Source organism: Poecilia mexicana, unplaced genomic scaffold (assembly GCF_051168715.1).
Source record: "Poecilia mexicana isolate PSO_F unplaced genomic scaffold, ASM5116871v1 scaffold_4, whole genome shotgun sequence".
NCBI lineage: Eukaryota > Metazoa > Chordata > Actinopteri > Cyprinodontiformes > Poeciliidae > Poecilia > Poecilia mexicana.
In genome coordinates this window covers 27,820,195-27,939,517 of record NW_028263373.1, presented here as the reverse complement: position 1 = coordinate 27,939,517, position 119,323 = coordinate 27,820,195, and the positions used below count along the sequence as shown (strand labels likewise).

Genomic DNA, 119,323 nt, shown 5'->3' with positions numbered 1-119,323 from the left:
TTTCCCTCTTTGGGATTTCCTCATTTTTTGCGCATTTGTCCTACTTCTGAGTTCGGCACATCGAACCAATTTAAATATTAGTGAAAGACAACACATGTAAACAAAAAGTGTAGTTTCTAAATGAAGGTGCTTGTTATTAAGGGAGAAAATCCAGCAAAGAACAATGAAAAGTGATGAGCTTAAACCGTGAGGCAGCGGTGGAAAACGACTGAACAACAGATGGGCTGATCAGAGGAGATGTGGAACAGCTGTGACCGGGAGAAAACTAATTAACACAAAGGAAACTGAAGAGCTACAAACCTAAAAGGAAGAGGCCTGGCAAAAATATAAGAAAAACGAAATGTATAAGAAACAGAAAAGACTAAAATGTCTAACGATAAGGAAAAGAAGCTGTGCTTCCATTGTAAATGTTCTCAAAAGTTTGTCAAAAAAGTGTTGAAATTGTGTCCAAAAAACACAATTTTGCAGCTTCAATTCAATAAGAAGTGAAATAAAAATCACACATGAATAACTTCACACAATAAATTATAAAAAAAAATGTGCCATTGTCCACTTCCTGTTGTCTTCATCTTTTTCGGCGGTGGTGACATTTGGTTTTTGATCACGACTTGTGTGATACACAAAGTGTTTTGCAAAATAAAAACATTGGATATGGCCAAAAAAAAAAAAAAAAATCATTCTAGCACCAAAACATTTAATCAGAAAAAACAAGATTATTTTTATGTTTTGAAATTGCCATGTTTCTAAATTCATATTTGATATATCAAATTGTGCAATTATACAGTCAATGGAAGCTCAGCTACAGAAAAATGAGCAGAATGTGGTAAAATTTGTAAAACAAAATTAACAAGGCTATGATGAAAACACAAACAGAATTTTTTCATTAGCCTGGAAATTCAAAATGCCAGTTTTATCTTTCTAAACTCCAAAGCTTAAAAAGTTAACTAAAGTGCTTATTCCTCTTTACATGAAATACGTCGCATAATGAAGTCCTCTGGTAATCGGAAAGTTGTGAGTTTGATACCAGCTTCCTTTCGGTGCATGTCGTTTGTGGATGCCACAGGTTAAACGTAGCTCCAGCGTTCGGTGCCGAGGAACCAGAAAAACTGTGTAAATTCAGTCCATTTACCATTTATGATGTTTGGTTTAATGGCTCATTTCACGGAGGCACACTGTGATAAATACCCATTTACTTTCACTCTGCAGTTCGTTCAAAATGGAGGCATCCTGTTGTCAGGAAAAGTGAAGCACTGTGAATGATCAGCTTGAGGTGATGGCGGTTTTCATCCGTGGCTTCACACATCTTGAAACACTCTGTCTCCACCTGAGCCGGGTTCGGCCTCGGAAGAAGGCTTTACGTCTTTATTTCTGACATGTAAGTGTAATTCGGAAAAATCGACCTTTAGATGCAATAAACGGTTGTGTTAAGTCCTGGATGTTTTGTGTGGCTGCAAAACACAAAGCTGGGACTCGTGTTTTGACCTGCGGGAAAACAGTAAGAAAAAAACAATTTGTTGATTTATTTATAGGTGTTTTCCCAGGGACAGCCAATCATGTCACTGCTCTGTACTTCTGGATTGAAAAGCCTTATTGGATTTCAGACACGGGGAATTAAATTTAAAGGCAGACGTGGCGACACTTTGTTTCAATTTAAGACAAAAAACCCCCAACAACCTTTAATAAATGTTTTTCTTTCACTGTTATGATTGTTTTTGCTGAGAAGCAGCGATAGAAGATGACAGTCACTGCATTATTTTCTGACACATGTTGCAAATACTGAGTCACGAAGGGGATAGTTAACTTTTAAATCTGTTTTATGAATTGATTGTCAGCGCAAAGGGAAAGAAATTCTCAGAAAAGTGGAAGGCAGATGGCCAACAGCAGCCTCCTGTTTTGGCTTAGCTGAGCAAGTAAATGAGAAAAAGTCCTGAGATAAAGAAGCCAACGTCTCCTCTTCATCTCAGGTTTTCAGGAAACTAAGTAAATGCTGCAAATTTGCTTTGAATAATTGCTTTAATTGTAAACAAAAATTGATTACACTCCTTTATGTTTCTAAAAAAAACTTTTAATTCATTTTTTTAATCATTATCGCACATTCCAGATATAAAAAGTGACAGTAGTATGGGGGGGAAAAAGCAGGAACATTGGGAATGAATCATAAAAGCTTAAGCCAAAAGAACGACATGTAAAAAAAGCACACACACTCACAGGACACTCTTACACTTGTACTCCACCGTACCACTGGATATGACACATCTACTGTACTGCATGTTACACTGATGTCACAGGTCTGAGCGGATTGAAGCAGATTTAGCGAAGTAACAGCTGTATAAGAAGAGAAAACGTGTAGACAAAAGAAATACAGAAGTTGAAAACCTTTCAGAAGTCTAAGAGTACTTTAGCACAAAGATTGTTCATCGATACACAAATGGCTAGGGTTAGGGCTAACCCTAACACCTTCAGAGTATCAGACATTGATATTTGTTACGCTGTAAGTTTGGCAGCTAAAGTACGACATACAGAAGACAAGGTTCCGGTATGGCATAGTAAACTGAACAGAAGAGTCTTTGGCTTATTTATTCCGACAATACTCACCGAAAGCGGAGCAGTGTTTGCACTTAGTTTATTGAACGTCAGTCAACAACAAAAAAAACCCAAAACAAAAAATGCTCTAATATGCCGAATATTGTGTCTGCTTAAGGGCCAAAACACGGCGAATCACGAAACACGCAATGTTAGTTTTAGAGATGTTGACACGGAACATCGGCGACAGAGGGATGAGTTTACCGCCTCATCGCCAGCTCGGTGTCATGGACGCCCCGGATCTGCATAAGTCGTGGTTATCCTCGGCGCAGATGACGCGGCGCCCTGGGCCGGTATTCTGACTATCTGTTTCCAGGCTCAGCCTTGGAGCGACAAACATGAGCTGGGACCTGATCCCAGTCTGAATCCCCCTCTTTGCTTCCCCAATGTTTGGGGGAATAATACTGCATTATGTGCTGTCTGGTTGAGGGACACGATGGGAAAATGATCAAGAAAAACAATCAGAAAACAAATGCTGGTCATGGAGAAGCGGCGACTGCCAGAGGAAAATTATTTTTGCCAGTTTGACCAACACAGCTTTGTCAAAAATGTCACATTTCACATTAAAAGGTAATGGAGTTTACTTGCAAAATACATAGACTACAAAAGAATCAGTGTTTTAGCATTCTGCGCTTTTTGGTGCAAGTACAGGTCTGCTGGAGAGACTTTGAGAACAAGAGATTTAATCTGTCTCACACTGCAAAAACACTAAATCTTAAGTATTATTGATCTAGATTTTAATGCAAACATTCTAATAAGCTTGAAAGAAGTCAAAACTAACTTACAAGAAACTTTTCACTCCATAGAAATAGGAGTTTGATCCTTAATGTTGATTCAAAAGTACTAGAACCAGTGGCAGATTTTTTTCTCTAATAAAACATCTGTTCCTCATTATAAGTGAAATAATCGGACAATTGAGATGGTACTTTGCATCAATATTAAATGATTAACTGAAAACGAACTATCTTGTTGATATGTTGCTTCTCAGGCAGTTTTGTCTTATTTCAGGTGTACAAACATGGTCTCACTGGAAACAAGATAAAAATCTCAGTAAGGTTCTGTGTTTTTGCAGTCATATATCTTATAATAGAATCATGTTACAGGAGCCAATATGTCTGACTTCATTGCAAGGCCCCCCATCTCAAGTAGCTGCCAGCATCTTCTTTATTTCATACTTAATCAGTATATGTGAAAAAAAGAAACAGGAAAATAAATTTCTTTTTTCTTTTCTCTGCCTCTGATTCATCCATTGAAAATGCCTCAATAGTCTCTGAATCACCAAACTGTATTCCTCCTGACAGAGGGCATCTACTCTCACGTCTCCAAGTACCTTCTGAAGTAAACCACAGTGCCTCAGCACAGAACACATTTATAGAGAAAACTAGGCTGATGCCTGTAGGAATTTTCTGACATGATAGTTCTTAGGGTTAATAATCAATTGGGAAGCATTATTCATGATAATAAAGCGTCTTTCCAGCATGGTCCTCTCCTGTTGTGTTTACTGATGCATCTAAATTGTGTGGTAAATGTTTCTAAATGTGAAGTAATTGAATTGCGGTCCTGTTTTGTATAGTGCATATAGACTGGGAGGAAAGGTGTTGGACTTACTTTAACTGCGTCTAAACAGATTATCGGGTTTTTTTATGTCCATATTTGGTGATCAACTGACCTTCAGGGACTTAAAGTGTAACGCTAAATGAGTAGCTTTACGTTGAAAAATGTTTGTAGGTTGTATGTATCAGAAAGTTACTTGGGCTACTGGTAAACGAAGCCACTCAAGTGCATCTTTGTCGGCGCAGACAAAACACGTGCATAGATTAAGTAACTGATGGGTTATTGCGCCGACATTTGAGCAGAACAATGGTGAACGTGTGTAGAATCAGAGTTGGTAAATCTTTTGAATTGACCAGAATTCAAAAAATTCTGGTAAATCTTTTGAAATGTCCAAGTTTATTCTCTATAAAAGGGGTTTAAACTCATTTTCGTTTTGGGCCAAATCAAGATCGCGAACACTCTTAAAGGGCCGGATGTGCCAGAATGTATCGATAAAACCTGTTCACAAACTGTTAAAATATCAACAACTTCTTAAAATTAAATATTATTGAACATCTTTTCAGTCCTTCTAGGATTTTGTGATTTTTTTTGCAATAAAAATCAATAATAAATTCGGATTTTTTTTTAGCAAAGTCTGCAATAAATGCCTAAGTGTTCACACTAAAAAGTGTGGGGATTTGTTGATTTTATGTGAATTTCCATGATAATTCTCCAAAAACTGAAGATTTGTCTGTCTGATTGATATAATTTGGTAGTAAACAGATAAAAGAACCTGCATTAAATTGACTGATAACATAATATTTGAGTCTATAATCTAGAGGGCCACATCAAAAGCTATGGTGGACCGAATTTGGCCCACAGGCCTCGAGTTTTACACACGTGAACAAGATGCACTGGAGGTGGATGCTGGAACATCATTGCCTTAAGTTGGATTGAAACAAGATTTTTTGAGTAAAATATGTTGAGAAGTGTAGATTCTCAGTACAGAATGTGTTGAGAGACGTGTCTAACACAAAGCGTTCTTTATTAAGACGAGGGATTAGGCCTTTGGCTTCTTCAAGATACTCAAAAGTCTTTTTCACAAAACACTGAGGCAGGATGAAGAGGCCTTCTGCTGCCCCTGTGCTGTTGCCAGGTGATAGAAGAGACTTAGCCAGGCTGTGTAAGGGTGAGCCGGTGTTGCAGATCAAGTGTGTGCCTCGGCGACCACCGAACTCTTCGGTACGTCGTTTCCTGCCGTTCAGGCAGTGGAGTCTGCAGAGACAGAGCAGATCGCTGCTCTTCAGTCTGGTGTGTTTCAGTTTTGGTGGAAGTGAATGCATTTCAGAAACAGATTTCCAACACACACCGCTGAGGTCCACTTGCCGCCGCCATTCGTTTCATGACGCAGGCTTAATCTTTGAAAGCTCAAGCGTTTGCGACCAGTGGCGCCCCCCAGAGACGGGGCTCGTACTGCAGCCTGTGTTTTGTGAACAAGGCAGCAGAAACTACAGGTAACTCACAGATGAACCGACAGAAACATTTAACTTCTTTTGGAATATTACAGGGAAATAAAAGCAGAAACGGTCTCTGTCGTGTTGCATTAAGTTTCACAGCTTTCTATGCTGCCAGACGCAATTTACACTTGTGAGAGTGGAGAATCATCAGTGGCATCAGCAGTGACTGCTGTGGAGGAAATCCTCCAGCCAGAGAGGCTCAGCCTGTTAAAGATGTTTCACACCATCCCGGTGTTAAACTGCCAGCGCTGCGAACTTTTTGGCTCCTGTGTTAATCGAAAATATACATGAGGTCAATTAAAAACCCAAAAATGATTTAACTCTTTGGTGGGAACCTGCAGACACAAAGATCTTGTAGCTTTGCACTAAAACGTTTTAGGAACATCAATTTCAAATCTGCGTGAAGGAAGTTTCATATGCTTTAAGAACAACAACTCAGTTCATCATTTGGTTATTCTAGTTTGATTAAGAATCCTAATCCTAATCTAGATGAGCTCCAACCTAACCGAGCACCAGAACCCAAATTACGAGATTTGATGCATATGAGCATTTATGATTATCTTTATAACTTGTAATAATTTACTGCAAAGGAAAATGTATTGATATGTGCTGCAAAAAAAAAAGAAAAAAAAAAGAAGCCCAAAACAAAATCTTACCAAATATTATTGGTGTGGTTTCTAGTGCAAATATCTTAATAAACTTGAAATAAGATAAAACTAACAAGTAACTTTTCAGCACAATATAGAAACTTGTTTTAAGTCAATAATTGCTTAATATTGAAGGAAAAGGTTTTTTTCCCCATTGGTACATTTATTGTTATAAGTGAATCAATGAGTCAACGGACTGTACTTTTTCATCAAGTATAGAAATCTAAACCAATAATACTTGGTAAGATTTTGTGTTTTTGCAGTGTGGAAGGTCTTTAGGTGATGAAAAAGTTTAATTACAGTTATGAAATCAAAATAGGAAGAGACCATTTACAGGTACAGAGCTGAAGAAATTAAAAGGACTACAATTGTACTTACAATATTGACATATGGACAATGTATCTGATGTGTATGTCACCCCAAACCTCCATTTCCTCTGTGAATAATCATCGGCTGCTGTGTAAATGATCTACCAATTTAAATGTTAACAAAGTAGTGTTAGCATAAATTATCAATGTGTTTTTTTAAAGACTGGAGTTGTTTTCAGTGGTAGGAGTCTGCTGTGGTTTCAGCCATAATCAGACGAGCCGTTAGCAACGACCTCTGGGTCCATTTAATCATGATTTATATTCTGTAGAATGAAGATAAGATACTGCCGACACCTTTTACCCTCATTTCACAGTTTCTTTTTGAACCATCTCTCTAACGACAAGCGTAGCATCTCGAAGGACGCCTTATTGGACAAATCTTCATCCTACAAACAGTTTGAAGACTAAACATCTGTACAGCTGTTAAAGACAGAGTCTGACTAACAAAGCAAAACGCATTAAAAGCACAGTGTTGCATTCAAATAACAGCCGTATAAATGCCTAATGTGACGGGTTATGCAATCTATTAATCACCCTGAATGCCAAACAAAGGAACAAAACAGAAGTGCTGCTGTCAGGCTGAATGAGCAATCACACTTTCATTACACTTTTCAGCATCTTGTTGATCAGCAGCCACTCTGCCCTCCTCTGTCGGTGCGGCGATTTCCTCCAGTCACGTAACAGTGACCACTCAGTTTCACATCGACTGCATAATGCTACAGTTTGATTAGTTAATCAGTCTCCATGCAGTGATGCTACCTCTAGGAGTAAAAAGAGAGGCAGGGAGTCGTTAGCTTTAAATCTGCCACGGTAACCAGCCGCTGCGCACATCCTGTACTGTGTGCAGTACAGGATGTGCTGTACTGCCAGGTTCTGTTGGAGTTCAGAACCTGGTAGACGTCGGGGTTTTAAGATTTTCCTCTACCAGCAAAGAAACGACGTGGCACTTGTGTGAAACAACTGACAGGAAAACAAAGACAGTCTGAAACAAAGTTCAAAAAACATGAAATCCTACAAAATATTGTTGATCTAGTTTCTAGTGCAAACATGTTAGAACATTAAAACAAGACAAAACTAACTTAAAGTACATTTTCAGCAAGATATAGGAGCTTGTTTTAGGTCAATATTTCCTTACTATTTATCTATAATAAAGTATTAGTTCCACTGGCAGATTATTTCACTTATAACATGGGAAAAATGTCTTATTAGTAAAATAATCTGCCAGTGAAACTAGTACTTTGTCATCGATATTTAAACAAGCTGAAAAGTTACTTTTAAGTTAGTTTTGTTTTATTTTAAGCGTTCTAAGATTTTTGCACTAGAACCTAGATCCAAAGTACTTAGCAAGATTGTGTGTTTTAGTGGTGTGATAAAGTTTACTGGCTGAAGCAAAAAGCACGATTTGTTAAAAAAGACCCTCGGCTCCCTACAGTTATTTTCAGAGGTAAATCAGCTGAGTGGGTTAAATGAACCCACTCAGCGTCGAGTGAGAACGTAGGAAAATTAAATTACTATATAACCAGCTTATATTAAAACAATCATTCAATCTCCAAATGTGGCAAAACCTCATCAGGATAATTGTCAGTGGTTTGCATGCAAGCAAATTAGGAGGCGACAACGATGAGGCCCAATAAACGTGATTGGGCCCACAGATAATGTATAATCCTATTAGATTTAACCTAATATGCTGAACAGATAACATAATTCCTTACTTATTTATTTCAGTGTGTGTGAGTGTCTGTGGATGTGTGTATGTTTGTGTTGCATGAGTTACAATTGGTATACAATGAAAACAGTGTGAGATTGTGAAATAGGAGGTTAAACAAGGTTTGAACTTTACAGTAAGGAGGTTTGCTTTTGTAAAAAAATAAATATTGAAGGTGGCTGTAAGTCACAAGTGTGTTTTTGTACTTCTTGGTCACATTTGATGAGAGGAACTGCATCGTATCAAACCATTTTCAGACTAAACATTTATTTAGGCAAGTTATCCTTAACCGAAACAGACTAAACTAAATAAATGATCCCTATAAGAAAACAAGCCAGAAAGAAACTGACATTACAAACCTAAATACAATGAAAACCTACATCAACACCTCACAGAATGAAATATGGAGTCGACACTAGCATGGCGTCCATCCATCTGCCTTAAATTAACACGTTTAAAACCAATATACCTTAAAAATCTTAACCTTTAACCTTTAAGAAACAAACCAACAAACAGAGCTACTAACATGGATTATAATCGAGAGTAAAAATGGCAGAAGGTGTCATTCATCGTTGTAATAATGTAAAAAATTTTTTTTTACAAAATTTAAAACTTGACATAACTGCTTGTGCGTAAATAGAAAAGCAACAATTATTTATACTTCTGCTGAAGTACTTATAATTATGAGTATAGTTTATAGAATAAACACCCAATAAATATATCAAGTCTAACAAATGAGGTGCTAAAGTTGGAACGCCGAGCGGATCATATGGTGTTGGGTGTTTTTCAAGTCCAGAAATATTTCTAAGCGGTCGAGTTTGTCTTACTTTGTGAAGGCAGAGGCAAAATGGTAGCAGCCTTCGTTCAACCAGCTGCAGTGTGCAGTAACAGGTGGGGGAGGGGACAAGCTGCATTTTTCTATGATGCACACAGTCAGAGAAAACATACATTACTCTGGAACTTTGTCTGGCATATTATTAAACCTTTAAGTCCTAAACGGAGCGCCAGTGATCCAGCCAAACCTGTAGTACCTTAACTCTGCCACACGTAGCACTATCTGACAAAATTCCAACTTTTGCTTCTGAAAGGGGAGACGTTGCGCTTTCCAGCCAATATCGGGTTACTACAGTAATTGTTTAAGTCACAGGACATTTAAAGAACTGCATAGAATTAAAATAAGTAAAAAAAAATATCCAGGTGGACATTTTAAATTTAGAAGTAAAAGGTTTTAAAAGGACTGCAAACCAAATATAACTGCAAAAATGTAAAACCTTGATACGAGTAACACCTCATAGCTAGTCCCATCAAATAGCTGAAAGTAACAGTGAAAGTATTTCAATAATAAGTGTGTTTATTGTACCACGTGGCTACTTCATAAACTTATTGATAATCAGTCAAAGCCAGGCTCTCCCGATCTACTCTATAAATGATAACTCCCTGATTATTGTTACGGATGGTATCTACCCCTCCAAAGGAAGGCACTAGGAACGGTTTGTGTGTCCTTGGATTTTCATCGGCTCGACTCGACCGACGGCTGGAGAACAGTATTCCTACAGCACAGAGACGTCTACCTGCCTGAGCAGGCTGGGGTCCCGCTGTGCGGCTCGCTGCCCGTTTGTCCTCACAGTCCTTTCTGAGTCGACACAGCACACACAGGGGAAACTCTGCTGTGCTGGATCATCACGCCTAATGTCTCCACAGAAGAAACCTCCACCTGCAGAAACAGGCTGGATGTTGCTCTCTTATCCAGGTAGCTCCTTCTGAACAGCTTATTTGCTGTCGTAGTTCCTTACATCACCACTAAAACCCATTACTTTCTGACTTTTCTGCCGAGTGTGTTGTACTAAAGGTAGAGATATCCGACCCAGTACACAATGTTGAACAGCAAGAAGGACGTGGGGAAAAACACACGCGAGTACGCGTCCAGTTCCAGTAGGTCTATGTGGACTCTTCCTCTTCGCCAGGCGCCTCCTTTACATTCTTCAAAGCAGCAAAAGAAGCTCTGGCAGTCTTTCCCGTCTAGACACTCGTAGACGCAGGCGTCCTCGAACTCCTGCCAGTACATGGCGTTGTTTAGAGCGATGACAGTGTGCGGAGGAGGTCTCACATCCAGCAAAGAGAAATTCTGAAACACAAGATGTTGTAAAATTAGATTGAATGTTTCGCAGCTAAAAAAAAATACATTGAATTTCCAGGGAAATGGACAGTTCTGTTATTCGCAGTGCCTACTCCCCTCCCCGCCCAGCTAACACTGGACCAACTCTCCATACAGTGGGTACTGAGGTTTGTTAAGTCTGTAGAGTTTCATCTTGGTCAGGACCGTCACATGGTTGTCATGGAGGTCCAGCGGACCTGGAGGTTATAGCTGATCTCAATCTTTAATTTTAGTGCAACAGAATACCAAACCAGACCAACCATGACCAATGAATGACAGACTGCTTAAAAACTGCAAGGTTTCCCCCTGAAAACTTGCCAAGCGTCGGCCAGCTGTGTTTTTGAGTTAAAAAATGTTTAAAGTTGACAGGAAACATGAAAATATCACTTGATAATTAAGCGTCCTTAAAATATTGGATGATTAATACCTGAACAAAGAGTCTTAAAAATTGCAAAAAAACAACAACAAAAAAACCCAAACTTAAATAAGCAATGCTTAGCCTGGTGGGGGCACAAGTAAAGCCTGGTGGCCCACCAGGCTTATAATACACAGAGGGAAACCCTGAGACGGGTAGAACTAAAATCGGAGAAACCATTTCTGGGAATGCACAACTGCAGAATGATGAGCAAAACAAGAATATTTACATTAAATGAACAACAAACGAAAAAATACATTATTTACAAATCAGGACAGACGGAGCATATTTTAATTTAATCCCTTTAGTTACTCAAAACGTAACAACAAAAAAGTACCCAAATTTTGAAGCACACCTGCTGTGGTGCAGTCTCACAACTAATAAAAACTGAATAGCACTGAATTCTTAGAAAAGCTTCAAGCAACCGAGACAAATTTTTTGCAATTCATTAATTTAATCTGAGATTATATTTTATGCCCACTTTACCTGTAATCTTGCTTCAGAGAGAAACATCTGTAATTTGGAGTTGCATTTTATCTTGACAGAATAATAACACAATTCTGCAGCTTCAAGAATTGACATTTGTTTACTCTTGTTGGAAAAACTCAATGCTGACTGTATGCTCCGGTCTGTAGTGAATCCCCAAAGGACGAGTCCTTACGGTCTGGACACCGACACGATGATAAATCACTACATGCACTAATGGCATGAAGCGGTACGGCGTAGACCTTGTGTCTCCTAAGTGGGCGAGGTTTCATTGTTGTAAAAGTGGGGCTGTCTGGGTGGATGACGGAGGAATTTGTGCTGTGTGATGTTATAGGTGGAAGTCTGAGGTAAAAAATAAATGTCTAAATGAAATTTACGTTCTACTGGGAATATAGATTCATGTTCCCCTTTGCTTTAGATGTTCTCATCTTTGCAGAAATATAGACTGAATGAATTGGCTCTGAATTAATTGAGCTTAATGACAGCATGACAAATGATTATTTGTTACATTAAATTATAAACCAAAGACTTGCTGCTGATCCAAAAACGAATGTTGAATGTTTCTATTTCAACTTTCAATCTTTCATTACCTAATACATCAATTTATCCAATCATTGAATATTTATTTATTCATCATATTTTTTTGTAGAAATCAATTTTCACTTTGACAGTTTTACGTCATTTCCCTTTTCCCGATGGTTTTGTCGAGTTAATCTCAATAACTCAAACGACATGAATTTGAAGGATAGAATCAAACTCAACATAAACACCAAGCATATCACGATCTCGAAAAAACAAACTTTGGTTTTTTATTATCTCGAGAAAATCGTCGGGAAATTAACTCAACAAAACCGTTGGGAAAAAGTGTGAGGAGAACATACTTTTTCAGCTTCTGTATTAAAGGGGATTTAGTTTAGTTTTTTTTGTTTTTGTTTTTGTCCTTAAAGCCAAATTTTGTTGATTGATTTTAAAAGCAATACAAAGATAGCACATCCAAGGGGGTTAGTGCTTTTTATAGACACTGTAGATCTTTGATATAATGAAATAAATTAATTTTTGTTTCAGCTCGGCGAATGGCTCCACCTAAGGAGAGGAGCCCTAACATTTGGGGCTTCAGTTATGCTGTAATTCTATTTTATATATATAAATCCCACTGTTGGGCTGTAACACCCACAACCTCTGGGGAGTCAAATTAAAGGGCGGATGCCTAAGTCACAAAGTCGTTTTAATCCTAGTTGGAAACCACAGAGTAAAAGCTTGACTGACACACATAGAGAATCTCGCTCAGGCCGAACGCACCAGCCTTTTAGGTTCCATGTAGCTCGGCCTTCGAATGCTGTATGAGTAGTAATTTAGAGTTGCGTACTCCATCAAGGCAGCAAAGACAAACAGGAAGCAAACGGTGACGAAAAGGTCCATGGCGGTGATGTAAGACACTCTGGGTAACGACGTCCTGGCCACACTACTCAGAGTGGTCATGGTGAGGACTGTGGTGATCCCTGAGAGAGCAAAAAGGAAAGAAATGCATTCAGTTGGAGCAAAATAACCTTTTTTTTTTTTTTTTAAATTGAACAAAATCACAGTCCAAAGAGCTGAGTACCTTTTAAATGTACACCTTTTCAGATCGATCTGAGTTTCCGGCTGCGGTTATGATTAAAGAGCTGAAAACTGAAAGCCTTATAAACCTCGATAAGCTCGTATCGACGTACTTAATGAGAACGATTTTTAGTTTCTTATATTCAAGTTTTTCCCTTCAAGAGTTTTAACGCCAGTCAGGATGGGAAAAAATAAAACATCTGTTACTGTTTCACTGGCGTTCCCACGGTAACCATCTGGCATCTCGTACTTTTCCGTTATCCCTGGGCTGCCGCTGTGATTGCCCTCATCCTCCTTTCTGCGGCAAACATTTCAAGGTGTTGCCATAGCAGCAGGTAAACACCTGAGGAGCGTCTATGTTGACTGATTCCTTACAGGAAATTAATCATTTTCCTCAGTAAACCTGCGGACCTTGGTCATTTTATGCATTCACTGTCTTCCTCCTGAATGAGCCATTGAAATTGATGAACATCCTTTAAAGAGATTAGGATTTCTTTCCCACCTACAATACTGTCAGAAGAGTTGTGATAAAAACTAAATACGACATCGATTTAATAGTTTAGCCAGTCAGTTAGAAGTCTGGACTTTGACTGGGTCGTGACAACGCCTCTGTTATTTTGTTTTCCAGGCACTGAGCGGACCGGAGACCGCTCCAGAAGCAGGAAGCGGACTGTAACGCAGGGCATTCTACGGAAGCGCATTGCTATCATGCAGTAAAAAAAAATTTTCGATCGCTATCTCGTTATAACGAGTTACGTATCTCGTTTTAACGAGTTACGTATCTCGTTTTAACGACTTACGTATCTCGTTATAACGAGTTACGTATCTCGTTTTAACGACTTACGTATCTCGTTTTAACGAGTTACGTATCTCGTTATAACGAGTTACGTATCTCGTTTTAACGACTTACGTATCTCGTTTTAACGACTTACGTATCTCGTTTTAACGACTTACGTATCTCGTTTTAACGAGTTACGTATCTCGTTATAACGAGATACGTAACTCGTTAAAACGAGATAATTTTAGGTCCAGGAAGTGGCGGTATTATGCTAGGCTAGTACAGTGACTAACATGAATTGGTCAGGTTTCCCTTCATGTTTGGTCTACAACATGTAGAGATACGGATGCTGCTTTGCACTGTGGTTAAAACCATTAACAGCATGCCTACTCTGACAAGATCCTAAACAGAACGGGACTGCACAGAAGGAGACGTTAGTCCGGTCCTCTAGCTGTGGCGGCGTTCCTGACTGGATCGAAGCTGAAGTTGGCTTTCGATTGTAGCTTCTGATTCGGGAAATGGCTAAAGGGAGATTATAACGGAGGCTCAGATGTATTTGATGAACATTTTCTGGTCAGATTTTTTTATTAGAACAGTACACTTGCTGAACAACGGCAACGGCTGTTCGTAACCAAGCAACCGAAATCAACAGAAGGCTAGGTAGTGGCAAAAGACAAAACTAGATCCTGTTAAGCATTCTTCAAAATAAAAGACTTCCTCTCTCCAAAATAAATCATACACAAAGCTTTGAATTTAATTATTTTTCACGTCACCTTTTGGAATTGTGTACAATCAAGTTAAATTCGGTGAATAATAATTATCATGTAAATTATACTTAACATATGACTTGACATATGACTGTAAATAAGTAACTGGAAATTATATTTAACATATAAATGTTAAGAAATCATTTGTTATGCTTTAAAAATGAACATACATCGACACTTCAAATCTGGAGTAGATTATTCTAATCTACGCTAATGGCAGAATATTTCAAACCTAGTTTGTGATTTGTGAAATCTTTATCTGAATTGAAACCTCAGTAATGAGAGATTTAAAAATATTTTTGCATCTGGAGTGCATTAGAAATAAACTCCTATCACATTTACAATATTTGTTATTATTTTAACCTTCTGTTTTCTTTCACTTTTTTGTCCTAGAGCACCTGCCTTTTTGTGTGGCTTACAAGGATCCATCAGCTGGGATAATAATGCCAACAACTTTTCAGATTCCGATTTATAGTGATGCAACGTAGCATCAGAGATGAATAATCTATTCCAGGTCGGAAATGTCTAAGTATGTTAGCTTTAAAAGTTTAATAGTTAAAGATGCTACCCATCTCCTTAATTGGTCACATCAATATTATAAAAATTACAATATTGCCAAAATTCTTATATGTTTTCCAATCAGTTTCAATTTCCTCACTCCCCTTCTTTTTAAGGAGCTAAATATAACTTTTTCCAACTTCACTTAAATGGTAAACGCCCAATAATGAAACTGTTTCTCTTATATCTGCCATATGACAGAGGGTGTTAACAATTATCAAACCTATTATGTTATTTCAACCCAGATCGGGGCAGCAATGTTTTACTTTACTGCCAGACAGCCCCCAGCATGGGTTACTATTGTATCCCACTTGATCTCTATTGCTATAGACTTGTACATGTACTCATCAGGCAGGAAAAGGTTAATTAAGCAAACAAAATACCCATTTCTGAAAAATACAATGATGATCTGGCTAAAAACATTTGATTATTTGGGAGAAATGCAACAACTATCCGATATAATGTTCATCCATGTAGAGCAGGATTTAAACTGCTAAGGATATAGCTAAAGTGTCTGATCTTTTTCCTGGGAAGGTATTTATGTAACTTGAAGAAATTAAAAACAAACATGATATTCCTACAAAATATTTCTATAACTATCTTCAAGTTCAGAGTTTTATTTTATCAAAGCAACACAATAATCTTTATCTACCCTCTTTGTCTTCATTAGAAGATATTATTGTAAGTCACCTATATGGTAAAGGAGAGGTGTCTCTTCTTTGCTCCTTGTTTGTCGACAAATATTAAAAATCTTTGACCAATATTTGACAAATATTATAATTTATTTATTTTATTTTATTTTTTTATTTTATCAGGTAAACCCCGTTGAGATACACATCTTATCTTATTTTCAAGAGGGACCAGGGTAGAAGTCTGCAACACACAGCAACCTGGTTACAAAATAAAATTAATGCATATGCAGAAGTGTAAAACAGTAGAAAAGAATTTAAAAACAGTGACACTGTTTAATAGAATCTCGTCTGTTTTTAAAAATCGCTCGAAATAATTCCAGTGGAACCAGTTTTGACATCTTTATTTCAGACTGGAGCTGATTCCAGGCTGTAGGAGCCATCACACTAAAGCTTGCTTCCCTTTTTCAGTTTGGAAACGTGGAACATGCAAAAGAAAAATATTGTAAAAACGTAAAGAATGGGAATTAACAGATCTATGTTAAAGAAAGTTTAAGTATGCTGGAGCCAAGCCGAGTAGAGATTTATGAATCAGGATCATTAGGTGATTGTTTCTCAAGACGCTTAAAGGAGGCCATTCAGCTTTTGCTGATTTATGATTTATTTTGGAGAGAGGAAGTCTTTTATTTTGAAGAATGCTTAACAGGATCTAGTTTTGTCTTTTGCCACTACCTAGCCTTCTGTTGATTTCGGTTGCTTGGTTACGAACAGCCGTTGCCGTTGTTCAGCAAGTGTACTGTTCTAATAAAAAATCTGACCAGAAAATGTTCATCAAATACATCTGAGCCTCCGTTATAATCTCCCTTTAGCCATTTCCCGAATCAGAAGCTACAATCGAAAGCCAACTTCAGCTTCGATCCAGTCAGGAGCGCCGCCACAGCTAGAGGACCGGACTAACGTCTCCTTCTGTGCAGTCCCGTTCTGTTTAGGATCTTGTCAGAGTAGGCATGCTGTTAATGGTTTTAACCACAGTGCAAAGCAGCATCCGTATCTCTACATGTTGTAGACCAAACATGAAGGGAAACCTGACCAATTCATGTTAGTCACTGTACTAGCCTAGCATAATACCGCCACTTCCTGGACCTAAAATTATCTCGTTTTAACGAGTTACGTATCTCGTTATAACGAGATACGTAACTCGTTAAAACGAGATACGTAAGTCGTTAAAACGAGATACGTAAGTCGTTATAACGAGATACGTAAGTCGTTAAAACGAGATACGTAACTCGTTATAACGAGATACGTAAGTCGTTAAAACGAGATACGTAACTCGTTATAACGAGATACGTAACTCGTTAAAACGAGATACGTAAGTCGTTAAAACGAGATACGTAACTCGTTATAACGAGATACGTAAGTCGTTAAAACGAGATACGTAACTCGTTATAACGAGATAGCGATCGAAAAAATTTTTTTACTGCATGATAGCAATGCGCTTCCGTAGCATTCTGGGCAAATACAACCAAAACAAACGCTAAGACTCTAGTGCTAGCGGGAAAAAAGATGAAAGAGAAATCCTTACAAACACTAAAACCTGGTTAGAATTTGTAAAGAGGGAGGTTGCGCTCATGTCTTCTTCAGAGGTTTCCGTGTCGTTACAATCAGGCATCCCTACTGCAGCGCCACCACAGGCGAGGAGGTGGAACAGGTTTCTCTATTCTTGTGGATTATTTCACACACAGTGAAACACAGTAGCTGAAAATGTAGCAACTTCGTCCCCAACTGAACTGAATTTACCAGAATATTTTATAAAACGACGTTAGAGGCAACTTCTCACACCTGAGCTGGTACGCCAAACTTGAGATTTTCTCCTGGCAACTCTTCTAAGCAAACGGTGATATTTCAGTCTTTATCTGATGTAGACGTCAGAAACTTAAACGTTTATCATGCAAACTAAGTTCTATAGCGTCAGAGATGGAGCTCCTCCAGACATACACAGTCTGATCTGCGGGGAATTTACCAAAAAGATTGCCAGCCAGCTATCTTAAATGTTTTCCACTTAAATATTTCCTCAGCGTCCAACGATAGACATCAAATAGATTGAAGAATGTCTTATAACCCTTCCAGGATTGATGGGCAGCAACAATTTCTTCTCCAAGCCGTTTTGCTAATGTTTTTCCTGCTGGCATTTTGTCAACACACACCTGTACGCTGCAGAAACTCCTGCTGGTATGGAGTCGGTCACACTTGTTGATGATTATTTAATTGAGTGCATCCAATTAGCAGCACCTGGATGCTAATTTGTCTCTTATATCCCAGGATGGCACCAAGGTTTCCCCTTCATTTTTTCCCAGTTTTCCCAGTGTAATATAATGATGGAACCACAGCATCGAGGCAAAACACAACATACAGACGCTGGTACTGGCTAATGGAGCAAACAACAGAGATCAAATTCAATTCAATACTTTAACGATCCCAAACGGAAACTAAATGTTGTTGTAGCTCATGTTAATCCAAACTCTTCAAAGCGTTATTGCAGATGGTGATGGCTGCTGGCAGGACCGAGCTCTTGTATTATGTATTATCTTGTATTATGATCGTAATAAATACGATCACACATAAACTCATCTTTTGAAAACACACTGAAAAAAGCAAAACAGACGATTCATCTTAACTATATTGTGTTAACTGGTCACGAGTAATCAAATTAAAAAGTACTTTTATTATTTCATTTAGGTTGTTATGTTAAACAAACGTAAATAAAGTAACTTTGACAAACTTACTTTGATTTGATTTTATGACAGAAATTAACTTTTTTTTTTAATTGGAGCTCCATTTCCTTTTCTCAGTGCAGTTGCAGATGAGCGTAGAAATTAATTATATGATTAATAAAGTCAATAGTGAAGAAAAGTAAAATCATTTACCTTTATAAGTGCCAGTGGTCTGCACAACAACAGAAAGAGCATGCACAGAAATAAAAACGGCACAACACGACAGAAGCAGCGCTAGAAAAAAACAAATTAATTGGAAAAAGGTAAAGTGATATGAGATGATGAGTAAAATGCTAATCAACAAAATGTAGAAATTTTGCAATTATGTTCTGAAATATAAATGACCTAGAGCTGTTCTGGCCGGAGTGGCGTCCTTTTTGATCCAGAAGGAAACCCAGGAGAGAACCACGGTGAGGATGCAGGGGATGTAGGTCTGGATGGTGAAGTAGCCCATCCTTCTGCTCAGGTCAAAGTACACCGTCATCACCACGTAGTCACCTGTGGTTACAAATATTATGGCAATTACCAAAAACGTAAAAAAAAAAGGAGCAAATTACACACGCTGAAAGTCGAGCAGTAGAGTTGAGTACTGAGTCGCATCAGGAAAACCTTCCCTGTAACAAACCAAACACAGATTTTCTTACTGTTTGTGTTAATCCAAACCATTTATATGAATCTTGTCATTTCCGTTCCACATGCTGCTGCTGCAGCTTCCAGACGTGTCGTTCTGGTTGTGCAGATTGCTTGTTTTTCCTAATGGAAAACGTGAGCAGTGTCCAGCGCTGCGTCCAGAAATGCGGCGCCCTAATAGAAAAGCATGTTGCGCCCAGTGTGTTGATCCACTGTGAACGCCAAAACACCACAGAGCAGATTAAGACACGAGGATCCTGCAGAGTCACCGGATCAGAGCTGTGTCTTGAGAAAGAAATAAGCTCAGCAACAGGAAACAAAAGGGAATTTTGATGTGTGTTACTAATTATGCGCTCCTGTTCGAAATATGAATGTTTTTTTTCAAGGATGTGTCCACTATCCACATCCTTTTCAGATTATTTTTAACTTTTTACATTTAAGCCCTCTAGTGGTCAAATAATCGTCAGGCTGGTTTAACTTGTGAACAAATTCCATAAACTACAGAGTTAAATGTAAAGAAAGGAGATGCCAGGTCGTTGTTTCCCTCCGGCATCGGGGTCTTTCTGCACAGAAACCAAAACTAAAGACTAAAAAAGTGCGACAGGTGAATGACAGTAAATGTGTGGTCAGAAGGTTTTGGATCAGGGTTTTACAGAGCCGTCATTTAAATCTTTAAACTGTTAAGAAAGGGATTCAGAGGGAAATAAAATATGCACAACACTTCAAGATTAGTGTGAAAATAAAATGAGAGGAAATTTCAGATAGTCTGAACACAGAATTATGTCTAGCAAGAGATGGCTCTATTTTAGCATGCTTAAAAAAACCTTACTGCATCTTTGCTAAAGTCTTATTTTCATATGTTACTTCTTGTCTGTTTTTCTTCTCGAGTCGTATGTACATAATTTTTCTTCTTTGTCTTTTTGTCAACAACATAAACAATACTCTACAATGGCAAAGGAGCAAATGAAAATCAAACAATAACTAAAAGCACATCATGGTTCATGTCATTCAGGGTCAGACAGAAATAAACTTGATGCAGCCACTTTCTAATTTAGTTAACTTTAAAGTATTTACACATGAATGGAAGTCTACTGAGAAACCACTGAATTATCTGCAGCGTTAGATTAAATGTGAAGCTCAAAATTTCATCACTACGTTCAAACTTGTTTTATTCTCGTCTCTTCCAAACCAAGAAGAGAAAAACAGCGGCGACATGAACATTTTATAGTCTGACCATTTTTATGCAGTTCTTTAGACACCAATAGTTTTTTGTTAAAAGGTGAATATTGTGCAAAATTTTTAAATTAAGCTCTTTTCATTTTATTTGACATACAGTTCTGAAAGTGAACCATTCATGCTAGTCTTATCTCCTTCATATATTTGGTTTACATCTACCCATATGCACACATTTCTGCTCATAAATCTTTACAACTTGAAGGAGCGTTTTGGTTTTCAGACGGAACCGTCGTCTCATGCGTGTCCACAAAACGACTCCAGGTCGTAAGCGTCGGCCTTTACCCGCCGTCGTCTTTATGACGTCCGTTGTGTTTCTGAGGCCCATGAAGTCGAACTGGTACAGACGCCAGGACTTCTGGTCGGCCGCCTCCACTGAGTTCTTCCTCCACTTGTAAATCATCTCGTCTTGCGAGTATCCGTCTGGAATTACACAGAATTGCACATCCTAATGATCGATCCCCCACAAACACACACACGCACACACGCACACACACACACAAAGACAGAACTGGGGCCACCCAGAGCTACATTTGTCTTGAGCTGGAGGCTGGCTTAATGAAAAGCCCAGCCTGGAATGAAGACAACAAGGAGAAGAAAAGTGAGTTAAATGAAAGCTTTGGCTCAGTAACGTGGCGAGTCGGTGTTGGTCTTGTTGTGGGGCTTAAACTTTGCACAACGCGAACCGAGCCTTGGGAGGGTTTTTACAATCAGTCATTGCAAGTTAATGTTGGGGTTTCTTTGCCAAACTACTACTGGAGATATTATCATCTCCAATAGAATCACTGACTGAATTATAATCCTGCTTGATAGTGATTTAACGTAATCAATTTTAAATAAACAATGTGAATTGTTGGGAAAATGGTCCTCTAATTGGTCATAATTCATCAGCTAATCCCCATTTAACGCCAGTTATTTGATTAAATCAAACACAACCTCATCGCTACACTCACTGCATGATTGGTTTGGATATTCAGCAGGTCATTTGCATAATGATCGGTTCATGAGAATACTCCTGATTTATAAGTCAAAAAAATTCAGACGACGTAATCATCAGGACCAATCGTCACGTTCACACGTCTCGTCTCGTCTGATTGTACCTCTCTGGAATCAAAGAGAGTTGACAAGACGATCACAGTCCCTTCAGAGGGCGCCTCGTTCTCCTCAAACTGGGTCAAACACAGAAAACACACTCTACTCTGCACTAGCACTCAAAGGTGAACACACACCTGTTAAAAATTACAGGCTTTTAAGATTGATGAAATGTTCACCCGCATATATTATTTCAAACCTTTTTCCTCCAGTAATGCAGATATATCTTAAAGTGAACAACAACAAAAATCTATGAGAGGGAAGAAATCTAAAAAACCCCAAAAGAGCTGCTTTGATAAAATGTGCAAAAATGAACACTTTGAAAACCCAGATTTATTCTTAATCAGTTTTAATCTGCCATCAAATTTACTGGATGCAATTCATTTGTCATAGACTTCAGTGGGATCATTGAGACCATGTCTTACTGTGCGTTCACACCAAGCGCGTTCTGAGCGTCAAGAGCGTCCAGCGGAAAACAACGGCTAAAGCTCACGCGCCCTTCACATGACCTTTGAACCTAAGCCAGACGCGCGAAACGCTCGGCGTAGAGCAAAACGTCAAGCGTCTGCATTCAAAGTGAAAAGGAATCGAACTGGAAGCGTCGGATGCGTTTGGCGTGAACGCACCATTACAGTGAGGATCAAAATCCATTACTTATTTATACTGTGGCTCAACATATAGGCAGTCATCTGTAATTGGAGAAAATATGGGACAATAGTGACATTTCAAAGAACCACTGAAATGCAGCCTGGCAGCAACAAGTAAACAAAAAGGCCTGAAATCATTCACCGATCTGAGAAACTCAAGAACAGATGAGAAACAAAGTCACTGACATCTATCAGCTTTGACAGTTAAAAAACCATCTCAAGCTCAATTCAAGAGTTTTATCCCTTTAAATATTTGTCAAAAATACACAACAGGGGCATCTGTAAACCATTTATTTTTATTAATAAAAACTTTGCTGAGATTAGGTATCAATTTAGAAAAGTAGCTTTTATAGTATCCCTACTTGGAGCAGCCTTTGCTTTAGATGTGATTTTTAAACACGTCTTCGTCTCTTTTGTCTCTCCACATTAACATGAAGTATCTGTGTGGCGTCCTGATTGTTCCAGAGCCCGACAGGTACGGCGGCTCCAAAAATAAATAAAACTTTTTCCAAACGAGAAGAGAGACATCACCATGGAAACGTGTGGACTGATCTTCGGGTAAGGAAATGCGTCTAATGGATCTCAGCGGGATGTTTCCACAGACGAGGCAGTCCAGCAAGTACGTTTTAAGCCCTAATAGGCTTCATGGGGCGCAATCACACCGAATGGCTCTCTGATGCCACAAGATGACACATTATCCACACCTCACGCCTCATTTTCAGCCCCGCGCTCCTTTCTTCAAAGCAGCGCTGAGATCGCCGTCAGATGGACGGGAGAGCCTTTAAGAAGCTGAGCAGCAAAACACAGGAAGTAAACAATCATGTCACAGAAGGCGACAGCGGTGGACGGAGAATGAGACGCAATCACAGAGCACACAGTAAGGACACTGCATCAAAGTCTGGGGTTTTATGACACATTTAAATGTGGATATTTAATTATTTCTGAGAAATTTAGGTGATATAAATAAATATTAAGAACTTAAGGGATTTTTTTAGAATTACATTTTGTATTCTTATAAAAAAGAAAAAAAGTAAATCTTCAGACAAGCGAAAGGATAAAAAAAATAAATAAATAAATTCCAAGTCTTTCTGTCCAAGCAAGTCCAGTCTGAAAGCAGAAAACAAGATGGTGAAAAATGTATCCAGAAAGCTCAAAGATTTCTTAGAGTTAGAGTTAGAAGATTCACTGCATTTTTTTGTAGCCATCAACAAGATCCAGGCATAATCCTGGCATAATCCATAAAATAATAATTTTACCGGCCTTTGTGTCCAAAATGGCTCGATTTAAATTGGTTGGTTTCCTGCCACAGATTCGGCTTTTCATCATGACCCATAAATTTTGAAAAAGGGGTTGAAAAGGCAATTCCAGAATTTTAATGTAGTCCTGCTTTATTCATTATGAACTCAGGGAAGCAACCAAATAGATGAACACTACCAATCCTGATTATATATTATGTACCGGTGTGTGTGTGTGTTTATATATATATATATATATATATATATATATATATATATATATATATATACATATATATATATATATATATATATATATATATATATATATATATATGTATATATATATATATATATATATATATTTGTGTGTGTGTATAATGGTCAAAATGATGCATACACACAATAAAATAAGATCAAATTCAATTCTGTTTTTGAAAACCATTAAAGTTGCTTGTTGTATTATTGTACTATAATATAATTCAGTGATACTGAATCTAAATCCACTTTGTGTTTAGTTAAATACATATTTCCTTTAGGGTTATAGATCAATAAATGCTATATGCTATATATGTTATCCGAGCATTCATAAAATCTCCCAGTGACGGCTTGCAGATAAAGCACCTCCTGTGCTGCTTTTGACAAATGAACAGTAGTGGCTGAGCGCAGCGTTTGGATCTCCATAGGGCTGGCAGCACAGAGATCCATCTTATTCTGCCAGGTGGGTGAAAGCATCTGTTCTCTGGAAGATTTAAAGGGGCGGTATTATGTCTTTTCCAGGCACATAGTGCTATTTTATAGAAAAATCAAGTAACAGTGGTTATAAAAAGGTTACATATTGAATATGACTTAAAAGAAATTTGACTTCCTAATTAAACACCTTGAAATCGGTGCCTTTGCTTCTTTAAAAGCTCCTTCTCTTTCTGAAACTCCGCCTTCTCCATGGCTCCTCTATTAGCCCTTTAATAACGTTTTTTTTTTTTTTTTTTACCCGTGTTGCTCTGTGAAGTAGCTCCTATAATGGACTCAGCAGATGCTCAGTTCCAGCAGGTGTTTGCTAATTGCTACTGGCTAGTCTGAAGGAGCTGAGTAAGGCCTGCTCTGTGAGGCAAAAGCTCAATAGCTGGGAAACGGTCGCTTCGAGGAGGAGTTTCGTCTTGAAAGCATCACAAGGTCCGATCAGGCGTTTTGTACAGCTGAATGGTTGCCATGGTAGATTTCTCAAACATCCATGAAATAATCAAGGCAACACTCCTGGTGTGTTTTTGATGAGGGAATGACATTATAACATGATGTAAAGCTAAAAAAAAAGTCAATTTCACAGAATACTGCTCCTTCAGAGAAGTGGGGACGATTTTTATGAAAGCCTGCTAGTTTGTATAGACACAACACATGCACACTTTCTGCTGTTTTTGTCACACAAAAAGTCATGTCAAGTATAGTGATATTTAGTTTAAAATAGTAAAATATCAAAGTTTAGAAAGAATATTGTCACCTCACTAAAATAATGGCCTTAGTCTTTTTTTTTTGCCAAAAGTTATTTTGGCAAAAAAAAAAAAAAAAAAAAGAAGTCACCAGGTCTTTCTTGTTCAAAGATGATTTAGACAACAACAACAACAAAAAAAAAACACTTTTTGCAAAAACTGATTTAAGCCATTATTATTTAAGCAATCTAGATATTGACATGCAGTCTGTATAACACACCGATGGTTTTAAAGTGTACTGAGTCCTTGCAGCTGTAAATTAAGACTTTAAAGATTTATTAAAGCGCCACCTAACGAGGTGTTACTCACAGCTGGAGAAGATGAGCGGGCACGAGTGTTCATCCATTGGAAAGTTGTGGAGCTGCAGCTGGCACTCAGCATTTATAGTTAACCTGAAAAAAAAACAACAACAGGGAAAGCAGAACCTCAGTTCATTAGAAACCTTTCTTGATAATGGCATAAAGACAAAACAAACAACAAAAATTTTGCATGAATAAACATGGGTGCCATGGTGGCCATTTAAGTCCATATTTATCCATTTTGCATTTTATACGGAAAAACTTCCAGAACATGTAAACCTTTGGTTAGAGTCATTTGTAACCCCAATCAAATAACCTTGGTTGAAAGACATTTTTTCTATCATTCATATTCCCTTAATTTTGAGTGAAACAAGGACACAAAATAAAACAATGGACAATAAAAATTATGGAAAACAATTTATAACAAAATGATAAAAACTGAGAATGCGTGGTGGCAACGAAGTGCAAACAATCATTGGCATGATTTGCTTCTAAAACAGACAGGAAGTATCAGACATCATTCTCTAAAAACACAGTTTGCGGCATAAAGTAACATAAAGCTAGCATGCTACTGACCTTCCATTACACTGGTCAGCAGCCAAAAAAATTCTCTGTCATGTTTCAGGGTCATTTTGATGTGCTGAATCCAAAAGTCACATTGGTTTTGGTCAATCAGGTTAACTTTCTGAGCTATGGAGCAACATGAGCATCAAAATGCATGACCTGTTCTCTCATCTGGATCGATTTCCTGAGGATCAATGAGTGATGAGCAGGAGGAGAGACTCCATCAGGACAGAAAGGAGACGGAGGATTTTACACAATGAAGACGTGATGTTCAGTTTACATGTACTTTCTCTTATCAGGGTTTATTGTTCCATTTACAGAAATCCAAGTTTGTAACATTTAAATACACTCTGTTAGAAAAAAAAATTTTTTCTCCTAAAACCTTTTTTTGGTTGAGAAGTATTAACAGAAATGAACTGATAATGTCACAAAAATGTAACCAATTTAGTCAGAAGATCAGATTTCTCTAAATCAGGTGAGACTGCATTTAGTCCAGATTGTCTGGACCTCCTTATGATCATGACAGCAGCCTGCCTCCTCTCACATCAAACACAACCAGAATCAGGCTGGACAACATGAAAGGAAGTAAGTAGATTCTCAAGCATGAGGCGTATTTCCCTGATGTGGCTTTCTCCACTTTGTTAGAAAGGATGCGGGATAAAAGCAGCAAATGTAAAGCCTAGGGAAGGACACATAGGAGTTGTTTAAAATAAGTTTCTTCTTCTACTTCTTTTTCTGCTTTTCCTTTCGGGGGTCGCCACAGCGAATCATCCGTCTCCATTTAGTCCCTTCCTCTGCATTCTTTACCCTCACACCATCTACCTTTATCTTCTCTTTCACTACATCTTCTTGCCTTCTCCAACCTCAGCATCCTTCTGCTGATGTAATCACAGTCTGTCCTCTGAACATGCCCAAACCATCTTACTCTGGCCTCTCTGACTTTATCTCCAAAACATTGGACATGAGCTGTCCCTCTGATGAACTCGTTCCCCAACCTTATCCGTTACATCCACGTCGCTCCCAAAGAGAACCTGAACGTCCTGAAATCTGCAGCCTCCGCTTATTTCTGCCTCTTGTCTCTGCCACCGTCTCTAAGTCAGACAACATCACTGGTCTCACGTCTGCAGTTTTATGCCAATTTAGCAACAGTAATTTGTCATTTGTCACCCGTACAACTTATCAGTGAAAACATCAGAAAAGCTTCCTGTTATGTTAGTGAAATCCTTCCTTTCAAAGAATAAATGTGTAAAATGTGTTCTCAGATCAATCAGGCTGAGGATGGATTCAGTTAGCATCAAAATACGTAAATTGCAATAAATGATCTGCTGGTGTTGTGTCAACCCTCCAGACCTCTCAGGTCTTCAGGTCTTCTGCTTCTGGTTCTGCACCCACAGAACCAGAAGCAGCATTCAGCTTCTATGCACCACAAATCTGGAACAAACTTCCAGAAAACTGGAAAACTGACCGAAAGGAGCGCCGATGACACAGCCAAATTTGCAGTACCATAATCCCACCACATGTTGAGCTATCTGAAAAATTCCAACGGTTTCTGAAAGGGGAGCCGTTGTGCTTTCCAGCTGAAATCGGGTTGCTACGGTAACTTCCCTCCCACCGCAGCAGAAGGTGAAATTAATCTGAGGGGCGACTCTTTTAAGCTATTTTCAGTAAATTATGAAAATAGCTTGGTAGATATTGAAAGTTCCAGTTGTTATGAGCAAATATATTTACTCACAGGATATTTAAAGAACAGCGTACAATTAAAATAAGCAAAAATATCCCATAATTACTTATTTCACCTTAGGGTAATGTAAATTCTTTTTTTAAGTTGTATGAACAAAATGTCTGATCTGATATTGAATTTTATTAAATAACACAATAAATTATACTCAGAAACATTTAGTGTGAACAGGACATTATCTTCAAGCATTAAAACATTAACATTTTCCCTAAAAACACAAGAGTCAGATACATGTAACGCACTTCCATCTCAAGTTACAAAAACATGCCACTAAGGACTCTGGGTAATAGTTTCCACTCCTTAAAGAGCAGACACACAGTGTAGGCAGGAAATAAACAAAGCGTATGTTTTCTTTTTTTTTTCCTGGACTGTCAGTTCAAAGCCTTCATCTCTGAGCAGAAATCTGAACTTGGTGATCATCAGCCCAGAGAAAGTCCATATAATGCTAACAAGATGGCTAACAGTTAGCTTTCTGGGGAGAAAGTCTTCCCATCTTCACACACCTGTTATTTTAAAGCTACTTTACAGAGAAAGGGCTCACATCTCACATGTCCAGATCTTACTTGTAGAGATAAGATACAATGTTGGAAAAAAACAAAACCCATGTCAACCACAAACTATCAAGCAGGTGGAAGTAAACACAAATTCATGCCTGGAGCAGAAACCACTTTCTCCCCCTCTTGACTTGTCTAGAGGTAGCCGTGCGATTCAATCTTTCAATACCAAAGTTTTCAACAGAGAAAAAAAACAACCAGGAGCAAATATTTCCTCGTTGAAGTCTTCCTCATTCTGCCAGCGGACGTTTATCTTGAGGAAAACTACGAGGTAAGCAGCCAAGTCAACAACAGAATATTTCCTTACACAGACTGTCAAATGAAATCCATTAAAGCGTCACCTGATGATATCTGAGGACGGCAGCTCAGATGCTTTCAGTCCTATCTGATGATTTGACATAAAGAACGGCTTGAGCATCAAAACAGACCGGCGTCAAGCTTTCCCCAATACGACTCAAAGCTTTACCTGCTGCCAAAGGAGCTCCAATCACTCATCAATCCGAATCTGCCCGTCCATCTCCACAAAAATTGTGATAAATTATTAAATGTTCAGAAGTGCTTTATAAGCACTAAAGTTCAGTTTCAGACTCAAGAGTTTGATTTCACCAATCATTTTCTTTCCGTATAACACAGCAATACTTTTTTTTTTTTTCCGGCCAGATTACTGTCATTACCTTAAGGTGTAAAGTATTTTCCCGTCGTTCCATATCCTGAGCAGCTGGTTTGGCATCGTGATCCAATGGGAGTCTGCGGTCTTGGAGTTTCTAAAGATGGTGTCCGGCAGCCAAATGAGTCCAACCATGTTGCTGTTCAAGGTCAGTATTTTCATTGTGCTGTTGTATCTGAGGCGGCTGTCTGTCCACGTCTGGGCGAAGATGATGTCAATTTGGTACTCCTGTCAAAAAAAGAAGCGGAAAGGAGCACATAAAACTCTTCCATTGAAAAACTTCTTAAATGCTTTGTCTTAGCAACACAGAACACAAGCTACCTTCCAATTACAGCATTGTGTGTTTGAGAAATATTTCTCTATGCGATCCATCAATCTCAGCTTTGACTAGTCAAAGTGTTTATCATTTTCCTTGTTGGTTGCTCTTTCTGTCAACTCATTCGTTTCTATGCTAAGTGCAGCCTCTCCAGGTCTAGGGATCTTTTAAGTCCCGGTTTGTTGTTTTGCTTTTGCTGACAGAAATGAAAGAAGGTTGAACAAAAGAGAAAATAAAATGTGAGAAACACGCCACAATTAATCATTCATGCTAGATTTGTCTCTTAGCCCAGGAGATTGTAAAAAGAGTGCATCAGATGACTTATGATTAATGTGACCCAGAGCCTTGCAAAGGTATTCATAACTCTTCAACTTAGTTTTTTTTTTTACAACAACAAACTTCAATGTACTTTGCTGGAATTGTAATTGACAGACCAACACAAAATAGTGGGTAAGAAAACAATAAGTAATTTGAGAAGCATGGCGTTTGTATCCAGACCTCAGAGTGAAAAGTTTCTGGAAATATGATTTCACTGTAAGGCCTTTCAGGTAAATCTTTGCTGACTTTGTTCTGCTGGAGACAGAAAATGTTGCCTGTTTTTCTTTTTTTTTTGAAAACTCAGTCAGATTGGATGGAGCAACCCAGTGAATGCTCATTTTTTTGTGCCAACATATGAATATGTTCGATTCTGAACAACTCCATTGTAGCTCTGGCTGTACGTTCTTTGTCCTGCTAGATTAATAATAATAATAATAGTAATAATAATAATAATAATAATTTCTGCCCAAGTGTTTTGCACTGTCCATCAAGTTTTCATCCAGGATAGTATTTAGATCCATCAATCTTCATATCGACTTTCACCAACTTCCCCATCCCCAAGAGGAGTGTCTGCCATCGCCATGCTTCATCTGATAAGGGTTTCTTTAAGGTAATCATTATTTTTTTCCTTAAACAAAAAACAGGGTGAAGAAGAGATTAAAAAAAAGATAGAAACAAGTTGTAAACACGGCAGGAATACCACAACTTGCTAGCTGCTAGCTAATTTGGTATGCTAATGATACCAAAATTAGCATCTTCTCTGTAGCTTTCAGCCTAAAACAAAACATTTTTTCACTCTTTTGGAGGCATTTGATCATTTAAAAAACCTAAGAAAGGATTTTTTTTGTCTTAAGAATATAATCTGTAAAAATGATGAGGAAACATGACTTTGATCATTTTACACTGAGCAGATATTCTTAGCTTGCTGTGTCGTTACATCCCTAGTAAATATACATTTGTGCATTCACCCATATTTTCATAACTTTAAACACGATTTAACTTCATTGGGATTCGAAAACATGGATGGGAATCCTGTAGGTCATGGCATTTTGCTGGGCTAAGTGGAGCTAAATGGAGCAGCTGCTAGCCGTGGCAGAAAAACACCCGACGCAGCCTTAGCAACAGTTGAGTAGCTTGGGTCATTTCTGGCAACAATTCACAGAAGGATGTACAGCATAATTAAAATAATGATGTCTTCCTCTCTCCTTCCCGCCTACGCATTTGAATTCAGCTGCCACCACCTGAAATGTTTTGACCTTATGCACAGTAGCTGGAATGGCTCACCAATTAGAATAAAGTCTACATTCACAGAGCCCGGCGTGTGGGTCATGACCTTTAATTGTTTCGCACTTAGGGTGGGAAAAAATGTAAGAATTTTATGGCTGTGAAATAAAATTGTTGCAGATAAACTCATTTAAAAATAATTTGAGGTGACTGTATCGACTGACAAGTAAATCTTATCTAAGACATTTGTTGTTGTTTTTTTGCAAAGCTGCTTAATTAATTTCACATTAGAAGGTGTTTTCATTATGAAGCATTATGATCCTTTACTGCCCTTCCTTGTGCTGATTCTAGTCTGTATAGGAGGCATTGCTGTAAATAATTTCAACTGTTCACTTTCAATTATTATGGAGAATGTTTCTGTAAAGTCTGCTGATGTGGAGGTTCTGCTAAACCGAAAGATCCTCCTGTGGAAAACAAAAGGACACATGATTTAAAGAAAACGACTGATTTATGCTAACAAACGCAACAGTAAAGAAAAAAAGGAGGGATTTGACCCAAATAATAGAGACATGGATTAAATTGGTCATTACAACAAATGTAGAGTTCTACACAATAGCCATAGATTCGTACATTTCACACATCTGAGCTACAAATAATCCGATACTGTAAATCCACAGGCATGTTATTGTTAAACTCGTTCTCAGACACACTTCAAAATGGAATACATTTAAACATCAGTCTAACCTAAATTCAAGCAAGTGTGAGGATTTGTGCAGCGTCCAGCTCGTGTTTGTCAGCTGGTCACAATGCCAAACACCAACAGTGGCTAACACAGCAAGAAAACTATATCTGTGTATTTTCAGCACTGGGACAATGTGTTAGACTTACATTATCTATGTTTTCTAAAACATTAGCAATTTTCTGGTGTTGGTTTCGTGTAGCCCAAAAGTTGGATGTCATTTGGAGCATTGGGTTGTTATTGTAACTATTTTGACTACCTTCGAAAAGCAAAGCTACTGTTAAACTTTAAACACACACACAAGGTTCACATCAAACAAATATTAATATCAGATACCCAGAGATTTTAAATGATCACTGACATTGATTGTGGGGGCAAAAGCTACTAAAACCAATTTGACCAAATATGTGAAACACCCTCTTTGATAAATTATGTAATAACTGTGATTAATCAAGGTTTGATTAAATTCCACCAGTAAAGCACCAGCCCTAATTACTTTCACACCTCTAAAGTCAGGAAATCATTTAAATAGAACCTGTGGGACAACACGAAGTAGGCTAAAATATCTCAAAATGATCAAAAGAAATTCAAGCAGTAAAGTCATTTGCATCTGCCAGTCTTAAGCAGATTACAAAACCACTTCTAAAGCTTTAGGACTCCACAGCGAGAGCCGTTATCTACAACTAGAGAAAACATGGAGCAGTGGAGAGCCTCCCATGAGTGATCTACCAAAAATACTTCTAGAGCACAGCAACGACTCAACCAGGGGGCCACAAATAAAAACATCATCTAAAGCACAGCAGGCCTCACTTAGCTCAAAGTCAGACTTCATAATTCAATAATAGGAAAGAGACAATGGGCAAAAAATGGGAGAATCACAAGGAAAAAAACCCCCCGTTAGTAATCAAACAGGACTCAAAATCTTGCCTCACATTTGCTATAAAACATCCTGATGACCCCCAAGATCACCAAGGTGTTTTATAGCAAGAGCACAACCTGGAGCTGTTTGGATAAAAACTCTCTAATGAGGCTGGAAAGAACTAATTATGCAAATAGGTGGACCATATATACCATATACCATATAAAAGATGGACTGTTATTGAAAGTGATTGATGACAGTTGCTGTTGCTAAGGGTGACAAAAGTAGTTACAGGTTTGTGGGGTCATTACATTTTAACACAGGGTTTTCTCCCCCTGAATAAATTAAATTACAATTATAAAAAAAACAGCTTTTTGATTTTACTCTATTCAATGTGAAAATTTGATTAGTGATTTGAAACATTGAAGTGATCAGTTGAAAACGACGTTACGAGCTCTATGCAGACAGCAGACATCAATCGATTGTCCTATTCCAGTTTTTTTGTCATGACATGTTACAAACAGTAAGCAGGTATAAAAAGTTGTTAAAATCTGAGTCAACTCCTGTTGCAATGAACTGGACGGTCAAAGTAATTGCTCTCAGTCTGATTTGACCTGCTGAAGATTTTTTGTTGTTCTTCCATAAGTTCTAGGTTTGAACGTCTAATCGTGCTGTATTTACATCTATTTGTCAAACAGCTGACATCAAGGGAGCTTTACCACATCGACTCCTCTCATCCAAATATGTTGGAAAATTTCTTGTAGCATGTTGTAGCAACGTTACGGTCAATCACTCACATCAAATTAAGTTAAAATGGCCACCCGCTTCGCAACATTGCTCTCTATTGACAATCACGACTTTTTAAAGAAGCCTTTATTATAATTTTTCAATCTCTTCTAAAGCTCAACAAAAACATCAAATCAGACTTTTGTATTGATAAGAAAAGTTTAGGTGTTTAATCGCATACAAAGCACCCGATAGAGACAGTACGTTAAAACCCAATCTGTTGCTTCCTCTTTCACTGCCCCAATTTTCTGTCGATTCTCTACTGATGTAGCTTATAAAAATAACATATCTAAGGTAAAGTATCTAAATCTATCATTTCCTCCTGTCAGTCTGACTGCTAAGTGGAGTCACAGTTAGAAGATTTAGGCTAATGGGGACATATATCTGCCATTACAGCTGGAATCATGTGGCCAGATGGGAGAATCAATCAGGAGAGAAAATCTGCTGCTCATAGCTTCATGTCGATGTAAGAAGAATTTTAAGAGTTTTATCCGTTGCTTAAATTGAGTAGAAGATGGATAAAAAAAAAAAAACAATGGCTGGAAGATGCAGTCAAGTTGTGGAGCAGTGTGGGGGGGAGACCGTCCAGACGGAGGACGACGCTGCTGGGGGGGCAACTGGAAAACTCAGGGTTTATGAGGCAAATGAGCAGACATGAAATCTGCTGACAGACTAGTCCACTAAAACAAGTAACTCCTTCTTAAGGACATTTCAGATTTAAAGAGAAAAAATACATCACACATCGTCTCACTATACCCTGGGTCTGACCGCGTTTCATCCGCATCGCAACCTCCCCCTTCATGACATAAATGGAGAGTATTGTGTGTTTTCCAGCCACATCATGCTATCAGGATAGTGAACAGTCAAGTAACTCTGTTACTTTCAGTTGATATAAAAATTATTATACGTCATATCTGACTTAAAAGAAATTTAACTTTCCAATTTAATGCCTTGAAATTGGGCCTCTGTCTCTTTAAGAAGCTCCGCCTTCCATTATGCTGTTTACAAACGTTCTCAGGAGCTTTGGACCGAGAAGTAGGGCGTCTGAAGAGCTCAGATGCTCAGTTCCACCAGGTGTTTGCTAATTGCTGCTGGCTAGTCTGAAGGGGTCGAGTGGGGGAGTTGCAGGAGAGGCCTGCTCTGTGACGCAGAAGTTCAGCTGGAGACTGAAGGTCCACAGAGGAGCTTTGAGTAAACCGGCGGTGCTTTGTATGAGCAGACGTTTGGCTCTCTAAAATGGTTGCCAGCAGACATGGATGAAAGAAACAAAGCAACAAACAGTCCAGGTATGTTTTAACATAACATTATAACATGATTTTTTTAAAAAAAAGGCAATTTTACATAAAACCTTCATTCATTCCTTGGCGTTCGCCACTTTTCCATGTTTTCTGTATTTGTGGATAATGTCTCTGGCTGTTGTTAGCTTGAGTAACAAACCCTTGGAATTAGTTTTTTAACCATCTAGACTGAACACAGGTTATTGACTTTATTTCTAATCTGTTCTTGAATTTCCTTTTAGATATATTTATTTTTCTTTTAACCCACCTCAACTTACCAGAAAGTGTCTATTTAATTGATTTCCTGATTTTAACTACTGGGCATTGATCAGGAGTTAGAGTGGCTTGTAAAATTGAACCAAAAACTGGTTAATCATGGTTATTTTATGATTTAACAATAGGGATTGGCAGATTTGTTCCCTGTGATAAATGATATCACCTTTCGAAAACTGTTTTTTAGACAAAGCTAGTTTTTAGCTTTGTCTATCAAAATTAACATCTTAAACATCTAAGAAAAAAACAGACACAAATGTTCACACCTGTGAAATGAATATATAGTGGAGACATTCTAGAAAATGTCAGATTACATTTTCATATAATCTCATATATTTATTATCTAAGAACTCAGACATGTTGTGCACCACAGAGAATCTTTTGTTGGTTTATTTGTAGCTTTTTCAAATTGTTTTGTAGACAATAAATAGAGAAAGTGCAATTTCACATTCTGAAAAATAGACAACAAAAATCAAGGGAATTATTTTTTTAAAATCAAATTTAATGTAAAATCTACACTATAAAATAGTTTATTTTGTTGTTTTTTGTTTCACATGGAGCTCTTTGCCCTGCACCAGGTTCTGTTCTGTAAGTGGGGCAGAGCGTACATCTCCTCTGCAGTGAGCTGCCACACTGATTATGCAGGGAGATGTGGGGACACAGTGCATACTGTATATGTGCCGTCCTTTGGGAAATCTTGTCATGCTCCTTTGCTGAATCCGAGTCTCTCCTTGAGCCCCAAAAGGTTAGAAAGTAAGAGAGGATGAGAAGAGGGATTCACATGGTGGGACCGACGGATCGGAGCACTAGAGTTCTGCAAAGGTTGGAAGTGAAGTGCTTAGAAACATGTTTTGGTTTTAAAATGATTGAAGACTGAAACTGGAAGAAAAAGGTAAAATTGTGGAGGATGAACACACAGCAGTCAAATGTTTGGTGAGACCTCATCTGTTTGTAGCCTGTTAACTGTAGCTTTGTGATACAACGATTCACATCTGAAAGGTCAGAGAAATAAAAACAGAACAAACTTCCTGTTTTAGCCGAGTTAAAACAGGAAGCAAGGCAAATTCCCACCCTGTAAGAACGCTACACCTGCTCAACTTTACTTTGTGCAGCATTCAGCTTCTATGCACAGCAAATCTGGAACAAACTTTCAGAAACCTGCAAAACTGCTGAAACCTTTGATCAATATGTTCTTAACATTGACCAACATATTTGATCTATGTTTGCTTAAAGATTTTGATGATGGCATTTGACAAAACGTTGTGTCTAATGTTTGTTTCATAATTCAGGGTTTCGCCCAGTGCATTATCAGCCTGGCGGGCCACCAGGCTTTCCTTGTTCCCCCACCATGCTTAGCATTACTTATTTAAGTTTATTTTTAAATGTTTGCATTTAAAAAAATGCAAACAGTTGGACACCAACTTAGTGAATTAATCCTTGTAAAATAATTAAGAGAAGTCAAGTTGGCAGGGAAAGATCAGAGAATCAGTCAATAGAGTGGTAAAAAGAAAGCTGTTGCTGACAGTCCAGATATTTATTTATGAAATAAAAAAAATAAAACCCTGAATCATTTTCCTTCAACTTCACAATTATACAAGACCTATTGATGGTCTGTCACATAAAATCCCTATAGAATAAATGTAAGATTGTGGCTGTGGTGTTATCTCTAAACATGGATACACCTTTATCAACCACTCATACAGGTTTTGATATGAAGATGAGCAAAAATTTGCAGACACCAACTGCAACAGCCGCCTATGTGGATGCACAGAATGTCGAGTATTTATAGAAAACTATAAGTGAGATTAAAAACCATGTTCTTGCAAAACAAAACAAGAGTCTCTCTGTGTATTTGCCCTATGCCATGAAGTTCTGGTGCTTTAATTATTGTTTACAGTTTTACAGCTAACAGTGGGGACATGACGCTTGCTTCCCTCTGACAGGCAATTTATGAGCTCCAGCTTTTGCTCTACAGAACCAGGAAACATCCTACTCAGCTACTTTACAGACAACTTGGAGAAAGTCCCACTTTGTAGAAGAGTGTTACGTTGTGTCTTAATTTTGGATATGAAGAAGTTCCAAATACAGCGAGGAGGGCAGGAAACAAGCAGCAAGCAAGAAGAGCTGAACTGAGAGAAATCTCTTAAAGGGAAAGTACCATGTGTGTCCTAGACACATGGTGCCATTTTATAGCACAATAAAGCAACTCTGCTACTGTTAGTTGCTATAAAAATGTTATATATCAAATATGACTTAAAAGAAATGTAATTGGAAGTGGAAGTTGAAATTGGGCTTCTGCCTCTTTAAGAACTCCTCCTCTTTCTGAAACTCCACTTCAGGAAGACATCACAACATGGCTCCTCTTTAACAACGTTTTCACCATTGTTGCACTGAGATGCACTGTTCTAATGTGATATTTGAGATGCTGGTGTTTGCTAATTGCTACTGGCTAGTCCAGAGGAGCTGGGAGGAATCTTAAAAACTGCAACTCTGAGGAGGAGCTGCGCCTCGAAGGAGGGGCAAGGTCCACTCAGGGTGTCTGAATGGTTGCCATTGGAGATTAAAAGTTTTCTCAAGCATGTATGAAAAATAAAATAAAAGCAAAACTCCAGGTATGCATTTGATAAGGGAATAACATTATAACATGACGTAAAGCTCAAAATGGTCAATTTGACACAATACTGCCCCTTTAAAACAAAAATAAATTCTAAAAACATACCAAAAATAAGGAATAAAGGAAGTGAGGACACAGGAAGAGCAATGACATCTGACTAGAAATCTGGGGCAAACAAGAGAGAGCCTGACACTGAGCTGAACAAACATAAGGACTGGATGGATAGATGGATGGACGGCAGTAATTTATTATGAAAAGTTGCTGCATTTGTCTCTTTAACTGTACCCCTCCAAAGCACTTCAGACAGACTAATAACATTTGCTAATAACCATTGCAATTCTCATTTCATTTGGGATTTTTCCTCATACGTGAACATAATAAGTCTCTTATTGAAAGCCCTTTGAATGTGAAAGCTATCTACTTCGACTTGTAGTGAATCTGTGCAGAAAGGAATGAATCACCATCTGTTGGCCCATGGAGTCATGACACCCTGAATTATACGGCGCATTGCAATTAAAAACAGTGCAAGAATGACAACAGAGATTACTGTAAGTGAACTCATGTGCAACAAAGGAGCTTAAAATAGGGCTCAAATTAAAAGGTTGCTCTATGTAGTACTACTAAATATGTTTTAAGTACGCAGGCTCTTTCAGTAATCTACAGGCACGTTAGTGTCGCTGCAAACACTAACTGCTTATAAACCTAATCACACCGCTCATCATAATTTGTAGATGCAAAGCAGACTAGAATATTAGAAATATAATAGGATTCATAAGGTAAATTATCTTATGAATCCATTTAGTTACACATATCACCAAAAATCAACCTCTACATTTTTTCAAAAATAATAATGACAGCTGGTGTAAAACAATATTGTAGTAGACGCACTAAGAAAAGCAGTAACAAAGAAATCCAAAACAGTTTTGAAATATGAAAAGCATGGCAAGTTTCTCAGATTTTATTTAGCAAAATAAAAGAAAATTCCTGCACAATTTGGTGTGGATCATAAAACTCATAAAAGTTTAAGACACAACAGTCAATGTCTGACTTATTCTCTCTCTCATTATCGTGGCATTTAGCAAACAGGAACAATTTTGGTTTGCTCTGATCTAACCCTGTGTGTCGATTGCTGAGTTGTATTGTATTGGGATCATAACTACGATTCAGATTTTTGTGAATCTCTCCCGGAGATTAAGATTATTTTATATTGAATGGAAAGCTTTCTTTATTTCTACATGCTGTAAAAATTTTGCTGAAATATATTTGAATAAATGACCAAATTGGCCCACAGCATCCCATTCTTCCATTAAAACCTCCAGCAAACCACAAGCTACTAGTGAAGTTGGACTTACCATGTTGATTGAAGACACCGGTCCGATGCTGTTCACAAATATATCCACATCTATGACAGTCGGTTTCACTGAAGAAGAAGAAGAAAAATAACATATATTTTACTCATCAAATTGCTCACTGTTGCTCCACCTGCTTCTATGAATTAAAGTGAAGACTAAAAAAGGTTCTGAATTAAAGACACTTTGCTGTTCAGGAGCCTCTGAAGACAGAGTGAAGAGGCCCTCAGGGCGTAATGATCACACATTAGACTTCATCGCAAACTGCTGTGATGCTGTGATGAAACACCTCCATCAGTGTTCGCTTGAAAGAGACAATTATGCATCGATTATTCCCCAGTGAGTCGAGCCCAGAGCTACACTTTTTTAGTCCTTATCCCATTAAGACCCGACTCTCATTCCAAGTGCTTTCATTTGGCCTTCTTTCTTTAGTTTCCGTCTCCGTGGCAATCAAAGCTGTGCCTTAGTTTTTTTGTTTTATTGTCTTTAAAAGGAGTATTTCAGGGGGCAAAAAACAATACACAAAGAATGGATGCTATTGAGGTGACATTTTCCTATCCTAGCTGCGGATTTCAGTTTTCTACAAGGAAAAAAAGGTAAGAGCAAAGAAAGTCAAAAGACTTTTGCACAAAGGCGAAAAGGCCCAAGGATTGTGGGACAGAGGTTATTGTGTTTCCCATAAATGTTTAGCAAAAACAACACGATGTTAAACTTGAAGCTTTTGTGATATAGACTCTGTAAAGAGAGATGCTGTGATTCCAGATGGTATTAATACACTTTGAACTTTTACGCATTTTATCTCTTTACAACTACAAAACGTCAACACGCTAACTAAAAGTATTATGTCATAATTAAGCGTAAAGCAACTAATAAATGATTTTTCACATTTTTGTTTTCAGATAAAAATCCGAGCCTCAAAAGTTTAGAGAATATCAGTGAACGAGCAGCGTCAAGAAGATCAAGAAACACATCAGATCAAGAAACATGTCAGGGTTAAAGTTGCAGCTGGAAAGAGATCCATTTTTACTTTGGAGGGACTTGGATCCAGGTCTACCACAATAAAGAAATACAGGCTCCTAATTTTCATGATTTACCTTCAAAATAAGGTAAAACTTACAGAAAATGGACAAAAACACATGGGGGACATCACTTGAACAAGGCACATATTTCAGAAAAGCAAACTCCATCTAGCAGAACACAGAGTTTAAGAAGCACAGAGACGGTAGATTCCAATGCCAAAGCTTAGGAAACCAAAGTGGCCATCAGCAGAGGTTGGGTGGAGGGCCAGGAGGCCACAGCAGTCCAGAAGGACTCTCAGGTGAGGTGCCTGGTGAGAGAAAGACTGTAACTAGATGAGACAAATGGTCCTTGAATGAATTCAAGAACAGCAGCTGAAAGAGGCCAACCTCAACCTCGTCACTAGGAAAGGATCACAACACGACAGACAAAGTTGAATGTTGAGGACAATATCGGTTGTGAACTCCACAAATCGTTTGTGGAACAGTGGCAAAGGCAAAGCCGTTGTTGAAAGAAAGTCGTAAGAAGTTCAATTTTCAGTACGCCTTAAGATATGTAGATGTGAAAGAAGGTGTTCTGGTCAGACGAGGACACACGGACACGCCAAAACGTGTTCACAAAACGTGTGGGGGTCCGACTTACTGTGATCGCACTGCACTCTTCCCCTCCTTGATCTTTCTGATTCCTGCCCATTGTGGATTGCCGGTGCCCACACCGCAAGTTTGGGGTGCTTGGAGGGAGCTCCTCCTCTTCTTCCTCCTCAATAGTGCGGTTAGATAGAGGGTTTGAGCCTCCATGACATGGGGGTTTAACAGGGTAGATCAGAACACACGCCTTTAAGCTCTAACATTAGAATCATTCTGGGATCTTTTACGATAATTCACATGTTTGTACACCATGACTGAGTGAGCTCCTGTTTCATGCTCAACAACAGACACTTCAAACAGACTCCTGGCAGGGAACTCACTGTGTGTAAGCTGTCAGGTAATAATGTCAGCTGCAGAAACAGGATGTGCTTTGCCCTGGAGAGCAGCCACCCAGACAAGCAATTAATTGGAGACAATCAACCCTGATAGCTGGTTCTCAACGCAGTGCATCTCCGATCCTCAGCCCATCCCCTCCTCTACTGACCTAAGCTTCCCTCCCAGACAGAAACCATTCAAATGCTGGTGAGACCCAGTGAATGGCTGTTGTTTTCACAGTCATGAAGAGATTTATAAAGTTTTTCATGAAGTCATCTCAACTGCTGCTGAAGCTCCACAAAATACTCTAACAGGTCCAGGCCGCCCTGCAAACCAAGTCAACATAGATATAAGTCCTAAATGACTTAATCATAGCCGACGTCTTTTGCTCTGTTGAGGATCTTTCTCATTTACTTCCAACTTTCCATTTACACAAAGTCACTCCTCAGATAAACTGGAGCCATTCTGTTGCGATCCAGCCGCTCATTTACATGTCAACCTCTCATCGGAGTCACACCAGCATTTTTTGCAACCCCAGGTGCAGAGTGAAACTTCCTTAACACCCGCAACGGAGGAAGTAGGTGAAGTACTCCACAGGTGTGAATAGTGATATATTGACAAAATTTTATACTATTTTATACTATTTCAATTCTGACACGGCATAAATTATTAGTACTGATTGTATGGTAAGTTATAATGGAGTTTGTTCCTACACCACCACTTGGCAGCAGTTCGACTGGCATCTGACAGTTAGTGGTGAGGTGCAATTAACCAGGACTTAATTACAGTACACTTACAACACCACTCTTCGGTGTGGATGTTGTTACTGAATAAAAAAGACCAATTTTGCTGTTTCCGGCATCAGAAATGCTTTTAACATGAGACCACAGGAAGCACAAAACGTGTAAGAGGTTCATTAAAAGAAAACTGTTTTCTGCTGAGATGTGTTGGTTGTTTCCAGACTTCAGGGGTGGCGACATTTTGCCCCTTTTTGAAATTTTAGTCACTTACTACCCAACCTTTACAGGTTCCCACCGGATGACAAAATTCAGATGTTGAATTGATGAAGGTGCAAACTGACCAGGAGCTGTCTTCAGCAGATAGTGAGAATGTTGTAAGTTGGAAGCCATTTTGAAATCTCAAAGTCAAGGGAAGAGTTTACATTTTTGAGAGAGTAAACATCAAGACTGCTGTCTAGCCTCATTCGTCACCCAAGTTACTAAGATAAAATGGTCAAAAAAATTTAAATAACACCATTATTGTTTTAAATTGCTAAAACCTCGTTTGACTGTGACTGCTCTCTCTCTCTTTTACAGACACACACACACAACAGGGTGTTTCCTTTGCAAAAAATAATCTTGACCACCTAAAGCTGAAAGCCTTAAAAAGAGAAATTGCAATTAGCTAAAATGGCAAATCTGAAGTTTGCATGAATCAAATCTCCTGGAAGAAGCTCAAGGCAATAAGCAGTGGGAAGCTAGCACTTGGAGAAAGCATCCAGAGGTGAGAAAAAGGAGATCCTGGAATCAAACCTTCTGTAAGATAAATGTGTCATTATGTTGGAAGCTGACAGTGACGCATTAGCTGTTCTCTCTCCAGGCTGACACCAGGAGAGTCTGGTTCTCTGACGAATGGACAGCTGTAAGCCAGGAGGAAGCAAACTGCTCTGTTTGGCACTCAGCTATTTGTGATAAACATGGTCATGTGACCACACAGCTGGATGGTTTGCTGTTTCAGGGTGAAATATAATTAGAAACACCCTTGTCAAAACGGATTACCAGGTTAGCTTTACTCGGTGAGACTGAGATGGAACAAAAAAAAAAAAAATCAATAGCTAAACTAATGAAGCTTTCGCTCCTATATCTCCCACCACTTTACGTTTTCATATTTTGCGAAGACTTAAAATATCCAATTGGACTGAAAATTTGCCAGATTTAAGGAGTTAAAGTGGTTATTTTTACCTCCATGCTGCTAAGCTATCAGGTTCAAACTCATAACCAAGGAACTGGCGCTAAGCTACCGGTTTTACTCTGAAACAGATTTGGTGGCAAAAGAAGAAGACATTTTTTGCTCTCATGTGTTTTTTCCATTATGTATTCTTCTTTAACCGCGTTTTTACTTAAATTTTAACTTTTAATAGTAGCCTAATCCCTCACACGTTATCTTGAAGATGATCTAACTGAACATTTATTTCAGATTTACCAGAACTGACTGCCTTTGAAAATTTTGCATTTACGTTTTAATATTTTGTTTGTTTTATTTTACTTTAGTCAGATATTGTGAATTTTTTAGCTCAGTTTCCCCTGAAAAAAAGTTTCATTCATCTGTATTTCTGGATAAAAATCTTGAAATACCTAATCAATTTACAAACAGAAAAAAGAGAAGACGTTTTACTACAAGACTCAATTAACAAATAAAGAAAAAAAAAAGAAATTCAGAACACTGGGATTAAACAGATTTTTTTTCCCCGATGGTCCTAATGCTACTTTTCTCTGTGGGATGACAGCGTCATTATTTTATTGGCGGTACTCTGTTATCTTTATCCACTAAAAGAATAAAGGAGTTTCTGTCATGTTTTTTTTTTGTTTTTTCCTACCTTCCTACACGGCTGCATGAATGTGTCTCTGCTGCTGCCCTTTCCAGTCCACACATTAATCACATTAGCTCACAGGAACTCCCTGTGACACGGCTTCACGACGGAGACTCGCCACCTATTCTTGGTGGCTATCGGAGCGGCGGCGCGATGACTGATGGCACCGAAACCTCAGCTTCTGCCGTCCCGGTCCGGGCTCAGCAGCAAAAGGAACGCCAAAGGGCTCTGAAATATTCAAAAAGCAGAACAAATCGCCCACCTCAGGCGGTCATCTGTTAGCCGGTAAGCAGACACCAGAGCTGCTTCAAGACGGCTCCTTAATGACCCGAATCAAATAACTGCAACAAAGCTGCAACAACGGGGACTTAACATTCAGGTGGTTGTGTGTTTATCCACTTTACGTTGCGTAGTTTGACCTTCATGAGATCAAAAGACAGATCAACTTAAAGTGAGACATATTTTCATCAACTTTTGATGCAGCCAGAATCTGAAAAATCATCAAGATAAGCTGCTGGTTTGTTTCCAACATTTCAAGAAAATTTTTATTTATTTTTTCCCTCACCCTCACGGCTCTGAGCAATTTCGCTATGTGACAGAGAAGAAAAACCAAATCAATCAGTCATTATGATTCCACTGACAGATGCTGACAGTAACTGGCTTAGTTACTAGGTAACAGTGTGAACAAAAGAGCAGCGCATTGGTTTCCACATGAGCTCTCTGTCTCTTTTATGTCATCTGATTTTGAGTGGTGTGTCATCGCTTTTAGCAGGTCAAGTCACAGCGCTGCGCTCAATGGAGACAAAGTAAAGTTGGTAAATTATAAGATGTCATTCTGATGTTCATCTCTGCACATTTCTCAGTGGAAGTCGCCACACTTACTTCCGCGTATTCACTAACTTGAATTATGATCTCGCTAAAGCTAGCAACCGACCGAGCCACATCACTTCCGATACACTGATCCCAATATCTTGTTTCTACCATCCTGCTTCACTTAAATCCTTTGTTAGCCTTCAGACTTTGTCCCAAGTAAGTTGAAAACTTTTGTTTCTTCGTTCTGACTGTAGATAAGTCAAAGCAGTTGGCTGTTTTCTTGTAGTCGTTGTCCTGATGCATGAGGGTCGACTGACGTCTGCCTCACAGGAGCGTTTAACAGCCGGAGCTTGGAAATAAATCCAGGATCTTGTTATAACGAGAGAACCTTCTCGCTATAGCAAATTGCGAAACTCGATAAAACGAGAAATGTAGGGTTATGACAGGGTGAGTTTTATATCTGGTAAAAGTGAGATAGTTTCTTGTTTTAATGATGTAAAAAAATGCCCCTCTGATGGATTGCAGCATAAAGAGGCTCTCCTCCTCATAGTGCTGCTTCTAGACAACATCTAAAACCCCAAGAGGTGTTGCTGCTTTTTCTGCTGCCACCTTTCTTATTTGAAAGGGGAAATATTTTGGATTTAATGAGAGATAAATCTCTTTTTCTTTATTTCACTGAACATTTTCTCTTTTGAATGATATACCACTCCTGAATTTATTTCCACATTCTTGCAGTTAATCATTTCAGTACTTAAATTCTCGAGTCTTTCCTATTTTGCAAAGTACAGTCTTAAAGGAAATGGAGCTGTGTGTCATGTAATGATTCTGTCCCCGGGAAACAGCAAGTCATAGATTAGCAATTATTAGTTCCTAGACCCTCTGATCAACATAAACAGAAAAACATTTAGAAAAATGACTTCAGTTACATTTATTTAATAGTAATTGTTAATACTGGCAGTGACTGTGCCACCAGTGATTTAAAAAAAAAAGATTTCTATTTCTTAATCATTATATGTTTCCTTCCATAGTAAACACAATCCAATTAAAGATTAGATTTTTTCCTATATTACCTATAAAATATAAAGTTACTGCAATGAAAGATACATGTATTCTATGTGTTTTAGAACAATTTACCAGACGACTTGCAAAAAATTTGATTTTACTTACTCTTTTTGCAACTCAAGTATTTTGCGCAAATACAAAAGCACTGCACACGTACAAGGAAGCTCGAATACAACAACAATTATTACTTCGGTGTTCTCAGTTGACCCTGAACGCGTCGTATCATCAGCGTAGAAAGCCATTCGTATTCGAGCAACGCGGTCGGAACGGCCCTTGTTGTTCAAATGCGAGCTTTAAAAGTCACATTCATTAAAGCAGAAAGGACGAGTTCAGATGACTTTAGGCCGTCTGTCATCAAAAGGCCTATGTAGCAACAAATGGCTCTCTGATTTACTTATCTGCGGCCCGTGGTCGGGGGAATTAAAAAACAAAGGCTAATTGCCCGCGCCGTGTTTCTCATTAGTTCTTTGAAGTCACCCACACAAGTTAATTTTGTCCATTTTGGCCGGGCAATCAGCAATGAATACAAATCTGCAATGCACTAGAGGCTCATAAATTGTGACTGTGTGTGTCCGCGTGTAACATAGTTGCTCCCTAAAGTAGCTCAGTGAAAAGGTCATCGTTCCTTTTTTTTAATTATAAATAGTCACTACATGACTGGACAACAACACCTGAACAGTGCTGCTTAGAGTGTGTGCGAGTGTAAATGTTCCCTGAGGCTTAAAATACTGCCACTCGTTTTCATTATCTGCTTCATCCATCCCAGGACAAGATCCCACCGATTACTGGGGACGTGTGTGTGTGTGTGTGTGTGTGTGGGGGGGGAGGTGTTTGAATACGGGTTGGTACACCCTGGAGATCCAGACCATCGCTGAATAACAAGACAAAAAAAACAAACATTTGCATCCGCACACATAATTTGGACTCGCTAATTAAACTAACATGTATTTGGACAGGAAGTTGAGTTACCCAAAGCAAATAATTGAATACATACTCCAGATGTGTAAAGAACACAGTGAATGTCTCTGACAAGAATCCAAAGCTGTGGCCTTCAGCTGTGCAGTTAAAGCTGCACTTGGTAACTTTTATTAAAAACTATTTCTTTTACATAATTGTTGGAACTGTCTTAGCGTGAGAGATAATCTGTGAAAAGAGTAGAGTTCCTCTGTCTCCTCCCACTGCTAACAAGAAACAACCAATCACAGACAGGAGGCGGGTCTTATCGCTGTCAATCATGGTCGTGTATGTGTCGCTCTTCTGCAGTACAGCTTCTCACAGTCAGCAGAGCCCGTTACAAATGCTAAGGCTATCGTGAAGGTGGATAAACTGTTTTTCTGTAACTGTAAGCTGTTTCTCCACCATTAGCACATTTAGCAGCGTGTTCACGAGGTTGACTGACAGCACTAAGGCCCTCCTCCTGGCTCTGGTTGGTTGTTTTTGGCAGTTTGATAGTCAGTTTTTACAGTCTGTCAGAATTTTACTGACAGTAAAAATGTAATAACAAAATTCATGCTCACTCTATAAAACACTGCCTGTCTGTATTGACTAATACTTGGTGACTGTTGAATTCAGCTAACGTTTGCTTGTTTTACCTTAACGATAAAAGGTTATTTCTTTTCTGACGAATCTCAGCCCAGCACTTCTGGTAAATATTTTTTCTCTCACATTTGAATTCTTGTCGTTATTCGTGACATAATAATGTTTCCTGCTCTTCCCAACATCAAACATGGAGTATCTGCATATCTAGTTTGATGTAATGTTATTTTCCACTTCAGAACAAAATCAGTACAACTCTCAGCTGCGAAACAAGTTTGACCTCCTTTTGTTGCCGTACAAAGTCACATTGACATTGAATCTTGAAGCCCAGTAAACACTCCGGTATTTAGAAACAAACTAATGTTAAGCTTTTATGTGTGTGTGTTTTTTTTAAGTCCATCACATCAGTGACGGTGGGATTAATTAGCGTAAATTACCAGAGTTAATTCAGGTTAAAAAAAGCTAGCTATGCTGTAACAGTTATATTTTAATATGCTGATTTAGTTGTTGCAACATGCAGTAGTTACATGCATGTTTAGACTAAAACATGCGAGCTGGACCTCTGTAGGCAGCATTCATTTGGATTTTTATTCACCAATTCACTTCAATTTCAACTTCTGTTTTTAAACTCTACATTTTTCTGTGAAGCTCTTTGAATTGTATTGTAAACCAAATGTGTTATACAAATACATTTTCCTTGCCTATTGTATTTCAGTGTAAAGGTGGCTTTGTTGTTTTTAAACATTGACATAGCATCCTACTGCTCCAGTAGACTTGTTTTTATTTTTATTCTTCACATCTATCTCAGTTTTAATTGTACTCAATGTTAGGCAAAGAATATAGTATAAAGAAATTTTGCCACTGCTGCTTTTGGAGAATCTTTATAAGTATTTTTAATCTAGTTTCTGGTGCATATATTGAAATAAGACAAAACTAACTTACAAGTAACTTTTCAGCACAATTCAGGAGCTTGTTTTGAGTAGATAACTCCTTCATATTGATGAAAAATATGAAATTTTTCCAATTTAACAAATGAAATAATTATTTTTCATCACTATTAAATAATAATCAACTCAAAACGAGTTCCTATTTCATGCTGAAAAGTGACTTGTATGTTAGTTTTGTCTTATTTCAAATGTACGCAGAGATTTCCACCAGAAACTAAACCAAAAACTGTACGATTTTGTTTTTTTGCTGTGTTAGGAATTCATGCTTTCAGTTCTGTGTTGAATCAAGTATTTATTAGGATGAGATTATTTTTTTTAGGGATTTCATGACACAAAACTTTAAAATGATCACTTTATAAAACTGTAGTTCAGTCGTGTCTGAGGCATTCCCGTGTTTTTCTGCGCCCAGACTGCTGTAGTTTGCGCCACATTTTGACAGGAAGAGGTCAGGCGGGGCCGATTTACCGACGACTACATTAGCGCTATGTCTCACTAAATCCTTCGCGCTGCTTCGAAACGGTATATTTGGAGGAATCTCTTTTTGCAAAAGCAGATTTCAGTCGAGCTCAAAGGGTTTAATAGTCTGAAAAAATGCATCTTTTCATTTTCTATCCAGTCTTTTGTGGTGTCAAATATGTGCTTTTTGTAATTTTTCTGTAAAAAAAGAAAAAAAAAACAGACCTTCACATCATGTCTGACAAGTACATTTTCCTTTCAAACACCTTTTTAGTCCTGGGATTTTATTGTCTGGTCTTAAAAATGCATGTAGGTGAAAACTACAAAGGGGACCGCTCAGCATCTGATGGGAGAAAAAAAAACAGACAAAAAACAGAACAATCTGACAATAAGAAGAAGAAACTGACTGGCTTTTAACGACCCAGGAGGTGATTGAGCGGCAAGAGAACTAGATGGGACAAATCTGTGCAAGACAGTCCATCTGGGGAAGAACCTGAACCAAGAAGCTGAGGCAAAAATGACACATAAATGAACAAAGACGGAGTAAGAGGACTCAAATGACTGAACTGAGTAAAAAGCTAAAGACTTTCATTAAACCCTTCCAGACTGAACGTATCGGCGACGACACAGCCAAATTTGCAGTATCGTAACTTATTACGGTACTGGACGGTAAACTGAGAGCTGCCCATCAACACACAGAGTTCACAGGCATCACAGTCCAGCCAGGCGTTAGCGTCTGTTGATTAATGCACTGCTCCATGGTTCAACGCGTATTGTGGGTCTGAGATGCGGCTTCGCTTCTATTCCCACAGAATGTTTTACGTGTTCCAACATTTACAAACCGAAGAGAATCTATACCAATTTGTTTCTGTATAAGTAGACTCTGACAGTAACCTTTAAAGGTAAACTATTATGCTTCCTTAGCGTAGGTCTATAGGCTGCAAAACAAGTTTTTGCACAAAATCATTTGTACATAGTGAGATCTCAGTTTGATCAGTTCTGCCCATTTGAGCTCCTTTCAGATTGAGCTTTAAGTCTAAACGAGCTCCTAGCGCCGACTGCAACTCCATGTCCACGTTCAGATGTGAAAACGGCTACAAACCGATGCACAGTTATACAACCGTATCCCTTTGAAAAGCAGAAGTGGAGCCGCCTGCACAACCAGCAAAAATGCAGCAGGTGGTTTCCGGATGTTAAGTCAACAACAAGAGACTTGTCTTTTCCAGCAGCCATTGTACAGCACATACTGTGCTGTACAATGGCTGCTCAGCCAGCTGACCAAACGTGCTGGAGCTCCGCTTTGGTTGCTAGGTAACGGGGGGCTGAGCTTAGGTTGGGGTTGCTAGGTAACATCGCAGTGCCTGTCGATTGTAACTCAACATTTGGGAGGTTTTTGAAATGGCTCCTTTTCTATTGACACCAAAAAAAAAACCACATGAACTTAGTGCCAAAAACGCCTGGATGTCTTTCTTCTTCTTTTTAAATAATCTTGTTCTTGTTTCTTTGTTTAGATCTTGTTGTTTGGTTTGACCTGTTTCTTCTAATGGTGCCGGCTAGTGCGTTTCCAATTCTGGAGAAAACCAGAAAGATTTTGGCTACGGGAAGGATAAGAAAACAAAATCCACCAACAAGAAAAAAAAAATGTCTGCCGACGCTCTTTCCTCGTCACCTTCCTGGATACTTTGACTACACTACTGCACAATCGCCATCAGGAGATGCATCAAAACTTGCTTTTACTCAAATAAAAACAACAGAATGTAAAATACATTTTTGCTGTAGATGTTGGACAGACTCACAGCCTGTAGGAGATGCTGGAAGAAAATAAGAGTCTTTACAGGCAACATGTACAGACCTAGAGGTGAATACGGTAACTATAGTTACAGTATACTGGTATACTACAGCAACATGACCTTCTTCACTCTTACTGCTTTGGTAACATCCATCTCTCTGTAAACTATTATCTGGTTGAAAAAGATACTAAATTATGTGAATGTATTTATGTCTTACTGAATATTCTGCTGTATCCTCTTCCAAACTTTTCATCCATTTTTATTTTTATTTTTTTTGCTCAACGTGTTTTATTCATCGTCCTGGTTGAGAACAGAGATGGTTTGAGCTTTCTGCTACATTACCTGTTTAATTACCTCATTTACTCTGGGTTTAGGGTCCTAGTCCAAGTATAAACATTTTGAACAAACAGCAAACAAAAACCTGAAATTCAGGTTTAGAACATATCAGAATATGACATGAATCGAATGAAACTGAACACTGAACAGTAAGTTCAGGCAGTGCTCAACAGACGCCTCCTTTTTTGCTTTAATTAGTGCATCAGTGTGGCATTGCATGACCTTAAGAGACCATGATTCTGTTTCTAAACTAAATACACATTGTGCTTTAATTAGGACATTGGAACAAAGAAAAAAAAAAAAATGTCCAGTCTTTGTTTTCCTCAGCCCAGTTTGGATGCTTCATGGTGTCATCACAAAGAGGGCAGCACCGGGTCCAGGGTACGTCGGTGTTTCTCTTCCAGCTGCTGTGATTTTTCACTCAAACACGTTGACTTCTTTCTTTAAAATCCTCTCACAGCTGCAGTTTTCCCTGCTGCTTGTTCTGCCACACTTTGTCCTTCCACTCATCTTTCTGTTGATATAATTAGGTGCAGCTCTCACAACTTGTTCTGCAACGACCTTTTGTGAAGTCCATGGCTGCCTCAGGCATGAAACTCTTTATATTTAACATCTTTTTATTATTATTATTATTATTATTATTATTATTTGTCTTATGTAAAATTCTAATTTTCTAATAAGTAGACATGAAATATTTCAGTAGTAGAATCCATACAATGTAAATGTTCAGTTTTGGAACCGATTTTCATAACTATAATTCACTTTTTTTCCCCCCACCCAATTTATTTTGATGCCCCCAAAAGAAGCGGGTCTTACCTCCAATGTCCGGCCTCAGCTTCTTGTCATACTCTTTGAGTAAATTATTGAGGATTTCCGTGGTGTCTGTTTCCTGGGATTTAGGAGCCAGCATTTGGTTCACAGTGACATCCTCGTAGTCCTCCTCATACTGCACTGCTAAAGAACTGGAGAGAGGGGAGGAAAGAAGCTCATGTTTAACAGGACGAGCGATGCGCGGAGAGCGTGCGTTTAGAGGAACTTAGACATAAAGTTTCAAAGAAAATCCCGGCAACGAAGATATGGAAATCCGTTTCTTTTCTCTTTTTTGGAAGAAAACGAAAAAGAAGAAGAAGAAGAAGAAGAAGAAGAAGAAGCAAGGTGCGCCTCTTACCAGGTGAAAAGGACCGACAGAAGTCCGACGCCAGCCAGGGAAGCGCGCGTCATGTTTCTCGGAGGGAGAACACGTAGACAGAGACGAGGCAGCGGACGGTGCCTGTGCGCACTCCGCGGTCACCGCAGCACTGAGCGGAAACAGGAGCGGGAGGAGGGGGGCTTCATAGTTTCCAATCCCAGCCGATATGTCTCTCGGTGATAATAATAATAATAATAATAATAATAATAATAATAATAATAATAATAATAAAAACCCATTCATATCCTTCCATGGTGGCCGGTTTCCCCCCCACGCCCCCGCGCTCCCCACCAGACACAAACTCAGCAGTTTGTCACCGGTGAGGACTGCAGCGCTCCTCCATCCACAGCGGATGGCGCTGCGCCCTTTACGCAGGTGCGCACGGTAGCTGCGTTCTGAGAGGCGAGAATTCAGCTGAGGAAAAAAAATAAAATAAATAAAAAAAGAAAAAATAGAGAACTCCTCTGTGCCGAAGTCTGCGTCACCCAAGAGTCGTTACACCTGCACGGAAATACTTTTTGTTGAGCTTTTTGCCTTCGTTCTTCCCTCCCGATTAATTACACAGTAGAATGTCCCCGCTGTGTTTCGACACAGCCTATAAATACACTTGCAGAAGAAAACAAAAGTCTTTACCGATTCTCTTCGAATGCAAAGCCTGAAAAACTGGCCTAAATACACCATGGGAACAAGCAGAGCGCCATCCAAAATCCTTAGCATGATGATGGCACTACCGTGCTTCATTATTCAGCGTTTATTTGCCATTTGCGCAGTACATTTTCCTTTATACAATAAAAAAGTTTACTTTTGTCTGCAGGAATGTCATTTAAAAAACATTTTTTGGTACAAAATGTAAAATAACCGTACAAAAGTGGATTATTGGTAGCGAATGTTAACATGCGCGCGCCACACTGTAAAAGACAGAAAATGTAGTTGATAATGATGAGCAGTAAAATGATGACAGGAAAAATCCGTAAAAGATAAAACAATTTAGAACTAATGTAGATTGTTTTCAGGTTCATTTTAGAGAAAACTTTTTTTTATTTTTTATTTTTTGCACTTTAAGTTAAAACATTTTCTTTTACAGTGGATATTGACTCCAGCAGGATTTCTTAACCGTATCAAAAATCACACTGCCATCCAACCACAAAAGGAAAAACAAATCTAGTAATTTTGAATTCTGACAACCACAGCTGCCGCCGTTTTACCATAGAATTACCACAGTGATGATGAAGGACCTGTTTCTATATAAACTTAAAACAATGAAACCTTGAATTGAGTGAAACAAAAATTGACACGAATCAAAATCACCTCTTTGCCGATGTACTTTGAGTATTCCTGGGTTTGGAGGTGTGTGTGAGAGATGCTACACACGTGGAGCATCTGCAGCATGAGAGGTCAGAGGGCACTTTAGCTTTAGCATCAACACGTGCGTTAGCTCTGCAGCCTGAGCTGCTCTGGTCTTAGGCTGTGGAGCTTCGCTGCTGCTGCTGCCTGACTTCTATCACCCTCTAGTGGCTAAAGTGAGAACTGCACAGACTTGAAATAAAAAAGAAAAACATATCAACCCTCACTGTTGTGCAGCTAACATGTAACTTTTTTCTTCAGTTTCTTGAGTTTCTGAAGTCTGCACATGCGTTGTTGTTTTTTGTTTCCTATGGAGACGCCATTGTAGGGTCTCAGCGTCGCGTTGAAGGACAACTTTGAAAAGCGGTCGAGCTGGGAATGAAACCAGCAATCATTTCCACTTCCCCACTTAGCCACATGATCACCTACTCACAGCCATACATTAGCATAATGCAAAAGATAAAGCCCAACCCGACGGGCCCAGAAGGAATCAGCAAATGGATTTAATGGGCCGCACTCAGAATAAATATGAACTTAATGAACTTACAGTTGTTTTGTTTTTTAGTTTTATGTAAGATGAAATCACCCATGAGCCTAATTTGTGCTGCTACCTGCCCTGCATATTTAGCATGTGCACCTATACACTCTGCATGCTAATCCCACAGTCTTCTGAATAGAAAAGCTTGAGTGTGTATGATGCATTCGCTCTCTTAAAGAAATAATATGTTAAATAGTATGTGACTCCCACCCCTTAAAGAGTAGAGTTGATCATAATCGCTGCATAACTCCAACCGTTTGGACCAAACTCAAATTGTTTAAAGAACACTTAATGTGTTACCTGGAAAACATCATGCATTACAAACGTGTCCAGACCTTTCCAGATTGTGACGTTTACAGCAGCGTTAATGTGTTTCATCCAGATTTTAAGATAGTGGGGGGAAAAAAACACAAAGTAGTGTTAAATGGTTTTCAAACTGAATCTAAAAAGTGTAGATTGCGTTTGTCTTTTGCCTTCTTTGATGCTCTTGAATAAAACATCAGGTAAGAGCTGTGTGCTCCTCAAATTCATGCAAAAAGTGCTCAGAAGAGAGAAATTGTTTTTGAATAAAAAGCGATGGTCTGGTTCAAATTTCACAACAAGCCAAACACTGGACATATAAAGCTGCTAAAGAAAAAAGCAGACTTTTGGCATATTTAAAAAGAAACAAAAGAAAAAAAAAAGGTGTGACATGTGGCTGAAAGCCAACACCGCGCTTGACCCTGAACATACCATCCCTACAGTGGAACATGGTATCATGGCAACAGTATCATTCTCTGGGGATGTTGTTTCTATAACTGTGTGTGAACTTCCTTCCACTGGAAACTAAACTTCAGGGTGAAGTTTAGTTTCCATGAAACCTGCTGGTGGCAACATGATACGAAGATGCCTTTTATCTGCAAGAGCTTTGAACAGTGTTAAGATGTCCTCGTTTTGATTTTAGATATTAACATATTTTCTTTTGTCCATTTTCATGTTTATTTACATTTAATTCTGGTGGATTTTTTTTATCTTTTCAGTTTTTGCTGTAGCTATGTAAAGAAAACCTATTTTTACATAGTTTCTTATATATATATATATATATATATATATATATATATATATATATATATATATATATATATATATATATATATATATATATATATATATATATATATATATAAGTTTAAACAGGGAGAGTTCAGTTTGATTATATCTTTTTCTCTCAACATTAGCATCATTCTCTTAAAAACATAGCAAATCAACTCAATCCTCCTTTTCTAACCTTGCTTATCAACTACCAAACTTGGGCTATCCATTTAAAGGGACAGTATTATGTAAAATCTACTGTTTTGAGCTCACAGAGCAGAGCACCCTTCCCTCGCAACTTCCCCACTCAGCTCCTTCAGACTAGCCAGCAGCAATTAGCCAACACCTGGAGGAACTGTGCAATATATGAGCTCATTATAGGAGCTACTGCTCAGGAAAACGCTGGTAAAAATGTTGTTGAAGGGTCAATAGAGGAGCCGTATTGTGATGACTTCCTTGAGGTGGAGTTTCAGAAACAGCAGGAGTTTTTAAAGAGACAGAGGCCCAAATCCAAGGCATTAAATTATAAAGTCAAATTTCTTTGTTTCATATATAAAGCATTTTTTTTAACCACTGAAGGTAACGTAGATTCTTGATTGTGCTACAAAATAACACTATGTGGCTGGAAATCAAACAATACTGGTCCTTTAAATACTCCATCACTTCTAAAACCTGCAGCATCACCTCCACTTTTTGGTACGTTTCGCAAGATTTGATATTCACTCCCCTCTCTGTGTTTTTCCCTCCGACGCTCCAATCTGTGACTGATGTCATTTGGTGCCATCAGCGACGGCTTAATTTGACGTCAACTGCGGCCCCACCGAACAGAAAACAGCAACTTAAACGGAGCTAAATCCTTGACAAGCAGATGTGAGCCAGATGTCACTGCAGCAGAAAGACCCCCTCCACCAAGATGGGCTTAGCAGTCCAACAACTGCAGAGGAGGCGTTGGTGTAATCAAAGGCCGAGGAGAACAAGCACAAAGTTGTTTCTATCAACTAGGATTACGTTTTGGTCTTGTCACGTCGAGTTCTGCAAATCCACAAATTTGTAGGCTCACATGCAGTTAAGCAGCATATTTTTGCATATGTTATAGAATGAAAACATTATCTGTTCTTCAGGTAGAGTGAAAGTTCTTGAATCGATTTTGCTTGACAATCTTCTCAAAGTCACAGTTACACCAATTTCCAGTGCGTCTTACTTATCACACTTTTTCCTTCCACTCAACTTTCTAAGAAAACACTTGAGCCAGCAAAGAGCTTTTATAGCTTCAATAGTTGTCTTCTGGACATCTGTCAAAGTCAGTAGTCATGTGGTTGTATAGGCCATAATAACTGTAATATAACATAAATATGTAATATCACAATTTTCTGCAACACAGAACTTTGGGTGTTTTTGTTATGTGTAAGTCATAAACATCAAAATTACACAAAACAAGTCTTAAAATAATTTACTCTATGTGTAATGACTCTATAAAATATGCATACAAGTTTAAACAGGGAGAGTTCAGTTTGATTTCATGATGCACCTTGAGAAAAAGAACAGATTTTTTTATTTTTATTAAGTGCAGACAATCTGGATTCACCTATTTACATAACACTTTTCTTTCAGTGTGGAGTAATTCAGAATGAATGAAACATCAGTTAGCAGCCCTTCATTAAAGCTTAAATGTCAGCAGCCACAGTATTGCTTTATTATGACTGAGCACTAAGAGCCGGAAGACGGTGCGAGTGAAGCTTTATTGGAATCAGGTACAGAACAAAGTGCACGTTTTTGACATTAGCACAGGCCTTGACATTTGTCACATGAAAAATGGGATTTAAAAAAAAACTAAATCATTGCATTTATTAAGAAAGATGACTGGCACATTGATGAAAACCTAATTAAATACAAGTAAAATGTTGACAGTTTTAGCATGAGCACAAAATAAATTGTCATTCACTTCAGCATTATTTATTGCTTCAGGTATTTGCTGTTAAAGCACAGACAGTTTCTGTTTACTTCAATGTCGTAATACAATATTTCTAAAAAAAAAACTGTGCTAAAGTAGGCATTAGGTCATATGATAAAGTTTGGACATTAAAGCAAATTCAGCTAAAAATAACGTTTGTATTTTCTGAGATATGGGTGGAAAAAACCCATTACATTCCATTATTCTGTTAAAGTGATTTCCCTTTTTAGAAAAAGAAAATATGGGTACAATAAATATAGCTTTTTTTTTTAAATACGCTGAATAAAAACATCATGGCCACTCATATGTCGAATGCAGATTTGAAATGGTAAGGCTCAGTTTAAAATGAAATAAAGAAAGCATGGCTGTATTTAAATGTCTAAAAATTCACAAATATGAAAACAAAACTCCAAATCTAACAATTTAGGTTTTTCAATGTGTTAAAAATCTTAAATTTACTACATTGCCATAAGTACTGATACATGCCATCAACATGCCAATCACCTCGAAAACTGTTAAACTGCAGCCAATTAGCATTTAATATGAGCTAGCTTGCTATCAAGCTAACAGTTTGTGTTTGTGGGTCACTTGAACTAAGAGTATTTTAAGTAACTTAAAAATATAAATGTGACACATGAATGGAATAAAATGAAGCAACAGCAGGTTAGTTGTTTTTCCCCATTCTCTTGTCTTTATGCTAAATAGGGCTAAGATAAGCTAAACAAAGCTAAAGACATCAGGTAGTAGCTGTTTTTTTATTAATATTGTTAAATATTCCTATTTGAACAAAGGTAATGTGAATTGGTGTGGTCATGGCGCTTTTTCTTAAATGTCCCAGCACATGTCCATCTTATTTTCATCCCAAAACAGGATTTTTTTTTCTTTTTCTCAAGGCTAATCATCAAGTATGCTAGCTTTTATAAAAGACCAAAGAAATAAACTTATATATATGAAAAAACTGAATGTTTTTCTAAGCATAAAACCTTTTTAACTTGCCAGGGTTTAAACTACTTGACTCATTTTCTTTTTAAGCACTAAAACTAGCAACTAACAATGCTGTTGTGCAAGCGTTACGTCGATATAAGTGCAAACTTTACTGGCCTAGTGGTGCTATTCTATAAGCAGGGCAAATATACTACTGTCTTAAGCTACTCCCGTACGTACATATATACACAGTTTAACCTCACATTTTAGAAACACACCACTTTCGCTTTAAACGTTTCCCGCTTTCATCTCCACTTAAACAAAAACTCAGACTGACTAAACTCAATTGAGGACAAGCCACTGTAAATCGAAAAGTAAAAAACATAAAATAAATTAAAAAAGAAAACGTGAACAAGTAGAGTCCACTAAATAAACGTTCTGAACCAGGTTTCAGAGTAAGGTTGAGTGCAGAGTTCAGTGCATTCATAAGGAGTTATCACACTCTGAAGGCAACACATTCAGCATGGCTATTCGGCTGCTTTTAACAAGAAAGCAAAGTTACATTTGCCTTGGTCCTGTTTCACATTCGTGGACCTCAAGGTTAATATTTACTGTACAAAGACTTTACAAAGATAAAAAGCAGTTTTGAATGATACAGTACAAATTTTTTACTTTGCATAGCATTTGGCCTTGCTGTTCCATTTCCAACTCAAAACTGAACGACAGAATACAAATGCCAAATGCTCAAAATTAAAAAAAAATAAAAGAAAAGGTATAACCAATTTCTGGGTGAGCAATCATAAGTTAATCTTTTAGGTCGGTAATCATACATATATTAACTCAAGGCAAACATGGCAGCACTTACCCGAAGCAACACACATGCAATAACTTGTAAATATCTTAAAAGAACAACAATTATGGTACAAGGACAAAGTGCTTGGCATTATCATTTGTTGATTAAGTTCTCGTCATCGCTGGCCCTCAGTCTAGAACTCACTCAGCTCCTTTAATCACCGGCTCCCTGTTGAGGTACGTGGCCCAGTACACCAGGTTGAAGGTCCCAAAAAGCACAGGGAACACAATCCTGGACATCTTGTCGATCTTGCTCACGCTGTTGTAAGTCTTTTTGGGATCCGGGGCCTTGCTTTCAGACGGTTTGAGCTGAATAGTTGTGCTGTTTGAAATGGTGGAGATGGACGTGTCCTTGGTGAGGTTGGCTGTGTAGTTCACACCGGTGGAGCAAGTGTTGTTGGGCTTCATGGACAACGCCAATGGGTCTTTTTTCTGCGGCGAAAGGAACAAGCTGTGGTTCTCATAAAACTGTGGTGATAAATATTGGTAATACAAGTTAAGGCGATACATGGAACAAAAGTAAAACCTGAAGGTTTTGCACTTGGTTTGGACTAAGGGTCTACTGGATTAGTCTTCCTGACAGTCTGGTAGGTTCAATTGGGGACCAAATTGCAGGGTTTTACATTTTAAGCCTGTGCTGCTCTCTTTAACATTGAACTGTGTCAAACAAACTTAACTCTTTGAAAAAAAACTGTTCCCCTCCTCACCTGAAGTGGCGCTGCATCAAGAACTACTGAAGGAAACGACACAAAGACATGAATACAACTTTCTTCCTCACAAAATGTAAACAAAATGGAGTAGCATAATTTTTTGCAGATGTAGGATTTCTATTGTGTCTTTCATAAAAGAAAACGAGCTAGTGCTAGACGCAAGCGTTTGTTTTGGTTGTATTTACCCAGAATGCCCAGCGCTATTGTTGTGGAGCGGTCTCCGGTCCATTTGCATCCACATAGGCATTCGAAACGCGCCAGAGTTCACTTCAACCGAACAGAAAGCGATGTTTTTAGGCGGACCAGAGTTGGGTTTTTTGGTCCGCATCCGAGTTCGATTGCACATTCACACCTCCCCAAATGAACCGGACCTTCTAGTTTGATTAAAGCAGACTAAATGGTGCTGGTGTGAACCTTAAAAAAATTTACATTTTCAAGCATTTTCCACAAATGTTTCTCCTGATCATCCTCATTTTCTAATAGCTCAGCAAGTTTTGAACAAACTTTTCAGACGTTTAGCTCTGAAATCCCTATCTTCATATTTCGATACCAAACCCAGCGTACGTACCTTGGGCTGTTGGGCCTCCATCGCTTTTTTCCCGTCCCAGGCCCAGCTCCTTTTGGTAAAATAATTCACTGTGGCAAATTCAATGAGGGCTGAGAAGACGAAGGCATAGCACACCGCAATGAACCAGTCCATGGCGGTGGCATAGGCCACTTTGGGAAGGGAGTTTCGAGCGCTGATGCTGAGAGTGGTCATGGTGAGGACCGTGGTCACACCTGGCAGTGAGAGAGAAAAGTGGGTCAGTCTTAGATATCAGAGTTGCAGTTCTGTTTCTATTACAGCAGATTAAGGCATGGAAAACAGCCGGCTGCGTAGGAGAGTATTATAAACAGATCACGCAGTAGTAGTAAAAAAAAAAAAAAACCCTACAGAGAAATATTCAGCCTCTAATCATGGAAAGAACAGCTAAATGTCTCTCTGAAGCTGTGGGAATCCTCCTACCGCCGTTTCAGCTAAAATATTTCAGCCGTCGCACGGCTTGATGTGTCGTCCAGACTCACCAAAGACGGTCCTTGCTGGCACCGACTCTCGGTTGAGCCAGAAAGAAACCTGGGACAGAATCACAGTCATGAAGCACGGCATGTAGGTCTGGATGACGAAGTAGCCTATCTTCCTCTTCAGGTAAAAGTGAGCCATCATCACCGTGTACTCGCCTGGAGACAACAAAACAGATGGATTGCCATTTCTCCATGTGCTTTTGCTGTTTATTTAAAACAGTACATTCAGGTAGAAGAGCTGCTGGGAATAATATGAGAGCTTTCTCACTTTAGACAGGAAGCTTGTATTTCAGAACTTTAGAAAAATATCATGGAGATATTTGTTAACTCGGCTAGCATTAATTTTATAGTGAGAAGATGGCAAATGCTTGAAAAGTTAGATTTAAACTGTATGAACATGTTGTAATGTCAGGTAGAGCTACTACAACCTTGATTTAAAAAAAAAAATCAAAATATGAGTTCCAGTTTGTTTGGATTTTCAAACTTTTGTTAAGACTTTTTTCTCTCTTTTCTTTGTTTTTTAAGTACTCACCATAGTTTTGACACGATTAATCAGATTAACTGTGATGTTTCGATTTCAGGAATAATTATCAACTAATTTAGCAATAGGTTAATCGCTAGTTGGAGTATAAAGACAAAAAAAAACACCTTTTGCTGAAAGAACATATTCAGAGCATTAATTAATCCAAAATTGTACATAAAGACATCCATTTTGCATTTAAAAGAAAAAAAAGCAACATACTTTTTTTGTCTGTAAATATGTTCTGCCTAGAAATGGTCGTTTGAATTTCCCCTGGTTCAAATATCAGTACAGTGCTAGCAGACAATAAAAACAAACAAACAAACAAACAAACAAACAAACAAACAAACAAACAAACAAACAAACAAACAAAAACTCCCTTTTGATATACAGTCATTAATCGGTTAGTCCAAATAATAGTCAACTGATCAGCTATAAATTGTATTGACTTGTTAAAGTCAAGCAGAAAACCCTGAGCTTTTCACATGTTGATTCTAGATGGATGTTTTTAGCTGTAGATTCCTCCTTTGCTAAACATGATCAAGCAGAAACTATAGAACTGCTACAGTATTGCATAAAAGGCAATAAAATGTTCACTTCCTTGTTTAAAAAGAAATTGAATTGTTTGTTTATTCGCATTGCTTAGTGTATTTTCTAAAACTGTTCAATGAAAAATCTGTAGAAAGTGATAATTTCAATCTGATTAATTGATTGTCAGAATAACAGATAGAATAATTGATTCCTAAGATAACAGCTAAATGTGGCCCTAATTCGTTGCAAGATCCTCACACATCTCCCCTTCTCGTCACAACAGGTTTAAGTTTTGTCACTAAAGTTTTGCTTCTGCTTTGAGAAAAATGTAAAATAAAAAAGCCAGCAGGCCCGAGTGACGTTTAAATCCAAGAAATAACAGTTTGCTGTCGTAAGAAAAACCTCTCTAACATTGATATTTGAAACTTTGATCTGATGGCTGATGAAAACCGCAACGCTGTGGTTTGTTTGTTTTAAACTAAGAATATACTCAACCTGTGACATTTCTTTCTCTCCCTCTCATAAAGCACCTGTGTGGTGCCCGGCCCGCCCTGCAGGCGGCCCACCCTGCCTAGTAAACCTCCTCTTTCTGGGTCATCCCGCCGGTGAACTCTGGTGACTCAGACCGCGCTCACAGCCTCACACTGCACGCCCTCTCTCTGCGCAGTTTCTGCTTTTCCATTCAAATGAAGCCCAGATTAAAAAGGGACTTTGAAAAAAAAAACTGGCAGATTTCAATCCTCATACAAAAACCATACTTTCAGTAACTTCCAGTAGAAATAAACATGACTAAGACTGGTATTTACTGGTATTTACTACTCTTCCCACACTCTCTGTCTGGGATTTTCTGTTTTTAATCACAATATTATAAAGTAATTATTGTGATTTAAGCTGCAACTAACAATTATTGTAGTAATTGATTAATCTAATAATAGTAAAAAAGGCACAATGTGCAGATTTTTCACTTGACCACTTTTGTACATTATTAGAAATACATTAAACGACACAAATACAAAAATAACAAAGTCCTACTTTTAATTAAGAAAATATGTGTAAGAAATATCAACACATTTTTCTTAGTACCATCACTTACAGTGACAGTGGTGATCCATTTATGACACCGTTTGTGATGTTTTCTGAGTGCGACGATGACAAGATCGCTTTATCTTGTATTATTACTACTACTACTAATAATAATAATTATTATTATAATTATAATAAATTGTAATGCTGGCTGCACTAGATGCCATTAACTATCTGCTTTTCTGTCATATTATCTGACATTGACCAGAGTTCTCTCCTTTAAATAATTCATGTATTTATTTTTACAGGGAAAGAGAAAGTAGGTTGTTGGGTTGGGGAGAAAAATCATTGTATCCTGTTAATCAAGTGAAGATTGCATTTGAATGATTTCCTTGTTTTGTGAAATCCTGTCGAGCTGCCGAGTCTGATAAACTATAGAAAATCCACAGATGACTGCTGCTTTCTCCTGGCAAAATCGGATTTTTCTGTCTCGCTAATCCCTTGTCACAATCTGCACTCTCTCTCTCTCAGTCTCTCTCTCTCTTTCTATGTGCAAGCACCACGTACGTGTGTGTATGCGTGTGTGTGCGTGTGTAACACAGTCCATCCCATTCTGTCAAGTCAGGCCACTCTTGATTGGGGACGTTCATCCCCGCCTCGCCTGAGCGAGAACGCCGAATTGGACCTGGCTCGGCGGCGCTGACTGCATGCAGGTGCAAAGTGGAAGGTGAAGGAGAGCGAGAAGGGGGGACGTGACGGGACGGGAGCAAAGTTTGGACGGTGCGAGCGATGCAACAAGCGGCATCATGTCGTCGGTGAAAGGAGTTCCCGGGTTGCCTTCACTCTGTGGACTGTTAGCCTGCAGCCCTGCTCTGGGGGGGCCCGGCGTGGGGGTGTCTGCTGTGATCTGACCTGACCCGACTGCCTTCTGGGACTGAAAGGGGATGGAAACCTCCCGGGTCTAAACAAACAAACAAACAAACAACAAAATGCGGTTGTGGTGGATTTTACTATTTGGGTTCTGGAGCGTCTGTGGGGAGCTACCATTTATAGCAGAGAACAACGCGGCCATGCTGGTCAACTGGTGAGTACAGATCCACGCCATCTGTTGATTGAGCTGTGATCTGGAAGCAATATCATGCATTTAAAAACAAAAACAAACATTAAAAAAAAAAAAAACCGTTTGTCTATCACAACTTATGCTCCTGCCGCCGTATTTGCATCCAGTGCGGTTCAACCGGTGAGACCCGGGGGGTCACTTCCTCCACGTGTGTGCCCAGGTCACTGCTGAGCTATTCTGGGCCCGCTAAAGAGGGTCTGAACCTCAGATTAGCTCGGCTAATTAAGAGCGAGCTGGCTCTGGGTAACTCGCCTTCCCTTTTTAGATGGCGTTTTGCTACGTGTGCAAAACGGGCCGGACTCTTCAGAACTTGCTCTGCTCCAGGGTTTCCTGCCCGGATTTGTCTCCAATTTAATGTGTGTGATCATAAAATGCTTTTCTTTCACACATCACCCGGCGAAAACAGGGCATAGCACCTCTGTTTACATCTTTGGGAAGCCCCTCTTCCTCTCCCCTCCTCCTTTGTGACAGAGTAACAACCAAAAAGTATTATTCTTTACATAAGGGAATTAAGCAGATGCTGTCCCGTCCAACCCTTCCGTCGCTTCCACAGCAGCCAATCCCTGCGCTGTGATGTCACTTGGTAAAAGCACAACTGATGGGCCTGCATACGGATTAACCCTACAGACCCAGTGGCTAAGACCACGAATAAGTGATTTTTTTTGTCCCCCTCCCCCCTTACCCCACCCACTCCTCCATGCGTCTGCCACCTCTCCTCCTGACAGCCCCAGAGACAGCTGGCTGTGTGTGGGAGGCGCGCTCAAATCCTGGAGATTCATTCATTGTCCCCCCCCCCCCCCCACTGCCTCTTATCCAGCTTGATTTGAAAACATTTCCTTTCCACAGCAACTTTAACGAAGCAGGCTGCAATAACGCTGAGCGTAGTGATGATAATAAAACTCACGTCCAGGCTGGAGCTGCTGTACTTCCTTCAAGGTTCTCGCCCACTATTCCACATTTTTGAATAAAGGTGGTGACCCTAAATGACTTAGATTTTGTCACATCCAACATGTGGAACAATTGAATCCATTTAAAAAAAAAAAAAAAAAAAGTGCATTCTTACTTTTGCTTTATGGTAGGAGTGTCAAACTCATTTAGCGCATCGTGATCATGAACAGGTCATTCCTGCTTGTATCCATCAGACTATAAAACTCTGAATGTCTTTATGTTGAAGTTTACTCTGGACTCATTTATACTCAAATATTTCCATTTTGTTTATTTTATATTTAGGTCATTTTTAAATCATTTCTAATTTCACACCTGTGCTATACACTTTATATTGCCAATTGCTACGATTGTATTTGCTAATATTTCACACTTTGGATGTGAAGAGCTTGTCAACAAATAAGCAGTTTCCTCTTGAGAATCAATACGGTATATTCTGAATGTACTGAAATGGTGGGTTGTGGCAGACTGTATGGATAAAACCCATTAAAGTAACAGGGTTTCCCCTAGAAAACGTTCTACGTCTGGTGGTACAGGCAGTAGGGCGTTCAGCGGCCCATCAGGCTTTGTGTTAAGAAAAAGTTTAAAGTTGGCAAGAAATTTTAAAATATGCTTTCAATAGTTTCACCAAAGAAACTCTTTAGCCCATCTTTGCTATCACTGTTACTGGTGTATATAAAAAAGAAACAAACAATACTTAGCCTTGTGGGGGAGGTAAGTAAAGCCTGGTGGCCCGCCAGGCTTATAATACACTGAGGGAAACCCTAAATAATAATAAATAGCCGTCTCTGTATTCAGCGAGTGCTTCTTAAAGTTAAATATTACTGAACATCTTTTCACAGTGATGTAATGTAGCAGTATACAAATAAAAAAAAAACTGCTTGGATTTGACTGGTAAAATAACATTTAAGCAGACAACTGTTATCTTGATAACAATCTGCACTCTCTCTCAAAATGGCTCTATTTATGCAGCCATCTTGAGTTTAGTGGGGCCACATAAATGGTTATCATGGGCCAGATTTGGCCCATGTGCCTTGAGTTTGACACATGCTTCACACATGCTTAGGGCTGGACAATAAATCAACAACAATAGATATATACATCAATATACCAATAGATAATGGATCTGATAGAATGTTCAATAATTTCACTGAACTCCGATCCAGAACTGCACAGCATTCTGGGAGATGTAGGCAAAGGAAAGGCTTTAGCTCCCAAGCACCCAAGTCTTGAAATTCATTGAATTTATGCACTGTGCCATGATTCAGCTCTGGAACTGGATCAACCCAGTAAACCAGTTACCAGACATGAGCAGCTCTGTATGATTTTAGCTCACTGTTCCAAAGCAAACAATGAGATGTTTACGGGTCTTCTGGTGTAAAAAATGCTCCTTTTAGCTTCTTAAGGGAAATTTCTATTAGAATGAGGTCAAAGCTTTGATTTGCCCACATAAGAATATAAACTGTATTCTTTAATCATTCTTTGGCAGATTAAACTGTCTGCTTAGGCCCACTGTCTTACTGCTTGGCCTATTTTCTCCAAAGATTTGTTTCAGTGTCTCAACATTTTGCTGTAGAGTACAGTGGTATAAACCCAGATGTGCTGTTCCTGCGATGGCAGCAGGTTATTGGGGCCAAGAACCAGCAAAGCAAAATGAAAGGTCAAGGAGATTCTCCTCTCTCCATGACACATCCTCTTTGGTTTGTTGTGTGCTGGGTCTATTATTATATACTTTATCTGTATTTCACCAAACAAAAATGGTGAATCCCCCCCCCCCCCCCCCCCCCGCCCCACACATTGTGCATTTATATTCATTCTTCAGTCTGATAAATGAATCCGTTGGCACCAACAGACTTCAGAAATCCCCTCATCAGTAAGTGGAGTTCACCTGTGTGCCATTTAATCTCCATGCATGTTCTGTACAGCGACACGGAGGCAGAGGAACGCAGCTGGCACACCGGGGAGAGTTGTGTTTAAAACAAAACATGCTGCAAAACACTTTGAACATCTCAGAGAACGTTGATCAATCCGTCAGGAGACAGGGAGTGGAACCAACCCACCAAAACATGGCTGTCTACCTAAACTGAGAAAAAGGGCGAGGAGACCATAAATGCTCCCACCTACTTCATCCAACGTGCCATTCTCGTTAACATAAATGCGTGATGAAAATGTTGTTCGCAGAGCTAGCATGCGCCCACTGAATTGGGCCCCGGCCCGGGTCTGTGCTCTGCAGCCGGAGAGGGTTTATGGTCTGTCTGCTGTACCCCGACTGGTGTAGATCTCCTCGGTTCCCGCCGTCTGGCCAATCAGGTGATACTGGTTGAGCCTGGAGCCTTCCTCTGCCACCACCACAGACTTGGCTGCATCTTCAGTCCACTTGTAGATCACTTCTGAGACAGGGTAGGCATCTAGCAGAGAGGAGACGTTTTTACAGGTTTATAACCAAATAGGTAGATTGCACAATATCAAATCCATACAGAAGCATGGAGCCAGTGAAGATTGTGTTTAGGCTAAGGCTGTCGATGTTAATGCATACGACTGATCTGAAGAGTTTAATGCATAACATAATGAAGATTAATTGCGTTACCTATTTTGACCTAAAAGCTTCTCTACCACGAAGGGATACCTGGTTTACAGCAGCGCAGTCTTGTACTGCGGTCAGCAATGCAGAGTCACAAACACAAGTGAAAAAATGAGCCAGGAGAGTCAGACTGGTGAGCTCAGCGGCAAAGTTTTCCTTTAATAACACCTTCATGTACGTTTGGATAAAACCATTATATAATGTAGTGTAATATTGTGCTATGCTATGATATTATTGCAATAGTTCATCATTATTGCAGTAATGAATTACCCTTCCACCTAAGCACAACAGGTTTATAGTAAGTCTGTCACAATAAACAATTAATTAATTAATTAATTAATTGCATGAGAAATTAAAATAATCTTGATCGTAATATTTTTTGAAAGACAATTTTGTTCACAGAGGTTTCATAATCCATTTTATTTATGTTTGTGGTTGTAATGTTTCTTGTCCTCCCAATCTTATGGTTACAGGCCTGGTTTATAGGTAATATTCCTAAATTACGTTTGAAACAAAATGACTTTTATTAAACCTTCCTGCATATAAAAACATGGAAAGCTTCGATGTTTGATTTGAGGCAAGAAAAGATTTTCTTTAACATTTTTAGAACAATGTGCATATTTGAAGTTTATAAAATTAAAAATGCTGTTTAATCACGATTAATCACAGCGCTAGGGTGTGACTAATCTGATTTAAATTTTGAATTGGCTTACAGAACTAGTTTAGACCATCAATTATCAAGACACAAAATATTTAAGCTGCACTTCACAGCCTCCATCCCTGGTAAAGATTTGATGAAATTCTTGAAATACAGTCTTTGTTCATGATAATAATATATAATAATTCCACAATTAGAAACAACTGTTAGAAACAATTAGAAATAACTGTTTTTAAAAGAGTTACACTAATTGGTTTTGCTTACCATCAAAGTAAAGAAGTAACTGAAGCTTTGTTTATTTCTATTTTACCCTTTTGACTTGATCAGTGTTTCTTGACATTTCTGGCTAACAAGCCATAACTTCCCGTAGTATAAATTTGACATGAAACACAGCATCAGAGCAATAACTAAAGAAGTTTTAAAACAACCCGAATTAGGCAAACGAGGCTCAACGAGAGTTCAAGTTGGTTGGGAAGAAGGAAGTAAGGGAGGCAAAGAAAAAAAAATCCTTCAAAGTTCATCTGTTGCAAAGAGCGCCATCTAAACCAACCCTTTGATAGGAGGCTGCAAGACTTCCTCTCTTGGTTCATGAAGATATTTTGCCTCTGTTGAGCTATGAAGAAACTTTTTGGACTGGAGGCAAAACATCTTCAAGTAACAAGAGAAGTCGTCCAGCTGTCTTTTACTTTGGATTATCTTGTCCTGCTTCTCTTCCAAAGGTCCTTTGGAGTACATGGCATAATTAACTCTTAAACAAAACATTGAAAGCAGGCTGGCATTAGAGATGCACCAATCCGATATTAATGTCTGGATTGGTATAGATATTGAAAAAAAAATTCTAGATCTGGTATAGCAATGTTTTATAATTCACTTTGCACTATATTTAAAATTCCTAGTTGCCCTTTCAGAACCATTTGAAAGACGATTTGTTGCCATTCTTTTTTTTTAATGTTTGACCAAAGTAGTCATCCTGTTGTTTTTGTCAGTTTCTTTTTTATTTATTTTCTGTTCTACTCCTAATTGCACTGACTGAGCAAATGAAAGTTGTTTTTACATGCTTGACCAAACTTGTGAAGCTATGGGTGCATTTATGTGTGCTTTATTGGTGCAGAGTCATCAAATAAATGTGTAATTCAGTACATTTATGTCTCTGTTTAGAAAAATAAACGTCTCAAGTCAATTCAGCACTGTTTTTCCGTATCGGCTCGGTGTCGTCCGATACTAAATCTCAGATATTTGCATTGATATCGGAAGTGGGAAAAAAAGTGAATCGGTGCGTCCCTGGTTGACTTCACATCTTTCAGTAGAATATTAACCCAACAGTATTAACAAATCAACCTTCTTCCACGCTTAATATATAATAATATAAAACTAAACTAAACTTGTGGGTTTATCTTATGAGAGGATGCTCTTGTTATGTTGTGGTGGACAGTTTTTACAAGCGGATAAATTTTACTTTAAGCCAAAAACATCTAAGATTTAATTCTGGACGTTTCCTTGTGTCAATATTGGCCTTCACCTCCTCCTCCACTAATCGACGTTACATAAAAACTGAGCTGCAAATCAAATGTCAGAATGTGTTCACTATATATCTCCATGCTCCCTAGAAGCATCCTTTGAGGGAAAACAAAGTTTGATGAATGATGTATTACGTGAGTGTCATTATGTAACGGATATGTTTCTCACAATTTTCAAATACTACAGGTGCGCTGTAAAATTTAATCCTGTGTTCAGCAGATGAATTAATGCCGATCCATCCTTCTGCCATGACCTGGAGCTTAAAACGCACTAATGTCAAGGATATTTACTCTTAGCTTCACAGATATACTCATAACTATCATAAAAAATATCCACATTTTGTCTAAATAATATTCTTATATCATCTGACTGTAGGAACATTCAGCTGAAATGCTCTAAGAAAAACAGTAAAAAAAAAAAAATATATATATATATATAAATATATATATGAAATGAAATGAAATGAAATTTATTCGAACATGATACAAATATAAAAATAAAATAGTGCACAGTAACAAGAAGTGCATAAGAAAGAAGAGAAAATACAGATTTTTTTGTTTCAGTTAACATATCATGCTCAAAATGGGGTAGGAAGAAGTGAGAACTTATAAACTCCTACCCCCTAAATCACTAATGTCCAGCTGCATTACTTACAAAAAACCTTCAAAAACCGAGGAAAACAAAGCAAGAGGCTGTAAACTTTTAGGTTGGAGGGCATCTAATTCAAATAACACAGTACAAAAGTAAAACGGTCAAGTTTTCATTCATTTTCCCTCAACTTCATTCAAGGTAAAAAAAAAATAATAATAGTAACACCTACTATCGCATTTTACATTATAATAGCCACTTATTCTCTACTGTTGTACATGGAAGCCAAAACCCAAAACCTTTCCACGTGGCTGAGAAAAACTAAACTGGCATATTTTAAAACAACCTGCACATTTACCAGCTGGATTGGCATTGCTTTGGTGTGGAGTGCTCTTCATCTCTAGGCCTCTTTTTGAGAAATATGGTTGAAAATACATGCCCAAAATGAATTGAATGTATCTCAAGAACTACAGAGTTTATTTTAATTGTTTTGGTATCAAAATAAAGGCAAGACTCTAGAGAATATGTTACAGCTCTAAAACCCACCCTGCCTGTTACTGAGGAAAGTGAATTAATATGATACACAGCAGAAATTAAGCAAAATATCTATTTCCGCCAAAAAAAAACCCAGTTCAATATATGAAGATTCCTTTCAAAGCATGTTTACTACATGTTTTGGATGTAGTAAACAACAGTACACAATCTGACCTTTTACTGTGCCAAGTTTCATGGAAAGAAAGTGAATCACATGAGTTTTAGAGAGGTACTACTTGATAAAAATCTAGGCGGACCTTCCAAATTAGCCATTTTGGCACAATTTGTGCCATTTGAACTTTCTCAGTTTTTTTTCTGTAGGTTCTGTTTCAATTATTTATTCTTATAGAATAAATGATTACTTGTCATAGATAAGTAATTACATCTAATAACAATTGTTTTTGGGGGTTCCTTTGAAAAAAAATTTCCTCCTGGAGTCTCTAGTCTGCGCTCTGCGCTCTGCGCGTAAAACCATGCAGTTCTCAATACAGATATGCAAACTTACGCAGGGCGGTTTCTCGGGATCCCATTGGCCAATTTTGATGATTGACACGTCTTTCGAACCGTCAGAGCCAATAGAATCCGAGGGCGTTGACATTAATACGGAAACTAAAGCCATTCACCAATTAGAGGACGGGAAACGCATGTGACGTGCATTGACGGAGTTCGCCTCTACATTTTCATATGGAAGCCCAGGAGGCGGAAGAGGCTCTGGGCAGAGCCGAAAACAGTATGAGATGGACTTAGGGAAAATGGATTATCGAACCAAGTGGAAATATTTAGTCTAATAAGGATTATGACCACGAAACAGCAAAGGTAGGACTGAATTTATGTTTTTCGCTTCGTGAAATTAGCTATTTCTTTTTTTCTTCTTCAGCTGCTGGTTCAGTGAGTTTTGCACGTAGCGTGGTGATTCTGGTATTGTTGGAAACGGCAGAGCTTCGGCTTTACTCTGATTGATAGTTTGTGGGCTTTGGGAATAGTTGCTCTTTCACTGTTGCATTTTTTACTGCGTATGCCTCGTTAGCCTCGTTAGCATCTAATTACGTTTCGTTTTACCAAGCTACTTCGTGTTCAGGCTGGGTGTTGTTGATGTAGAAAATATTGTTTGTATCATTTAGAAGAGCTTTTTCCCGATCTGTGGATATGCAATATGCCTATATTGATAAATGTATAGCATGTTTTTTCAATCGATCTTGTTGCGGCAAGCGCAGAGGACCCAAATTTGGGTCCTCTCGCGACAAACAGGTTAAATAATGTCCTGAACATTTAATTTGCTGTTGTAGCGACAAAAGTGAAAGTGCTGATTGAGTCCAGCCTTCTTTGTCGTATTGAACCGAACTGTGACGTCTTTATGTGACGGATTAGAGCAACTGCATGTACAGTAGCATAGTGTGTTAGCGTTGCTGTCGATTTGCTAAGATTGACCATCTTAATGAAAAAGAAGCTGTAGCAGGACTTATGAAAACAAATGCAAAATGTCTACAGCAGACATTGAAACAATGTTTCCACGTAGTCTCATGTTTATTTTAACTCCGATTCCCAAATTGCACAAATTGAAGTTACACCAGAATCCTCAAGGATCTTAAGGTGGAGTAAGTTTTTTTTTTTTCTTTTTACAAAGTAATTTAAAAAATACTTAATTTCATGCCAATATTATGGTTAAGAGTCTCTTTAATAAAATATCAGAGAAAGTTCCAAACTTACAGCCATTTTCAACAACTCAATGCTGCATAATAAAATGTTTTTAGTGAGACAATTAAGAGGCTGAAACAGTGGATGTGTTACCTAATCACGCCCACAGCTCCTCTAAATAATCAGCTTTTTTATCTTGACAAACTCCTAGCACCATCAAGAGCAGACGACACAAACCAGTAACATTAAATATTCAACACAGTAAACAGATTTAAAAAAAATTCTCCTCAATTTACTGATTGTTTACTCTAAGTTTAGCTTTTGGTCTAGTTTTTTAAGATACTTGGTATAAATTGAACTAGACGTTAATTCTTGATGTTAAATAACGTTAGCTAAAAAACAGTTGTGGAGATAAAAAAAACACCCTGTCCACATTTTAAACACAAGTTCTCTCTCTGCATCTACAAACTGGACAGGTCACCAGTCTGTCACAGGGCAACACAGAGACAGACAGGACACACAACCATGCACACACACACACACACACACACACACACCTAGGGAGAATTTAGAGAGACCAATTAACCTGACAGTCATGCTTTTGGACTGTGGGAGGAAGCCGGAGTACCCAGAGAAAACCAACCACCCCAGATTGGGAATTGGACCCAGGACCTTCTTGTTGCAAGGCAACAGCTCTACCAACTGCACCACCGTGCAGACCACTTCATGTACCTATTTCTACACAACGTTTGGCCAAAGTTATTAATAGCCACTGAAGGGATGGCATTAGAGCTGCAGGTTGTAGGCCCCCTGGGTTAAGCAGTTACATAATGCGTCTTCAGTCTGAACTACAAATAAGACGCAGTCTTGACCTACAAAGCATTTGGACCTGAATGGTAGACTAGATAAAAAGCAACACATGATTTCATTTCCCTAGTTTGTTTTGTGTTAGGAGATCATCATTAAAATGACACGTTTAGGATAAACCGTGAAAAGTTTGGTTTCACCACAAATTCTGGACAAGCACAGCAAAGTGCGCCTCAGAACCGCTGGGACAGAAAGAGGTCAGCGCTCATAGATGTGGAGCATGTTCATGAGGAAGCGAGTTTCGTTTCGCAGACTGCATCGCTTGCTGTTTTTTGCTGTGAACTTGAGAACAAAAGAGTCAAAGCGCAGCGTCAGCACAGCGAGGCAGGTGCAGCGGCTCCTTCACAATTAGCCGCGCGCCGTAGCGGCAGAGTCTTTTGCGGCCTACGTTCTGTGAGACATTACGCTGCTCATGAGAGAAATGCTGTTGCAGGCACTGTTTTAATGCAGGACAGACTTCAGCTACCAGCAGATAGAGGCAGATCAGTATTCAAGTTGGGGTTGATGCGTGTTAGATTTATTTTCTTCCCTCAGCTACCTTCTTACGCGCAGACTAAGAGGGAATAAATAGCGCCGACTAAAATAAACCACGACAGTAAAATTTGACGTAAACGGAAGCATTCCTCACAATATGTGTGGGGCCGACCACTTCCAGCGCTCTCAAACTCTGCCTTATAAATCACTAAGTAGTTTGACAGACACAAGTTACAGCAGGAAGAGAACAAGGCTGATAGAGGCAGAGTTCAGTCCATGAAAGGTGATTAACTCAGCGCCAAAGGACAGGTCTACTTTTGCTTTGAAAGCCTTGAGCTCCTAGGTGAGTGCTGTCCATTAGGTCAAAGGATTAGCTGAGGTTAATGGAGTTTGAGGAAACAGGATATACGGCCAAGCAAATTTTACAGCTCACAACAGCAGATTGCCGAGGTATCTGTGCTCAAAGTGGAGCTTACACGTCCTTTTATGGCCACTACAAGACGTCTTGTGACAAGACATGTTGGTCCCCACCTTCATTGCATCAGAGTGGACACTTGTCTCAAAGCTGCAAGGTATAAATGTAGTGAATACTGCTGTGAATGCAGCTTAGAGTGTCTTGCAAGTCTCTCTATCTAACTTTCATGAATATGCCTTAATCCAAGCCACTACATTGCGGGTCAGTGTGTAATGTTTAGGGTCTTTAGCAATGATAAACCGTTTCCTTCCAGGATTGCTCTTAGTTCCACCAATCAAGCTGTTTCATGATGCTGCCACCACGATGCTACACTGTGTAGCCTTTAGGACGATGTACAGTGTTTAATTTCAAGCACACATAAATGCCTTCTTTGAAATGTCTGCAAAATCTTACAACTTGCTTAAGACGATGACTTTCTTTCTGCTACTCTTTTTAGAAACGCCGGATCTGCGAAACACGGCACTTCTAATTGTCCTTTCAGTTGATTTTCTCACCTGATCTGTGGATTTCTATAAGTCCTCCTAGACATCGTCATGGTCCTCCTTGCTGCTTTTCTGATTAATGCTCTACCTGCCAGTTTGGGTCGACTGCCATGTGTTGTTGGGCTTGTACTTGTGCCGAACTCTTCCAGTTTTTGGTCGACCCCTTGAACATCGTTCTGTGACATTTTCCCTCTGATTTCTTCCTCCAAGTGCCAAAGTCTTTTGGATGCTGCTGGTGAACTTTTCAAGCCTTCACAGAACAGCTGAATTTAGTTTGAAGGCAAGTTGTTGAAATGGATATTATTTAAGGGTAACAGGGGGGTTAAATACATATGTACTCCAAACTTTTTAGGGTTTACAGTTGGGCACTAGTTTTTGTTGGTCTGACGTATAGAATCAAAGTTAAATACCTTCATGTTTTTGTTTTGTATTGGGACAAAATGCCATACAGGTCAATTTGCAAGTCGCTGTGCTCAGAATGAACTTTGGCTCCGTGTTTATCCATTGTTCTGATGAAAACGACAAAGACCTACATAAATGAATGAAAATTATGTCCGTTTCTTTCAAGAACGTCATGCGTAGACTTGAGATGTCGTTAAACCGCACCAAACTACGGTTAAAGTCACCTCAGGGCGACACACAAAAAAGGTTTAATTCAAATCCAATTACATACAGTGCAGTTCAGTCCATTTACAATCCAATCCACTACACAGATTGAGCAAATTCAATTTTCTAACTAAGAAGTCTCTTTCACTGTTGCTATTCCGTCTTTCCCTGTAAGAACCATAAACCTCCTGGATGAGCTGGAAACAACTGGGACAAAGTGAACTGAATTGACCGTAATCCGTCAGAAATTACAGCCAGACCGACTCTAAAGTCCACCAGGCAAAGCCCTGTGGCTTAAAGTTAAGATGAAGAGCAAAGGCGGCGTGGTGAGGGGTCTCGCCGGCAGCGTTACAGAGAGCGAGTGAAAAGGAGCCTCGGTCGGCTGTCACGATTATCCCCGCCGCCGCGTGGTGTCAGCTGTGGGGTGGAGGTGAGCAAAGTGGGCGTGGAAGGGGATAAACGTGGTGTGATGCTGTTCCCGTGAGGCCCGGGATCACCCTCCGTACGTCAGAGGCAGGGAACACCTTAAATGATCGTCTTAAGCCTCCCAGGCAGGAACTTCCCAGATTGTTTAGGAGCTTTGTGAATCGGACCGAGGAGACGCTGCAAAGTGTACAGCTGGAAGGTTAAAGGTTGAGTGTTAGGCTCTTTATGCTTCCGTTTTGTGAGGGTGTGTATATTTGCTTTATTTGTGTCAGAAAGGCTCAGTCAAAGTCCAACTCTAAATTCAACTGAGAACCTACGAACATTTTTCAGAGTCTCCAATCTGACTGATTTTGACCTTTTTGAAAAGAAAAATGTGTAAGAATTTAAATTCTTTAGATGTGGAAGGCTGGTAGAGTCGCACCCTAGAGGACCTGCTGCTGTAATTTCAACTCGGAATGCCATTCCTTCAGATTTTATCTGGAGAATTTTTTTAAAATAATTTTTCATCCACTTCAAATTCCTCAACCGTCACTTAAAGTTTGCAGTTCTGATGCAGCAACGTGTGGGGAAAGCATGACGAGTTTTCATGCAGTAAACAGAGCTGAGGTGGGATAACGAAGGAGGCCGGGCCGCGGCGCTGACATGTTGATTAATGGCTTAATCAGGAGGAGTGTGTCAGAGTCTAAATGGTTGTCTCCTGCACCACCACAGCAGCTCCGCACCTGAGGGATGAGGGCTGTCAAACACTCTGTGCTGCATCACGTGCAGCGCAGCACCCTCTGCGCTGATAACGACTCCGAAACCGAAGCAATGTCAAATCAGCTCCTTTTCCGCTGTCCTCATGCATCCAGCTGGGGCTTATATTTCTATTTCCTTTCCTTCATCCTGTAAAGAAGCAGTTGCTCATCGTGTGTGTGTGTGTGTGTGTGCGTGTGTGCGCGTGTGTGGTAAGAGGTGTGTTAACTTACAGCTTCCGAACTTAAGGGGGCAGGCGTGGGCATCCATGGGGAAATCTTCCAGCTGCATGGGGCATTCTGCTGAGATGGTGAGCCTGAAAGAGGAAGCCCAACACCCAGATTCAGAAACTGTGACATAACTTTTTTTTTTTTTAAATAATAACGACCTTGTTTTTCTCTGAAATATATATAAACACACTGTGTAAAACTATAGAGAAATAATCCTTATTTTTCTACTCGGTAGCAATAAAAGGCCACCAGAGGAACTTTTGTACAGCTATAAATAATAGGCTGATGCAGCGTGTGTGGAGCTTCATTTGGTGGGAAAAAGACGCCACCTATCTACGGAAAGAAAATAGACGAGCGCCAAGCCTGTACAATGCCGCCCTCTGCTGGCTGCGTCGAGAACAGCTGCAGTTTCTGGTGTACTGCAGACCTCCGAGCGCCGGAATGCGTATATAAAGTATTCATACCCCTCGAACTTTTCCAGATTTTTGCCACATTACAACCACAAACATAAATATATTTTAATGTAATTTTATGTGAAAGACCAACACAAAGTAGTATACAATCGTGAAGCAGTAAGAACATTATACATGATATGCACGAGAAAAGGGGGCTGGATACTTTTTCACATATGGATGGATGGATGGATGGAAGTGACTGACTTTAACAACAAAGAGAGTAAGAAACTAGATGTTTTGTTAAGGGATTTTATATATATCCTGGTACCAGACCAGTTATTAATTTATAGGTGAGCTCTGGTTTGATCTTAAACTTTTAACTCAGTTAGAATTACAAAAAATATTTCAACGTTGACAGGAAATGCCAGAATCTTTTTGCATTACATACATTCTCTCAGTATTTGGCAGCATTTTCCTTTAATCTGTATGTCTTGGCTTCAACGTTCTGGTTTCCTTCCTCCAGCTTCTCACCACAGTTTGCTTGAGTTCTGGCCCATTCCTCCTGACAGAACTTTGTAGGACTTTTTAATTTTAAATTTTTATTTTTTTATCTTTGCTCATGAAGTTTATATGCGACTGAGATCATGGATTTTTGATGCCCTGTCAAAAACATTGACTTTTGTGTCATTAAGCCACTTTGCAACTATGTAGCAGGATGCTTGAAATCATCGATCATTTCAGAAACCCATTTGTGGCTTTGAATTCCTGGTTGATGTATGCTGCAATATTTCTACATAATGTTCTTTATGTAGTGCACCAGTACTTCTAGCAGCCAAACAACCCAGCAACCTGAGCTACCACCTCTGTGTTTCACCACTGGACTGTGTGAAAACAGTCATACTGACAAACCATTCAATACCACCGTCTTCAGATCATCAGGGCATTATGTCTTCTGACAATCAGTTTTACCTCTGAGTGCATTATCTAACTGTTTTCTAGTTTTTTGTGCTGCTTTTTGTAGTAATGGCTTCAACCTGGCTGAGTGGCCTTTCAGCTTAACGTGTTTCGCTCTTGCGTCTCTGGAACTCATGTTTAAACTTTAACATATGACTCTTGAAAGAGATGAACTTTTAGAAATCTGGAAATTGAACTTAAGGATGAACCAAACTTTCTGATTCCTTTGGATTTTTCTCTGATTTGGCATGAGAAAGCTGTGTGCGTGCGTGCGTGCGTGCGTGCGTGCGTGCGTGCGTGCGTGCGTGCGTGCGTGCGTGCGTGTGTGTGTGTGTGTTTGTGTTTGCCTTGACGGAAACAGACAGGGCAACGGATCTTACGTCAGAGAGCTTGTAATCAAAAGTTATACTCAGGTTTTGAACACAGAACGTGGTGGATGCATATCACAACAAATTCTGCAAAGTGAATTCGACACTCTGCCAAGTCTATTTGGTCCTTATCAGATCCTTGGTGTTAATTGAACTTTTACAGAGTTATTTCAAAAATAGTTTGAGTAGTTATAACTTTTTCAAGCGTTAAAATTACTCAATTTCTTGTTGAAATAATAATAAAGAGTTAAATTAACACCAATTCCGATAAGGACCAAGTAGACTCGGCATAGTGTTGCTTTAACTCTGCAGAAAAGCGACAGTAGCTCAGCTGATGTTGGACTATATATCAGGTGGAACTATAACCCTTAATCCTGTTTTGCTGAAGTTTAGATAATAGGGATGATTAGAAACTGAGTGAGTTAAGTGGATTAAGATGAACTTATTGAACTGGTGTGGTTTAAAAGACATATGAGACTGGATAGGCAGGACGATGTAACACGAGACTGAAGTGATAGCTGCTATGGGAAACATATGAAATGAAAATAACTGTAGATCAAGTATTGAGCCTTGGGGAACACCACGGGTTGAGCAGAAGAGTAGCTCCAAGCTTTTAAAGTCAAACTTCTAAGCTGAAGAACTTTTATAGACTTTAGAAATATAGACACCAACCAGCCAGCAGCAGCTTGAGAACTAGTTTGATGTTGTTAAAGGGAAGACAACTGACTAACCTCATGGTTTGATATTTGTAAGATGGGGAACTTGGTTGAAATGTGCAAAATTTAAGTCGCAAATTACTTCTTTTATTTATTTATTTTTACTATTTTATGACTTTAGGACTTAAAGACTTCTAATTTTTCGAAGCACAAACACGGTGCTCTCATCACCTCTACGGCTGATTGTACAGTCAAAGTCTGAAGTGAAGATGGAAAGCTGCTGTTTAATTCCGTCTTCACAAAGTTAATAGTGCAGAAATATTATCATGTCACTTTAAATGTGCAAAATTAATATTTCAACTCTCAGAGTGTTGGTCTTGATTAGAATGACTCAGCTTCCATTATGTGCAGAATTGGACAAAAAAAAAAAAAACCCATAACCAATCAGAACAGAACACACTACTATTGGAGACAGAATTACAAAAAAAAAAAAAAGAAAAGAAAAAAGTACAATTTCTGTTCCAGCACATGGTGTGTAGTGGAAGGTGTTGCACAGCATCAACTGGAACTGTATGTTTCCTTAGAGAGAGATTTTCACGCTAGAGCAGTTACGGCACTGCAGACAGTATTTGCTCTCTGAAGCAGCGCAGGAGAGCAGGAAAGAGGAGAGTAATGCATGCGTACGATGTTTCTGTAATAACCTCGTTCCCAGAACACAAACCCTTTGGTGGCCCAACGTGAGCTCATTTGTTCTCGGCTCCCTCACTGGCAAAAATGTAGTGAAAATATGAAGGGAGGGGGGAGTCAGTCGTCATTTTTGACACAAAGCCCATTTCATCTGCTCATGCTTCCTAAAGTGAATCGGTTTCTGGTTCTGAAAGGAGGATGACCCAACACTGAAACACAAGTGGATCTGAGTGACACTTGTGTTAATCATGCTTCTCCTTCTATTCTAATTGTAGGTTGGAGCGCAGCGCTACGTATGGCGTCGTTGTGTTTAGGCCTGTCGCAATAACAAATTCTGCCGGACGATAAACTGTGCCAGTGGTCATAACGATAAACGACAACATTGTTGTTTTGAGACCATTTTCAAGTGATATGATGGTAATAGTGCAAGCACACATTCTCAAAAATCAATGAACTTTAAATTCTAATAAACATTTAACACTGGAGCTGGAAGATATTTTGAATATCTAAAATAAATGAAGAGAAACAACAAATAGAAGAAGACTTTATAGAATGATGAAGAATCTGCAAACAAAACTGTCCTTCAAAAGACGGGTTTGTTGAGACCAAAGCACCAAACTGAACACTTTTTAAATCCAGTTTTTCATAAAAGAAAGAAAAGAGAAAAAGAAACCATGAATCATGCAAATGTAAATTATCCAGCTCGTTTTATGATGCAATGCGATTCATTGAGTTATTACTTATTGTGACAGGTTTAGTTGTGTTTGTATAAAGCCGTCATAAATCCAACAACTCATTCACAGCGTACGCACCTGTCAAATCGTTTCACTGTTTGTCACATTACAACCACAAATTGATACGTTTTATTCTGATTTTATGTAACTTGGACCAACACAAAAATAGCGTGAAACTGTGAAGTGGAAGGGATATGTGCTTTTTTTTCTGGGTTTTTGATAAATAAAATCTGAAAAGTGTGGTGTGGACTTGCTTTTACTGCAATTACCTCTGCAAATCTTGACGAGCTTTGTACGTGTAAAAACTGATACTTCTTGTTCTCAAATTTTCTCTACCAAACCTCAAAGGCCTTCAGAGGAAAGTCGTTTTATCGAGACTATTTACTAATAAAGTCAGTTCTGAATTAGGGGTTTACGATAATGTTTATCATTTATAATATATAACTAATAATGTTTTTTTAAGCTGTCCATATTGTTGAAATTGTAAGTTTTACTATTTTCTCTACAGTGAGAGAATCAGTAGATGTTAATAAATTTGAAAATATGATTAAATGCAGTTACTATGTGTAGACTTCTTCTATATGTGTGGTGTCCTAAAGAAGCATTGGTGTCTTTTTCAAGAGCAGTATTTGTATTTATGAGGCTATAATTGCTATGAGTAAGTTAAAAAAAGGTAATTAATACTTCTTATCGTCATTTTTATTGTTATCGCGGTAGTACCAAAAAATATTGTGATAAAGCTTTCAGTCTGTTTGCCCATATCCTGAAGGAAAATTAGTTGCGTTGGACTTTAGTTTGCAGTATCAGAGTGAAGAGGAACAAAGATAAATGAAGATCTTATGTGAAAGAGTTTTTAAAACCACGCTTTTTTTTCCTCTCTAATTCATGGCTAAGTGCTAGTTTGTTCTGATCTGTTAAATAAATATAAGGATTATTTTCCAAAGGACTGTATTCGTGACTGCTCCTGAGTTTGCACAGCAATATAAAGAAGAAAAAAAAAGAATATATCTGTATTAAAAAGGTAACTACGGTGAAGCTACAGAGAGTGAAGAGGGTCAAAGCACTGTACTCTGAACCCTCAGTTCAGAGTACAGGGACAAGCACGATGCTGCGTCAGTGCCGGGTCGGCGAAAACAAGTGTGTGGGCTGTTTTCAGTGCAGTGGTGCTCCAAAAAAACAAACAAAAAAAAAAAACACTCAATGCAAAGAAGCGGCAGGTCGAGGTTTTAGTCATACCTCTGATGCTAATTGGATGACATAACATGTTTCACTCGGCTATAACCAATCAGTAACTGCGTTTCCGTTACAAACGTGTTGATTTTCTGCTAATGTTGAAACAAAACATAATTTCATGTTTATGGTGTTGCCGTTAAATAAGAAATGCTATTAAAGTCACACGTGAATAAGTTTGTCCACATGATATTGTCATTAAAAATCATGCCGTGGCATCAACCTCCATCTGCTTCCTGTTGTCTTCTTCTTCGTCTTCTTCAGTGGCAACATCTGGCTGTTGATCGTGTGTCTCGTTTGATGTGAAGAAACAGCCTCCATTGCAGTTTCGCAAAATAAACCAATTTCAATATGGCCACAAAACCGCTTCATACTAGACGCAAAACCTTTTATCGAAAAACAAGTTTTTTCCGAAATTGCCACGTTTCCATTGAGTAAATTTAATTTCAAAATGTGAAATTGTGTGACTGCATGCTGTTGTGAAGCGCACAGCCTGATTGAAAAAGAAACAGTAGCTGCCTTTCCATGGACCATGTAGTTGGGCAATTTGAATTTTCAAAAATAAATTTCCTTGGTGGAAACAAATCAATTTTGAAAACAAACTTCAGTACGTTTTGGCGCGGGGATGAGGTTTATCTCGTAAAACTGCAATGCAAACACTTTCTTCGCATCACACAAATCACATGATCCAAAAACAGATGTTCCACTGGCGCAAACCATGAAAAGGACAACAGGAAGTGGTAGGAGGATGATGGCACACTGTGGCTTTTAATGGCTTATCAACTGAACAAACTGATTTCCGTGGGATTTTAGTTGCGGGTCTTGTTCAGTGGAATCACTGCATTTGCACAATTATGTTTTTTTCCGTGTTATCAGAATATCGACAAACTTCTGAGCACATTTGCAATTGAAACGCAGCCGCTGGTGCGGTGGCAGGACGGCGGCCTGAGAGCCCACCTCATGGTGTAGAGGAGCGTCCCGTCATCTTTCAGCCGCAGCAGCTTGTTGGGTGTGGTCATGTTGTGCGCAATGGACTTTTTCCCGTTGAGGAAGAACGTGTCGGGGGTCCAGATGTTGCTGGCCAGCAGGTTATTCAGGGCCAGCATCTCCATCGGGCCTTTGAAGCAAAGCCTTTCGTCTTTCCAGCTTTGACGGAAGAACACATCAATGGTGTATTCCTGCAGAGAGAAGCTTCAGCTGCATCAAACTAGGACTTTACGTGGACGTAAAAAATGGAGTCTCACCTCTGATTGAGCAGATTTGTACGGAAGCCGAGAGCAGACATTTTTCCGATGTTTTTCTGGAGAAAAATTACTCTTGAGAACACAAAGATTCTTTTCTAAAGATCATGAGACGATTGGTGTGTGTGTGTGTGCGTGCGTGCGTGCGTGCGTGCGTGCGTGCGTGCGTGCGTGTGTGTGTGTGTGTGTGTTAAACCTGACTCTAATTTCAGGTTCTCCTTGATCTGACGTTGTCAGCTTGAGTTTGTTCTCGGCAAGGTCTTAAGGACACTGAGAAATTGATCATGAGCATTCAGGAACACATCATCGTCTCCTTATCTTGCAAAAAACGGTCATTGCTACTTTGTGATAGAGACACAAATATCTCATTAAATCAAGAGCAAATGCGACTGTGCTCGGCTTTCGTACATTTGAGGCATAGTTTACATATAATAAACCTTTTAATAAGAATTACTGTATAAAAGATTCATAAAAAGAGCTAATCTGGGGGGAAAAAAATTGCGTACCATTTCCGTGTCAGAGACCGGACCGAAGCTTGTGACAAAGATGTTGGTTTTGATCTCTGTCACCTTCTCTGTTGGAAAACACAGAAAATTATTCAATTGAAATCTTAAGTATACAAATAATTATTATCCAATTATTAATTTCAGATTTTTCTTTTCTAATTAATTTCACCGTTAAGCAGATGACATGCAGTCCTTAAGTCAAGTAAGATCAATTAACCCAGAGAAAACATGGTCAGTTTTTAATCTGGTACTGTTGTCAGCTGTTCAAAAACACATCAATTCTATGTCAAAAATATGCTTCTTACAACTCTGAAGCATGGCAACCCGAAATGATAGAGGAGTTTTCCTCTATCATCCAAAATCAGGAAGTATTGTGGGTTTTTTTGTTGTTGTTGTTTTGTTTTGTTTTGTTTTTTCTGCATCTGGTTAGGAATTCAGCAGCTAGAAATCCTACTGGGACTGGAAAAAAGCAACAGAATCACTGATGTTAGCCTCTTGTTAAGCACAGAATCAATTAAGAAAAAGACCCTAGTAAAATATATACTATATCAATGAATTTAAAATGCATTTAAAGGTTTGATTTTTTTCCCCAATTGACCAAATTTAGTGACAGTATTGTCAAAAATAATAAATGAATAAGTAATTCCAAAATAGAAGCCAGAGCAAGGGCAGTAATATTAAATATACTTATGGGGCATTCATAATTAGCCTGACTGTAAGTATACAAACTGTATTATGCTTAGTACATAACTCAAGGTCCAGGGGCCGAATTGGGCCCACCATAACTTTTTATGTGGCTCTTCAGAGTCTAGGGCCACATAAAAAGAACTTTAAAGATAAGTTGTGCTCTTAAATCAAATCCAAGCATTTTTATCTTCATACAGCCCAATTACATGATTATGAAAAGATGTTTTCATTTCAAAAATCGAATGCAGAGACAGCTGTTTGTTTTAATAATACTTTCAGTTTGTTACAAAGTAGTTTTATCAATACACTCTGCCACATCCGGCCTTTTCAGGAAATCCATGATCATGACGTGGCCCAAAATGAAAATGAGTTTGACTCCCATACAAGTGCATTCATTTTGCTTTCATTTGTTCAGGTTTTGTATGGACTGTCGTTTGAAAACATTTCCAAACTCCTTTCTGCTTTTTCTGTGCTCAGGTCACCAGAGCAGCTCCTTTAAGATGCTTTCAGTGATGTCAAGACACTAAATATGGCACTGACTTTTGATTGCCTTAGATTACTCTGGCAATTTAAGTTGTCAGTCATTTATGTTTTGGGTCATATTTTTAAAATTTCGTATTAAGATTTTACTGATTTTACGTATGTTAGTTTTTCTTTCCTTTAAGATTTTTTTTGCCTTGTTTTGGGGTTGGGGATAAGAAAAATATTCAGCATTTAAATCAACTACATTAAAAAAAGAAAACAACCTAAGGGGTAGTAATGTGTAGCAGTATATGGCGTCCCATATACTGAGACATTAGCCCTCGTTCCAGCTGACTGGGGCTCAGTTCTCAACCCTGGGCCTTTGCTGCACGTCTCTCCCCCTTTTTCTGCCGTATTTACCGCAAATAAAAGTCACTGATGGCAGAAAAACCTCTACAAATCAAATTTAGTTTGACTAAATGACATGACATGTGACTTTGGTGACACCTAGTGGTCGCAATAAAAAAGACACTTAAAACTGATTATTTGCAATCAGTTGCAAATAATCTGATTTGCAACTGACGACAGTGCATCGTCACTGCAACAGTGCATCGTCACTGAAAAGTGACGATGCACTGAAAAGTGCATCGTCACTTTTCAGTGACGATGCACTGAAAAGTGCATCGTCACCTTCCTAAAAAAAAATGGCCCAGGTCATTTTAATTTTACCAAAAGATGATTTAAGCAAAAAGAAAAAAAAAGACTTAGGTCGTTATATCAGGAAGGTGATGATATTGAAAACAGACTTTTCCAATTTTCTTTAAGGCCTGAAAATGCCAGTTCTTTTTTTCCCCCTAAAGGCTACAACGCATAATAGAAAAATGTCTAATTTTACAGCAGATTTTTTTTTTAGCTTAAAACTATCAGAAATGTGGGGATTATGCCAATTAAGCTGAGTTTTACTAAAATAAAACTGAAAAGTGCATCACAGATAATTATGTGGTTAAAAAAAATAGGTTAAAGTTTTTAGTTTTATGAATTTAATGAATAGACTGAAAGAAAGCTGATCTTTCATTCTTTGACCACACAACTTACCAATCAGAGCTGATTCAAATCTTATCTGTAACTATACTGCTTCATCACCAGTGCAATTAAAACAAAAATAGCTTTGTTTGTTTGTTTGTTTGTTTGTTTGTTTGTTATGATGTTAAATCTCACTGAGAGAAGGTCTGATCAGATCAGCTTTGTCTCATATCACAGAAACATTTCTTCTTCTGTAGAGATCAAACTGTGGTTTCATAAAGATCTCCTCTCCCTTCAGTAATATTCAAGCGCTCCCATCACAGTTGTGCACAAAGAGTTGTAATGGCTTATTGATCCACTGGACTCACCTCCCAAACCGGGCCGGAGTCTGTTGTCGTAACCGTCCAGCAGTCCGTCCAGGATGCGGGTGAAGATGGTGATGTTGTCATTTATCTCCGCCTGTTTGGGGGTTCCAGCTAAATCCTGGGAGAGGCTGGATGAAAGACAACTTTTTGTTGTTTTTTTTTTTTGGGGGGGGGGGTGTTTATGGTAACTCACTACACGTCCGCAAACATGCCAGAACTCGGATCCTCACCTCAGACGGCAGGTGATGCTCACAAGCAAGACACAGAAGCATAGACGTCTCATTGCAACGCTGAAGCACATCCCATCGCCCATTCCTGAAAACACACACACACATACACACACACACACACACACACACACACACACACACACACACACACACACACGCACACACACACAAAAAAAACAGCAGCAGCTCCAGCATGAATGGTACAACATTAAGGATTCCCAAAATCAAGTAAAACATCAAACTGTGCTTTATAATTCAGTGAAGAATAATTGAGGTGAAATTAGAACTGTCTCTATGTATATGGACATTTTTGAAGAAGAAACATGTGGATGAAGTTTAGATTTCTTAAAAAAAACAACAAAAAAAAAAAACCCACAGAACTTGGCACAGAATTTGGCACTGAATTTCAAAATGAGACACCAACTTCAGCAGGAGCAGCGTTCACACTGAACACACTGCAAAACGATTGTCAACTACAAAATACGTCAGTACTGAAAAACCTGCATGTGCTCACCTTAGTAAAATAATGACCTAAGTCTTTTTATTTTCATGATTTTGGTGATTTTTTAATTGCCACTTCTTTTATGAGACAATGTGATTTTGGTATAAAAAAATGACAAAGGCCATTATTTTAGGATGTCATAGTTGACTAGATTTATTATTTTTGTTGTACACTGTGGCCGCCCCACAGTCTGTGCCGCTCTGGGCAGAGAGCCACACTGACATTGCCACATACATACTTCAAGCAACAGTGACTGGGGATTTCACCAGCAGCACAGTTCAGTAAGTGCTTCATCTCTAAATAAACTACATTAGATTTGATATCTTTACAAAAATAAAAATAAAAAAATTGGTATGCCCAGTTTCAATGAGGTAAATTAACTCACACATAGGATTATGCTGATTTCAGATTGTTTTTTCCTTTTTTGTTAATATATATATAATCGTGTAAAGCATGAAAAAAAGAGTCAGCATGCATTGAAATCTCCAGATCAGGTGTGTGCAGGTAGCCAAACACAGTCGCCCTCCTCTCTGCGCAAGAAGACAACATTCCTTAAAAAAAAGAAAAAAAAAAAGAAAAAGAAAATTAAAGCACACATTCAAAAATGCTAAATTCTTTCTTACATCAGAGCACCCCTTCTGTTTTGGACAACCCCCCAAGCCCCCGCCACCTCACGCAGCCCACCCGCTTCTCTTGTCTTCCACACGCTCATTAGGTTCCTCTCCACTGAGGCTTTCACGCAGGAAAATACCCTCAACCCCTGACTGTCTACACGTCCTGCACCACACCTGGAGCTCGGTGAACCCCGAATCATCATCATCATCATCATCATCAGCCGCACCACCACCATCAACCCCCACGCACATCCACGACACATCCCAACTAACCGACGACGAAAATCCGTCACGATCTCGGCAGAAAGCTCCCCTCTCATCTGAAAGTCTAACCGACGCAGCAGCGTCTCCTCCTCCGATGCCCACACACACACACACACACACAACACACGTCCCGCTACATTTCCCTCTCTGCTGGCGGACGACGCCGCGCCGCTCCCGCCGCATGTGCCGCAGTTCGCCGAATCTCACCACGGCAGAGGATCAAACTTATGCTGCCCTCTCAGACGCAGACTCATTTACACCCCCACCCGCTCCTGTAAAACAAAGACTGCTGCTTTCAATGTCAGCTACAGCTCTCCCCAGAACGATTATTAAAAAAAAATAAATAATAATAATAAAAAAAATGAAGAAGGAAAAATAAAGTAGGCGGCAGAAACGAATAAGGGTCTCCCCCGCCCCCTACTTCCTCCTCCTCCTCTACAGCTGTGTGGACTGACCATCCTTTAGTTGGTCTCCGAGGTGCCGCACGGCGAGCTTTGCACTAAATCCAACAGTGTGTTCAGCGGGAGAGGACGTAGTAAGATCCGGAATCCACTGCGCACTGAGCAGAACTGGGCGAGAGAGCAAGAACAGCAGGAGGATGTGTGAGGAGAGGGAGAGGGAGAGGAGGAGGAGGAGGAGGAGGGGAAGGGATGGATGGATGGAGGGTGAGAGGAAGAGAGAGGAGTCAAGAGAGAGATGAAGAAAAGATTCAAACCATCTTTCTACAACGCAGTTGCTGGAAATGAACGCGCTCATCTGACTCACCTTTGTTCTTTGACTATATTACGCACTTTTATTACCGCGGCCCCGACAGAGCCAAATGTGTTCTCTATTAGTTTTACAAACATGACTACGACTGCGTATTAGGGGCACAAAAAAAAAAAAAAAAAATTCTAGAAAAAAAAAGGAAATTTTGAAAGGTCAAAAATGTGCTAGAGAAAACTCAGAAATTTTGAAATTCATTTCCGAAAATTTCTAGTTTAAAAAAAATAATAATTTGTACATTTCTGGATAGGAAAAGTCAGAAATTTTCTAGAAAAAAAAAAACTGAAATGTTCTAAAAAAAAAAAAAAAAAACAAAACTCGAAATTCAAAAATTTCCGACTTTTGAAACTCAGAAAATTTCCCCCAAAATTTAAGATTTTTCGAATTTTATGGCGGAAATGTACTCCTCCTCCTCCTTTTTTAAAATCTACAATGGCTGGTATTCACAGCCTTGAACTTCGTGACAGTAGTGGCCAGGGAAGCAAAAAAGTGGGGCGGGTTGGATTATTTCTAGTCAGCATTTTTTGTATGTGTGTATAAATTGTGTGATTAAACTTTAGTGACTTGATATTGGGAACTGGTCCAGTGTTATTTATGCTATTTAATGATCAAGGTGTACAATGAGTCAGCAATGAGTGTGAGGACCGCCTTTTGTCAAACTACATCAACTCGATGTGATATCTATGCACTCTTTATTCTGAAGCACAAGTTTCATTCTGTAGTTTATTGGTTCTGATGCATCTAACTTTGGTGGAAATGTCATGAGAATTTGTCCTGTAGCATCGAGCTAAGCAAAACTATTCCTTATATAGGTGTTTGTTTTTTCTCAAATCCACATTTCGTTGCAAAGTAAGTTCTTAAAAAAGAAGATAAATATTGTGGACATTTTCATAGCAATTAAACAAAACTCTTGCTATAAAGTAGTTTATTAAGCTCCACTAAAACAAGCTGGTGAAATAAACTCAAACCCTGATTTTTAAAAGGCTACTGTCACACTCTTTCCTGTGTTTTCACGGCCTAAATAGGACACGCAGCTGAAAACTGCTGCTTTTGTTGTCAGTGGTCTAGATTGCAGGAGACGAAAATATGTCACACAGAACCTCTGCACATTTACTTCAGCGCTCTCTGCTTTTCTCCCAAAAATGTGTATTGAATCCCATCCACGCGGAGTCGGGTGAAAAGACGTCAGAATGCCACAGAAAGACGGGAAAGTCACTGCGATGTTTGACAGTGTGTGCTAAAAGTGGACAAATCTTGAAACGAAGCGCTCTGGAGCAAGTCTGAGACAGTGAATGTCAGCAATGCAACAGCAAATAAAATCAAATTAATTATAATAATAATGCTTGCTCTTCTGTTTTCACAGGAACGCCGTGGATGGGAATAAAAAGCTGTACGCCATTTACGATACGAGGTAAGGGAACTCCTCGCTCTCTGAAGGAAGGAAGCAACAATGGGAGGCTTTTTTTCAAATGTTTTGAAATGTGCTGACAAAAACTTGTGCTGATCTCTTGCACAACTCAGAGAAATGGTTTCTGAGGGTCCAGTACATTCCAGCTCCTTGCTGCATTATTGAACCTCTTTCTCTCTCAACAAGAAACGCATTAGCAAGCCAACAATAAAAGCTTAAAAACATTCTCAGGAAATCCTCACCAGTAACTGTAACCACTAGGCTGTTCGTTTTCTTTTGGTTGTGTTCCACTAGATCTAGAAGAATTTTGCTCCACTACAAATCCAGGTAGGACAAGACAGTAGACTGTAAAGCTGGAGTATGTAACTTTTATAAATTATGTTTTTAACATGTTATTTAAAATTTGAGATAGGTAATCTGTGAAAAGATTGATCTCCTCCACACCCTTCCTGAGCTGCTATTGCCCGTTGAAGAAACGCACCGCTCCCGACCAAAAGCAACCAATCAGAGCCAGGAGGAGGGTTTTACTGCTGTCAGTCAACCTCATGTACTCACTGGGGAAACAACTTATTACACAAAAACCATTTATCGATGGCTGTGCCTTAGCATTGAAGACACGCTCTACTAGCTGCAGCAAGGAAATTGTGGGGAGTTGAGGGGGTGTGATCAACCACAGGTGGATGATTGGCAGCGCTAAGACCCGCCTCCCGTCTCTGATTGATTGTTCCTAGTTAGCACTGGGAGCAATGGGAGAAGGCAGAAAAGCTTGATTTTTTTTTCTTCAGATTTGTCTCTTCTATACTGTCAATACATAGTGACCGTTTAAAAAAAAATTGCCTTAGTAGAAATTGTTTCTACTGATGCAAGTTAGTAGAAATTTGCTTTGGTAGATTTGGTGCTCTACCAAATCTGGCTCCAGCCCAGGGGCCCACATCCTTGTAAATCCAGCCCTTGTTGCCCATCCAAAATTCAGCTCTCTGTGGGGGTGAAGTGTTTAGGATGATTTTCAAAGGTACTTTTTCCCCCATCCACACATTGAACTTTGCATAAGTTCTGAAAGAGTTGATGTACTTTCACTTCTCTGCTGTGTCCCCTATGGTTTGTCCAAACTGCACAAGAACCTCTGCTGGCTTTCAACAGCGGCCTCTTTTCTTTCTGTTCTATAAAGGCAGATGTGTGGAGTGCGTAACTCATACATGGGTATGTCATGATGGGTTTAACGGATCTTACCCACATGCATGAACACCATAAGAGACGGATGAAATATGAAAAGTTTATTTACATAAAGCAAACAATAGAGGTGAAGCGGGTCCAGAAACTGTACGGCTGCTCTCGGTGCACTAAGATAAGAGGAGGGTGGTGAGTTCAGGTTGCTGGGAAACAGGAGGTTGCAAATGTAAAATTCGTAAACTTACTCGCTCTGTGCGTTCAAACGGCATAGAGGGGACTGGTAGGTCCTGGGATTCCTTCAAAGCTATTGAGTCTCTTCTCCGTGGAGCTTGGTGGTTCGGAGAGTGGGGCTCAGTGGCCGTCAGTGGTATGGAGAGCGGCGTTGGAGGGCGGACAGGTAGGCTTGTCCTTGAAGGCGGCAGAGTGTAGGTGGAACGGCCGGTCGGAAACTTCAGAATCTCAGGCAAAATCTACGGAAACAGATGAGGCTTGGATCTCAGGCATCTATGGGGTAAGAACTCATGACGTCGTGAGGAGTGAAGAGAGGACAGGTAACCAGATTCAGATGAATCCATCTACGGTTGACACTCTGGCGTCGAAAATAATTGCAGATGCCATTGAAGCAAAGTGTGATTGTACAAAGTTTGAACTCAGAAAGGCAATATGCAAATGCACAGCACAAGATTTTATTTGTAAAACATTTTGAATGTGCATCATTTTCCTTTCATCGTCACTCACAGTCCCAATGAAATACACTGCAGCGTGTGGCTGTAATGGGACAAAATATTACAAGGTGCGAATTACTTTTGCAAATAAACAGAAATATTAAATTTATATACACATGGAGTCGCCTTAAAAGCAGGACCCCAGCTTTTAGACAAACTGCTTCACTAGCTCTGGTCCACACCGTAAAGAAACTGCGGCTGTAGATTTCTGAAGTCACGTGCTCTAATAATTAGATATGGCGCTTACATCATTTTCTCAACTCTGGAAACTCCTTTCAGCAGCCTTTCCTTTTCCCTTTCGGCTTCGCCCCGTGGTTTTTACCGAGAGCGACGGTAATTAGAGCTTTTTAACGCTAACAGTGAACACCAGACAAAACTCCCCGTAGTTCGAGCTAAAAGTGCTTGGAAGCAGCCTCCACCCAGGATGATGCTGAGAGTGCGGAGCGGCCACCGTGGGGCGGCTGTGTGCGGCTCCGCCGTCGTCTCACACAGGGATGGACCGTCCAAGTTACCGCGCCTGTGTCTGCTGAAGGCTGGCAACACACACTGACACAGAGGCAGAAGTGATGGGGAACAACTCCCACCTTAGCTAGAGCTTCACTCGCACCTTCATTTGGTCATTAAAAATAGCCACACACTGAGAGAGTCGATAAGGAATGTGGGGGAGCCAGGGCAGGGGGCTGCTGGACGCTGTTTCACTGCCGCTGGTCGTGGCTGTGATGTGCTGCGCCCAGAGGTGAGAGTCTTTGTGGGGGGTCCAACCGGACACCAGAGTGTTCTCCACCAGCACTGACAGCCTTTGTTTGGTGTTTTTCAGCGTCAACGAGCCTGGAAACATGTCGTTTGTCAAAGAAACTGTGGACAAACTGTTGAAAGGATATGATATTCGTCTCCGGCCAGACTTTGGAGGTATGACTCAGGCTATTTATTGCTATTGTTATATTTAATATAAATGTTTCTCCAACTGTTCTTTTTATTTTATGGCCGGTAAACCAAATTTTCCTTTATTTTATTGTATTTTGTTTGTTTTCATTTTAGGTCCACCTGTTGCTGTTGGCATGAGCATTGATGTGGCTAGCATAGACATGGTATCAGAAGTTAATATGGTAAGTTTATACCTAAGCTGTTTGTGCTAAACTTTTATCACATTCTGGGAGATGGGTTGAGTTGCTTGGGTTGTGAAAATCTTAGAAGTGAGTTTTAAATGGGCAGTATGTTGTAAAATTGACGTTTTTGAGCTTTACATCATGTTATCATATTATCCCCTCATCAAAAATATACTTTCATGCACGTTTGAGAAATCCTTTCATCTTCCCATGGCAACCAGCTTTGCAAATTGCTTGGGAAGTACTGAGTGCCACCTTCGAGGACGAAGCTCCTCCTCTGAGGTGCAGTTTACAAGCTTTTGCCTCACAGAGCAGCACTCTGCCTCAGATCCCCTGCTCAGTTCCTTCAGACTAGCCAGCAGCAATTAGCAAACGGCTCGTGGAACTGTATATCTGAGAAGTAGCTTCTAGCTACAATGATGGTAAAAAAAAAAAAAAAAAGGAAGTGAAGATGGTCAGTGAAAAGTCTCATGTAGGCTCTGGTTTTCAAAGTCTAAAGTAAACAAACAAATTATCTCCCATATCATTACACCGCCACCATTGATGTAAGCCTAAGGGGAGTCCATGTCTTCCTGTTGTTTATGCCAAAATCTGATCATACCATCTGTGTGATCTGTTGATTCTGTGGTCTGTTCTTATTTGGAGCGTAACAATATGAACATCTAGAATTATGATTATTGTAGCTAAATTCATCGTCATTGTTAATATGTTTCTGTTAAAGAATCAAGAGAGCACAAAGTTACTCGTATTTTCATATTTTCTTGAGGCTCTTATTGTGAAGGTTTCCAGGAAGTTCTGTCTTTGTTTATCTACTGCCTCCTGTTTCCACACAGTAGATGTTTGACAAGCTAACAAAAAGCACATTATTTTGTCCGGCCGAATTTAAAAGCAGAGCCTCGGCTACAAGGCTGACAGTCCAAGAAAAGTTAGAAACAACTTAAATAAACAAACTTGGTGATTAAAGTCACTTAGAATTAGCTGTCGCCGTGATATGGAGGCAGAGGATTTGAATTGTGTTCTTGCATGTGGTGAGACAAAACGAAATCTTCAAGAAACCTGTCATGATTTGTCCTGCTGACCTCTGACATCAATGAGGCATTCTCATTCACATAGCTGCTGCTGGATAATTTCTCTTTTTCGGAGTATCTTCTGTAAACCTGAGAAACAGAAGAATCTGTTCTTCAGCGGTTTTTGAGACACTCGGGCTGATTATAACACGCCGCGTCCGAAACGACTCAAACCTCCTGTTTTCCTCCAAGTTTGAGTCACCTTTAATCTTCAGCGGTGTTCAATTGAATTCTGTCCTGCTGCAATCATAACCCCTGAGCCGTTTGTAGAGAGAGCACTACAAAAGTTTATGAATAATTTAGCACCAATTTACAAGCACCAACTGCATGTCCTGGCAGAACATGCTAAAACTCGTGCACCACCCGCTTTAAGTGCCAAAGAAAATCACCAAGTCAAAGTAGTTAGCACCGCCAAACCTTCTCCACCTCCACTATATGACCCTCTGGTCTGTTTATTCGCTGTAAACATGCGTTACATTGGATTTGCATGTCATTCGAATGACTACGGTTCTGATATGTCACATAACCAGTTGAGGTGGAATCAGCAGATGGTAAACATCACAAACGGCAAACATGCATTAAAGGAAAACCAATGAAAACCTCAAAGAGGAATATAGATAATTAATAGTTTATCATCATCAGAGGAATTTTATGACAACTTCTATTTGGTGCTGCTCGGTAATCTGGTAGAGTTTGATTTAACTCTTATTTTTAATTATTTTTTTCAGTGTTTAATTAGAGTTTAGCGGAATTATATATACACATTTATTATGTTGGTGCATTGCTGGTTAATTGTAGTAAACAGTGCATGATGACTTATGTGGGATAGAAAAGATACTTATTGGATGTGAGCAATATTGACGATTGGCACATATAACCTTTCAAATTCAAAAATACTTTATTGGATCCCAAAAGAATATAAAAAAATTCTCAATTATATACTTTACGTTTGATTTGATTTTCAAAAAAGAAAAAAATTGTTGATTTCTACCAACAAATTAGTTTTAACAGTAATTAAAGTACAAAATGTTTCATAATGAAAAGGACAGGTAAACGTTACAGTGCTAACTTGCAATAGAAACTGTAATAGAATCGACTCTTCATAGATGATTTGTGATTTTGCGTATACCCTACATGAGACCAGATTCAAACCGGAAACGACTTAACACTCCAGTAGAATTATGTATTCCTGATTCATCATAGGCATATGTTGAAAATGATACGCGGATTTGCATTCATATCAGTCGTCGACTCGTTTATTCTGAAAATTTTTTTTTTATCACATATCAAAAAAAGAGCGCTTAATGGGATAAAAAGGCCACCTCCACTTTTAACTCGGCTCTCGCTGTCCGCTGGGCCTTGTGAAAGGATGCCGACTCGTCTGTGGTGATCGGATCAGACTGTCTGTGCTAATGGCTCCGGGCGTACAGATGGGGACCCAGGAAGTGCATCTACCCCTCCAGCCTGAGGAATGGTCTCATCTTGAAGATAACACCTCCCTCCACCCGCTGCATACCCTCAAATGGTACTTGAGCATCTGTTAAAAGCGATCCGGCCCTGTTAGCGATAATGGAGTTGCGTCTTATGACTCGTGAGCCAGCTAAAAATAGCCTCAGCATCTTGATGGGCTATACATTATCAAACACACAGGATCACTGACGGCGCTGCTTTGACTCCACCTCAAAACATAAGCTTTTCTTTTTAATGCCTGCAGCTACTGTATGCATGATTTTACTATAAGTTTTGTTTCTAAAGTCTGTCAGTCAGAAAAAACTGACTGACAGATCTGCCCATCTGCACGTGTGCGGTTAGCAGTAATCACTCCAGTGTTGTCAACTTAGTTACTTTGTTTAGAAACTTTTCAGACAAAAGAATCGGCCAAAATCAGAATCGGTAGATCAGCAGGCCTGCTACAGTAACAAATTTTGCCTGATGATAAATTGTCCCAGTAGTTATTGCGATAAACGATAATGTTGTTTTGAAACCATTTTGAAGTGATATAATGTCAACGGCAAAATAATACAAGAACACGTTCTCACAGATCAGAAAACCTTAGATTCTAATGAACAATTAACATTTAACTGGAGGACATTTTAAATATCTAAAGTAAAGTTACCAAACAACAGAAACAACAGATGAAATCAGTTTTAAAATCTCTGTAAACAAAATTGTTCTTCAAAAAAATTGACTAAGTGAAACCAAAGCACCAGACTGAAGACTTTTATCATCCAGATTTTGGTAGAAACAGAGAGAGAGAAAAAAAAAGATAAATTATGGAAATGGAACTTATTGAGCTCATTTTAATTTATGCGATTAATTTGATTTATTGCTTATTGCAACAGACCCAAAGGCCCGGTTTTTTAAAGGGGCGGTATTATGTAAGCTAAACTTTTTTGAGCTTTACTTTGCGTTATAATGTTATTTCCTCATCAGAATCACATCTAGAGTGTCGCCTTGATTTTTTCATGCATGTTTCACAGATCTTTTAATCTCCCATGGCAACCATTCAACAGTTAAAATATTGTTAAAGGGTTAATAGAGGATTGATGTTGACGAACTCCTGAAGGTGAAGCTTCGGAAAGAACAGGAGCTTCTTTAAGAGACACGCGCCCAATTTCAGGTTGTTGAATTAAAAACTCAAATTTCTTTTAAGTAATATTATATACACGTATAGCACTTTTATAACAACTCTGAGTAACATGGTAAGACTTTATTGTGCTATAAAATGGCACTATATGCCTGGAAGACACATAATACCACCCCCTTAAGGATTGTGATTAGCCAGAAGCACGATTACTGCTTCAGGACATCTGACTTTTGATTATGTCCCTTGCTGTCTTATGCAGTGTCTCTGCAGAAGAGTGAACTTCACTGTATCCTGACCAAACGCAGAAAAGCCGTAGTCCAATTTAAACATAGCTTATGCTGCAGAGTTAGAACTACAGCAGATTCAAGACAAGCAAAAAAAGAAGTCGCCAATACAAGACATTCCATGATAAAAGTCATTGGCAAGAAACAAGCAACTAGTTGCATGTTTCTATACCATGAATAGCAATTTACCTGTTTTCTATTAAGGTACCAAATAAAAAACACTTCCAATCTGCAATAATTGCTACTTATATCTATTCTTACTTCATATTTACTTTACATAATTGGCAAATAAAGGACAAAAGAAATGGGACAGATACAACTATTTTAGATCTTACCCACAGTGCAGAAATGCCCCCTGTCCATGAAGCTCCTAATCCAGTAAAGCTCCCAGAGGTGTTTTTTTTACACACCGCCTCAGTATGAGTCAGCTGAAAGACAAATCCATCATGTGCTAAAAACTCCTCATCCATTTTGACACTTTAACATAAAGCAACTTTCTGCCTGAAGGAAGCGTTACCCTTAAAAACTACAGATGTTCTCCAGGATTTTAATGGAGGGGGTTCAGTTAATAAGTCAGACACACAAAGTGGTAAAAAGCTGCAGCCTCCAACTAGAGAACTCGGCTAGAAACCCTGGTGTAGCTCTCTTTGTGCAACATGAAGAGTTTCACACTCCGTTACACAATGCTGAGATGTGAGCCAGTACAGAAACCCCCTTAACTCCACTCTGTCTTGGTGCTTAAAGCTGCAGGATGTAACTTTCACAAAAAATATATCTATTTTTCCATATTTGTTAAAACTGAAACCATGTTGTGACAGTGTAATATGAGGACAGATAATCTGTGAAAAGATCAAACTCCTCCCCCAGTTGCACGAATACCATCTGAATAAACACACCACTCCCAGTAAAAAACAACCAATCAGAGCCAGGAGGAGGAGGGTCTTAGCGCCGTCAATCAATGCTAATGGTGAATAAACAACTTACCATTCCAGGAAAACAGGTTTTACTCCATCATCTATGGCCATATTTACCACAGATAACTAACCACACGCGAGCATTTTTGGCTGCATAGCCATGAATGCTAACTAGCCTTAGCATTTGTAGTGGTTGCTACACATGAAGAAAGAAAGGAAGGAATAAAGGGAGGGGAGAAGGAAGGAAGGAAAAAAAAACAAAGCTACTAGTTATGAAAGAATTTTGATTTTAATATTTATTTTTCAATGAATATTCATTATGACATAAAATTTTACACCCAAGAAGCATTCACTTAAACACAGAGTTAAAAACTAATTGTCCATCAACCACCGAACTCATGACGTTGTTAAAACGCCACTGAGAGAAAAACCCTCAGTCTGGTTATTCATCATTGAAAGAAACAGAAACTCAGCTTTTAACCATCAAAATAGACATTTTGCCATTATTTTCCACTTAGTAGCTTCATTTTTTTGTACAGACTGTATCAAATATGAAAGCCATTTGAGACCAATAAACTCCACATTTTTTAAAACACACATTCCAACAAAATAAACAGTGGTGCAAGTCACTGGCATTCAAGAAATTATCTGAAAAGTAGTTTCTATTTCCTGACGAGGGAAGAGAATATTTTTATTTTAAGACATTTAGTATTCAATTAAAATACATAATGACATCAGAATTTTACACCTTGTTCACATAAACATAGAGTTAAAAACTACCTGTCTATTCAGGTTATTAACCATTGAAAAAAACAGAAAATCAGCCTTTGCTCTATATTTAACCATGACTTGTCAACTTTTTCCACCCTTTCTACTAATATAAATGGAAAAATGTGCTTGTACTATAAAAAAAAATTACAATTTCTACTTAGTAGCTTTGTTTATTGTATAGCCTGCTCCAAATAAAGAAAGAGGTAGCATGCAGCTGACCTTGATCTGCTCCATGAGACCCTGCAAAGACCCAGTTCTTTCAGATGTTTAACTTCTGTTTTTATTCAGCATAATGAGGCTGAGTAAAATTATCCAGCTTTACACCAGGCTGAAAAAGCTAGATTCACTATAAATAGTTAAAACTTGGACCTCATGTGTCCACAATCAGTTAACAGAAAAAAAAATATAATGGATGCAGAGACAGAAATCATCAAATGCACAAAAAGCCATCGTCTTGCACTTGAATCCTACAGGGAAGATCTGACTGTCTCGTGAAGCGATGATAGACACTCCTTACACAGGGCAGGAGCACTGAGTGCTATTCTTGTACTCCCAGCAGATACGGCAGTGTTAAGTCGACATAAACAGTGTTTAACTGGCACGCAGGAACCATGTCTGAGTGTGAGATAGTGAACTCTCCAAACTGAAGATGACGGGCTCACCCTCCCACCGGGTCTCATTTAGTCTCTGTTGCTGAAAACAAATGTTTTTCAGTGTCCCCTGTGGCCTGCATAACAAACAGCAGCCTAAACCAAAGTCCATCTGCAGGCATTTTTACGCTCAGCATTTAGAATATCTGTGTTTGTAGGCAATTTTTAGATCGCATGAAGGTTTGTGTTAATGTTCATTTGCAAAGTGAAGGTGATGCTGAAGTATGTGGCAAGTCTTAGGAGTTTTGTTATCAACACTGGTGCCTTATTTGTTGAACACTTAGCTCATAATGTAAAGGAATACATATTTTACAGAAACTACACTCACATTAGTTTACGTTTTATCCATCCACCATTTTCTGTACACCCTTGTGCCTTAATGGGATCAGGAGGGTCGCTGGTGCTTATCTCCAGTTAACAGTTTAGGTTTTATGTTCGTCCATTATTCTTTAGGACACAATCACACCAGTCTTGTTTAGTCTGCTTTAACCAAACTCTGGTTCGTTTGTCTAGAAAGTTAAATTTGTTTGGGGAAATGTGAAAAAAAGATAACTCTGGTCTGGCTAACAACCAAAGTCTCTCTTTGATTGAGGTGAATTCTAGTGCAGTTCGAATGTATATGTGAACATCTAGTATATCAGAGACCTCTCCAACAGCAGGAAGTGGACTATAGCAGAGGGGATTCTGGGAAAATACAACGCGTGGTTCAGCCATTTCTCCCGCTAGTACCAGCGGGAGAAATGGCTAGTGGTCTTTCACCAAAACTGCTAAAATCTGACGCTACTCCATTTTTGATTACATTACAAGTTGCGCTCATGTCTTCTTCAAAGGTTTTTGTGTCGTTTCCTTCAGTAGTTCATGTTGCAGCACCACCACAGGTGAGGAGGGGAATAGTTTTTTCAAAGGTTTTGCCATTTGAAAGCAAACCTCACCAACTGAGAATGTATCAAATATTGTAATTATGGTCCCGAATTGAATCAAGTCCGTCAGACTATCAAATGTGGGAACACCTTTAATCTCCTTTACGGTTTGGCCACATTCATGTTAAGTCTTGACCCTCATATGGATTTCTCTGGTGTTTTTATGTCCCATTTGAATGTTACAGATTATCAAACAAACAATAGTATCAGACAAAGATAGTATGAGTAAATACAAAATGCTTATTTTTATTAAGAACAACAACATTTCTAAACTAACCTGGTCCTACTGCATGTGAAAATTTAAAAGCCCCCTACATCTAAGAACCTTTGACAGCAAAAACTCCAATCCACAGTCATAAAGTCCTGGTCATGTTCACCTCTGTTCCCTGTTCTCTCCCTTTGTGGATAAAGGCTCTCACTGTGGTTCCCAGACGTCCCAAAGCTTTAGAAATCACTTCGTAACTCTTTCCCGATGTCAATGTTTATGTTTCTTATCTTGTCGAGTCCTGGATGTGTTGTGTTTTTTTTTTGGCGTGTTTTAGCTGACTTCCTGTTGTCAGACAACAGGTTTCTTAATTCTAGAGGTAAACAGGTAACCTGTAAAATTAAACTCAAAATAGCGTGGTTCATGTAGATAATTCCAGTTAAAAGATGAAAGTCTAATTTGTAAACTGCATTTTGTATTTACTCAAACTATGTTTGATGGTAATAAAAAAATGTTTGTTAATCAGAAGTAGTAAATTTGACCTAAAAAAGAAAAGCGGCAGACATCTGCAGGGCGTAAGTCTGTTTTCATTGCACTGTGTTAACAAGGGCTGCCTCTCTTAGCAGAGGGTTTGTTGCTGTTTGGATTCTTGAAATCTGGTTACAGATCAGTTTTAATACAGTTGTTGTCTTTCACAGTTATTAGTTTGTGAATTTCCCGTTTCATTTAATGAAATCCATTTATAGTCATCATCCTCAAATGTTGCTTGAGTTAGAAGTAGAGATGAAATTACGACAGAGTCAAATCTAATTTCCCACCCACTAAGATGTTTCTATTATAGGAGTTTAGCACCTAAATGGGCACTAATGTTTCTTTTACTAATAATAATAATACAGAATAAGTTAATAAGGGAACATCGATGTTCGTTCCTGCAGCGACTGAGAATACACCATTATTAACAGTGGGGCCGTTGCCTCTTTAGACCCAGCTAAAAGGCCTAATTTTAGTGTTTAGCTGTCCTACTTGTGTGACTGCAAGAAGAGCATTGTTGGACTTCCCATTGCGGATCTTCGTCTCAGGTTCTCGCTCCATGTTTTGCCAAGCTTCATCACTGGTCCGTTTCTGCTTTTTACGGGACGCTGGGTACACCTTTGTAATATATTTGGAAAATATAAAACTGGAAATTTTACTATAAAAAATTCCGTTGATGCATTTCAGATGATTGTTTCCCTTAATTAACCCCAACATAGAGCAGTTTTAATAATAACCACATGGAGTTAGACACTGTCTGAAGTTTCTTCTTTATACAGCATTTTATGCCAAAATCAGATGAGTTTGCCAGGGCAGAACAAAAACACAGGAAGCAGAAACAATGGGGAACTAACCCCGCTCTCGCTCCTTGCTGGAGGAACCAGCAAGGAGAGCAGAAGAAGTGTTTAAATTCTGCAAGGCTGAATGCTGGAACAAAAGACAGGGGCTGATGAGCTAACAGGATGCAGGTGTGAGGGGAGCCAGCAGAAATCAGCCCAAGGAGAGAGAGAGAGAGAGTGAGAGAGAGAGAGAGAGAGAGAGAGAGAGAGAGAGAGAGAGAGAGGCAGCAGGGGGCGAGCTAATGAGGAAGCTAAGAAAAAGAGTCTAGGAGACACAAGGAAGAAATAAACATGATAAACTGATCACTAGGAATAATCATGACATAATCAAAACCCCAAAACAACTGCTATAAAATAAAATAAACTTGACCCATCTAGAGACTGACTTATTCACCCCACAAAATACCTGCAAACACAGATTATCAAGTGTTTTTCTGTTTTCCTAGGATTGTTGAGATATTCTGTAGTTTAATCTAAACCATTCCACTGTAGCTCTGGCAGTGTGTTTAACCTATTCCAAACCTAGTACAGATTTTCTTCCATTATTTCTCTGTTTCACACCATCCACTTTCCTTTCAACTGATGAAAAGCATCACAAAGCCTGACAAATGCTGCCATGCTCTACGGTGGGATGGTGTCTTCAGGGTGTCTCGTCTGATCTGACCAGTGCACCTTGTAGCATCTGCATACGATGACAGCGCTTACCCTGAAATTTATTTAGGGATTTCAGAATAGACAAGACTGGACAGAGATGAAGGGAATTGTGTGGAGAATAATTTCAAAACACACCCAAGTTAATGAAGTTAGAAAATTCCAACTTTTGTACCTTGTGTATTAGGGGTGTAAAAAGTGTTTTCCCCCTTCCTGATTTTTTTTTTTTAACATATTTATCACATTTAAGTGTTAACTATCACACAAGTCAGCTAAGAGTGCATTTTTTAAATGAAACTGTTTGGTGTCAAGGGAGGAAAAAAATTGCAACCCTACATACCTCCCTGTGAGAAAAAAGTGAATTTTCGGTGGTGACTAACCCACCGAGGCCTGGAATGTATCGGACCAGATCAGTGAAGAGAAATGTTGGAGGTTCTGCTTCGGAGAAGCTAAGGTATCGTTATAGGAAAGCTGCTGAAGTGGGATCTGAAGATCTTAAGCTGTTTAAAATAGCCACAACCCAGACGTGAAAGGAGTGTGTTGGTAGAACTTCTTTGCCGTAGCGTAAGAGCTGTTGTGCAACGCTGATTCATCAGCCCACATATGCAGAACGGCATCCTGCCTTTACAGAAGCCGTGAAGGAGTCAGGAGGGGGGGAAGAGTATCTCTAAACAAGGAGAAAAAACAACCGAATAACCCCATCAGCATGAAACGGGTGTTGAGAAAATACGGTGGATCCACTGCACAGCCATCATCTAGTGTGACAGATGAAAATGCCCGCTGTGTGGTTTAATAAAACAAATGAATCCTGGACAGTAAACAGGGACAAGCTTTCAACACACTGGAAGAGACACTTATTGTACATAGGCTGAATTATTTATAGGACTTTATCTGGATCATATTACATTCTCAGATCGCAGAGTGTAATTCATTCAGCTCAAAACGAGCTGGAAGTTCGTCAGTCCTCCCTGGAGAGAACGCGCTTTTTACGCCCGGGTCGTTTCGTCCCGACACACTGCTTCGGTGTGAGATTTTTGCCCGCTTTTGCAACACTTCATCCTGTAAATGTGCCACTTCAGCGAGCATTTTCGTGTTTTTATTTATTTCCCAAGACCTGCTTATTTATTTAAGAGAGCATTAGTCAGCAGAACAAAACCAAGAGAGCTTGTAAAGAGCTCCATTAAGAGCCAGGAGAAGCTATTGTGTTTGATGGATCAACTTATGGGAGGTTGCTGCAAATGAAAGCTTAATGAATGATTCATGCCTCTGCAGGTATGGCTGGTAGTAATTAATAATAGCTATCAATATAAAAAGAAAACATTATTTATCAGCTTCAAACTGAATTTCAAACTGAAGTGATTGAAGCTGATCAATCAGCTGATCATCAGTTTCCCCCAGAAAACTTGTTAAGCCTGGTGGGGCGGTCGTCCACCCTCCTAATAGAGAAATGTCTGTTTTTGAGGTAAAAATGTTTAAAGTTGACAGGAAACTTGGAAATATGACCAGGTAATTATGTGTTACTGGAAGACATTTTTAGCAATACCTAAACACCAACTGCAAAGTTTAAAAAAAAAAAACACGCAAACATAAAAAAAATATACAATTAAAATAAATATACATTTTTTGCACTTCAGTTGTTTCATCCTTATTAAAGTGACCAAAATTTGTTGATCCTTTATCTGTGATTTGTCAGTTTATTTATTGAAGCTGTTGGCATGTAGACCAGTAAAGACAGGCAGTGGCTATGGAGTTAGTGGTGTATAAAACGGTGTAATAAATAAATGGTTCTCAGCCTGGTGGGGGCGCAGTTAAACCCTGGTGGCCCGCCAGGCTTATAATACACCGAGGGAAACTCTGATTTCTTATTGTGTTGGTTCTGAAAATGTGATTGCTCCTGGCAGATTGTACTTATTCCCATAAATATCACTTTTGTTTCCTGTGAAAAAAAGCTGCAAACATGACATGGTGAATTTCTGTGATTCATCTCAAAATTTCTGAGTTTTTTTCTAGCAAATTTACTCCTCTTTTTTTTTTTTTTTGTCTACAATGGCCCCTGTACGCCATCGTGCTGTCTTAAGGTACATGACTGCATTCTTTTATTTTCCACAGGACTACACGCTGACCATGTACTTCCAGCAGTACTGGAGGGATAAGAGGCTGGCCTACGTGGGGATTCCCCTCAACCTGACGCTGGACAACAGAGTAGCAGACCAGCTCTGGGTCCCAGACACATACTTCCTCAACGATAAGAAATCCTTTGTGCACGGGGTCACGGTTAAGAACCGAATGATTCGACTCCACCCGGATGGAACCGTCCTCTACGGACTCAGGTGAGAAGTGTTCTTTCTGTGAGAATGTACGTCTAATATTATTTAAAGTTAGCAGTTTTGACATGTTTATTCAGGATAGGATTAGTGACTAGCTTCTCATTCGGTTGTTAAAGGTTTAATGGAGAAACTCTGTTTTGATCATGTGCTGAAGGCAGAGTTTTGGAAAGAGCAGGAGCTTCTTAAAGAGACAGAGGCCTAATTTTAAGGCATTAATTTTCTAAGTCCAGTTTGTCATTGCACTTTTATAATAGCTTAAGGTAACATAGTTTCTTGATTGCACTATAAAATAGCATATGTGCCTTGAAAATACATAACACTTCCTTTTTAAAACGATATGAATTAAGAAATATTTCCATTGCTACATATTTTTCTCTACGTCTGGGAAATAAATTGATATCATCAATAAACTGAAAATTTGGTTCTTTGAAGGTTTAATTTTTGGAAAATCAGGATTTTTTCACCAATGTAAGGCCTGTCATTTTGTTTGATGACCATGTTTTCCTAATTTAGGCTGTATTTTTTTTTCCAAGTATGAGAATAAAGTCATAATATTAGTAGATTAAAGTTGTACATTTATGACAACTCCAACACAAAGAGAGTTATACAAATTAAACTTTGGTATGAGTTTTACAGATAAGGAAACACTTAACTCTGTGGAAGCATTTTTGTCATTAAAAGCAACTTTTTTTCTCTTAATTTTAAGACATTCTAGTAAAATTGTGTCTTTATCCTTCCAATATTATGACTATATTCACTGTAGTCCGGCCCTTCTACTCTGTTGTTCAACTCACACAAGGAATGACTGAAATAAAAGCCACTTTTGAAAATATTTTCTATAATTTGTCATTTTTTTTATTTCTAATTTTTTTTAAAAAAGAAAGCAAGAAAAAACTCTATTAAAATCGTAATTTGGATCTGGAATGAAAAAATGTTATTTTTAAGCCATATGTTTCAGCCGTACTGTTCTGACTTATTTTGGTGCAAACCCAGAACATGTCGGGCCGCACCCCACTCCATTCTAATTTTGCTGTGACTCGAGGCCGGATTTTCCTAATCACTTCCCCACTTTTCTGTTTTTGTGTCAGAATCACGACGACAGCGGCCTGCATGATGGACCTGCGGCGATACCCGTTGGACGAACAGAACTGCACTCTGGAAATCGAAAGTTGTACGTCTCAAGCCTCTTTTGCTTAGTAGAAGAAACAGGGGCAGATGGCCTCACTTTCCCATCACTTAAAATTATGAAGAGTGCAGCGAGCCTCATAAAAAAGACTCTTACACTCATCGTCTCGCGGGGGGGACGGAAACTGCACAGGCAGCTGAATTGCTCTGGATTTATGAACCTGTCATATCTGGGCGATATTACTGGCCGCAGCCTCTCTAGCTAAACTTTGTCCATGCAGACTGGTTTTAGCATTAGCAAGCTCTGCAATCTGAGGCCGCTATCTGAGCGGCCATGAAAGTATTGACAGCTATAGATCACATGCACCCATTTTCATCTCAGTCAATCAAGAAATCACTGATTGACGGACAAAGTGAACAAATTCACTTTGTCCGTCCATCTCATGAGAATCACACCTTGTTCCTGGTTTTCCCTCGCAGACGGGTACACCACAGACGACATAGAGTTCTACTGGAAAGGGGGAGACACGGCCGTTACCGGGGTGACCCGGATCGAGCTTCCTCAGTTCTCTATAGTTGACTACAAGCTCGTCTCCAGGAACGTGGTCTTCTCCACTGGTAGGTGGAAGGGAGTTGGGACAACGGTGGTCAAAGGTCGCAGATCAGATCTTACATTACGTCTCTGCCAGAGGCGAGTAGAGAACCCAAAAATTGTCCTCGAGTAAGAGTAGCACTTCAACAAATTTCTACTCAAGTAAGGGTAAAAGGAGGAAATTTTACTCAAGTAAGAGTAGCACTGCGTAGTAATACTCCTAAAGCTAAATGTAACTAGTTAGTACCCAACTCTGGCGTCTGCGTGTAGCTTGAAGGATTAGAGACAGCATACAGAGGCTGCGTGTGTCCCTGTTTGTCTTGATGAATAATAGAGTATAATATAATCACACTGCTTTTACCTTAAGCAATAAATTATTTTCTCTTTCTCTTATTAGAAGGAAAGGAGAGCTTGTTCTGCACAGTTAATTAGAATGTATTATGTGCAGAGGGCTATAAAATCGTGCTAGCTCTGTTATGTTTACAGATGCATCTCAATAAATTAAAATATCATCAAAAAGTTTATTTAGCAACACAGGGAAACTTTATTGTGCTATATAGATTCATGACACACTATGCGATTTATTTCTGTTCATTTTGGTGGTCATGGCTTACAAACATTAGGTTTTCACCCAAAATCTGTGTTTAATAAATCCATATTGTATATGTTTTCCAGTTTGAGCTGATTTACTCGTATGAATAAACTTTTTTTTAATGATGTTCTTACCTGTGTAAAACACCACCCAGCTTTCAAACGCTCCTTATTTGGTCAAATCTCCTTTTTTTTTTTTAAATCAGAGTATTCCAGAACTTTGACACCAATCCTGAAATCAAACCAAAGTGACTGGCGAATCAAAGTCAGCTGCTTCCTCTTCCGCCTTGTCTTGCAGGTGCCTACCCTCGCTTGTCACTGAGCTTCAAGCTAAAGCGAAACATCGGATACTTCATCCTGCAGACGTACATGCCCTCCATCCTCATCACCATCCTGTCCTGGGTGTCCTTCTGGATCAATTATGACGCCTCCGCTGCCAGGGTGGCTTTAGGTATGATGTGACCCGAGCAGGAAATGTTAACATACATGGTGTTTGTTGGAGAGGAAAATAGACCGATTAAAATATACAGTAAGTAGAGAAAGGAATTCCAGGCAAAAGCACTCGCATACATTGACGTTTTTGTGCATTCTGTCATGTTGTAACTGCAAGCTGTATTTTATTGGAATTTTATTGCTGGCCCAACACAATATAAATCATCACTGTAAAACTGAAAAATATACAGACAATATTCAATGGTTTAACATATTATATGTGAAACCCATGTCATAATACATTCATCATTCATTTGCATTTGTTCCGAGGAGGATTAGGGTCACTGAAACACAACAAAACAAGAAAGTGTCTCCCCATTCTGACTTTTTTCTCAGAAGATCAAAAGCAGAATTCAGAGATCAAAGTCAGAATTCAGAGATCAAAGGCAGAATTCAGAGATCAAAGTCAGAATTCAGAAAACCAAAGTCAGAATTCAGAGATCAAAGGCAGAATTCAGAGATCAAAGTCAGAATTCAGAGTAAAAAAAACTTACAGTTCTGAAATTAAAGTCAGAATCCTGAGAAAAAAAAGTCAAAATTCTTTCTTTCTTTTTTTTATTTAGTTGTTCGTTCCCATCAGCCTGTCTGAGGCTGCAGCCTTGTCGTGTAATAAGATACTCATGTAGATCTACTGACCTACTGGCACTGGGAGTAATGGTGCTTTCAGATGGGAACATCCTTACAGGAAGAGTCTTTATATCAATCAGAAAGTTAAAAATTTACTTAAAGCTCAAAGTCATCCAGTTACGGAGTGAAAATTCAAGCTCATCTGTTTCCATTTGAAGCAAAGTTCCAGAATCGGTGTCAGCTGTGCTTTCTGAAAACACAGTACTCCTTCTAACTCGATTGCCTTAATGGAAACCCTCATTCAGCTTCACTGCGCTCTAAGTGCTCCCCGTGTTAGGAAGAGCACATTATGGCAAGCGATCATTAAATCTCAGCTATGTGTACAAAGTGATGAGACGGTGTGGAGTATTTCAGGAGGTTCTGTGGACAGCCGGGTTTGGAAGCTCCTCCTCAGACTCGTAGCTCTGTAGGAAAGCAGACTCCTGCCGTTTGTCTCCTTCAGTGCCATCTCCTGGAAAAGGCCGCGCTCTGAGGCGGCGCAGGATCAATGAAAGTTAATCACTGAGCCGTCTCAGTTCAGTCACAGTGTGGGTGATGATTCACAAATTCCTTCTTTTCTCCTGCTGGTGGGAACTTCCTGGGTAGTTCTCTGGCGTCATATACATTACATCCACTCATCATCAGGATCATTATCATATTAGGTGTGGGCTTTTAATGATGTATTTGAAAATATCTTTTTCCCATGTTGGACTAATGAATATACAAGAACTACTTAAACTGAATCGGACGTACAAGTTTGAATTTCTTGTGGATTTCTTTTTCTCTGCTCCCCATGCATTCAAAAATGTACATATAATATTTATGTACATTATTACATGTAATATATTCATTTTATATATATATATATATATATATATATATATATATATATATATATATATATATATATATATATATATATATATATATATATATATATATAATAAAAATCATTTTATACATATATTCAGCTATATACAGTACACACACCTCGTAACTAGGGCTGGATGATATGACTTAAATAAAGAAATCTAAGACTTTTTTTTTCATACCAAATTTGATTTCTGATTTTATTTTTTTTCTTGATCTCCACACTTTAAAAGTGGAGTATAAAACTTTTATTAAAATTAGTTTTTTGCATATTTGTTAAAACTGTCACCATATCGTGAGAGTATGTTATGAGATAGGTAATCTGAAAACATCGATCTTCTCCATCTCCTCTCTGTGCTATTATTGACGTCTGAAGAACTGCATCCAATCAGAGTCAAGAGGAGGGTCTTACCGCTGTAATCACCTTATGTACTCACTGCTAAATATTCTAATAGCAGAGACTACAGGAAAACCATTTGTCCAATGTCATTGGTGGCAATACTGAGCATTGATGACAGGCTATGCTAACTGCAGTGTAGCAGAGAGCAAAGGGGGAGGTAAAAAAAAAAAAAAAAAAAAAATATATATATATATATATATATATATATATATATATATATATATATATATATATATATATATATATAAATGATATACTGCAGCTTTGAGATAAATTACAACTGACAAAACATATTTTCAAAAACTGGCTCCTATTTCAATCATCCCCACTGCAAGTTGACCAAATTCAAAGTTCAAATAAATGCAAACTGTACAACACGCTTGTCAAACAAGATGGTGGACCTTGGAGACCCACAGAGAGCATTGGTTGTGGGGAAAAAAAAATAATAATGCAGATCTTCCTAAAATTAAGACTTTGAAAGCAAAAAAATTTGACGAATCAATAAAGTGGATTTATTGCCCTGCAACACCAGTAGCATTTGTAAAAATGTCCTTCTCCAAGTTCCAGAGAAATATTAGAGGGACTGTTTTATGTGTACCTTTGAGCCTGTATGTATAATTTTGAATATATAATAGATTAAGCACATTTACATCAAATACGACTAGATTAAATTTAGACTAGGACCAGTTGTTATTCTTAACATAATAATAATAATAATAATAATAATAATGTTTTATAATCATTCCACCACAAAAAAGTATAGCTTAAGTAAATGATTCAAAGCTCTAGATGAATATGATATTCATGACATTGATGATTATATGTAAACATCTTCCCAGCACTGTATGAGCTGTAAAAAACATATCAAATATTAGGAGTTTTTCTTTTTTTTAAGAAATTGACTATTTGTATCAAGTTGGATGCTTAAAAAGTGAGGCTTTGTGTTGGCGCAGTCAGCACTGTGAAAAGGTTTTCAGAAAACATTTGACGGAACGGGAGGCGCAGTGACATCTTTCTTTGTGTTGGGGTTCCCCTGCTAACCGGACTGTGATTCCCTCCAGGGATCACCACCGTGCTGACCATGACAACCATCAACACCCACTTGAGGGAAACCCTCCCCAAGATCCCCTACGTGAAAGCCATCGACATGTACCTGATGGGCTGCTTCGTGTTTGTTTTCCTGGCGTTGCTGGAGTACGCCTTCGTCAACTACATCTTCTTCGGACGCGGTCCGCAGATGCAGAAGAAACTGGCTCTGAAGGCGCTGAAGGCAAATAACGAGCGCGGCAGGTTTGACCGACCCAAGGTGGGAAATACCAAATTGATGACAAAGTGGAAATTGCCAATATCATGTGACTTGTGTTGTTGTTGTTTTCTACTTTGCATGGAATCCAATATTGGCAGCAACAGCAAAATGAAAATGCATTTGATTGTACTTTGTTCTGCTTCAGCCTGGAGTCATTAAAGTTAATAAAGTTACAGCAACTTGTAGTTAGGTTTGATGTCATTTTTTCAAAAACAAATAGACGAAAAAATAAATAAATGAAATGGTAATGATTTGATTCATTTACAATTTTAACTTACTGCACTCTCTGCTGTGGGAGAGCCTTCACTGCGTTGTTGTTTTTTTTATGGTGGCAGAGCTTTAGCAGCAAATTATTTAAGCTGCTGATTCAAGCTTTGTCATCACTGTTGATTGGTATTTATTGCTGCAGGCAGTCAGCCTCCATCTTTACAAGTCAGCATGGAACAATAACCTTATCTGAAGGTTTGGACTTTCAGTGTCACTTAGAGCCAAAGAGACAATGGAGACTGCACACACTTAGTTATAAAGGAAGGACGGTCTATCAAACGGTTCTGGTTAGAGGTCAGAGGTTTATATCCATTGACAACGAATTGTGTGTATGGCCATGAATTCATTTCAGGTTATTAATTATGCATTTGTGCCTTTCTTTTTTCCTCCAGTGTGAAACACCAAACTTTTATAAATTTTAAAAACTACGTTTCAGTGATCGAGTTTTGTCTCATATCCTCAGGGTCAAAATTATGCATTCATGCTTAAGATCTACATACACCTTCACTATTATCTGCTTAACAAATGTTGCAAGCTTTTTACCCTGTGCTCGGTCTGGTAGGGGTCGCATTTACCCTGTGTGAGCTCCTACAAGGTTTTTTGTGTGTGTGTGTGGTTTTGAAAACTACGTTCAACCAAATATTATGATGCCTTTGCATACAATAAATCCTGTACATATAATTTAGTGAAAATTCACAACTTTTGAATCCGATTCTTGTTTCATAAAAGTAGTTTGTTAAAATGAATCCACCAGATTGAATGGGACTCTTGTCTGTGATGAATCTATGTACATTTCTGTCTGTAAGTACATAATTCATGAAAAGAAGAATTTTAAGGAGCAAGCTTTTAAACATTAGACTAACAGTGACTCTAGTTCAATCATCCTAGTGTGAATCTTCTATTGGGTGACCTTTCTGACTCCTCTAAAGCTGAAATACTGTAAGAACCTTCAGCGCCTACCTGATCTAAACTCAGAGGACATTATTTCTGTTTCTTTCTTCTAGTCCATTCTGGAAGGAGTCAACTGGAAGACCTCGTCATCTCTTAAACAGTCCAATCAGGTTCAGAGCCGCCGTCACTCGCATCAGGTGAGCGTCCGCCCCAGCCAGCTGGGTTTTAAAAACCATCATTTAAAACATGTTTCAGTTGCAATTTAAAGCTGCATTATGTCACTTTTACCTGCCTTTCTCTCTGTGCAAACTAGAAACAGCCAATCAGAGCCAGGGGGTGGGGCTTAGTGCTGTTAATCACAATCTTGCTTTCTGCTACGCCTTCGCTTCTCCCTGTCTGCAGAGCTTGTTGTGAATACTAAGGCTAGTGAGCATGGCCACCGATGATGGTGGATGAGTGCTTTTTTCTGTAGCAAGTTGTTTCTCCGCCATTAGCTCATTTAGGACCATGTACCTGAGTTGATTGACAGTGCTAAGATCCTCCTGGCTCTTCTTTTTGTTTGGGAGTGGTGGTTTCTTCAGATTTCCTCCACCAGGAAAGAGGTGGAGGAAATCGATCTTTCCACAGATTATCTGTCTCATCTTACACTGTCACTGTCATATTTTAACGTGTAAAAAAAAACACATTCTTAAAACACTAAAAAAAAAATCAACTTTCAGCCATTTTTTTGTGTTGTCAATCATTAAAGCTATTTTTTTTGTGTGGTTTTTCTTCATTGAATTGAATAAATTGATGTACTTGTTCACCAATCCATACCAGATTGGATTGGAAAGAGTGTCAGTTTACCTTGTCTTATATATTGTCACCTTCCTCAAATAATGACCGAAATCATTTTGTGCCAAAAGTTATTTTTGTCAACTAAAAAAAAAAAAAAAATCACCATCTCTTTCTTTCCAAAAGATGTTTTGGGCAAAACAAAAACAACACTTTTGGCCATTATTTGAGGAAGGTGACAGTACAGAATTTGCTACGTTATAACGTTGTGCCCTTTGTATTTATCTCAGCTTTCTGTGATTTATCTCTTCCTGTGTGGAAAGCTGCAGTCGCCATGACAGTAGTAACAGGGGCATCTAGTGCGACCTTGATCTGATTTGTGTGAAGTGATTTAACTTTGGGACAGAGGACCCTTCTCTCCGAAGGCCGCTCTGCGTTTTATCCCATCTGTGATGTCATCGAGGCCATTTTTTGTTTTTTTGTTTTTTAAACCTGGCTGCCGTCTGCGTTTTCTCCTAGGTCGACTCCCACGGGAACATTCTGCTGACGTCCTTGGAGATCCACAACGAGGTGGGGAGCAACGAGGTCACCACCACCCTGAGCGAGACACACAACTCCACCTCCATGACGTTCGACAACTCGGGGGTCCAGTACAGGAAGCCCAGCGCACCCAACGAGGCGGGCCGCCACAGTCTGGACAGGAACGCGCAGTTCAAAAAAACCCGCCTGCAGAGACGATCGTCACAGCTTAAAATCAAAATCCCCGACCTCACCGACGTGAATGCCATCGACAGGTGGTCGCGGATTATATTCCCCTCCGCCTTCTCCCTATTCAACATCATCTATTGGCTTTATTACGTCCACTAACACACTGTGGTTTGGTTTTGTTTTTCTTTTTTTGTTTTTTTTGTTTTAAACCCATCTTTGTCTCGTTCCGTTCTGGAATCGGAGAGAACGTTTCGATGCAACACACCTAACGTGGTCAAAGTCCCGAACATTTCTGGGCATAGCGAGTGCAGACTTTGGCCGAGAGAGCCGTCACTCAGACTGTGTGACGTCATGTGGGTTTTTACCAGGGGGGGAAAGACTTTGAACAGCTGGGAGACGAAACATCTTTGCACCGCTGGAGATCTGTTGCTAGGACACCGGTGTTTTTAACGTGATCGCATTATCGCGGGTCTCTTTATAGCAATGATATTATTTGTCTACAAGTCTTCACTTTGGCTAATGTGGATGCTCAGATTTCTACCTGCAGACTAAAATCTGTCTTAATCGTTGGATGTTTTGGAGAAATATTGTGGTTTTTAGCTCAGTTCAAGTGAAATCACTGATGAGTCTTACAGTGCCTTGCAAAAGGATTTAAACCCCTTGAATGTTTCCACGTTTTATCACATTTTAACCACTGATTCGAATGTATCAACATTTATTTTATGTGATAGACCAAAATGCCCAACTGGCGCAACATTTTAGGAGTGAGATAAACAATTTTGAAAATCTACATGATTCCATTGTTGTTCTGGCTGAATGTTTTAGATCAAAGTCCTACTGGATGGTGAACGGCTTTTCCAATTTTAAATTTTCTGTAGCTTTAAACAGATTTTATATTTCTTTTCTTTTTTTTTTCAGGATTGGCGTCCAGATAATCTCGTGTGCAGAGTTACTTGGTGTTCCTGACGCTGTTTGTTCTCTAACAAACTTCTTCACAGAACAGCTGGATTCATACTGAAATTAAATTACACACATGGTTTTTGTTTTCTAACTAAGACTGCCAAATTTTGTTTAGGGCATTAGTGTGTCGATCTATCACATAAAGTCCCAATAAAAACAAAAAAGTTTGAGTTTGGCATGTGATAAAAGGTGAGAAGTTCAGGGAAGTTTGAACGCTTCTGCAAGGAAAGGAGAGCCAGTGGCTTGTTGGGTAAAAAGTGGAAATGGGTGAGAGCTGGCAACAACGTTGCCAAAGATCCAAACGTCTGGCGTTGCTTTGCTTTGGAGTTGATGCCACTAAGTGGTTCTCTTGCTCTTTTGCTCGCTGGAACCTCTGCAAACTTTCTGAAATGCAATGTACCAGGGTAAACGCATATTCATTGTTACATGTTACTTTACCTTAAAATTCCTACTGTTACTGCAAGAAAGGGCGATCACAGCCACCACATTACTGAAACCTACTTTTCTTATTCTCAGCCGGTCAGACAAAGAAAGCTTGGAAATTTGTTTACATAAAAAAGAATAACTAATGTCGGTGGATTATCTGTGTGTTTGTAAAAAAAAAAGAAAAAAAAACTCCTTAGGTTTAATTTGGTCTGTCTTACCCGAAACAATTGATGTCATTGTGTCTTTGATGCTAACTTACATTATCTGTCAAGTTTGTTCAACACCTGGCAAAGTATACCCTATGCTTTTGCTTTGTGTAACATACAACATACAGCTGGAAAGGCAAGGTATTTATTATCGAAATAACGCCAAGCCAACAACAATCAAAACTAAAATGTATAGTTAAAGGCAACTGGTATATATAATTTCCAACATTAATAAATATATTTTTTTTCACCAAGATTTTTTTTCTGATAATCCAGTTAAGTAAAGCGGGGCTCTGTTATGACATGGACAAAAAGGAAAGGCCATAATTCACTTAGATGGATAATAAATAAAATGAGCATTGTCTTCCTAACACCTTAAAGGTCCATCAACTTCAGTGTAACCTGTTAATGAAGTCGAAACTCTGACTGACTCCCTGCAGTGAAGTAACCTGTTTTATAGCCACAGGCTCCGCCCACAAGACGAGAAAATAAAACAATTACATCTAGTTTAAGTAAGCTCTTTTCAAAGTTTAAACAAATAAGACAATAAATAAACAATAATAGTAATGAAAAAAGAAACCTGCAATTAAAACGCAATGCTCAATTTGATAGAAAACAATTAATGTACAACGTTACTGCTACGTCATCACGTAACTCCCTCCCGGTGCCCTTTAATCCAGAAATAGCTTTGTTTGAAAGTCTGAACCGAGAAAATGTTTGACATTGGTAATTACAAGCTAGGAAGGATATGACAACTTTGTGCACCCACGACGAACCGCGCCGGTTTGTGCTGAAACCAAAAAGTAAGTTCTGTCGCGTGTGTGTGTGTGTGTTTGAGTGTCAGCACGGACTTTGCTGTAGCACTATGGCAAAAGGTCCAAAGAGAATTAGGCAAGAAAGAAAGAAAACAAGACACCAGGTCCCGATGAATGTTTAGGCACCAATATGGAAATTTGGGTCGACATCAATATTCGATATCATTTCTTGAATATTCGATATTATTTTAACACATATATTTTACATCCTTTCCGACACCTTAAAAAAATAAATAAATAAAGACTGCTGACTTCACCTTCTCTGCTTCAGATAATTTTGAAAAATGTAGTTTTTTTTATATTGGTTATTAATATTGGCTCAGTCATATTAATCTGGCGGTGCTGACATGTTACATAATGATGCCGATGTTAGTGCCGATGTATCGTTGAAATTCCAACTGATGATGTAAGTAAATAAAGACGAATTTACTCCTTTCCAAAGTCAAACAGAAAAATCCTTTCAATAAAACCTTTTATTGTCTTTTGTACTGTTAACAACTCTGGACAAACCGCTGGCAAAATATCAGACTTTGATTAGACTATGAAAGAGTTTTGATTAAGTGCTAAGCTGTGACTGGTCTGTCTCTTTATATCTGGGCTGAGCTTCCTGTTTTAATGTGAAGCTACATAAACAGTCGTCTGGCTGTAAAAAAAAATAAAAAAATGTTTTATTTTTTTTATTTACCAGATTTTGGGTTCATATGAAAAAAAACAACTTTAAATGATTTCCCACTTTTGTCATCATGCTTTCTGTACCAATCTATTCTTGATATTTCTGGTGAAACTATTATTCACAGCGAACTTCACACTGGACTTTTCTTTCTTTTTGTCTCATTACATGGCGTTAGAGCAGTAACTGGGGTTGTCGTTTAAAAACTTGTCATCAAGCCGTTTTCCGTGAAGTCTGGATGTACATACTATCACAGAACATTTTCTCTCAGCTCAACTTAACTCACATTGGCTATGTTGTCATCATTGTTTTGCTCAGTGATTTCCAGCCTTGCCTTGTTTCGTTTTTGTTAGTCCTCACGAAATATTACGATTTCCTGTTTGTGATTGAAAAAATATAAAAGTCGAACAAACAGTTTGAGATGATTTTTATTCTTTTCCTGAAGGCCCAGCCAGGAAGTGAACTTCCCCACTGCTGCCCCAAATCCTCTCCCTGCAAAGTAAGGAAGGGCCTAGAAAGTTTCTACAATAACTGAAAAAAGGGGGTAAAAAAGAATAGAAAAGAAAATAAAAGCTGCTGGCAGACACAGCTTGCGACGCACCATCTGCACTGCTTGCCTGAGCGGCTTGCAGCGCGTAGGAGTGACACCACCTGTCAGAAGTCCGCCGAGCTCTGCGACACGCGGGAGCTCCTGCCTTATGGAACACTAGTCTCTATAAGAAGTCAAAAAAAAGCAGAAGAAGAAAACACTCATGTGAGTTTGGAAAGGTTTCTAATTATTTAACAAGCGGCTCCTTTTGAAAACTTGTCTCCACAAATTAAAATCGGTCATCAGTTGAGCTGTACATGGAATCCACTAGCAGGAGCTAAACTCACTTTTTGTTAAAACCGACATGCACATTCATGTAAGACTCTCATGTCCCAGGAAAAGTAGACCAGTGGACTATTTCTGGAGTTTACTGTTTTCATTTTTCTATGACAATTAGGATAGCCTTATCCTGGTCATTGTCACCCTATGTAATTCCACTAGATTTTAATCTGTCCTCAGTTCTCAAATCCAGTAGACTTTCAATCGGGTGAATCAGCAAAGACATGGACAAATTGTAAACAATGACACAGATTTTCTTTGCCATTCTCCAAATGTAGGCCGGTCCCAATACTCACACTACGTTTTACGCTACTCTACAAAGAGTGTACTCGGCTGAAGTGAACATAAGGTGTTCGAAAAAGTAGCAATTTTCATAAGTGTGACCAAGTTCTCCTTGCACACAAAAGTGGTAGTAGCACAGAAAAGTGTCTAACCTCAACGTTCTGGGTTCAGAGTTTTAAAATAAACCGTGTGGACCGGCAACGAGTTCTGTGACGGTGAAAAAACACAGCCTGCCGCGTAAACGTAGGCGTGCAGTATGTTCAGAAGCGACAACTTCCCTGGGAAATAAAATAAGCCGAGGATGCAGTACGCTCTTCCAAAAAAACAAAAAAAAACAAACACCCAACAACCCTGCTTTTAGTATTTGACTGTATAATTAGCGTTTTTAAGGGAAGCTGTCAGATGGGTGGGTGAGAAAATGTCAGGCACACAAAAAGACAAAATAAATAGCCTGATGATTAACATTCAAACCAGAGCTCCTTTAAAACGGGGGTCCAGAAGTGTTAGACTGCAATGAATGAAATGAAAATATATATGGAGGTAGATTTAACCGCTAGGATCAGACAACAATGAGAAACAAAAAGAACCTTAACTCCTTGTCTTCATATCTACTGATAATGGCGCCCAGGACATGTGTGTGTGCAATAAAATAAAAACACCAAATGGGAGATTTGATTGAGTTTCTTTGGAAAGCTGAGAAGAAGATAATTAGGCCGTGGCAATAATACATTTCTTGGTGTAATGAGACAGAGCTGGAATATCTGCACGCTCGCCCACAATAATGAATCGAAATGAGCGATATTAAACCTGGAGGCGGAAGCAACAACACGAGCTTCCAAGAGTGAACCCCCCGCAGCGACTTGGACCAATAATGCAAACAGTGATATTACCAGCAGCCTCCTTTTGCTTGTTTTAGTGGAGCCTTTTAGCAACAATGCTTGAGCGGAACAAAAGGCAGCTGCTGAAAACACCGAGGCGGAAACCCTCCCAAGTAGGATCCAATTACCTTCGGTCTCCACACCGATTCAACAAACAAAAAAACTTTTTCAGCTACCTGAAAATGCCACATTTAGTTTTACGATGCTCTGATTTTGTTTAGGCAATTTTTTTTATTTTTTTTTACACAGATGTTTCTTTAAATTATGTTGGTAACTATTAGTTTAGAGAGCAGGATCACTGAGTCTGATATTTCTCCAGTTCTTCCAGTAAATCTCTTCAAAACACATGAGAAATCCTCTCGCTCATTATAACTTCCTCATCTTTTCTGGCACTCTTTCACTTTCAGGTGGTGCATAGTCAAAGTTCAGCAGGTAAAGTTGCCCTGAGATCAATCAAAAGAGGACACAAGTCAAAAACACAGCTACAAAACCCCAGTTTTATGTTTTTTCCATTTTATACCACAATCAGCCGTGCTACCTTCAATTGTTATAAAAAGACTGTATATTTCAAATATGACTTAAAGGTAATCTGTAATTGAACACCTTGAAATTGGGCCTCTGTCTCTTTAAGAAGCTCCTGCTCTTTCTGAAACTCTGCCTTCAGGAAGTCATCACAGCATGTCTCCTCTCACAATGAAACGTTTTCACCAGCGTTTCATTGGGAAGTAGCTCCTGAGCGAAGCAGATGCTCGCTTCCAACAGGTGTTTGCTAATTGCTGCTGGCTAGTCTGAAGGGGCTGAGTGGGCACAGGGCTCGGAAACTGCAACTCTGACCAAGTCAGGAGGAACTTTGCCCTCGAAGGCGGGGCTAGGTCCACCCAGGTGTTTTGCACAGCTGAATGGTTGCCATAGGAGATTAAAAGATTTCCCAAACAGGCATGAAAGAATCAAAGCAACACTGTTTTTGATGAGGGAATGACATTATAATCAAGGCAAAAAAAAAAAAAAAAAACTCTAAATTTTTGCATAACATCCCCCCTGGCAGATAAAAGTCCATGTTTACGTATTGTTTATTCAGTAGAAGAGTCCCGAGTTTGTGTTGGCAGCTGACCTCAGCAGGCTGTTGGAGTATTGCTTCTGAGCTGATGGTCGTCCAGATGGCTCTGCCGCACCAACCTGGAACCAAGCAGGAAAGAAAAACTAAAGTTACTTGTGTTCATATACAAGTTCAAATAATAATAATAAAAAAAGAACTGCACATAAAACCTAAATGCTTTTCCATCTAAGAAAATGTGAAGTATGATTCAGTAACTACATTTTAAATAGGTAGGTAGAAGTAATTATGGAATATTTCTTTCCCTTTTTTTAATAAGTAACGGGCAAAGGGACTGAATGATTCAGCTTCCTTTGTTGCTCTCATTTTAGTGTTTCTGAAGAGTTTATGCAGAGAACATTGGCTCCAGTTTGAAGTGCATGTCCTTCCGAACATACTTTTAGAATCACTTAATGCGCCCAGCGTGGCGCTGAAAACCTTTTTTGACCCAACTGCCCCATTAATGACCTTAATGGCCCAATTAGTGAGATTGTTCTGCCTACAGGTTGAAAGCATGCTGCTTCCCACCCTGTTCAGAACCTTTTGGATCAGAGGTGGTTTTCAAGAAACCAGGGAAGTCCAGCTGCCTCCACTTAAGCACTTAAAATGATTGTTTTTATACTTACTTTCACCGTGAAGGTCACACTTCAGAAATCCTCTGCCATCTCTTTAAACAGTCGTCCATTTTTTCTATTTGTCTCAGAACTTTGCACCGAAGTAGAAAGAAATGTTAATCATGGAATTTAACGCTTTTTGTATTACAGCATCCTTTAAAAAGTAAAAATGTTTCGCCACCAAGCAGCAACATTTCGACTTTAGCAGTAGAAACTGGCGAATCAGTTCTGAAAGCACAGGAACGAGGTTTAAAACGATGGAATCAAAATTTTAAAGAGTTGTCGATTTATTGTCATTCAGTTCAAGGCAACCAGTGCAGGTCCGTCGCCAGGGTGAGTGTTTCCCCCACTGCTCTTAAGCTCCCTAAGTTTTCAAATGACATGTGGGTCATTGGCCCGATCCAAGATGGCAGTTGAAGGATGGATGACTTTGCAGTTTGTAATGATAATTTTTTTTCCCATGCCATTTCCATGTTGTTTCATGCTTTTCCTTGGAGCGGAGAGGAGCACCAGCTTTGAAACCCGGACTCCCAACACTTCAGAACTA

General features: G+C 38.9%; 3 protein-coding genes across 4 annotated transcripts; 1 reads left to right on the top strand and 2 right to left on the bottom strand.

The window, feature by feature from the left end:
• Positions 1-8,603: 8,603 nt before the first annotated feature.
• gabrg3 (gamma-aminobutyric acid type A receptor subunit gamma3) lies at positions 8,604-51,758 on the bottom strand. The gene is made up of 9 exons (XM_088005145.1): positions 51,084-51,758; positions 50,732-50,886; positions 38,410-38,477; positions 28,659-28,879; positions 25,139-25,221; positions 20,657-20,794; positions 18,854-19,006; positions 12,709-12,908; positions 8,604-10,478 (listed from the first exon to the last, which is right to left on the bottom strand). Exons 1-9 carry the CDS (start codon positions 51,134-51,136, stop codon positions 10,197-10,199), a joined length of 1,353 nt encoding a protein of 450 aa, XP_087861271.1. The 5' UTR covers positions 51,137-51,758; the 3' UTR covers positions 8,604-10,196.
• A 4,019-nt stretch (positions 51,759-55,777) lies between these two features.
• gabra5 (gamma-aminobutyric acid type A receptor subunit alpha5) lies at positions 55,778-85,127 on the bottom strand. The gene is made up of 9 exons (XM_088005144.1): positions 85,043-85,127; positions 84,816-84,940; positions 82,276-82,343; positions 81,486-81,706; positions 75,508-75,590; positions 65,960-66,103; positions 59,560-59,712; positions 59,063-59,274; positions 55,778-58,216 (listed from the first exon to the last, which is right to left on the bottom strand). The coding sequence occupies exons 1-9, from the start codon at positions 85,123-85,125 to the stop codon at positions 57,926-57,928; spliced, it is 1,380 nt and encodes a 459-aa protein (XP_087861270.1). The 5' UTR covers positions 85,126-85,127; the 3' UTR covers positions 55,778-57,925.
• gabrb3 (gamma-aminobutyric acid type A receptor subunit beta3) lies at positions 62,028-115,455 on the top strand. Of its 2 annotated transcripts, XM_014981767.2 has the most exons (11): positions 62,028-62,714; positions 88,551-88,598; positions 91,308-91,399; positions 91,529-91,596; positions 103,125-103,345; positions 104,431-104,513; positions 104,948-105,085; positions 105,949-106,101; positions 109,080-109,324; positions 110,596-110,679; positions 111,776-115,455. In XM_014981767.2, exons 1-11 carry the CDS (start codon positions 62,620-62,622, stop codon positions 112,121-112,123), a joined length of 1,575 nt encoding a protein of 524 aa, XP_014837253.1. In that variant the 5' UTR covers positions 62,028-62,619; the 3' UTR covers positions 112,124-115,455. The 2 variants fall into 2 exon arrangements, with proteins under 2 accessions (XP_014837253.1, XP_014837254.1); XM_014981768.2 differs by lacking the exons at positions 62,028-62,714; positions 88,551-88,598 and adding an exon at positions 90,795-91,226.
• The last annotated feature ends 3,868 nt before the right edge of the window (positions 115,456-119,323 follow it).

What these genes read in the sequence shown, in the direction of transcription:
- gabrg3 (XM_088005145.1), bottom strand. Translation starts at nt 51,136, where the DNA reads ATGACGCGCGCTTCCCTGGCTGGCGTCGGACTTCTGTCGGTCCTTTTC. An exon ending in AAAATACTTTACACCTTAAG is followed by an intron (nt 25,222 to 28,658) that starts GTAATGACAGTA and finishes TTTTTTTTTCAG; the next exon opens with GTTAACTATAAATGCTGAGT. An exon ending in CCCGCTCATCTTCTCCAGCT is followed by an intron (nt 20,795 to 25,138) that starts GTGAGTAACACC and finishes GTGTAATTCCAG; the next exon opens with ACGGATACTCGCAAGACGAG.
- gabrb3 (XM_014981767.2), top strand. Translation starts at nt 62,620, where the DNA reads ATGCGGTTGTGGTGGATTTTACTATTTGGGTTCTGGAGCGTCTGTGGG. An exon ending in TGGTATCAGAAGTTAATATG is followed by an intron (nt 91,597 to 103,124) that starts GTAAGTTTATAC and finishes TATTTTCCACAG; the next exon opens with GACTACACGCTGACCATGTA. An exon ending in CGCTGCCAGGGTGGCTTTAG is followed by an intron (nt 106,102 to 109,079) that starts GTATGATGTGAC and finishes GATTCCCTCCAG; the next exon opens with GGATCACCACCGTGCTGACC.
- gabra5 (XM_088005144.1), bottom strand. Translation starts at nt 85,125, where the DNA reads ATGGGCGATGGGATGTGCTTCAGCGTTGCAATGAGACGTCTATGCTTC. An exon ending in ACTCCGGCCCGGTTTGGGAG is followed by an intron (nt 82,344 to 84,815) that starts GTGAGTCCAGTG and finishes GTTTTCCAACAG; the next exon opens with AGAAGGTGACAGAGATCAAA. An exon ending in TGGAGGCCCAACAGCCCAAG is followed by an intron (nt 58,217 to 59,062) that starts GTACGTACGCTG and finishes CTTTCGCCGCAG; the next exon opens with AAAAAAGACCCATTGGCGTT.